Source organism: Lethenteron reissneri, chromosome 68, assembly GCF_015708825.2.
Source record: "Lethenteron reissneri isolate LAM-NWPU_2019-01 chromosome 68, ASM1570882v1, whole genome shotgun sequence".
Classification (NCBI taxonomy): Eukaryota; Metazoa; Chordata; class Hyperoartia; order Petromyzontiformes; family Petromyzontidae; genus Lethenteron; species Lethenteron reissneri.
Window position 1 is genome coordinate 698619 of NC_083846.1, and position 144179 is coordinate 842797.

General features: G+C 49.7%; 5 protein-coding genes across 8 annotated transcripts; 4 read left to right on the forward strand and 1 right to left on the reverse strand.

Moving 5' to 3' along the window:
- Positions 1-3336: 3336 nt before the first annotated feature.
- Positions 3337-21216, forward strand: LOC133360417 (polypeptide N-acetylgalactosaminyltransferase 18-like). The gene is made up of 11 exons (XM_061579134.1): positions 3337-3606; positions 8634-8853; positions 9554-9720; positions 10673-10859; positions 11395-11592; positions 12793-12907; positions 13490-13675; positions 15425-15562; positions 16179-16274; positions 17525-17683; positions 19985-21216. Exons 1-11 carry the CDS (start codon positions 3351-3353, stop codon positions 20123-20125), a joined length of 1863 nt encoding a protein of 620 aa, XP_061435118.1. The 5' UTR covers positions 3337-3350; the 3' UTR covers positions 20126-21216.
- Positions 21217-28166: 6950 nt separating this feature from the next.
- Positions 28167-51576, reverse strand: LOC133360419 (polypeptide N-acetylgalactosaminyltransferase 18-like). Its single transcript, XM_061579137.1, has 11 exons — positions 51460-51576; positions 46801-47035; positions 42242-42408; positions 39989-40175; positions 39040-39237; positions 35909-36023; positions 34577-34762; positions 33801-33938; positions 30524-30619; positions 29798-29995; positions 28167-28836 (listed from the first exon to the last, which is right to left on the reverse strand). Exons 1-11 carry the CDS (start codon positions 51503-51505, stop codon positions 28681-28683), a joined length of 1722 nt encoding a protein of 573 aa, XP_061435121.1. The 5' UTR covers positions 51506-51576; the 3' UTR covers positions 28167-28680.
- Positions 47924-73247, forward strand: LOC133360414 (polypeptide N-acetylgalactosaminyltransferase 18-like). Of its 4 annotated transcripts, none has more exons than XM_061579129.1 (13): positions 51795-51820; positions 52588-52710; positions 58318-58553; positions 58947-59154; positions 61035-61201; positions 62612-62798; positions 65648-65845; positions 66989-67103; positions 67617-67802; positions 68166-68303; positions 70427-70522; positions 71201-71362; positions 72924-73247. In XM_061579129.1, exons 1-13 carry the CDS (start codon positions 51813-51815, stop codon positions 73059-73061), a joined length of 1962 nt encoding a protein of 653 aa, XP_061435113.1. In that variant the 5' UTR covers positions 51795-51812; the 3' UTR covers positions 73062-73247. The 4 variants fall into 4 exon arrangements, with proteins under 4 accessions (XP_061435116.1, XP_061435113.1, XP_061435114.1 ...); XM_061579130.1 differs by lacking the exon at positions 51795-51820 and adding an exon at positions 53816-53872 and having other exon boundaries at positions 51834-52710; XM_061579132.1 differs by lacking the exons at positions 51795-51820; positions 52588-52710 and adding an exon at positions 47924-47979.
- A 13838-nt stretch (positions 73248-87085) lies between these two features.
- On the forward strand, positions 87086-99166 carry LOC133360291 (polypeptide N-acetylgalactosaminyltransferase 18-like). The gene is made up of 12 exons (XM_061578933.1): positions 87086-87103; positions 88184-88409; positions 90145-90364; positions 90676-90842; positions 91244-91430; positions 92704-92901; positions 93497-93611; positions 94397-94582; positions 95642-95779; positions 96223-96318; positions 97656-97817; positions 98116-99166. The coding sequence occupies exons 1-12, from the start codon at positions 87086-87088 to the stop codon at positions 98251-98253; spliced, it is 1851 nt and encodes a 616-aa protein (XP_061434917.1). The 3' UTR covers positions 98254-99166.
- Positions 99167-103326: 4160 nt separating this feature from the next.
- On the forward strand, positions 103327-111544 carry LOC133360422 (uroplakin-3a-like). The gene is made up of 7 exons (XM_061579139.1): positions 103327-103480; positions 104246-104392; positions 105834-106119; positions 107410-107498; positions 108552-108684; positions 110101-110186; positions 111444-111544. The coding sequence occupies exons 1-7, from the start codon at positions 103381-103383 to the stop codon at positions 111473-111475; spliced, it is 873 nt and encodes a 290-aa protein (XP_061435123.1). The 5' UTR covers positions 103327-103380; the 3' UTR covers positions 111476-111544.
- Positions 111545-144179: the final 32635 nt, after the last annotated feature.

Sequence of the window (144179 nt, forward strand, 5' to 3'; positions counted from 1 at the left end):
TTTCGGTAAAGTCACGTAGGTAAAAAATAAAATAAAATAAATGAAAACAACTAAATTAAATCACGGCGGTTTGGAGCTTTTGGCAACCTGTATAGGAGAGGTTTGGGCACCAAATGGGACTGGCTGAATTGATGATGGGACGTCGAATGGCTTTGTAGGCTAGGAGTAAAGTCTCCTTTTGTTGACCCCATGATAGTGCCGGCTAAAGCTCGTAAGATGTTATTTCGTTTGTTAACTTTTGCATGGACGTTTCTGCGCGTGTTGAGCGAAGCTGAACATGGTGTCAAAGGTTACGCCTATAATTTTTGGGGGTTTTGCTAGTGGGAGGCGTTGGTTGTTTATTATGACTCATAATTTAGGTTTTTGGGTCAGATCGCGTTATTTATAAATGTGTCGTAACCCTCCACCACCCGACATGGCCAAACATGGTCCTGATGGCAAAATAACACACAGCGTTTACCGAAAGCAAACGCACACTGATGCCTATCTGAATGCAGATTCACATCATCACCCATCTCAGAAATCGTCTATTATCAAAACACTCATACACCGGGCTAAAACAGTGTCAGATGGTGAGAGTCTAGTGAGAGAGATGAAACATGTTAAAGAAGCACTAAGACAGAATGGCTACAATAATTCTCAAATTAACAGAGCACCGAAGGCCAAATCACGAACGCAAAGCGACACTGCTGAAAGCGACAAGATTGTTCAAACAATCAAAATACCATACATCTCAGGAGTAACTGACAAATTAGCCCAGGTTTTACAAAAGCAAAACATTAAAGTAAGATTTGGTACAGTGCACAAAATTCAAAAACTGGTATCTGGAACTGAAGACGAATTGCCTAAATTATCAACAGAAGGTGTATATCGGATTAATTGTTTGCGGCAGATGCTATATTGGACAGACGGGACGCAACATCAGTGTAAGATTTAAAGAACACCAAATAATCATTTAATTATCTCAAACACAACTGTCGGCAGTGGCAGAGCATGCTTGTTAACAAGGACACTCAATTGGATTCTGAAAACGTTGAAGTGTTGTGTAAAACTAATTATTACTGGCCAAGACTAATTAGAGAATCCATTGAAATTGAGAGAAACAGAAATAACTTCAATGATGACGTCATCCTGATGCTGCTCTATTTAAGACCGGAAGCAACAGGAGAGCTTCACCATTCTTGCCCGATGAAGCTGATTGTAATTATCAGCGAAACGTCGGACTACTCAAATTAAAAAATGCTGTTGATTCTCTCTTCAGCACACCGGTGGGCTAACGAAGTGAATTATTTTGTCCGTTGAAAAACGTGACATTTGACTGTTTGGCCGTGTCGGGTGGTGGAGGGTTACGACACATTTATAAATAACGCGATCTGACCCAAGAACCTATATTATGAATAATATTGGTCGCGAAAGCCTCCCACATGTTAAATTGTTTATTATGACGTTGGGATGTAAGTTGGCTTGATGAGGATTAGGTGTGATCATCAAAATCATAGTCACCACCATCATCACCCTCATCACCATCACCCTCATCACCACCATCGTCATCACCATCATCACCATCATCATCACCACCATCATCATCATCACCATCATCACCATCATCACCACCATCATCACCATCATCACCACCATCACCACCATCACCACCATCACCACCATCATCACCATCATCACCATCACCCTCATCACCACCATTATCATGCGACGCCACAACCGTTGTCATGAACGCCAAACAGCGGCGGCTTCTCTACGTGGCCGCGATGCCGAATGCTCTCGGAGCTATTTAAAAACGGCGCTGCACCTCTCGGCCTCAAACTAAAACGCTGCTGTTTGGTCTGGGCCACAGCAACCCAGAGTCTTCGTCCCGCATCGTCCAGTGATAGAAATCGGAGCAGGGTGACTGCTGCTTGCCGGTTTGCTCGCCGCTCTGCTCGATTCCTTATCGATCATCTTATTGCGAGTCCATCCCCTGTCCCTCCGATGAAGCTTGGGAGATCTGAATGAGGTTAACATATTTCGCAAACAACACGTTGTTGTGAAAATCCAACGCAGAATATGCCTCGGTTTGATCTTCCACGAAGCAGCTCATGGTCCACCCTAAACCGGACCCACTGGACAAACCATGGCAGATGCAAATACCTGATGCACTAAATGGAAAACTCTCCCATAGTATGCGACTGGTGGTGATCCAGAACAGTCAGTCCAACGTGTCATGTCGCAATGCCCCGATTCACAAATACGAAGGAGGCATCACGGCAATGATACCATCCACTTGCCCATCACGTGATTGTCTGGGTATGATCGCCTGCGAATGAAACGTTAGTCGTTGCTCTGCATCTACATCAGCATCCGTGCGGATAGAAGAGGATGATCGCTCTCCGATTGCTACCGCCATGGTCACTGTTCCAGTGGGCGTCACTCGTCGATTCCTTACCCCTGCTGCGTCTGGGACTACCAGACACTGGCTGTGTATTTGTCTCGATGTACGTCGGCAATCGTGCTCATGTGAGGTGTGGGGGAAGGACAACAAACTAGACATAACAATTAGTTCTAAAGAAATTAATTTGTCAATCTACATGATTTGAAAATGGATAGCTCCGGTGGCTTCCTAATATGGGAAGGAAGAGCATTCCAGACGGCCGCGGAAAGCGCATCTGTCTCGTCCCTTCATTCACGCAGTCACAAGCCAGACTCTCCTGATGAGACACTCAATGTCGAAACCAGTCCAGAGTTATTTGCCCGTGTTGATCCAATGCTGCAGAAACTATGAACTCACAGGAAGGCCGTGTGGCTGATGGGATGTCAAGGAACGCTTTAATTGTTTGTATGTGGAGAGACTGCAACATGAATGAGACCCTTTTTGCCTGTATCAAAATGATGAAACATATATAAATAGGCTTTACTCTTTCTAGCAATGAAACAGGAGGTATGTGAAGATGTCGAAATTCCAAATAGATACCTTGTTCAAGTCATCACACATACTTGTGAAAAACATGCAAATAAACATGCCCTGATAATGCTCGCAACGTCTTTGAAACGGATTGGCCTCCACCAGGGACAGCCTTCTCGATGGCCTTGTCTCTACACCAGTGTTAGACCAGATGCATTGTCTGCTGATATATATTTTTTTTATTTCACGCAACGACGCTGATGATGTTTATCGAGCTACATATCAAGATGCATTCAGCTCATTAACGAGCATCTCTACACGTGGGAATGAGCCGGATCGTCCGGAGAAACCCATTCCTTGCGCGAGGGGGCAACACTCGATCCCTCTGCATCGTTGTTCCTGTCGTGAGTTCACGAGTTCGTGTTGTCCCCGCAGGAGGCACCCTGAGTGCAGCATGGCGGTAGCGAGGAGGTCGAGTCTGCTGTGTGTGGCGCTCCTCTTCTCGTGCCTCGTCAACCTCTTCTGGTTCCAGCGCGGCTCCACAACGACGACGACGACGTCGCGGGACGCCGTGACGGGCCGCGAGGGGAGCGCCCTCCAGCGCTCTCTCGAGAGGGTCGCCAACGGGCCAATGGTGGAGACACTCAACGACGGGACTCTGACGGAGCAGCTCAACGACATCGAGACCATGTTGGAGAAGATCCTCAAAGGTGACGGCGATTAGCGGAGTCGGCGTGGGACCACCACTGCACGTGTGTGTGTGTGGGGCGAGCTTGACTGCGGTGACCCAATAGGGCGGATTCATCATGTTAGTGTGTAGGGCACTTGTGGTGGCTAGGAGATGTTAACTACCTCGCCTGATGTGCAGGAGCCTATGGGTTCGATTTCGTGCCTGACGATGCCTTCTGTATATGTGGAGTTTGCGTCTCTCTCTCTTTCTCTACCCATGGTTGCATGGGTTTTTTCTCCTGAGTCCTCCGGTTTTTCCCCCTCCACATTTAGAAACATGTCCCACATTGAGAGTATACATCTCCACGTGATCATGATGATGATGGTAAGCCACTTCGTTGAGCTATAATTTGTGATAGCCAGGCCGCTACTGAAAACAGCTTCACATCTCATTCGGCCTTAGCTGGTAAAATAAAATAGTTTATAGCAGCCAAATACTCTGAACAGACATCAATTCTAAATGTGGAGGGAAAAACCAGAGGACCTCGAGACAAATCCATGCGATGACCACCTCCTGCATACCTGGCGAGGTAGTTAACATCTCCTTGCCACCGCGGCACCCCTACCTCGTCCTGCTATGACCACCCTGTTATCCGGTTCATCGGCACCAACATCAGCAGTAGCATCAGAAGAAGCAGAGCTAACAGGAGGACGTGTTCCATATGGGAGAGTTCATTGTGGATGGGCCCATTACCGCTCAGACGACGGGATTCACAGCAGACTTCAATTATATATCAACATCGCGTTACATACGCAACATGTGTTGTGTTGGCGATACTGCTGGTGCACAGACAGTAATAACGACATCGACACGGTTGTCGATAGCAACACCACCACTGTGTGTGGCATTAAAAGAAAACCCATAATAGGCATTTCGGCCAATAGCCCTTATTCATGGCAATTACTATGTTGCCCTCGTAATCTAAATGGGCATGCTCCCCCCCCCCCCCCGTCATTTACATGGACTTGGGGGGCCCCTTCCTCGTTATCTCTATGGGTGTGGGGGGGTCCCCCTCTCGTTATCTATATGGGTGTGGGGGTCCCTTGTCCTCTTCGTGAACTTCACTTCACACTCAACCCTAACCACATGCCCCTACGACTGGCATCTCCACCAAGTCACACGGCATTGATATGCGATGCTTTTTCTGGAAGTCTTTGCTGCTTTTTCCTGGATTCTTCTGTTGAGCGTAAACATTTTAAGATGTTCCTTGTCCATGTTTCTGTTTGTTGCGGTTGCACCCGATTCAAGAGCCGAATGGCTCACCGGGCGAAATCTAATAAATGAACTGAAACTGAACTGAACTGAAGTCAAGGGTGCAGATCGCAATCTCGTGCTGCCAACTCCCGCTCAGGTTTACCCCCCCCCCCCATTCCTCTCTACCACCCTCCACTGACCTTGGTGCGTCCTATGCAGTGTTCTGGCTCTCGCCAGGTCCATGCCCACGCCAGTCCAGACCCTCACCAGACCCTCGCCAGTCCAGGTGACTCTGTGATTTGCGAGATATTCGCGAGTTATTCTTTGTTTGTTTTTGTAAAGCCCACATGGCGCCGTCCTTAAATAATGTCACGCACCTAGGGGGGGGGGGGGGGGTCAGACATTTGTGACGATGTGTGACAAGGGGGGGGGGGGCGTTTGAGAGATGTGACGTCACATCAAAATGCGCCACTTTAAATAAATATAGACAACACGTTCTACTTAATTAAATAGACTTTTTAATAAATGTTTTCTCCTACAAGCGACATTAAATACGCACTACAATGACAATAGTTTAAAGCGATTTGAAGCATGTTTTATTGTTTCGGGGGGGGGGGGCAGAGCTTTGTGACGTCATATTTGAGGGGGTCTGACATTTTGTGATGCCGTGTGTCGAAGGGGGGGGGGGGGGGGTCAAAAATCGTCCAAAATCGCGTGACGTCATTTATGGACGTCCACTATAAACATCCCAGCTGTTGTCTGCATCCAGTAAAAAGACACGTTTATTAATTACTTCATCTTTATTATTATTGTTGTATTATGCTTATTTATCGCCAGGACAGCCTTGCTTGGTATATTCAGCCTGTAAAGTTTGTTGTGGTTGCAGTTGGTAGTGGTGTGAATCGACAACCTAACCAGAATCATCAATGACTTGGGAGCGTGGTTTTGGGTCATATACAGGCTAGAGGCCACAATAATTGTATTATTTCTATAATGTTTATCATCATCACTCCACTTTATTACCCAAGATGAACCTCAGGCGAGTCTCAAGTCTCTGCAGGAGGGTCCTGCCACTTTTTGCGCTCTTTCAATGGAGGAGGAATCAGAACATGTATTAATACTGGAGGAGGAATCCGAGGAGCTATAAAGCTCTTTGTCACAGATGTCCAGTAGGGGCACGTGGTCAGAACGTTACAACAACAAACACAATACACAAACACAACAGGAGTGAAAAGTATAGGAAAGGTAAACATATCACTTAAAAATATGCAAATAAAAAAAACATTTTTTTAATCTAGCGAGATGAAGCCCATTGAGGTATTAACTATTTTGCAGAAGCCACCTGGCCACAAATGATATCTCAACAAAGTGGCTTATCACCACGTGGAAATGTATAACAGCAACATAATCAGAATAATCGCAATGCATGTTTCTAAAATGTGGAGGGAAAACCCGGAGGAGGACCCGGAGAAAACATCCACGCGGCCACAGGGAGAGAGAGAGATAGAGCAACCGCAAAACTCCAAATAAACAGCAGGTATCGGGATTGGGATCGAATACACGACCTCCTGTATACCATCTCGCCAGTGCGTGGTTGGGGAGTGCGATCTACACAACATTCAACAATCGGGTCGGTGTGACGTTTCCCTGGTGGCTACAACCGGCATCATCGGGCAAGTTGCCATAATTGTGGAAGATGTCCAGTAGAAAGGTAGAGTTTACTCTGGCTCTCACCTGGACATTTACATCTGTTCATGGAGGTCACTCTCTCTCTACCGCGCCTATCTATTTACACACCATGAAGAAGGGTCATTGCCTGAAACGTCACATATTATACATATATTAACGTTTCATTTTCTGAGCCATCCACACACGCGCATGTCTGTAAACGCGCATGGTGCTGCCGTGGGCACGCACGGGACGCGTCGACTCGTTCTCGCTGCTCGGTTTGTCGGTGTTCGCCGCCCAAAGTCGTGACGAGTTTTTGTTTTATTTCTCTTTGCTCCGTGAACCCCCCCCCCCCCCCCCCGGTTCTCCGCTCCCCATTCCACTGCAATGTGCAACCGATGCCCACTGTTCTGGGAGGATTGTTGGCACGAAAAATAACGATTGTTTAGGTTTCACATGTGAAGGCTTCGAACCCAACCCTTGGCGCCTATATATGTATTCTGGCTAGTCTCCCAATGGAAATGTCACTGGGTACTCGAATTGTAAACATTGTTGTGGGTATGAAAGAATAAGATTAGGTTGAACCCTTTTTGGCAGAAAAACGTTGTTAAGATTAACCCCTAGTAGGCTTTCGTGACCAATATCATCTATAATACAGGTTTTATTGGGTTAGATCTCATAAATATATCAATGTTTCGTTAAACCCGCCACCACCCGACACAGCCAATTAGTAAGGTTTGTCACGTGAACAGAACATGGCAATTCGTGACTAGTACAGCACACCGGTGTGTTGGAGAGTAATTACAACTCACTTCATTCGGCGACAGCTAGATTTGTGGAGAAATCCTCCCGTTTTATTGCTTAAAAAGAGGGGTAAATGTGATGGCATCACTTGTGAGCACTTCTTGAGCAATGTGGGGGGGGGGGGGGGGGGTAAATTAATTCATATAAATGACGATGGGAACCCATTGACGGTTGGGTTATTTATATGGTAATTAACGTACAGTATGCATGCACATTGTGTGTACTAAAATAGCCGTACCTGTTATTGTTCAACGATCATCCCTATTGAAGTATGCTGACCTGTATAGGCATGCATTAAAACAATGTGTCATTTGATGATTCGCTGAAAAAACAGCACTAAGCCTGTAGCTATCCGAACGGTAAAACATTTTTAATCTCAATTCCGATAGATTCTGTAATTAGTCTTGGCAAGTAGTAAATAGTTTTTGCATAGAACTTGAACATTATCAAAATCAATTGAGTGTCCTTGTTGGCACTCGTGTTCTGCCACTGCTGACAGTTGTATTTGGGAGTATTCAATATTTATTTGGTGTTCAACCTGCTTGCCCACCATCGCATTTGCCACAAGTATAATGAATATGGTACACACCTTCTGTTGACAGCTTTACCATATAAATACATACCCCAACTGGCAATGGATACCCATTGTCATTTATATGCATTCATTAATCCCCCCCCCCCCCAACATCGCTCACGAAGTGCTCACAAGTGATGCCATCACATGTTGTACTCCTCTATTTAAGGAATGAAACAGGAGGACTTCTCCACAAATACGCCTGATGAAGCTAGTTGTAATTACTGGCGAAACGTTGTACTCAGATTGTAAATATTGTGGCTTTGCTCTCCAACACACCAGTTAGTGCTGTGCTTGTGACGAATTGGCACGTTCTGTTTACGTGACAAACCTTACTAATTGGCTGTGTCGGGTGGTGGCGGGTTTAACGACACATATTTACGCGATCTAACAAAAATACCTGTATTAAAATGTTAAGATGTTCAAACACCAAATAGAAACCTTTTTCAAAAAGTTCCCATATTACGAGGACCTTTTTAATTTACTTTTATACTGGAAAAAAGGTCCTATATTGTTGTGTTTACTCTCCAACATACAACTGGTAAGTGCTGAACTAGCAACCAATATGCATGATTTTGTTAGCGTGATAAAAACCTTGCTAATTGGCCATGTTGGGTGGTGGTGCCGGGTTTAAGGACTCATTTATGCGATCTAACCCACCAAAACACGTTCAGTATGGATAATAATTGAATTGATTGGTAACTGAGCCATGGTTCATTTCTTACCCCCGCCATCGCCCACGAATCCTTAACGAGATTTTTGTATAGGATTGCACAAGAGCGATGGGACATCGAAGAAAGAGGTCGTGTGCGAGGGGAACCAGTGGGTACCCGACCCCGAGACCCCGCTCTTCAAGGAGTGGGGCAAGGACCTCCCGGCGCGGCAGAAGCGCAAGGCGTGTGCCCGCTTCCTCACCTACGGCTACAACGCCTACCTGAGCGACCGGCTGCCCCTCGACCGCGACGTGCCTGACAACCGCCCTCCCGGGTACGCCACTCGGAGTCGCACTCTCGCTCAGCGTCGCCATTATTGTCATCACCACCATAATTATTAGCAACGTTATCATGAGTATTTAACTCTATGTAACCACATGTCTGTCAGTGTGACTGTAGATCTCTCTACGTCCTTGTAAGAGGTCTACCTCAGCTCCCAGTATACACGATTGCTAAACGAGATACGCGTGAATGCAAGTGCGTGTTTACTGTAATACGCTACCATGGGGGTCTGTGATAAACCGGATATTTTTTTTTTATCTCTGGGGCTTTTTTATATCAAAAATGAAAGAAGAGACTTGTTTGTTTGCTGTTCTCGAAAATTTACCTTGCCAAACAAGACACGGCCCACGTTGATCAGAGCGTATCGCTACTTCTTATTTCATATCGCCAATGTAGATGTAGAGCAACGACTACAATTTCACATACTGAACTGAACTAAAACATGTATTTTTTAAATCACGAATTATAGTAGATCAATGAATAGGCCAGGATGAGTCTCATTTGCAATCATGATCTGGGTCACCAAAATTGACTAAACGTGTTGGATCTTGATTGGCGATTTGTAATTGGTCGTTTCTTGCTTACGATTTCTACTCGCTTCATTATCGTACCTCTTGTTACTTGATTTATTTAAAAATTTTGGTCCCAGGGATCGTTTAACCATACTTCCCCTTTCCCGTGCCTCACCACAGCTGCAGCACCAAATGGTACCCGTCAGAGCTGCCGGGTCTCAGCCTGGTGCTGATCTTCTACAACGAGGCCGTCTCCATCCTGCTGCGCGCCGTCACCTCCGCCGTGCGCAACACACCGCACCACCTCCTCAAGGAGATCATCCTCGTCGACGACTGCAGCGACTACGGTGAGAGCTGCAGGGCTGCCACCTCAACCTTCTCCTCCTACACCTGAACCTCCTAATTTTCTACCACCGAATTCCCCACCTCCTAATCCTCCACCTACTAATTCTTGACCCTGTAATCTTCCACCTCGTTCTCCAATTTCTCCTCCACCTCGTCCTCCACCTCCGCCCCCACAGATACAACTGAAAGAGAGATGGATCTCTCTCTCTCTCTCTGTCAGCCCGGCGGATTTCCTGCAGCAAGGGTCAATGCAATTTTGGTATCCGATCTCGGCGGCACAAATAAACTCCCACTACCTTAACAAAGAATGTCTGTTTCCAGGCTGGTGACAACCCGAGTGGGTGGGTGGGGATTGTGTGGGTGGGTAAGTCAGTGAGTGGGTGGCTCAGTGAGTGGGTGAAAATTTGGTGAGTAGGTGGCTCTGTGGGTGGTTGGGAACTGGGTGGGTGGGAATTGAGTGGGTGTGAGTGGATAAATGAGCAAGTGTGTGAGTTAATTAATTCGTGAATTATTAAATAAACTAAAACTATTTAACAACTAAACTATGTTTTATTTCACCAAGTAAGGCCCACTGAACTATATAGCTCTTTTTCAGGAGCGACATGACTATACATGATATCCCAATGAAGTGGCTTAGTACGTGCAAATTTAAAGCAGCCAAATACTCTCAAAGCATGATTCTAAATTTGGAGGGAAAAACCGGAGGGCCTGGATAACAATCCACCCGACCACAGGGAGAGAGATGCACACTCCAAATATACTGATGAGTGCGAGAGTGGTTGAGTGAGTTACGTGCCGATCCACGTAGAAGGGTGCCCTGATCTGGAATCAAACTCGGGAATCATTATTGCTGTGCACCGCCCTCTCCACCAGAATCTGGTGAAAGGCCTCTCAGTCATGGCCCCGTGTAACACGGCTGCCACGGGGGTTGACGATGTTGTCACCACTTCACAGATGACCTGCAGGAAGGGTTCGACTCCCTCGTCCAGGAGCTGGGCCGCAAGTACGACCATGTGAAATTCCGGCTGGAGCGGCACACGGGACGGAGGGGCCTCAGCGCGTCGCGTGTCACCGGCATCCGAGCGGCCTCAGCGCCTGTGGTGGCCGTCATGGACGCCCATGTGGAGTTCCCCGTTGGATGGTGAGTCCGCTTTGCCGTGACGCTTTGCACCGTGAGTTCCATTGATCGTCAGAACCAGCATTGGGCCATTCTGGAGGGTGGGTGGGGTGGGTGGGGGAAGGCGTGATGACATCCAGGCGTGACCCATCCAGCTCATGGGCTGTGGAATGCATGGTGATGTCATTGTGCAGATGTGCAGCAGTGACATCACCACCGCACACATCTCCCTGACTGTGCGCCAGCCAGCTAACTCGGGGTTCCCCGTTGGCCAGTGAGTCCCGAAATCTCTCCCGCAACGGCTCGGCCCATTTCTACTTTTTGGGCCTTTCCATTGTTGACTCGGGCTAGGGGTACCGGTGGACACTGTTGGGCATTACATGAACCTTATGGCGGGACCCCGGGGTCCCATAAGCTCCCGGCTCTCGCATAAACTACGTTGCGACGTAATTTTATGTCTGTTGAAGGCGAGCGACAGGGGAATCAATTCCTCTCGACGAGCTCTACACGATGCACTAATCAAAGGCGATGACCGATTTCCCCCCCCCCCTCCCCATAGGGCCGAGCCAATCCTGGCGCGAATCCAGGAGGATCGCCGTGTGGTGGTCTCCACGGTGTTCGACAACACGCACTACGACACGTTCGTCGTACACCGCTACGAGTCGCAGGCACAGACGTTCACCTGGCAGCTGTGGTGCACCTACAGAGAGCCTCCCCTCGACTGGATCACCAACAAGGACCTCACGGCCCCCATTAAGTGAGTCGCACGCCCGAACGGACTGAGCTGGCTAGGAGATGTTGACTACCTCCCCAGGTATGCAGGAGGTTATTGGTTCGATCCTGACGCTTGCTGTAGATTTGGAGTTTGCGGTGTCTCTCTCCCCGTGGTTGCTTGGATCTTGCTCCGGGTCCACTGTTTTTTACCTCCACATTTAGAAACGTGCGTTTTTAGAGTATTTGTTTACTATAAATGTCCACTTGATAATCCACTTCGTTGTGCTATAATTTGTGATAGCCAAGTCGTTTCTGAAAAAAGAGCTGCATAGCTCAGTGGGGCCTTACCTGTGTAGAGGAGAGAAATACGCGGTGTGCACAGTTAGGCGGGTGCAACTGAGGGCAAACAGGTGTGTGGGTTGCAACATGAGGTTTGCACAGACAAGCCGACAGTAGTTAAGGGGAGAAGCTGGTGTAACTGAGGTCGAACTGGTGCTACGCTGTGACCGTATGTTGGCGCCTAGGAGATTGGAGATGGGGGGTGATGATAAGAGATTAATGGGATGACTGACGCCGGCCTGGCGGCAGCTTAAGTGAAAGCACGTGAGGACTCGGGATGAGCAGGGGGATATAAGCAGGAGTGTGTGTGAGCGAGGGGAGTTGTTTGCTGGGAACCAAGAGTGAAGACATCTCGCCGCTGCCACTCCAGCCGTCAACGGGACCTCAACCCTCACGCCGTCGCCGGGCGGGTGTTGGCTGAACCCCCCGCCCGGGACAGATGGGTGAGTGGGTCTGAGAGAGCGTAGGTGAGGGCAGCGGTGGAGATGCAAAGACGCTGTGTGCGGAGTCGCTGAGTGCGGAGTCACTGTGTGCGGAGTAGCTGAGTGCGGAGACGCTGTGTGCGGAGTAGCTGGGGGCGAAGCTGCTGAGTCGCTGAGAGCAGAGCTCCTGAGTGCAGGATAAGTGAGGTGCAGAATAGATAAGAGCGGATAGAAGTTCAGTATATGTGACTGTACAAATAGTTATAGGAGTGCCTTTAACTTGCGCAAGAACAGGTGAATAAAGTGTAAGCAGGTGACTTGTTTCAACATGTCGGTGTGAGTAAGTTCTGAAGACACTACACCTGGTTAAATCAAAAAATATTGTATCTAGTGAATGATGTGTCCGTTGCATGTGGCCTTCAAAATCCTTTCGCTTGCCAAGTTCACTCAAGTTGCTTTGACCCCCCCCCCCCCCCCCCCAGGAGTCCAATCGTGATGGGCTGCATGGCGGCCAGCAAGAGCTACCTGGAGGAGATCGGCTTTCTGGATGAAGGCATGCAGGTGTACGGAGGGGAGAACGTGGAGCTGGGCCTCAGGGTGAGGACGCACAGAAACTCAGACAAAGATCCCCCGTGTAGCCTTAACAGACTGTTGGGGCAAGTGCTGTTATAGCGAGTAGCAGCACCTTTGAAGGGCAGTACGGCACACGAGGGGCTGGGTAGTCGTCACCACGCTCTGCCCCCATTGTCTCCCCAGTGGTGATGTATACACACTGCACCCAGGTACTCATTTGACCTACGGATAGACCCAGGACCAGTTCAGATAATCTGTCCCTGATGTTGGCCGTGGGCAGGAATTGAACTCTGATAAACTAGGTTCATAGCGCAGTGTGCTAACCGCTACACTACTACAGAGATGCAACTTTGACCAAATTCACTCACTCACTCGTGCATGTTCATACAGACCGGCACAGGCATTATTAGATCACTGTGCTGGCCTGCTGCCTTGTTCAGAGTGGACGGTCATGGTGGCTGGGCTCCTCCTTACTAGAGGGAGAAACACTGAGCTCCAGCCCCATCTTGCAGCCTAATTCAGAGTGAAGGATCACACCGGCAGATCTATTGGGTGATCAGACAGCTCTCTCCTCCACCCCCCTTCTCCCCCCCACCCCGTGTCCAGGTGTGGCAGTGCGGGGGCAGTGTGGAGGTGCTGCCCTGCTCGCGCTTGGCTCACATCGAGCGCTACTTCAAGCCGTACGCCCCGGACCTGAGCATCCACATGCGCAGGAACGCGCTGCGCGTGGCCGAGATCTGGATGGACGACTACAAGAAGAATGTCTACCTGGCCTGGAACCAACCCGTGAATGTACGCAGTGCACTGTTACTGCGAGGCAGGGTAGAGGAATTGTGGGGCTGACTCCACCCAAGGCCGTGCCGGCCTGGGGTAGCTCCCCGCCTCTGCTAGGCTCTTGTGCACCATCATCGCTAGTCCCCGCTAGCAACTACTCCGGGGGCGCGTCACGCAGCCCTCTACCACGCCGGCGCACCTGGCTGGGGACTCGGCTGGTCTCCATCCCTTCTTCAGTGTGAACGTCTCCTGTATAGGACAGTCCTTCCTCTGAGGAACACCCTTCTGGAGGGGACTTCCCCCTCCTCTGAGTCCACCGGCGTGCACCACCCGTTCGTCATACCACACACCGGCTGGGTAACCACTCCGCCACCTCACGACCTCAGACAGGGGGTTAATACTCCACCCCCCCACTTCGATGAGTCTGAGGTGCCTGTGCTAGTGTGTCTTTATGTAGGTAGATATCTCTACACGTGTATGGGTGTCTGTGCATGTATGCACCTACATGTAACCAGCAACTTGTTTTGTTTCCTGTTGGCGAGCCTTCAACACTTCATGTGACGTCAGGGTGTACCCAATCTGGCACACGCGACAAGGCACTATATGTATAGCTGTACCATTATCTGCGTGTGGCCTGTGGAACTCAACACCTTCTCATCCGTCCACACACTTTAATTCCCCAATGCGCCCTCCACCAGACTATCCTCTCCCATACCCTGTGCCTCGTCCTTCCTGGTCTATGCCCACTCTGGGCCCTTGCCTCCTGATTCGCTACCGATAGGGGAGGGGTTGTGCAGGATTCGCCAGCCCCTATCACATGACCCAAACTCTCCCATTCCAGCCCTCCCCTCCTCCCTCAACTGTCTGTTAACTGTCAATCAACTTTTGAACTACTCTCAGCGAGAGGCAGTCTTTCCCACGGGCGTGGGCACGGCCATTTCCATACTTCTTCACGGTGGAACTTACCAGAGGTGTGGACTCGAGTCATGTGACTTGGACTCGAGTCAGACTCGAGTCATGAATTTGATGACTTCAGACTCGACTTGGACTTGCATAACAATGACTTTGTTCCACCTCTGAGGTGTGGACTCGAGTCATGTGACTTGGACTCGAGTCAGACTCGAGTCATGAATTTGATGACTTCAGACTCGACTTGGACTTGCATAACAATTACTTTGTCCCACCTCTGGAACTTACTGCAGGCAGGATAGACAAAGTAGTAACGGTGCCTGGATACAAATTGAAAAACCATCAAAAACTTTGTCACAGGCTTGTGTAAATATACCGTGTTTTCATAGCCTCAGAGATTTTCGAGCTTGGCCATATAATGTCGTAGTCAGCGTAGTCAGCGGTGATCCTGTCAGCATGGCCTTAACATGATCGTGGCCAAGAGAAGGTCAATGTGGAATATTGAGATTGGCCATGATGACTTTTTTTCTCCAGAGTGGGTTGTTGTGTGCAAGAGAAGTCTCTGGGGCCCATCTCAGGACATCAGTTCAACAATGAGTCGATGTGGATGTTAAGAACCTTTTGTGGGTGGAGATCATGCAATGTAGATCACGTACACGTGACTTCCGGCGAGGCAGATTCGCTCTGGAGTAGAGCTCACAGTGAGGAGTTCAACAAATGGACATCTAAGGCGAAACTTTTTTGAGCCAAAGGGTGAATCAAATTTGGGTGAGGATGTTGGTGTTCACTCGCAGCACCCGCCCCCCACCAGGTTTTTGGAGAGCTACATGGTTGGTCTTTGTCTTTTTTTGTTTACAGGGCTCTGGGATAGACATCGGCGATATCTCAGACCGCGTGGCTCTGCGCAAGCGGCTCAACTGCAAGAGCTTCGAGTGGTACCTGGAGAACGTGCTGCCCTCACTGCCCAACCACAAGGATATCGTCCAGTACGGCGTGGTGCGTAGTTCTTCTGCATGTTCAGGCCTGGCTTGTTCGCTTAATGGAGTCTGTTCTCCTAATAACGCGGTAGTAGTTGCGTTTGTGAAGAACATTACGTGATGGAAACATCGCGTTATAATAAATTATATATAATATCGGGCGAAGCACAGTCAGTGATAACACGTGAGATGCGCATGCAGGCTGAGTAGCATATAGAAGCATCCAGCAGCATTCCAATGCCTTGTGTGTGATGCTACGCCGAGGCAGCTGTTACAACCTCTTATTCCTACTCATGCGAGGTAGTCCGTTCACTCAATTATATCCAATTTGCATCCGCATTTGAAAAAAAAAATCTGTTCTTTAATCCATTTATTGCATTATATCTAATTTGCGTCATGAAAACAACAAGCGTTATAGAAGAACTGACTACTTAGACTGTTGGTGATGATTATTTAATTATTTGGTTAATTATCATTTAAGGAGGAGGGGAATAAAAGAAACTCAAACCGATCCTATTTCAGGCATACGAGGCGAAACGTCGGGCATACGTCGTAGTGCACCGAATGATGCGGTGGAGAGCGCGGGGGTGTAATGGTGGTGTGCGCTGCTGCTGTGGCCGGTGTCGCCCCTCTAGATGAGGAGCGTTGAGAGGAAGGACCTGTGCCTGGACCGGGGCGACCCCCAGAAGAACACCCCCATCATCCACCCCTGCCATGGATTTCAACCCCAGGTGCTCGTCACAATTTCCCTTCCACGTGAAGTTTGTTGTCCTTCACCCCCCCTTCTCCCCCGTACCTTTGATTTAGTGTAGTGTATAGTATCGTGTATAGTGTAGTGTATATTAGTGTAATATATAGTAGCGTATAGTGTTGTGTATAGTGTATTGTATAGTAGTGTAGTCCATAGTAGTCTAGTGTATAGTAGTTTGTATGTCTGTTAAACTTTCGCAACCGTATGTAGCAATCTGTGGCTAATCAGAGGTGCGGGGGGAGAGACAACAAACCAAAACACAAAAAAACAGATATGAGGGTTTTGTGTTGGACTAGTCCATAAAACCCTCAGGACTGAAAAGAGTATTAAAGACTGTCTTTCATTCTAGCCCTGCCAAGTTGGGGGGCAAATATTGCTGCTGTGTTTGATTCCCAACTGAGTAATTTGCATTTGAGTAAAAAAAAAAAAGTTGGGATCGTGACGCCACCACGACATCTTTAACGTCTGCCATGCAACCTGAAGCTAACGGCCCGTTGGCATTTATTACGGCCGCTATCGCGGTATTAACCGGGGTGTCCGTTGTGTATTGTTTAAAAACCACGTGCCTCTGCAAGACGAGTGGCGAATGTGGGAAGGCATTTTTTTCGAATTTGGTAAAAAAAATGTAAAAGCCTCACAATGGACTGTGGTGAATACGAGTCGGTGGTGGTCCTTGATAAATAACGTCACGAAACGATTCCTTAAAGAGCCGTCTGCTGCTCCGGAGCCGCAGGTTGCCGACCCTTGCCCATCGTAAATTGGACTCCCGTCGCAAACTGAACTCCAATGGTCAGAGGTCGGCAACCAAAACAACAAGAAGAGCCATTTTTTTTTCGAATTTCAAGAGCCGCACCGCAGTCACTTCAAGAGCCACCACATCGCGGCTCCGGCCGCCGCACGTTGCAAACCCCCTGCCCAAGCGCGACGGCCCTCTCTACGTCAGTTTAACACACTGCAGCAGTAGTTGGCCTTCAACACCAATATTATCTATAATAGGGTTTCTTTTTGGGGTTAGCTCGCGTTAATATAAATGTGTCGTTTAAACCCGCCACCACCAGCCGACACAGCTAATTGCTAAGGGGTTGTCATGTAAACAGAAGCCCGCCAGTTTAGTCACGAGTTCAGCGCTAACCGGTTGTGCGTTGGGAGAGTAAATACGCAGCGCCGTTTACAATTCGATTGACCGTGACGTTTGCGCCGGTGATTGCACAACGACGCTCTGGGATGCAGTTGGCAGTGGAAACGTCTACCAAGAGGATCATGGTGGGCTTTAACGTGGACCTGAAGTCTCCCGGAGTCATCTGCGTGGGGATGTCCGAGGCAGGGACTGAGCCCGCCCTGCTCGATTGTGACCTGGAGTCGGTGCAAGAGAGGATCCTCAAGTTCCAGGTGGGTGGCCCGCACCTGTGGACGCTTCACAGCATTCCGCTCGTTTATACCTAGAAGCGCCTTACCGCCATGACTCAAGGCTCTCTCGTTCAGGAGGGTCCTGCCTCCCCCCCCCCCCCCCCCCCGTGTGTATCCGTGTGTGTGTATCTGTTAGTGTATCTGTGTGTGTTTGTGTGTGTGTAAAATGTCGAACGCCTGCTGGCAGGAGGTCACGGGGCAGACCCAGGTGCCACAGGTCGACTGACTGAGATGACTGAGATGAATGGCTGATGCACCACCTGTGCCCCCTACTGTGCCTACTTGCTGTGCTTTAGCCATCCGGCGCTCCGCTCGTTGTTGTGAGCATCGCTCCACCGCCCTCTGTTGTTGTTGAAGGGCGACTGCCTCCAACTGCCCAGTAGCGTCCTTTACGAGCCTCCTCCACAGAGGCCAATCTTGACACCGCTGGTACCAGTCAGAGGCAAGTCCACTCAGCTCCACATCCTCCTTCTCTTCTCTAGCCAGTGCCGCGCCCATTTAGCCCCCTTGATCCCGCTGAATTAAAGCTGTTTGGGCATGTGGTGATTGGGCATGCGGGCTACATGGCCTAGCCAACGCAGCCTTGCCTGCCGGAGGAACTGACCGATGGGACTTGTCCAGATCTTTCGAGGATTTGTGTGCTCCTCACACAATCCAGCCTGGTTAAACCTAGGATTGATCGTAGGCAGGCCAGCCTAAATGTTTCTAACCGGCAAAGATGTTCCATTAGGGGGGTCCACGTTTCGCAAGCGTAGAGAAGAGAGGGAATGACTGTGGCTGAGAAGACCCGAAGCTTCATGCGGAGCAACAGACCAGGTAGCTTCCACACAGCGTTACGCAACCGATGAAACGATAATGCCGCTCGACTGATTCGGAGTGAAACCTCTGCTGTTAAACCGGAGCCAGTCATGAGCATGCTGCCCAGGTATGTGAAACTCTCCACTCTCCACAACTGCTCCATCACCGATTGGGAGTTGTGGGGGTGGAGTGCCCGATGGTACAAAATACCCAGGCAGGTGCTTCGTTTTGGTGGGGCTGATGATGGTAAGGCCCCAGCTCTTAGTGGCACACTCCAGTTTCAGCAGCAGCAGCAGCGTCTCCAACTCCTCCTCTGAATGAGCAGCAATTACCAAATCATCGGCATACATAATGTGATTGAGCAATAGGGAGCCATCCCTTGACCGCACCCGGGCATCGATCAGCCTCCCATTGTATTTGTACCAGATGGAAATTCCTCCAGTGCAGCTACTGAAGGCTTCACGAACTACGTGGTCGAAAAATATGTTAAATAATGTTGGAGCCACAGGACATCCCTGTCGCACCCCAAGGTGTACAGGGAATTGCTCTGACTCCCGGTCACGTAGTTTTACCCGGGCCTGCTCACCATCATGAAGGTCCTTAATGAGCATGAGCAGAGGGTCAGGGACTCCGAAAGCACGAAGAACAAGCCAGAGCCCAGGCCTACTGATGGTATCATAGGCCTTGACCAGGTCAATAAAACAGAAATGTAGGTCTTGTTGGAATACCCTCCACCTCTGTTGTAGCAAACGCACAGAAAATATGACATCTGTGCAGGACCGCCCTTTCTTGAAACCACATTGAGGCTCCGCAAGCCTCTCCTCAGCGTGCCTCGCAAGGCGATGTTGAATAATCCTTGCCAGGACCTTTCCCGCCACACTGAGGAGTGAGATGCCCCTGTAGTTGTTACAGTCTGTGCGGTCCCCCTTCTTAAAGAGGGGTACCACAAGGGCATCCTTCCAATCCTTTGGAACCCGTCCAGTTATCTAGACTGTTGTTAAGATGTCATGTAGGGCAGTCTGCGCACAAACGCCACGCTCCCTCAAGCATTTCGCTTGGGAGATCATCTCTGCCCGGTGCCTTTCCTGGTCTCAGACTCTGGATCGCCTTTAGTACTTCCTCAATAGATGGCACCTCAGCCAGCCACTCACAGGGGGTGACGTCTTCCTCCAATATTTGAGGCACCGCAGCCTCAGTAGGGTCATCCCCACTTTGTCCCGCGATGTTTTCTATGTCGCGGGATTCCCCCTCCCCCAGAACTTCCCATAAATGCTCAGCAAATCTGCAAACCTGTTCCTGGGTGTCGGAGATTGGATCACCGTTCTTTCCCCTAATGATGGTAATCGGTGTGGCGCTGCAGGTTACTTTTTGATGGAGTTAAATAGGGATTTGTGATGGCGGGCCATTGAGGCAGACTCCATCTCCTCCACACATGCGCACATACACACGTGTACATATCTGTTTTGTGCGTGGCCCCTGCTGCAGGACGGAGAACTGCGAAGCGGAGACGGAGCCAAGTGCCTGGAGGTGCGAGAGGTGGAGGGCGAGAGCTTTGGCGCTCGGCTCGTCATCCAGCCCTGCACCGGAAAGAAGTGGATCGTGGAGTTTTACAGTCCCCCCAAGTGATCCCAGTCATCATCCTCTTCATCATCGTCATCGTGATGAAGACGGCGATGACGATCGTGACGATGATCGTTTACAGAGCGAGACCAAATTTTCTATAATAATTATAATTAATGATAAGAGAGGTGGCAACTGATTTGTGCCTTTGGGATGTTTTTTTTTAAGCAATATATATTTAAAAGAGGAGAACTGTAAAGAAACGACAGTGAAACTCTCTGCTGTGTTAACACGGTTGTGCCGATTTCTGAAGGGCTGCATTTTGTTTTGCTTTGCGCGGGAATAGTTGCACGGCGAGAGCCGATATCACAGCGCGGGTGTCGATTGACATGGCTGGCACCGGCGTCACAACGGGAATGCCCGCGCGTCTCCGCTTGTATCTCCGTGTTTGTGTCTCTGCGGGTGTGTGTCTCCGTGTCTGTGTGTGTCTCCGTGTCTGTGTGTGTGCGTGCGCGTCTCCGCTTGTATCTCCGTGTTTGTGTCTCTGTGCGTGTGTGTGTGTCTCCGTGTCTGTGTGTGTCTCCGTGTCTGTGTGTGTGCGCGTCTCCGCTTGTATCTCCGTGTTTGTGTCTCTGTGCGTGTGTCTCCGTGTCTGTGTGTGTCTCCGTGTCTGTGTGTGTGCGTGCGCGTCTCCGCTTGTATCTCCGTGTTTGTGTCTCTGTGCGTGTGTGTCTCCGTGTCTGTGTGTGTCTCCGTGTCTGCGTGTGTGCGTGCGTGTATCCGTTTGTATCTCCGTGTTTGTGTCTCTGTGTGTATGTGTCGGTCTGTGCGTGTGTCTCCGTGTCTGTGTGTGTCTCCTTATCTGTGTGTGTGCGTGCGTGTATCCGTTTGTATCTCCGTGTTTGTGTCTTTGTGTGTATGTGTCGGTCTGTGCGTGTGTGTGTCTCCGTGTCTGTGTGCGTGCGTGTATCCGTTTGTATCTCCGTGTCTGTGTGTGTGTGTATCCATATCCGTGTGTGTGTGTCTTTGTCTTTTAGTCTCCATGTTTCTGTGTGTGTATTAATGTGTGTGTGCATGTGCGTCATCGTTTGGGGGGCCAGCGACGGCGGCCGACGGCAGCTTGCACTGCGCGTGCCTCGCCGGTGGAGAGGCGAGTGGGGGAGGCTCAGGGGAGTGGGGGGGGGGGGCTCAGGGGAGTGGGGGGGGGGGGCTCAGGGGAGTGGGGGGGGGCCGCATTGTCCACTCAACACCCCGGGCTTGGATCTCTCAAGTTGTCTCGCTCATCCACCGGCGCACGTTCTTTGCGTTCTCGGGAGCCAGTTGGTCGATCCCGATCCGCGTTACGTCGGCCTCTCGCGTATTTATTATTACTTGAGTTCGGGCGGTCGTGTTTTATAAGACACCGTTGCGTGTTGTGAATACACACTGAAGGAGTTTTGCTTTGAGTGAATCTGCGACGGGCGTGCGTGCTTGCCATGCCCCCCCCCCCCTTTGTTTCGCTAGTCGCGCCTCTGCTAGCAAAACCGTTCCTGTGCCGGGCGGCCACTCGCTCCCTCTTAGTCTCACGTACGGCTGATGTAGACGCAGGGCGACAACTACAATTACAATTTTCAGATAATAAGCGCGTCAGGAGTAAGCCGATTCGTGAATCATCATCGCTGCGATGAGGTCTCCGTAGTATTTGTGGATCGGGGAATTGCGTCGTTACACATCGTGTAATAACACGCTGGAGACGGCTTGTGGAATCGGTCCTTTTATTTCACTTCTTGCAGTTCACAAACACTCCCGTTGCTGGCAGGCAACGGGAAGCGGGCAGACAGCCACCAGAGACACACCGCCACGTGGCACCCGGAGCCCCACTCGCGCGTGGTCCCTCTCTCTCTTCGTTCCGTGTCTGACCCCGTGTCTCTCCTCTCTCACCTTATTTAATGCCTGGGTCACGTGGTACACTCCAGCCAATCCCCTCAATAGCCTGCGCCGAATGTTCCAGATTCCCCATCAACTCCCGGGACCACGCCCCTGACTTCTCTTCCCATTGGCTGAGGCCAAGACCAGCGAAACCAATCACCGAGCTGACATCCCGTGATCACGCCGAGGCCATGCTCCCAGGCTCTCCCCCCATTGGCTGTAAAGCGGGACCGGCAAAGCCGATCACCACGTGAATCCGACATAGGCTCTTATTACACATCGTACGGTGTGGTCTGGGTAGCCACAGTCGCAGACTACTGGAAAGTTTTTAATTTCCCATTTGGGGATGGTGGGGGAACGGTGGTGCAGCGGTTCGCATTCTGTGCTACGAACCCGGCGACCCGACTTCGATTCCCGCTCACGGCCACCAACAACATTGACGATTATCTGAATGTGTCCTGGGTCTCTCCTGTATGTATGTTGACCTTCATTGGCACGAGGTCACCTCGGTCTCAAATGAGTACCTGGTAAGATGTGTAAAGGTCGCCACTCGGGAGACAAAGGCGGCCGGGCGTGGTGCTGGCCACCCCACCTCCTCGTGTGCCGTGTCGCCCTTCATAGGTGCTGCTCGCCAACAGCACTTGACCCAACAGTGTGTTTAGGCTACCCGGGGGATCTTTGTCTTTGGTGGTGGTAGTGGCTATGCCGCTGCATGTGGCTGCTGCCTGTGATCCGGCACTGCTGCGAAGGCAATAGCAGCAGCTGTGAGGGTTGGTGGATCACCGCACAGACGGGTTGTGAAGCTCCCGTCAGTGCCCGTAGGTGTGGGCGTCGAGGAGGAGCCGTACTCCCTGGCTCTGCTAGGAGGAGGTGGTACAACCAAAGTGTGTGGACTAATCTCCATCTGTTCCGTCTGCACGGGATAGAGAGAGGTTGCTTCCCCGAGTCGTTCTATCTCTCTGCGTGTTCTAAGTCATAATTATTGTATTAATATCGCAGTGATATTTTCAGGCAGCTCGCATTCAAACGAGACGCGTGTTAACCGGGGCCGGCCGCCTTCCGTCTCGCTGCTGCGTTTAAAAACAAAGAGATTGAATGCAGTCTGCGGTGGTTTGGCAGTAGCGGGGCGATGTTGCTAAAATTATTATCTGGTGACTGCTGCTGCATTGGCAGTGGTTGTGCAAACAACAACAACTCTCAACGCATTCCGTGCAACAACATTGCCTGTTGTCCTTTCTCAAAGACGCCAGCGAGCGACGCTCTTCCACATACACAGGGGCGCCACGGTGGCGAAATGTCATCTCCCTCGCCTGGTATATAGTGGGTCGTGGGTTCCATTCTGACCCTCTTGCCTGCTATATATTTGGAGTTTAGCGTATTCTCTCTCTCTTTACTCATGCTCGTGTGGATTTGTCTCCGGGTCCTCCAGGGTTTCCCTTCACATGAAGAATCAACATCACGCGTTTAGAGTATTTTGGCTGCTATTCATTTCCACACCAAGGTGATGATAAGCCAGTTTCGTTGAGTATATCATTTGTGGCCAGGTCGCTTCTGAAAAGAGAGCTACAGAACTCAGTGGGATTTACCTGGTAAATAAAATGTATTTTAATATTCAGCTCTGCCGGTGATATTGTCCCGAGAACTTTATATCGCACACTTCCAGTTGCTATAACCAATTATTGACATGGCTGGCGAAGTCACATCACTCGCTGTCTTCCCTGCCTCTTTGTAGAAACATTTTATTGTCAAGGCCCACGTCAACCACGGAATGCGTCGAGTTTGTTATCTTCTTCCACTCTGCACGTGACGCCATGCACCACGTGTGCAGAGACCATGTGACGTCATGTGCGACGTGTGCAGAGACGTACTGACGCCATGTGCCACGTGTGCAGCAGAGATGAAGTGACATCACTTGGCGATGGGAAAAATGTCACAACGTCCTGTGCACTTAACGCCAAAAAACGTGCATCTCCCGTTTCCTGCTCTCTGTTGTTGCTGATGCAGGCAGGCAGTGACGAGAAGGAAACTGGCACTATTTGGACACACACGTACGATGGACAACATCAGGGAAATTTAAAGTGGTGTTTGTTGTTCGGTAAAAATGGAAAGATCCAGAAGGAGTGGAAGACCTAACAGAGATGACTTGAAGACATTAAGAGATTGGTGCCAGAAAGATGTGGCCACTACTTCAGCAGATTGGCACTACAAGATAGAGAGGAAAGTGAAAACAAATGTGAAGTCGACACTTACTACGGGCTGCATACCCATGGATTGTGATGATTATTATTGTTGCTATACTATGCACGTTTACCCAAGACTTTTAAAAAGGGTTCTGCAACATGTTTTGCACTAGGGGAGCGATGTTACTGCTCGGTGTGAATTCCAATTGAGAGGTTTGCAGGTACAGTTTTTTTCTCAGCGTTTGTTGGGATGTAATTTGGCCAATACCAATCACATTCTGTGTGTGTGCGGGTGTGGGTTTAGCTATGGCACTGTCGGGGGGCACAGCTGGTGCATTTGCCAGATCTTTGGTCGGTAAACCCATCGCACCTGCTGGGTCTGTCCCGTGGCCTTCCAGCAGCGAGCCTTCGGCACTTCACGTGACAGCCTCAAAATGCACCTGGCCTGGCACAGATGCCGTGGTGACGTCACCGTCACTTAGTGGCGAATGGCGGGTACGGGTCTGGGTGCGGGTTTGGGTTCAGCAATGGGAGGAGGAAGCCCACGCAGACCAGGGGGAGAAAGAACATCGTGAATCATCACAGGCGCTCGAGTCGGGAACGGATTGCGGCCCCCTTCTTGCTGCGAGGTGCGAGTCTCAGGGCTGCGTCGCCATCACCCTGCCGCCCCCGTTCCCCTGCGCGTACCTCTTCCTCTCATCTCACTCGCCTCTCCCCAACAGCGGTCTGATCTGTCTTTGTCATCCGGCACTGTCACAGCGTCCGTACGCTTGACTGCCAACCTTGACCCTGACTGCCAAACTTGACCCTGACCGTCAACCTTGACTCTAACCGCTAACCCTGACCGCTAACCTTGACCACCAACCCTGACCCTGACCGCCAACCCTGACCCTAACTGCCAACCCTGACCGCCAAACCTGACCGCTAACCCTGACCGCCAACCCTGACCACCAACCCTGACCCTGACCGCCAAACCTGACCGCTAACCCTGATCGCAAACCCTGACCCTGACCGCCAACCCTGACCGCTAACCCTGATCGCAAACCCTGACCCTGACCGAGCCTGTGGATCGTTGCCGGTCTGGATGACTGCACCACCGCCACCGTGCTCAGTGACGCGTGTCGGAGGCGATGAGACCGCGCGGGCCTCTGCCTCGCGGACAGCGAAGGGCTGTAAGTGAAACGAAACATCCATTGCTGTGCTGCGCGCTCCTATGCTGCAGTTTGGTTCATATCGGACTGTCTTAACCAATAGCGTAAGTCGAGTAACTCGCATAAGGAGGAGGGGGAGGAGGTGCCTTGCCGTGGAAGCGTAACGCGACCCGAGTTCGATTCCCGCTCACGGCCAACACCGGTGACGATTATTTTAACCGGTCCTAGGCCTCCCCTAGATCGACTCAGCCTCAAACGAGTAACTGGTGTGCTGTGTGAACATCGCCACTGGGGGGACAAAGGCGGTCGGGCGTGGTAAATCCAAGTCCCGGGCGAAGCCGGGCAGTCAAGCTAGTACATATATATCATAGTCTATATACAGTATATCATACTCTATATACAGTATATAATAGTCTATATACAGTATCCAATTAAAGCTTTCGTGACTGCAGGGATTCATCTTCTTGGTGCTTTCGGTAAAGTCACGTAGAAGGGAAATAATAAAATAATAAAAATAAAACATAATAAAATAATTCTCACGACGTTTCGGCCACAACGCAAGCAGCCGTCCTCACGTGAAGAAGAGGTCTGTCTTTCCCTGCTACGTGACTTTACCGAAAGAATCAAGAAGATATATACAGTATATGACAGTCTCTGGGGTGCGACCGTGCGAAAAGACATGAAATATCGTGGCCCCACTCTAACCGATTTGCGCGCCCCTCCTGAGCTCACGATGTAGCCACTGCGCACGTCGACCTCGACCCCCAAACGCAGTCGCCTCGTACTCCTCGCACGAGGCGCATTCTCACGTGGGCGATAGCCGCCCCCTCGTGGCTGCACACTGCAATTAACAAATCTGGGTCGTGGGAGCAGTCTTGTTGTTGTGCTCCTACAACGCGGTATTCGTTGCGTTCCTGAAGAACACCGCGTCAAATCGTGTTATTATAAATAACAGATAATATTCGGCTGCGTCGGGTGGAGGAGGGGACCTACGACACAACATCGAATCTAACTCGAACGTCAATTGTGAAGAATGTTCGGTTTGCTCTTCTCGAGCAAAGCCGGGCGTTCTATAGCCACAGCGGCCTTCATTTGTGGCGTTATGTTTCTCTGTCCCGGAAATCGGTTGAAGTTTAGTGTATGTGTGTTCTTTCCAAGTTGAGCCACAACTTCTCGAGGAAGAGTTGTGTGTGTGTAGCTTCAGCACGGTATACGTGCCCGCGAGGGAGAGTGCGTGTACCGATGGCTACATTGTGTGTGTTCAATACATCGTAGCTCAATATTGGTGTGTATAATAATACTACACATCCCACAAGCTCTTTCATTTAAGCCACTTCAGTAATTTATACTCGTCGCGGGTGTGTGTTGAACTTCTTTCGCACTGTACGTAGCCAACCCCGCTAATCGGAGGTGCCGGGGTTGGAGTCAGGACAACGGACGTCCAGCAACAAACAGCACTTTTAAAATAGTAACAATGATAATCATATTCTTGGTTCTTTCGGTAAAGTCACGTAGAAGGGAAATAATAAAATAATAAAAATATAAAACAATACAATTCTCACGACGTTTCGACTGCAACACAAGCAATCATCATCAGAAACCGCCACTTTTTTCAAATTTGTTTTGCTGTGGATTTCACACCTAAAGATGATTGCTTGTGTTGCAGTCGAAACGCCGTGAGAATTTTATTGTTTTATATTTTAAAAATTTTGTTATTTCCCTTCTACGTGACTTTACCGAAAGAACCAAGAATATGAATCCCTGCAGTCACGAAAGTTTAAATCGAAATTTAATGATAAACATTGTTTACCTCTTTATCCACGAGAGTCACACTGATTCGTGGAACTCATTCTCAGGAGGGCCTTGCTCGCTGATTGGGTGTTTTATATTTATTTTAAGATGCTTTGAGACAATTCAGGGCGGGGTGTGCTTGATTCTAATCTAATAAAAGCTGTTTCATTTTTACCACTTATGGACCCACTCATCTATGTAGCTTTTCTCCTAAGCGACCTATCACAAATGATAGGTCAGTTAAGCGGCTTATCATTATCATCATCGTGCAGAAATGCATAGCAACAGCCAAATAGTGGAAACGCGTGACGATGTTGATTCTAAATGTGGAGGGAAAAACTGGAGGACCCGGGGAAAAATCCATGCGACCACGGGGAGAGAGACACACGCAACCCCAAGATATACAGCAGCAGGCGTCAGGGTCGGGATCGAACCCACGACGTCCTGTATACCAGGCGACGTAGTTAACATCTCCTAGCCACCGTGGGGCCCAAGTCACGCAGGAAGAACCCGGAATAATCTGAGAAAACCCCCCAGAACCGCGCGAGGGAGCAACACTCCATCCCCGTAGAGATGTAAACAGAGTGGGCGATTAGTCCACTTGCTGTACGGTCTCCTCCGGCCCGGCGAGGAGAAGGCAGTACACCTCGTCGAGACCCACCCAAGGGGAAGGGAAGTTTCAAATCCCATCTGTGTGTGATCCACCAACCTTCGTGATGGACTGCTCCCTGAACCACAGCGCTGTGGATGGATCTCTCCAGGCCGAATGATGCTTATCTTGCGATATATATTATTGGTGCCGTGGTGCAGAGATGTTAACTGCCTGGCCTGGTATACAGGACGTCGTGGTTTCGATCCCAACCTTGACGATGCCTGCTGTATATTTGGAGTTCGTGTGTATGTGTGTCTCTCTCTCCCCGTGGTCGCGTGGATTATTTCCAAGTCCTCCGGTTTTCCCTCCACATTTCGCATCAACATCACGCTGCTGCTATGAATGTACAAGTGGTGGTGATGAGCCACTTGGTGGAGCTATCATTTGTGGCCAGACATTTCGGCAAAAGAGCGACATTGCGGCTCAGTAGTTTTGTTTTAGTATATTTTATTATTTATTTATTACGCTTGTTTTCCCAGAAGAGCTTCACCAAGTCCCAACGCTTTCAATAACAGCTACCTCGCTCGATTAAAGAGTCAGAATATATACGTAAAAATAATTCAGAATCTGAATATTTATTCTGGAGGAATCTGATGAGCTATAAAGCTAATTTTCACAGATGTCCAGTAGGGGCACGGGGTCAGAACGTTACAACAACAAACAAAACAACAACTCTATAGGAGTGCAAAGTATAGGAAAGGTAAACAAATCCCTAAAACATACAAATTCAAGTCTTTTAAAGAAATGACCCAGTCACAAATGATAACTCAACGAAGTCTCGGCTTATCATTATCATCATCACGTGGACATTTATAGCGGGAGGCAAATCCTCTAAACGCGTGACGTCGTTTCTTAATGTCGAGGGAAAGACCGCAGGACCTGCAGAGAAATGAAATCCACTCTCCCCATGGCCGCAGGGCCCGAGATGCCACCGCTGGTTCATTCGGTGGCCGCTTTCGCCACGTGCCCAACCTCCCCGAGGTGCCACCGCTGGCGGGAGCAGCGGCGCACCACCAGCCTCAGGCCCTGCTCATCGTCGGGGCTCTCCGTCACCTCCAGGCAGTTGCCGCTCTCCGTGTTCCGAATCTCTCCGTCCTGCGGGTGCCGTCGGTGGGTGCGTGGGTGGGCGGGTGAGTGAGTGAGTGGGTGAGTGAGTGAGTGGGTGAGTGGGTGAGTGAGTGGGTGGGTGGGTGGGTGAGTCAGTGAGTGGGTGGGTGGGTGGGTGGGTGAGTGAGTGAGTGAGTGGGTGAGTGAGTGGGTGAGTGAGTGGGTGGGTGAGTAGGTGGATAGGTCGGTGGATGGACAGATGGATGGGTGGGTCAGTTGGTTGACGGGTGGTTAGGGGATATAAAAAAAGGAAAAATCATGCACACGCGTGGGTTATGTGACACTTTCCACTGAGGCGAGTTTGTCCTGGGAAGTATGGCACTTAATTAATTATGTATACGTCTTGTTTACCCAGGAAAGCCTCACTGAGTCTCAACACGTTTTCTTAGCAGGGTCTTCCTAACCTGCTGGTCATTTCTCAGCATTGGGGATGTGGTGTTGGCCAATAGCAGTTCCACTGTGGATGTGGGTTTAGCTATGGGAGATGGAAACCGAAAAACACGGAGGAAACCTACGCAGAAGAGGGGAAGATTACACACTCCACACACACACTCCCACACACACACACTTCACACACACACTCAAAACACACACTGCACACACACACTCCACACACACAAAGACAAAAATCCCCCTTATAACTTTAACAGACTGGGACAAGAGCTGTTAGCGAGCACCTATGAAGGCCGGCACGGCACACGAGGGGGTGAGTGGCCAGCACCACGCTCGGCCGTCTTTGTCTCCCCAGTGGCGATGTTTGACACACCGCACCAAGTACTCATTTGAGGCCGGAATCGACCGAAGGGAAGCCCAGTGGCAGTTCACATAGGCGTCGCCGATGTTCGCCGTGAGCGGGAATCGAACTTATGTTTCCAGGTTTGTAGCGCAGAGCGGCAACCACTACGCCAGCACTCCCCAGCACCACCAGCACCACCACCAGCACGGTCACCTGAGTGAATTTCCAGTGCATCCTGCGTCTCTGCTGCAGAGCGAGCGAGCAGGCGATGAGGGCCGGGCCACCGCTCTCCCTCCCATCCACCTCCTCCTCCACCTCCTCCACCTCCACCAGGCAGCGTCTCTTCGGCCTCCACAGGTCCAGGCTCCAGTCTCCAATGAGCAGCTCGGACGTGGCCGTCAGGCACACGCGCTGCGCCGCACGCGACACATCCACCGTCGCGTCGTCGTTGTGAGATGTCAACTAAACTATCTTGAATTTTACCAAATGATAGCTCAAGGAAGTGGCTTATCGCCATCGTGTGGACATTCACAGCAGCAGCCACATACTCTAAACGCGTGGTGGTGTTCATTCTAAATGTAGAGGGGGAAAGCGGAGGACCCGGAGAAAAATCCACACGACCACGAGGAGAGAGACACACGCAGACTCCAAATATACAGCAGCAGGCGTCAGGATCGAACCCACGAGCTCCTGCATACCACGCGAGGTAGTTAACATCTCCTAGCCACCGTGACTCGGGACATCTATCGTGAGATCTATCGTGAGATCCATCGTGAGATCGTGAGATTTAAGATGAGATTTATCGTGTGATGTGAGATCAATCGCGAGATCAATCGTGACCCCTCTTCGCCATCCCGTTAGAGAGAGACGCAGAGGGCGAACCAGGCGCGTTTCCTGTCAGGCCGAGTTGGCGAACGCTCTGCCCACCCAGAGCCTCACCTGCGTGGAGTAAATGTGGCACGGGTAGAGGATGGGCCGCTTCTTCTCGGGAGAGCCTTGGTCCAAACACAGATCTTCTCTCACTTCGTTTTTCATCTGCCGAGGACAGCAGAGGTGAAGGTGGACGGCGCAGAGGTGGTGCAACTTTATGCCTGGAGGTCTCCCCCTGTTCTGCAGTGAGTCGGTGGTGAATGTGTGAGTATGTGAGCGAATGGCTGGGTGAGTGGGCAGTCGGAGGCAGTCGCCCTCCAGCAACAACGGAGGGCAGATGAGCGACGCTCACAACAACGGGAGGAGGGGTGGGGCTGATTGGGGAGGGGCTGGGTGGGGAGGGTGGGGAGGGGCTGGGTGGGGAGAGTGGGGAGGGGCTGGGTGGGGAGAGTGGGGAGGGGCTGGGTGGGGGGTGGGAGGGGTGGGGCTGGGTGGGGAGGGGCTGGTCACCCCGTGGTGCCCTTATAAAACTCAACGTTTAACCTACTCACGCCGGCTTGTGCCCGCCCTCACAGTCGGCCATATTTTTGGAATACACCACGCCGCCGTTGACCTTGGCCATTGACCGAGCAACCCAACGTTCCTACCAGCTCCCTCCGCAGGAGGAATGTGTTGTAGTCTGTGCCCTCATTCGATGGGAGCGCGACATGTGCCGCAGAAAATCATATTTTATTAGAAATTATTTGAAATAAAGGTAAGCGTAAACATTTAGTAAGCGACATTTTCCTCAACTATTTTTTACTGTTGTTAGCATATCGGATGACGTAGATTTAAAAGGACGCCGTTCATTTTCATTGATGACAAACTCAATGTTCTGACGGGACGACTGCATGACGAGCGCCATGTTGTTTTACTTTTGTTTAAGCTTAAATATTAGTTTGACTGTTCTTTTTAGGTGTAATATACCTCACTTACAACGAGTGAACGACTTGTTACCAATGCAAAAAATTGCAAAGAGCAGCCAACAAATGAATTGCAATAAATAAATAAATACATATGTAATTAGCTTTTTGTTTCTAAAATACAAAATTTGTTAAAATTGCTGCATGTAAAAACAAGTTACCATAAAGCACTTAGCGCCTCATTGCATTTTTCCTTTCTTAGTAGTCTCTGTCTTATATTCCTGCTTGGTCTAGCTGTTCAGGGAATGTTATTGGCTTCTTGCTTTGTGTATTTATTATTTAAATCATATACTCATATGTAATTTCTTACATTGAAATTTTACGATATCTTTGAGAATTTAGTACGGTTTTAATTTGTAAATAAAAACATATATGTGTCAGATGGATATAAAAGAAAGCATGAGTCAGAACACGAGAAGAGGAATACACAATACACAAGGATGAAGCATTGAAGGAGATATAAGGGATATTTTCTGAAGTTCATGAACAACGATGTGAAGAATGGAATTATCACTATTAATGATAAAGCTGGATCATGATAATAATGAACCTCATGAAAATGTTGTTCTTGTTGCAGACGATCATTCGCATATAGAGGGTAGATCAAGTGAAGAACAGCTCATGCTCTCCTTGGAACCAGATGATGTGGTGGAAAAAAATCAGACTCCAAGGCAAACATCATCTGCTGCCTTTACGAGTTGGCTTGCCAGTGATCCTGCACTCTGGACAGAAGTCACCGCAGATTTTGAGTCAGAAAAAGGCGAAATACACATGCCAGATTGAATGATCGATTCAGTTTCCTTGTAGATGGATCACTGTTCACAGAGGAAATTGTTGTGCGGGCCAATGCATTGGTTGCCACATATCCAGCAGATCTTACAACATCATCCACTGATTAATTCCTGTTGTTAGTGCACTTGTATGCAGAGAAAAAAACAGTGGCAGATTTGCTCAAATCTGAAATATCTGACAAGCTGATCAGCAGTTTTACGAATGTTTACATTTCTCTCAGGATGTATCTTGCCATCTTGAGAATAAATTGTGAATGGGAGCGTTCTTTTTCGAAGATAAATCAGATTTTAAAAATGCCGCCGATTAACCATAGGACAACAACACTTGCCGTCCCTTGCACTACTTTCTATTGAGAATGAGATTGTGCGAAAAACACCATTTGAAAAACTTTATTAGCTAATTTTTCAATGAACAAAAATCTTGAAAAGTTCACCTCCAGTGTTAATTTCTCTCACCTTATGAGAATAGGGTTTCCCCTTTCTGGCAACAAAAGAGTTGTGTTAAGATGTTAAAACACCAAACTGAAACCTTTTACAAGGAATCATGTCTGCATTAACCATGATACTTGTGGTCAGAATGCAAACAAAGACGTACTCTGATAATATATGCATTGTCTTTGAAACTGATTGGTCCACACCAGTGACAGCTTTCTTTTGAGCCGAGTCTCTAAACGGTGTTAGACCAGACGCCATTTTCTTGCTGTGGTTATTCCACCTGATGAAGATTGCTTGTGTTGCGATCGAAACGTCGTGATTTGTTTAATTTTATTTTACCCACGTGACTTTACCGAAAGAACCAAAGAGTGCATGATTCCTTGTAAAAGGTTTCAGTTTGGTGTTTTAACATCTTAACACCTGTTTGTTGCCACAAAAAAGGGGAAAACCTATTATCATATTTTGGTACTGGCAAAGGAGGTCCCATGATGTAGATTCTCTCACCTTATAAAAAACCGATTGACATGACTGCCTCTCTTTATACACTGTGCCAATACTTGCTATGTACAGTATAATAATATTTATTCAAGAAGATATCTTTGGTACATTATTTATCAAACAAACAAAAAAGAACATGGTAAAAAAAAATTCCGTAGGCCCAAGGCACAGTGCCTATTGGATAAGAGGTCCTTGCAGTACTCCGTACCGCATACTCACCACGCCGTACCGCATACTCACCACGCCGTACCGCATACTCACCACGCCGTACCGCATACTCACCACGCCGTACCGCATACTCACCACGCCGTACCGCATACTCACCACGCCGTACCGCATACTCACCACGCCGTACCGCATACTCACCACGCCGTACCGCATACTCACCACGCCGTACTGCATACTCACCACGCCGTACTGCATACTCACCACGCCGTACTGCATACTCACCACGCCGTACTGCATACTCACCACGCCGTACTGCATACTCACCACGCCGTACTGCATACTCACCACGCCGTACTGCATACTCACCACGCCGTACTGCATACTCACCACGCCGTACTGCATACTCACCACGCCGTACTGCATACTCACCACGCCGTACTGCATACTCACCACGCCGTACTGCATACTCACCACGCCGTACTGCATACTCACCACGCCGTACTGCACGATGTCGTCGTGACGTGGCAGTGAGGGCAGCACGTTCTCCAGGTACCACGCGAAGCTCTTGCAGTTGAGCCGTTTGCGCAGAGCCACGCGCTCCGAGATGTCGCCGATGTCGATCCCAGAGCCCTGCGCGGTGACACCAACGAGACGAGAGTTGCACACCCAGTGAATGGGCCAACGTTGCACGAACTTTGAGCCAACGTTGCACCAACGTTCGGCCAAGGTTCTATGTTCACTGGGAAGTAATCGGGCGGTGACGCTAGGGTCCAGCGGTGGCGCATTCGCCGCTCGTAGTTGCCGAGGTTCGACTCCGGCCGGTCGCCCTGGTTAACACTGCCGCCGTGACCCTCACTAGGACAAGCGGATTGAGAAACGAACGAATATCTACATCAGGTCAATATGAATATGCATTGCGTCTACATGATTATGCATTACGTCTACATGAATATACATTACGTCTACATGAATATGCATTACATCTACATGAATATGCATTACGTCTACATGAATATGCATTACGTCTACATGAATATGCATTAAATCTACATGGATATGCATTACGTCAACATGCATATGCATTACATCTACATGAATATACATTACGTCTACATGAATATGCATTACGTCTACATGATTACGCATTACGTCTACACGAATATGCATTACGTCTACATGAATATGCATTACATCTACATGAATATGCATTACGTCTACATGAATATGCATTACATCTACATGAATATGCATGCGTGTGCTGCACGTACGTTCATGGGCACATTCCAGGCCATGTACACGTTCCTCTTGAAGTCGTCCATCCAGATCTCGGCCACACGCAGCGCGTTCCTGCGCATGTGGATGCTCAGGTCCGGGGCGTACGGCTTGAAGTAGCGCTCGATGTGAGCCAAGCGCGAGCAGGGCAGCACCTCCACACTGCCCCCGCACTGCCACACCTGGACACGTTGGGGGGGGGGAGGTGGTTGAGGGGGGTCGTCACCGATAGCCCAGCCACTGTGACTGTCCACTCTGAACAGGGCAGCCAGATGCACGTATTTGTGTTGAACTTGTCGTTTTACTTTTCGCGCACCTTCGATTATCACGGTTGCGAAAGAAGTTCAACATACGTACAACACAAGCCAAAGATCCCCCGTATTGTCTTTGCAGACTTTTGGGGCAAGTGCTGTTAACGAGCTCATATGAAGGCTGGCACAGCATACCAGGGGTTGGGTGGTCAGCATCGCGCCCGGCCGCTTTTATCTCCCCAATGGCGAAGTTTGCACACCACACCAGGTACGCATTTAATGCTGAGTCGACCTAGTGCCAATGAAGGTCAACATACATACAGGAGAGACCCAGGACCCATTCAGATAATCGTCAATGTTGTTGGTGGCCGTGAACGGGAATCGAAGTCGGGTCGCCGAGTTCGGACAGAATGCGAACGGCTGCACCACCGTTCCCCCACCATCACCAAATGGAAAATTAAAAACGTTCCAGTAGTGTGCGACTGTGGTTACCCAGACCACACCGTACGATGTATAACGACGCAATTCCCCGATCCACAAATACGAAGGAGACATCATCTGGGTGTGACCACCTGAATATTGAAATTGTAGTTGTCACTCTGCATCTACATCAGTCGACCTAGGGGAGGCCCAGGACCGGTTCAGATAATTGTCACTGGTGTTGGCCGTGAGCGGTAATCGAATGCGAGTCGCCGGTTCCGTAGCGCAGCGTGATAACCACGACACCACCGCTCCCACAACATTTTTACATCATACATGCACATTATTCGGCACCGTGCATACTCAACGGTACTAATCGGAGGTGCGGGGGAAGGACAACAAACTAAAACACAAACAGGAGTTCTAAAGAAATGAGTCTGTCAATCTAGATGATGTAAAAGTGCGCAGCTCCAGTGGCTTCCGAATGTCGGAAGGGAAGAGCGTTCCAGACGGCCGGAGGAGCGCGCGACAAGATGGCCGTCGTTGTTCGATGGCCAGCCAAAACCCGCTTCTGCTACTCGCTAGTAACAGCACTTGCCCCAACAGTCTGTTAAGGCTACACGGAGAATATTTGTCTCTGTGTCTCTGCGTCCTCACCCTGAGGCCCAGCTCCACGTTCTCCCCTCCGTACACCTGCATGCCTTCATCCAGAAAGCCGATCTCCTCCAGGTAGCTCTTGCTGGCCGCCATGCAGCCCATCACAATCGGGCTCCTATCCACAAAAAACAACACACAACAGACAAAGATCCCTCCCACGTATAGCCTTGATCAGACTGCTGGGGGAAGGGCTGTTATAGTGAGTAGCGGTACCTATGAAGGTCGGCAGCCACACACACTAACTTACGCACACACACAAAGACAAAGACCCCCGTACAGCATTAACAGACCGTAGGGGGAAGTGCTGTTAACGAGCACCTATAAAGGCCGGCACAGCACACGAGTGGGTGGGTGGCCAACACCACGCCCGGCCGCCTTTGCCTCCCCAGTGGCGATGTTTACACACCGCACCAGTTACTCATTTGAGGCTGAGTCGACCTAGGGGAGGCCCAGGACCGGTTCAGATAATCGTCACTGGTGTTGGCCGTGAGCGGGAATCGACCGCTCCCCACACACACAGCTGGGATTCACACTCGCTCTCGTGTTTAACTATCCCACCTATCAACCAAGAACTCAACAATGTTTTCTCGCTGCTGACTCAGGTCGTGATCCCATCCTTTATGGGATCGCGCTGCTGCTGCTGCTGTCACCATCCTAGAATTTCACCCAGATCTAGAAGAACGCCACTTGTGAATAAGTCAACAACGGCGGACTTCCAGAATAATAATAATAAAAGACCTCCTCGTTTGAGACCACATCATCATCACACCACCTCCTTCTGGCTTTGACATTTCCTCGTCCAGTAAGACACTGGAGGAAGCATCGACCGCATCATGCAGCCCATTACAGTGGAGCTCCTGCCGCGGGGCAGTGCGAGTATGTGGGGTGACATGGTGGTGCGGTGGAAGTGGGCTCAGTAGCATCGTTATCAGTCCAGGGGATATGTGGGCATAGCAGCTCTACATTATCAGCTCGGGGGGGGGAGGGGGTGCTGTGATCTGTTCGGATATTGCCCCAATATTTGATTTGTCTCTCGCACAGTAACGCAACCTCGAGGCTATCACGGTACACACACCACGGCTGCTCCTCCCGCGCCCCTAATCCACATCGTCGTGACGCGCTCACGGTCTCGAACATTTCACGCTGTAGGGGGCGCTCCGCCTTCGAAAAAATGGCAGCCACTTCCAGCTCCGTAGTAGTGGTGTCTTTGCATTAGAATTGTAATGAAAATAATCGTTAATTAAGCGAATTAAATTGAAATAAAACGTGCAACACAAATTAAATGCATTTTCATAAAAAATATAAAAACGTAAATCCGCGTAAAAAACAAATCTCATCATATTCTTGGTTCTTTCGGTAAAGTCACGTGGAAGGGAAATAAGAAAGTAATAAAAATTTATTTTTATATTTTTATTACTTTATTATTTCCCTTCTACGTGACTTTTCTTGGTTCAATTTCGATTTAAAGCTTTCGTGACTGCAGGGATTCATCTTCTTGGTTCTTTCGGTAAAGTCACGTAGAAGGGAAGTAATAAAATAATAAAAATAAAACATAATAAAACAATTCTCACGACGTTTCGGCCACAACGCAAGCAGCCGTCCTCAGGTGAAAACCAGGTCCGTCGAGGCGACAGAGTCTGAATGAAACAGCACACGAGCTTGGAGCATATATATAAGCTGGGCGCATTGACAAAGGAATTTGCATATCAAAAGGAATTTAGCATATTTATGGGAAATGCAGGAATGTGATTAGTACTGCATATGCATGTGCATTATGCAGGATTAACAGCATCAAAGGGAGCTGCAATTACTGCTGCTGCTGCAGTTGCTGCTGCTGCAGTTTCTGCTGCTGCAGTTTCTGCTGCTGCTGCTGCAGTTGCTGCTGCTGCTGCAGTTGCTGCTGCTGCTGTTACTGCTGCTGCTGCACTTGCTGCTGCTGCTGCAGTTGCTGCCTTATCCATTTTAATATAACACTATGTATTATTCTACCCACCCTAATGTGTATCACACTGCTATATGTTTACTATACAATTACGACACCATACATTACTCTGCACACTGCACCATGCCAGTGAGTGGAACGCGGTCTGAAAGTCACCGTAAACGTGAACACAATCAGTTAAGATCCGAAATGGTTTATTACGTCCTTCCAATGATTGCTAAGCCAGAATCCATCTTCTCGGTTGAAATTGTCTCTGTGTTTGTATATGTGGATCGCCTCATGAACGAATCTCTCATGATAGCCAGATGGCTTGCAGAGAACCTCTGTCTTGGAGAAGTCAATATCATGTGAGCCCACTGAGTTGTAACAGTGATCTGCCACGGCTGAGGTGTTTGTCCTACCGTGTTTCAGGTCTGCCTTATGTTCACTGCAGCAGCAGCAGCAACTGCAGCAGCAGCAGAAACTGCAGCAGCAGCAACTGCAGCAGCAGCAGTAATTGCAGCTCCCTTTGATGCTGTTAATCCTGCATAATGCACATGCATATGCAGTACTAATCACATTCCTGCATTTCCCATAAATATGCTAAATTCCTTTTGATATGCAAATTCCTTTGTCAATGCGCCCAGCTTATATATATGCTCCAAGCTCGTGTGCTGTTTCATTCAGACTCTTTCGCCTCGACGGACCTGGTTTTCACCTGAGGACGGCTGCTTGCGTTGTGGCCGAAACGTCGTGAGAATTGTTTTATTATGTTTTATTTTTATTATTTTATTACCGAAAGAACCAAGAAGATTTTCTTGGTTCTTTCGGTAAAGTCACGTAGAAGGGAAATAATAAAGTAATACAAATATAAAACAAAAATATAAAACAATAAAAATGTTTTTTTAAAATTATTTCATTATTTCCCTTCTACGTGACTTTACCGAAAGAACCAAGAATATGAATCCCTGCAGTCACGAAAGCTTTAAATCAAAATCTCATCATGGTGACTGTCAAGGGGGGCCCCCAAATCGTAGCTTTGGCTACCACCTAATGGTCTGTTACTGCAACATGAGCCTCACCGGATGGTCCGTCACCGCCGTGTGAGCCTCACCGGATGGTCCGTCACCGCCGTGTGAGCCTCACCGGATGGTCCGTCACCGCCGTGTGAGCCTCACCGGATGGTCCGTCACCGCCGTGTGAGCCTCACCGGATGGGGGCGGTGGGGTCCCCCTTGCGCACCCAGTCGGCGGGCGGCTTGAGGTAGGCGCACCACAGCTCCCAGTTGAAGGCCTGCGCGTTGGCGATGTAGTGCTGCACGCGTAGCGTATCGTAGTGCGTGTTGTCGAATACCGGCGACAGCAGTAGGCGCCGGTTGGCCGCGAGGCGACCCAGGATCGGCTCGGCCCTGACGCGGTAACGGCAGCAGCAGCAGCGAGAAGAGATGCGTTACAATTCATTAATTCGTCATGCGTAGTCGGCGAAACGTGCAATCTCTTGCGACAGCATTCGATTCGCTATGAGCGGTAATTAAATACCACGCCCAAAAAATCTGGTAACAGGGTACCAATAAAAAATCCGGGGACATCTATTCCGGCCACAAATAATAGCTCAACGAAGTGGCTTATCACACGCTGATGTTTAACGGCAGCCAAATACTCTAAACGCGTGACGGCCATTCTAAATGTGGAGGGGAAAAAACTGGAGGAAAAGTCCACGTGAGTACGGGGAGAGAGAGAAAGAGACATGGGTGCGTCAGATTCGGAATTGAAGCCACGACCTCCTGTATATACAAGGCGAAGTAGTAAACATTTCCTTGCCACTGTGGCGCCCCCTCTGGATGGGTCGAACTCGGCAGCCAATGGAGACCTCCTCGTCAGCTGCTTGACACGCGGTCGGGGGGAAGTGGCACGGTGGTGGTAACGTCACAGCTGTCTGTCTGCGTGATGACGTCATCACGCATTCCACAGCCCTTGAGCCGGGTGCGTCGCGCTGTGACGTCATAATGCCTCCCCTACCTCACCCACCCCACCCTTCAGCATGACCCAGTGCTGGCTATAGCGATTGATGCAACTCGCGGTGCAAAGCGTCAGGGCACAGTGGACTCACCAGCTAGAGAGAGTTTGGGACTCAGCAGCTAGAGAGAGTTTGGGACTCACCATCCGACGGGGAACTCCACGTGGGCGTCCATGACGGCCACCACGGGCCCTGAAGCGGCCCGGATGCCGGTGACGCGCGACGCGCTGAGGCCCCTGCGGGTCACGTGACGGACGAGGCGGATGGACACGTGCTCGTACTTGCGCTGGAGCTGGGTGATGTTTTGCGTGAAGCCCTCCTGCAGGTCACCTTGATGGACGAGACGCAGAGACCCACACGGAACCCCTCTGGTCATTATCACCAGCGAGGGGTAATGCATACGATATCTCGGTGGGCTTTACCTGCCACACAATTACTCACCAACCCACTCACTCATCCACCCACCCACCCACCCAATTATTCACCCACTGACCCACTGACCCACTCACCCACCCACTCACCTCACCCACCCACCCACTGACCCACTCACCGACCCACTCACCCAATACCCACCCACCCACTCACCCACTCACCCACACAATTACTCACCAACCCACTCACTCACCCACTCACCCACACACTCAATACCCATCCACCCACTCACCCACACAATTACTCACCAACCCACTCACTCACCCACCCACTGACCCACTCACTAACCCACTCACTCACCCACCAACTCACCCGCACAATTACTCACCGACCCACTCACCCACCTCCCCAATACCCATCCACCCACTAACCCACAGAATTACTCACCAACCCACCCACTCACCCACCCACTCACCCACCCTCTCACCCACCTAATACCCACCCACCCAACTGCCCATTCACCGATCTACTCACCCACCTCCCCAATTCCCATCCACCCACTGGGGTTGCCACCAGTCCGGGAACAGCCATTCTGTGTTCAGGTGGCGGGAATTGATTTGTGCCGCCGAGAACTTATGCAAGGATTGCGTCGACCCTTGCTGCAGGAAACTCGCTGGGCTCACAGAGAGAGAGAGATCTGTGTCTGGGTTGTCTCTGCTGCGAAAGAGGTGGAGGAAGAGAAGGAGGTGGACGAGGAGGGGAAGGAGGTGGAGGAGGTTGAGCAGGAGTTCAAGTTCAAGTTCATTTATTAGGTATAGCCCTGTGAGCCATTCAGCTCTTGAATCGGGTGCAACCGCAACAAACAAAAAACAAAAACATGAACAAAAAACATCTTAAAGTGAATATGTGACTAAGTGCAAACAGAAAATCCAAGAAAAGACAGCAAAAATATTGCAGAAAAAACACCGTACACCAACGCTGTGTGCAAAAATCTCAGTGGGATGCAAGTCAAACAACAACAACAACCACAAGACAGCTTAGATTAAGGCCATCAGTTTAACTCTGTACTACAACAAACAAACATGGCTAAACCAATACACTTTTCGAAATCACCAAAATAAAGCCATGAAAGCAATGAAAAAGCAATCATAGGAACTGTGACGGAATTTTCACAATAAATGGCATAACATGTACTACCAAAACCCTGCAGCCATAGCTGGCTGCATGAGTCACTCCACAACAGCAGGAGCATCAATCGGAGTATTGTAATTTTTCAATGCACCTTTAAGATCAGCACACTAAATCAAAACACAGGTCATACTTTGTAGCGATCATCCGGAGCGAAACATTTTATTTTAGGTCACTGAATAGCACTGGCAGCTAAGGGTGTACAACTCCTCTAGAGCAGTTTTGAGTGAAGATCTCATAGGTAGTGACTCAAGTTTCAATTTATTGGCAACAGCATTCCAGACCCTGGGGGCATCAATAGCAAAGGCCCTTCCTCCAGTATATGTACGGCAATAGGGAATATTAAGCTGGTAAATGAGCGAAGACCTTAGGTCAAATTTCTTCTTTGAAACAGAGATGAGATCCAGCAGGTAATCTGCAGATTTTTTTGCAAGTACATCATGAATAAATAAGATCTGGTGCACAAGCCGTCGAACATTCAGAGATGTTAAGTTTGACCCAATGTAGAGATCACAGTGGTGAGTCCTATATGGGCAGTTCAATGCAAATCTTAAGGCCGAGTGATACATTGAGTCAAGCTTCTTCAGTACAGTACTTGGGGCTGATTTATACACAATGTCACAGTAATCAAGTAGAGGCAGTATGGTAGCTTGAATCAATTCCAAACGGAACATAGGGGGGAAGCAGTGCTTGTGTCGATATAGAAAACCAATTTTAATTTTTGGTTGAGTTGGAGGTTGACGTGGAGGAGAAGGAGGAGGTGGAGGAGGTGGAGAAGGTGAAGGAAGTGGAGGAGGAGGAGGTTGATGAGGAGGTGGCAGCCCCGCAGCTCTCACCGTAGTCGCTGCAGTCGTCGACGAGGATGACCTCGTTGAGGAGGTGGTGCGGCGTGTTGCGCACGGCGGAGGTGACGGCGCGCAGCAGGATGGAGACGGCCTCGTTGTAGAAGATCAGCACCAGGCTGAGCGCCGGGAGCTCCGACGGGTACCGCTTGGAGCTGCAGCTGGGGGGGGGGGGGCGGGAGAGGGGAAGTATGGTCAATTGACCCCTCCAGCGACTCCACGTGGTGAAGAATGGGAAATACCCCCCCCCCCCCAAGCAATCTGCGTGCTGGTGTCTGGCCACTTCGCTTCCTGCACGGCAACCTCGGGGTGCGTGGACGGCACCACGCCCGGCCGACTGTGTCTACACAGTGGCGACGTGCCCACACCTCACCAGGTACTCATTTGAGGTTGAGTCGACCTAGGGGGGGGGAGGCCCATGACGGCTTGAGATGATCGTCACCGCTGTTGGTGTTGGCCGTGAGCAGGAATCGAACTCGGCTCATAACCGGGCTTCGTAGCGCAGCGCGCTGACTGCCGCTACGCTACCGCTCCCTGCCACGCACTCGCTCACACAATCTCCCACCATCACAAACATTTCTCCAGAACATGCAAACTCCATACAGATGTAAAGTAGTAACTCGGCAGGAGACGACTTCACGGGTAGCACACTCTTTATTTTCACCAACTTGTAGTTACACGGATGACTAACACCCTACTTCGTTACACGGGTGACTAACACCCCACTTAGCTACTCGGGTGACTAACACCCACTTAGCTACACGGGTGACTAACACCCACTCAGCTACACGGGTGACCAACACCCACTCAGCTACACGGGTGACCAACACCCTCCTTAGCTACTCGGGTGACTAACACCCACTCAGCTATACTGACACGGGCTCTTACGCCCCGTAGCCTTCCGGGACACACCCAGCCGGGGTGCCCGTCTCGGCTCTGGGTACCACCGTCCCGACCCACACGGGCGTCGGACTACGGTCCCCCAGTCTCGGCTCCGAGCCGCACAGGGCCCCGGTCCTCACAAGGACGGTGGGACTAGGGGTCTCGGGCCACTACCTCCTCCACCCCGTCTTCGGTCTTCAACTGGTTAACACTGACCACGAGTGCTCTCGCGCGTCTCCCTTTATACCCCTCCTGCGGACGTCGCTGAGAGCACCCACTTATCTGACCAATCACTGCGCACTCGCTACGATCCTCTTTTCCCAGCTTGTGTCAGCGCGCCTTACCACCGGCGCGCGCGTCCATACCACGCCCACATCGCGTGCCCAACCCCGCGCCCCGTGATCCATCACTGTCGGCGCACGTCAATACCACCACTACACAGAGATGCGCCCGAGTCTAAACTAAACTATTTAAAAAAAAAATTTTTTACCAGGGTAAGGCCCACTGAGCTATGTAGCGCTTTTTCAGAAGCGACCTGGCCAGAAATGATAACTCAACAATGTGGCTCATCACGTGGACATTTATAGCAACTAAATACTCTGAACAAGTGACATTGATTCTAAATGTGGAGGGAAACAATCGGAAGACCTGGACAAAAATCCACGTGACCGCGGGGAGAGAGACACCGCAAACTCCAAATATACAAACACAGACATAATTTCAACCGTGATGATGGTTACAAACTGAGTAATCATTGGAAAGATGTGATTAACCATGCAAAAAAGATTTAACTACACTTAGTTGGCCAATCTTATTTGACAGATAACTATTACAGGTTTACCATGTTTAGTGGTTGTCTCCTTGTCACAGGTTGAGTGACAAACCGTACCTCTCCATAACAAAGTCTCACCCTCTTAAGACACACCTTACCATATGAATAAAAAGTGTGCTTTACTTGGCCCTCCCCCCCCTCTCCAACCATTATATAAACGGAGTGGTAGCTCCTGCAATCTCTCATTTACTTGATACAGCTGTCGTGGCTGTGACGGTTCCACCTGAAGACGGAAGCTTGTGTTGCCTCCGAAACGTCGTGATTTTTATTTTATTTTACTTTGATTAATTTTAATGTTTTACCTACGTGACTTTACCGAAAAAACCTAAGAATACAGCAGCAGGCGTAAGGGTCGGAATGGAACCCACGACCTCGTGCATACAAGGCGAGGTAGTTAACATCTCCGAGCCACCGCAGACGCGAACTCAGACGCTTCTCGCTGTGGGGGCGGGCGTCCCCGTTGCGTCCCCCACTCAGCAGCAGCAGCAGCGCTGCGGTGCTGGCTGAGCAAACAGCGAAGCGAACCCTTGACTCACACTCGGGGCCTCCGTCTGGAATGGCTCTCGCCAGACCCTTGAACTCTTCTTATTGGCGGTATGAGTGTGTCTGGAGGACTGAGGGTGAACAAACCTTGGGTATATTTTGGGAAAGAGACGCGTAGACCACATGCGCTCGTACGTACGATGAACTTCTTCGGCACCGTAGGTAGCCAATCGTGCTAAATCGGAGGTGCGGTGGAAGGTCAACAAACTAAACACAAACATAAGTTCGAAATAAATTAGTTTTCAATATAGATGATTTAAAATGCATAGCTCCCATTCGCTTCGTAATATCTGAGGGAAGAGCGTTCCAGACGGCCGCATCAGTCTCCCTCGAGCCTCATACGGCCCTCAGCCATTGGTGGACATTGCACATTACTGTGGGGTGGAGGCGAGTCTCTATCCGTAGGACCACCGCTGTTGACTTCCCTGGGGTAATTTAGCATCTCGCGGCGGATATGAGATGTCAACTACCTATCCTGCTACACCGGAGGTCGTGGGCTCGATCCCAACCCTGACGCCTGCTGCTGTATATTCCGAGTTTGCGTGCCTCTCTCTCTATTCCCGTCGTCTTGTGGATTTTTCTCCTGGTTCTCCGTTTATTTCCCTCCACATCTCGAATCAACGCCACGCGTTTTGATTGTTTCAGCTGCAATACATTTCCACACGGTGATGATGACAAGCCACTTCGTTGAGCTATCATTCGTGTTCGCCAGGTCGCTCCCGAGAAGAGAAAGAGTTCCGAAACTCAGTTGTGGGCCCTTACCTGGAGTTCTAATTGTATCCGCCCCGGAGGGAGGGATTATGTTGATGGGGCTGATTCATCCCCAAACCCTCCCCCCGCCCCTCCCCACCCCTCTCTCAACCAGGACTTGACCTCGCTGAGCCGCCACTCGGCCCGCCTGCCGGGGCCGAGGGGTTCGCCCGCGTGCTCCCGAGCGCCCGTCGACGTCACTTCACAGGCGGCGTTCGCTTTCCAACAACGCGGCCCCCCCGCTTCCCACAGAATTTGAAATTAAAGCTAACAACTACAGTATTTTCTATTATTTTATTTGTCCACCAGGTAAGGCCCACTGAGCTAATTGGTGTTTGCGTGTCTCTCTCTCTCCCCGTCGTCGCGTGGATTTTTCTCAGGGTCCTGCTCCGGGTTTTCCCCCTCCGCATCCAGAATCGACGCCACGCGTTTTGAGTGTTTCAGCTGCTCTCGATGTCCACGTGACAAGCCACTAACTTCGTCGAGCTATCATTTGTGATCGCCAGGTCGCTTCTGAAAAGAGCCAAGCAGCTCAGTGGGCCGCCTTACCTGGTAAAGCGAAGTTTGTAGTTTAGTTTACAAGCGGCCTACGCTTTCCAACACGCGGCCCCCTTTCCACGGAATATTTATTTTTGTATTTGACCAGGTAGGGCCCACTGAGCTATTTAGTTATTTTTCACGACCTCCTGTGTACCAGGCGAGGCAGTTGACATCTCGACACCGCCCGCGGCACACAAATGCGCAGTTCGCGACACCCACGTGACGCTCCAAAGGGTGACGCGCGGCAATGGCTTCGGGACGACGATGATGGTGGCGATGATGATGGTGGTGGTGGTGATGACGATGATGGTGGTGATGATGACGATGGTGGTTGTGATGGTGGTGACGATGATGGTGGCGATGGTGGTGGTGATGATGACGATGATGATGACGATGGTGGTGGCGATGATGATGGTGATGACGATGATGATGACGATGGTGGTGGCGATGATGATGGTGATGACGATGATGATGACGATGATGGTGGCGATGATGATGGTGATGACGATGATGGTGGCGATGATGATGGTGATGATGACGATTATGGTGGTTGTGATGGTGGTGACGATCATGGCGATGATGACGATAGTGGTGACGATGATGACGGTGATTACGGTGATGGCGGTGATGAGCGAGGGTGACTCCGAGTCGCATACTCGGGAGGGTGGTTGATGACGATGATGATGACGATGATGATGACGACGCTAATGATGACGATGGTGGTGGCGACGATAATGGCGATGATGAATGAGTGACTCCCGAGTTGCATACCTGGGTGGGGCGGTTGATGATAATGGGGATGACGGCGATGCTGATGATGCTGATGACAATAACGATGATGATGATGCTGATGAAGACGCTGATGACACGATGATGATGTTGACTATGATGTTGAAGATGATTATGATGATGGTAATTATGATGACGCTGACGGTGATGATGACGGTGATGATGACAGCGATGATGATGACGACGCTGAGCGGGAGTGCGACTCCGAGTGGCGTACCCGGGAGGGCGGTTGTCAGGCACGTCGCGGTCGAGGGGCAGCCGGTCGCTCAGGTAGGCGTTGTAGCCGTAGGTGAGGAAGCGCGCGCACGCAGCGCGCTTCTGCCGCGCCGGGAGGTCCTTGCCCCACTCCTTGAAGAGGATCTCGGCTGGCCTGGCCACCAGCTCATTCCCAGGGCACACGGCGTCCGCGGCCTCCACCGTTCCCGCCGCCTCCGAATTGTTCCTGGCTGTTGCTGTTGTTGTTGGAATAAAGTAAAGCGTAAAACGCGCGCGCGCACACACACAGGTTCAGCAGACACCCCGTGAAGATTAGACTATAAAAAATACTAAAATCTGTTTTTATTTTTCCAGGTAAGGGCCGACTGAGCTGTGTAGTTGTGTTTTTTTTCAGAAGGGATCTGGCGATCACAAATTATAGCTCAGCAAAGTGGCTCATCATCATCATCATCGTCGTCGAATGGAAAGTTATAGCAGCACGCGCGATGTCGATTCTAAATGTGGAGGGAAAATCGGAGGACCCGGAGAAAAATCTACGCGACCACGGGGGAAGAGAGGGAGACACGGAAACTCCACATACACAGCAGCAGGCATTGTCAGGGTCGGGATCGTAGCCACGACTTCCTGCATACCAGGCGAGGTCGTCAACATCTCTGACGCTGTCGCTGCCCGACAACGACAGCAACCTGGGTTCGATTCCCGTCTGCGTGAAGTTTGTATCTTTGAAAAAAGAGTGTCATATCTCATCGGATATCTCGAGTGAAAATGTATATTGTGATTGTGTATGTTCTCCCCCTGCTCTGCAGAGTGAGTGACTCACTGTTGAGTTTGTATGATCTGACCCTGTTCTGTAAAGCGAGTGAGTATTAGAGTGAGTGTGGGTGAGTAAGTGTGGATACTGGATGCTCTCCCCCTCTTCTGCGTGGGTTTCCTCCGTATTCTCCGATTTCCCCCTCCCATAACTAAACCCACACCTACAGTGGAACTGCTATTGGCCAAACCCACGCCCCCGATGCTGAAACATCCCCGTAAAATCACTTAGAATCAGAATATGTATGCATACTGGATGACTCTGATGAGCTATACATAAATTGTTCACAGATGTCCAGTCGGAGTGGGTCAGAACGTTACAACAACAAAGAATACAAACCCAAGGACAGGAGTGCAAGTTATATAAAAGGTAAACAAATCACAAAAACGAACGTAAATAAAACTAAACTATTTCTATTTTACCAGGTAAAGCCCACGGAGTTATGGGCTTATTTCTCAGGAGCGACCCGCCTACCGCAAGTGAAAGCTCAAGGAAGTGGCTCTTCGTGTGGACATTTTAGCAGCCAAATCATCAAAATAATCTAAAACGCAAATTTACACACGACCACTGGGAGAGAGAAACGCAAACTCCATATATACCGCAGGCATCAGGGTCGCGATCGAACCTACGACTTCCTGTGTACCAGGCGAGGGAGTTAACATCTCAGAGCCACCGTGGCGATTTGGATCACACACCAGCAGCATTATTGCTCCGGGCGCGACAACCCTGGCAGGACCCTCCTGAACAACGAGAGACTTGAGACTCTCCTGGGTAAAGGAGCGCACTGATGATGCGGATTCTTAAACAATGCGGATGCTGAGACGTAGCAGCACAATTGTGACTGAGCTGGTAATGGGAGAGATGAATCATGTCAGCCCGCTCTTAGAGCTCAACATAACTTTATACTCGATCTTCGTTCGCATTGTGTTCATCTATCTTCATGGAAATCACTGTGGCCGCTCCTGTCACGCAGATAGGTGTGCTGTGTGTGTGAGTTTTTCGGTTTTCGAACCAGCGTACTTCTCAGCTACACCCATAACAGTGACATTCGAGACCCACCAGAATCACATCGGGACCAATATGCTTATACACGGAGCCACAGACTCACAATGCTACAGACTCCCTTAGAGACCCACAGACTCACACAGAGGCGTGGGGATTTCAATCTAAGGGCGCCGCGGTGGCTAGGAGATGTTAACTACCTCGCCTGGTGTGCAGGAGTCTCGTGGGTTCGATCCCGACCCTGACGCATGCTGCTGCTGTATATTTGGAGTTTGCGTGTCTCTCGCTATCATCATCACCGCGGTAGCTAGGAGATGTTAACTACCTCGCCTGGTATGCAGGCGGTCGTGAGTTCGATCCCGACCTTGACGCATGCTGCTGCTGCTGCTGCTGTATATTTGGAGTTTGCGTGTCTCTCTCTATCATCACCACCGCGGTAGCTTGGAGATGTTAACTACCTCGCCTGGTATGCAGGCGGTCGTGGGTTCGATCCCGACTGCTGACGCCTGCTGCTGCTGCTGTGTATTTGTATTTTGGGTGTTTCTCTCCCCGCGGCCGCGTGTATTTGTCCCGAAGTCCCCCGGGTTTTCCCACCACATTTAGAATCAACATCACGCGTTTAGAGTCTTTGGGCTGCTATACATTCCCACGTGGTGATGACAAACCACTTCGTTGAGCCGTCATTTGTGATGACCGGGTCGCTTCTGAAAAAGAGCTACACAGTTCAGTGGGGCCTTACCTGTTAAAATAAAAATTAGTTTAAGAAGAGTTTCAATCATATACGCACGTTATCCGGCAGCATCTGCTTAAGCAAAACAAAGTATGTGCCAGTTTCGACCTTCTGGATGTCATCAGCAGAGCAGGTCAAGTTATAACAACGCATTTTAAGACTGTAATATGTATTTGGCCGCTACACATTTCCTACTTCGATAGCCACTTCGTTGAGCCATCATTTGTGGCCGGGTGGATTCTGAAAAGAACTACACAGCTCAGTGGGACCTTCCCTGGTAAAACATGTTTTAAGTTGAGGGTTTTGTTTAAACATCACCACCGTGTCTGCCCAGTGTCGTGAGACGCAGTCGCTTTTAGAAGCTCTAATACATGAATCCGTTCTGGTCAAGGACAGAGCAAACACAACGCTGCGTTTATTGACTCAAGCCCAGAACATTGGGCAGCGGTGTCAAGTTCCCGGATACAATTTGAACTTTGCCAAATCCACTCGTAAACCCCGTGTCATCGCACCCATGTACGAGTCATTAGTGCACCTCGTGCACTCGGTGCACCTATCACTCACCCACTCACTCACTCAACCTACTCACCCACTTACTAGCTCACTCGGTCTACCAATCACCCACTCACTCACCCACTAACTCACTCACTCACCCACTCGGTCTAACCACCACTCAACCATTCACCCACTTACTCACCCACTCAACCACTCACCCACTAACTCACTCACTCGGTCTACCAATCACTCACCCACTCACTCACCCAATAACTCACTCACTCAACCACTCACCCACTTACTAGCCCACTCGGTTTACTAATCACTCACCCACTAACTCACTCACTCGGTCTACCAATCACTCACCCACTAACTCACTCACTGACCCACTCGGTCTACCAACCACTCGCCCACTTACTCAACGACTCACCCACTCATTCACTCACCCACTCGGTCTACCACTCACTCACTCATCTATTCACTCACTCACCCACTCGGTCTACCAACCACTCGTCCACTTCCTCACCCACTCGGGATATTCACTTTCGGCTATGTACACATGTTTACATACAATCATGGCGAGATGTTATCTACCTGGTCTGGTATGTAGGAGCACGTGGGTTCGATTCCGACCCTGACGCTTGCTGCATATTTTGAATTTGCATCTCTTTCTCTCTCTTCTCGTGGTCGTGTGCATTTTTCTCCGGGTCCTCCGGTTTCCCCCACCACATTTAGAATAGAAATTACACGTTTAGAGTGTTTGGGCTGCTATACATTTCCACGTGATGATGATGATAGTTCAGTGGGGCCTTGCCTGGTGAAATAAAACCTTAGTTTAAGAAGAGTTTCACTCACATGCGTACATGAACCGGCAGCATTTGCTTAAGTATAACAACGTCTGTGCCGATATCGACCTTCTGGATTTCGTCAGCAGAGCAGGGCTTGTTAAATAAATTCTGCCGGGTTACACCAACGCATCCTAATACTCTAATAGGTCAGAGCACTTCGTGGCATTTTTTTTTATTATAGAAACGTCCGTCAGCAACAACGTGCTGAAGAGAAGATGTATTTAGAATCCGTGAGTGTGTGTGTGTCTAATGCCATCCGCCTGCGACACGGTTCAGAAAGACTCCGGTCACTGATCTAAGAAATATGGAACACAACGTGAAAAGTGAGCAAAGAATATGGAGCAATTACGAAACAATAAATGAAAAGTGTCGCAAGTAGGCATGGAGAAGCGCATGCTTGGAATGACATCGTATGCACGTGTGTTGAACTTCGTTCGCACCGTACATAGCCAACCGTGATATTCGGAGGTTCATTGAGAGACACGCATCGTGTAGAGCAGCGACTATTCTCAGTCTTGTTTTGGTCACGACTGCACTACCCCCTGCCTGACCCAACGTACTTCCGAGAAATCTACGAATAATGAGCATCAGTATTGTAACCACATGTCCATCTTGTGAGGTACACCCAAACGAGCTAGTAACGTCCATCTTTGGATTGACCATGGCTGCTATGGTTGATGATAGTGGCGGCTCGGGGGGAGGGGGGCCTTCATCCAGCAGTGGATTTGAGCGCGGCTGACAACAACAACAAACACGACTGTCAAAGTCCCGTACCTTGCACGAGCGAATCCAACAGCCGTTCGATGTTGCCGAGTCGCATTTCGGCCACCCCAGGCCCCGCGTCTCGCGCCTCTCCCACGGCGGACGCCGCCGATTCCCTCCCGTGCGGCCGAACGCGCCCCGCGTCGCGGCTGCACCGCAGGAGCCACCACGCGTTGGCGCAGCAGAGGGCCGCGAGGACGAGCGCGCACGCGGCCCCCTGCCCGCGTGCCGGTGTCGGCAGGACCATGGCCGGCGTGGGTGCCTGTGGGGGTGCCTGTGGGGGTGCCTGTGGGGGTGCCTGTAGGCACGTGCGCGCTGGCCGGCGTGAGTTGTACCGGGGGCACGAGCGCGCTACGAGGGATTTTATGTGCAGGTCCGTTCAGCGGTGATCGATATTTGAGAGGTCGCTCAAAAATTGAGATTGGCAGGTGTCAAGAACTTCCTGCTGTTCTTCGTGCACTCAACTCTCTCTCTCTCTCAGCCATCCATAGATTTTTGTTTTGTTTGTTTTGATTTCAAAATACTTTTTTCTGACATGACACACGCGCACTAAAGGAAAATTTACAAATGTTGCAATGCGCAGGACATCGTGTGAGAAATGTAGGTCGCCAACGTGCATGTATGATGGATTTCTTTCGCACCGTACGTAGCTAAACCGTGCTCATCGGAGGTGTGGGAGGGGGAAGGACGACACACTAATACACAAACAGCAGTCCTAAAAATTTAGTTTTAACTTAGAATTAAAAGTGCATAGCAGTGGCTTCCGAATATCGGAAAGAAACGCGTTCCAGACGGCCGCATCAACAACAACACTATCAGCATCACCACCACCATCATGTATGCGTTATGTTGAACTTCTTTCACGCCGTACACAGCCAACCGTATTAATCGTAGGTTCGGGGGAGGTGGTAGACAACAAACTAAAACACATAAAGCAGTTCTAGAGAAATGAGTTTGTCAATGTAGATGTTGATTTAAAAGTGCAAATCCCCCAGTGGATTCCTAATATCGGAAGTGAAGAGCGTTCCAGACGGCCGTGGAAGCAGCGCATCAGAAAGCGCCGCGCCTTTGCGGCGCCCCGTCAGTTTGTCCCGCGGGAGCTGCGTTCGGATCCCAACCGTCCCCGCTGCCACATTGCAGTTTGAAGCCTCTCACGCGGGCACCCAAGTCCCGCCCACGTGACCCACGGCCGTTGGCGGTCAACCAAAGTCCCGTGCACTTGTTCAGCCCATTGTCGCTTCTGACGTGGGCCCGGAGTCCCAGGTGAGTCCCGCATCCATCACGCCGCGGTGCTAAGAGATGTTCACTACCTCGCCTCGTACGCAGGAGTTCCTGGGTGCGATCCCGACCTTGACGATGCCTGCTGCGTCGCGGTGGCTAGGATATGTTAACTCCCTCGCCTAGTATACACGAGGTCGTAGATTCGAGCCCGACCCTGACGCCTGCTGTATATTTGGAGCTTGCGTCTCTCTCTCTCCATGATCGCGTGGATTTTTCTCCGGGTCCTTCGGCTTTTCCCTCCACATTCAGTGGACCTTACCTGGCAAAATAAAAAACAGTTTATAGTTCAGTTTAGTGGGTTCGAGTCCGACCCTGACGCCTGATGTATATTCGCAATCTGTGTTTATCACTTTCCCCGTGGTCGCATGGATTTTTCTCCGGTTTTTCTCTCCGCATTTAGAATCAACATCACGCGTTTGGCTGCTATACATTTCCACTTGATGATGAGACGTTACTTCGTTCAGCTGCCATTTGTGAGTCAGGCCGCTTCTAAAAAAGCTACGTAGCTCAGTGGGCCTTACGTGGTAAATATAAAAATAGCTTCACAGTTTGTAGTTTAAACCGATTTGATCGTGGAACACTTAACTTGCCGACTTAACACATATTTGACGCTGCTATTTACAGCAACAACAATAATAATATTGCTATTATTTGACGGCTTATTGATTGGGGGGTTATGAAGAAGACATTATATTGTTAATTTAAAGTTGATCATAAAGTCTTGGTGGGAGAAGAACAACACCTGCTGGGTTTCCCATCTACAGGGGGTTAGGCAGTGTGGTGTTTGTGGCGTGTGGATTCTGACACCGTGATTCTGGCCGACGTGTTCAGGACAGCTTTGTATGCCTGTGAGACTTGGACATCAAAAAAGACTGCCAGAGATAAGATATTGGCATTCGAAATGTATTTATATCGACGGATACTGCATCTAAATTGGATCTAAAGAGTGACCAATGTAGAAGGATAAGGCTGCACATGGACCTTACGATGCAGGCAGTGATAAAATGTAAACTGGAGCTGTTTGGACACATGTGTAGGATGTACGATATCAGGAGAATTCAAAGTGTGTTGTGTGTAAACATGGAAGGACCCGGAAAGAGAGGAAGACCTCACAGAGAATGGCTTGACGACGACATCAGAAGAGGTTGGTGCCAGACGAGACGTGGCCTTGAGCAGATTGGCACTGCAAGACAGAATGTGGAAACAAAAGACGAAATGTGCAGTGGACATCTACGACGTGCTGCGATCTCCCCGTGGATCGTAACGATGATGTTGAACTTCTCTCGCACCGTACGTACCCAACCGTGCGATTCGGAGGTGCGGGGGGAAGGGCAACAAACTAAACACACAAAGCAATTCTAAGTAAATGTGTGTTTCTATCTCGACTTAAAAGTGGCTTCCTAAGACAGTCCGTTCTCCTACACTGCGTTAGTTGTTGCGTTCCTGAAAAACGCCACGTTATGGAAACATCGCTTTATAATAAATAATATATAATATAGGGGTAAAGGACAGTCAGCGACAACACGTGAGATGCGTACGCAGGCTGAACAAAGACGGAGCCGCGTGTAGGTAGCATCTAAAAGCATCCAGCAGCATCCCAATGCCGTGTGTGTGATAATGCTACGCCGAGGCAGCTGTTACAACCTCGTATTGCTACTCACGCTGCCACGTAGTCCCGTTCACTCGGCCGCGTTATATCCAATTCGCAACCGCGTTATAAAAAATGTGCTCCCGAATACGTTCATTGCGTAATATCCAATTCAGCGTCATGAAAACAACACGTGGCGTTCGAGCAGAATGGACTGCACACAATTCCACTGTCTTCTCGATCACTCGTCCCTTGATCGCCACAACGAGAGGCCCAGGACACGGTTCAGAACGTCACCATCTCATTGGTCCAAGACTCAGGCGGCCTGTACACTCATTACAGCCACAGCTGGAGGTGGAGAGAGAGACAGGGTCACGGCCAGTCGAAATAGATTTCAAGGTTCAACCAGCTTCTTCCATAATTCTATTTATATTGAGATTATGTTGTTGGCAGTGCTGTAATCTTGCGCAGGGAGAGAGAGAGAGAGGGTGATTACTCCATTTGCAAATAGAAATGAGTTGGACCGGCTACAATATCTTTTGAAGAAAACACTGCCGCTTCTTGCGTGGAATATTCATATCCTGAAGCAGAAGATAAGTGCTGGATACAGCCGTCACATTTGCAAATGTGATTTTGTATCTTTGATCATGACCTCTGTATCGATGTTTCAATGTTAGCCTGTCGTTGTATTGGGGGACGACTGATGTGAGCTGTTATCTTGGTGCGACCTGGGACTATTTTGGTGTTGTTTTTGCTGCCTTGCTCAAATTTGATAGATCGGGCTTAAAGAGTGAATTAGTTTTTTTATTCATATTGCGTGACTTGGTAATTTTTGTCTCTATTTTGCATTCGTAACGTTGTTGATGATGGACACCTGTGAAAAAGAGCTTCATAGCTCATCGGATTCCTCCTGCAGCACAAATGCAGATTCTGATTCTGTTGAGATTAGGTTATATCTGGTGGTGTAATCCTTTGTCGGGGAGGGTGCGAGTGCTTAATGAACATATTAAAACTGCAAGGAGCATGAACCTGATCTGGCCAAGTTGGTGAAGATCTTCGTTTTCGTCGGCTGATGTTGATGCAGAGCGTTTCGATATTGAGCGACCAGCGGTCACTTTGACACCGAGGTGGTCGGCTGAGCCAGCTGGTTGCCTCAAGAGCATTGGAGTGGTCAGCGGTTGTGACGATGCCTCCTCCTCCTCCTTCCTCCCTTTTCCCCCTCCCCTTCCTCCTCCGTACTTTCGAATCTGGCATCGAGTCTACGTCAGATGCTGCATGATTTGGTTCTGGGTAACAACCAGGAATGTTTGTCCTTAACGCTCGTGACATCACTCCACATCGACCAGCCACCCTCATTAATATTCATGAGCAGGTGACGTCCTCACAATGGACACCCACCACCCCTTCTCATTAATAAGCATGAGCGGGTGACGTCACTCAATATGGAGTACTCCCCCCCCCTCACTAATAATCATGTGCAAGTGACGTCATTCCCCATCGAACAGCCCCCCTCATTAATAATCATGAGCAGGTGACGTCACTCCACATCGAACAGCCCCCCTCATTAATAATCATTATAATGTGACCTCCTCCAAATGGACCCCTCCCCCCCTCATTCATAATAATTAGCGGCTGAAGTCACTCTACATGGAGAGGGTCGAGGCGCCTCCTCCCCCCTCGGCATCAACTCACAACCCTCACTCACAAGGCAGAACCCTCACGCCACGCCGTCTCCGTGACGCTGTTGAGACATCGAAGTAAAAAGGAAGTCGTGATGAACAAGGGATTATAACCTTAACATGAAAAAGGTCTGTGTCACCGCGGCCTTACTAATTGCACACGAATTGATGCAATTAATATCAGGTTACAGTCTGCTTTTTGCTTGCAAGTTTCAGATTTACTGCAATAAACCCGTCCTTGGATGGGAAAAGGCTAGTTAAAACGGACAAGCAGATTTTTGGCAACAATTATTTATTTTCCCGCGATTCGCCAAACCAAGACAATCTTGTGGTGTTCGCGTTCTCGCGATGTCGAAGCGGTCAGAAGACGATAGTTTATGAGTGGCTGTCACGTGACGCTTCACACGGTCTGTTGTTGTGTCGCAGCAAATCCAGCCATGATGATGATCGGCTGGCTCCGTGTTCCAAAGGCAGATTTTGACCCAAGCCCTCGATTTGTTCGGGAGGGTTCCTCAATTAATTCCTCGGTGGACCGGTGGCATTACAGAGATTACACCTCGTGGTGGTGTCGCGCCAGTCATGCGACATCACTTTAAAATCGAGATTGAAAAATTTATTTCTTTAGAACTACGTTTTGTGCTTTAGTTTGTTGTCCTTCCTGCCCCCCGCCTCACCTCCGATTAGCTTGGTTGGCTACATGCGGTGTGAAAGAAGTTCAACACACATAGGTACAAAGCGGCTGGTGAATCTAAGTACAACTTGGACCATGAGCAGCTTCGTAGAAGATCAAACACCAGCCATCCTCTTCGTTGGCTCTTTCACAACAAGGCGGTGTTTGTTTGCGAGTTCTTTTGAACTCCATTCAGCTCCCCAAGCTTCATCGGGAGGGATTGAACTCGCATTGTTGAAGGTTAAGTGCATAGGTCCAAAAGGGGTTTGCATGCGAATCGGATGTACGAGGGTAACTTGCCATTTCTTTCCGTGTGACATCGGTGGCGAGGGTAAAGCCACTGGGCCCTGAAGGCAGCGCGGTGAGCTCAGTGCGATGGTCACCTGCAGGCAGGGGCGGTTTCTTCATTAGGGCGATTGGGCGACGCACCACCAAAGTGTGAAAGGGACTTTTTCAATCACATTCAAAATCTCATTCAACCAGAGTTACGCTAGCCGTTACTGTGCCTCTGGATATAGTCCAATCAGCGTCATGTCACGTTCTGTGGAGTACCGCCTCTTTTTGGACGATTTCACGCTGGCTGAGAATCGCTCAGAGTGTTCCCATAGACTTACATTCAAAGATGTTTTTTTTCGAACGGCGGGCGCTCCAATGCATTCTCTACGGCTTCCGGGAGGGCTCGCACTAACGTGGTTACGTCATCATACGTAAGCACGTTTCAGTCAACACAATTATTTGTCGCCACCTAGTGGAATCTTTAATAAAAGAAACCGAGTGGATTGTAATAATAGTGAGTATAGAAACAAACAGGGAGATGTATTGTAAGAGTCACTTTATTTTTCATTAATATTAAAGTAGTGAAGTTGCCTTTACATGCTTAAGCTGTTAATTTATCCATTGCATGGGTGGACCTTATCCTTATCAATCATCCAGACATTTGCCCCCCCTGAGAGATTTTGCAGGAGCCGCCACTGCCTGCAGGTCGCTTCTGACAAACACACAGGCTAATGCCTCGGTGGGCTTTGCCTGGTTGGATGGGGATGGTTAACTTTGTATGCTTTTGGCTGATTTGATCACCTTTCTTGTACTTTGCACTACCATCGTGTGTTTTGTGCTGTTTGTTGTCGTAGCGTGCTTACCTGCCCGTCCCTGACATCTGTGAAAAAAGACCTCCATAGCTCATCGGATTCCTCCCAGTATAAATATTGATTCTGATTCAACATTACGGTTCTGATGATGTCATGACGAACTCCGGTGCCGAACTGAGCCACAAGGGGAGGCAGAGTAGAAGCCACGCATCACACCCCCTTCTCGCCCCCTCCACATTCCCCGCTCGTGGTCAGATGGAAGAGGGGGATTAGAGAGGGTTTCGTAATGCGCAAAGCAAACGCAAACTCCGAATATACAGCAGGCGTCAGGGTCGGGATGGAATCCACAACCTCCTGTATACCAGGTGAGGTAATTAACATCTCCTAGCCACCGTGGCACCATGTGAAATGAATAAGGGCCGTTGCCTGAAAAGTCAACGATTACAAAAGGGTACTTTTAAGGACCCCATGTTATTGACAGACATGTTGAGTTGCTGTTATTTGTGCTTGTGCACAACTGCCAACACAGCAGCAGCATCACCAAATGATTTGTGTCTTATCAAGACGGGATACGATGGCCGTGGCGAGGAGGTCGAGCCTCCTGTGTTTCTTCCTCATCTTCTCTGGCATTGGAAACCTCCTGTGGATGCTGAGAAACTTCGCCAGCACCTCGACTGTCACCGTCAGATCAGTACAGGAATCGACCCCCCTGTCTAGGGACAGTGCAGTGCCCTACGAGCCTTGGGATCTCGCCGCGCAGCTCAATAAAATCGAGGACATGCTGGAAATTATTCTGGAAGGTACGTTTCGCGAAAATGTCTAGTGCTTTGTTCCACATCTGAGCGAATAGTTGCGCAACTCGCTCACATAGAAATTAAACTCTTGTGGAGATTCATAGACCCGCACAGAGACTCATCAACTCGGGTGGAGATTCATAGACCCACACAGAGACTCATAAACTCGCGTAGAGATTCATAGACCCACACAGAGACTCATAAACTTACATGGAGATTAATAGACCCACACGGGGACTCATCAACTCACGTGGAGATTCATAGACCCACAGAGACTCATCCACTCACACAGAGATTCATAGACCCACACGGAGATTCATTAACTCACGCAGAGTTCCATGAGCTAACGTAGAGATGAATCCAGTGAAGCGAATCTCTCCAACCCCGCCGCCCTTGCAGATGGCGGTGAGTCTGAGAAGACACCAGTGTGTAAAGGGAACGAGTGGGTTTATAGCCCCGAGACTCATCTCTTCAAGGAGTGGGGCAAGGACCTCTCGGCGCGGCAGAAGCGCAAGGCGTGCGCGCGCTTCCTCACCTACGGCTACAACGCCTACCTGAGCGACCGGCTGCCCCTCGACCGCGACGTGCCTGACAACCGCCCTCCCGGGTACGCCACTCGGAGTCGCACTCTCAGCATCGTCATCATCAGCAGCAACGTTATTACTGCCATCATCATTGTCATCATCATCATCAACTATATCATCGTCGTCAAATTCATCATCATCATCACGACCATCGTCATAATCACCATCATAATCATTAGTTTTGATGGGGCTGATTATCACGGGCTACTGAGGCAGACTCCATCTCCTCAGTAACTCGCGACCACCACTCATTCTTGAAGCATCGCACGGCTCTCTGAACCTCCGAGCGAAGGTTGCGGTAAGCCTCCTCATTCTCTGACGTGGGAAGGAGTGTGCCTGTTGCTGTTTCTCAGCCAGCTAGAACACGTCCTCCCATCAGCCAGGGTCTCTGGGGAGGTTTGGACCGTGTACCCAAAGCAGCCATTGTAGTCACAGTCCTAAACCTTGCCCATTTCCCCTCGGCATCAGGAGGAGGGGAGGGGGACAATGCCAACCCCAGCTGCAAGTGATGATGACATTCTCACTTTTAACTTTCATCAACTTGCCGACACCAGGCCAATGAGGGTTTGCATGGGGTCCAGACACCCACCATTGGAGTGAAAGAATGGCCGGCACATCTTATAGATGACAAGCTGATGGTCAGTGGGCGGATGAACTCCACAGTAGGTCCTGGTGTCAAGGACATGGGCCTCCATCCGCTGTTCCGTCACTATATAGTCCAGAAGATGTTCTTGCTTGGACCCGGCGTGCATCCAGGTTATGGTGTGGATGCTGTAATGCCGGAACAGCGTATTGGTAAGTCTAGCAGCCTTCTACCGTTGTTATTGAGCTGATCTGGCCTATGCCTTCCAATTACTCCAGCTCAGTTGCCAGCATCATGACCCACTTGGGCATTAAAGTCACCCAACTGGATGACTCTATCTCGAAAGGCCACTTTAGCTAACACCTGTGACAGGAGGTCATAAAAGGCATCCGACTCATTGGCCTTGCCTTGATCCCTTCATCATGTGTATCTTCGGTGGGGGCGTAAGCAACCACCACCACTCCTTTCCTCTGGTTGATATGGAGGCGAGCCCACAGTAGCCCGAGGCTTGTAGCTTCCCACACCTCACCGCCATGCTCCACGCCCCCTTCATTCTTTTGTTCAGAAGAAGAGCCACTCCCTGTTGTTTGCTAGTTCCCTTCCCCGAGTGGAGGACTGTCCACCCCTCATGGTGACTGGAGCCAGAGTTAGTCCACCGAACCTCTAAAATACCACAGAGATCCAGGCGGTACTGGCCCAGTTCCTGACAGAAGAGTGGTAGCCTCTCCTCCGCAGTTAGCATTCTAACATTCCACATGGCCACTCGCAGTGGCATTTTGTTGCTTCTGGAGGAACTCCCTGGGGTTCAGTTTCCTAGCTTCGCCAAATGGAGTTTCGCCAGGTGAAGTCATAGACGTCTGTCCCCCTGGGACATCTGGAAAAAGCTTAGCTGAATATTTTTCACGTTCTGTGGTACTTAAATTGAAGGTGGAGGGGTTCCCAGCCACTCGCACCCATCCAGAGCATCCGTTTGGCCACTTTGGTGGGTACAAGCCCCATGAGGGATACAGCCGATCGGAATCAGCCTTCCCTCCATGGCATTGCTCACATCCACTACAGCGTTCCCATTCGGCACCACCAAGGAGGTAGAGAGTTAATTTGGCGAACATCATCATCAACGCTACCATCATCACCAACCACCCCCCTCCCCCAGATATGCGACTCACTCGCAGAGTTACACTCATCATCATCACCATCAGTGCTCGCCAGCTGAGCGCGAGTACGAGTGTGCGTCAGCACTGCTGGACTAGGGCTTCCCCACGTCGTTCGTTGTTACGGGGATCGTTTGACCATACTTCCCCTCTCCCGTGTACCCCCCAGATGCAGCACCAAAAAGTACCCGTCGGAGCTCCCGGCGCTCAGCGTGGTGCTGATCTTCTACAACGAGGCCGTCTCCATCCTGCTGCGCGCCGTCACCTCCGCCGTGCGCAACACGCCGCGCCACCTCCTCAAGGAGGTCATCCTCGTCGACGACTGCAGCAACTTTGGTTAGAGCTGCAGGGCTTCCACCCCCTTGATTTCCTCCTCCTCAACCTCCACTCCCGCCTATTTTTCACAGGAGACCAAATCCGGTTGGCTTCCTCAGTCGGCCTGGAGAGTTTAAAAGCTCTCTGGAGAGGAGAGGCTGAAATTGCTCCTTGTTGGGGCGCCACAGTGGCTAGGAGACATTGACTACCTCGCCTGAATTACAGGTCGTGGGTTCGATCCTGACCCTGACGCCTGCTGTATATTTGGAGTTTGCGTTTCTCTCCCCATGGTCGCATTGATTTCTTTCTCGGTCCTCCAGTTTCCCCCTCCACACTTAGAAACGTGCACTCAAGAATATTTGGCCGCTTTACATTTCCACGAGCCCCGTCGTTGAGCTATTATTCATGGCTACCTCGTTTTTGAAAATGAGCTCTAATGTTCAGTGGGCCTTACCTGGCAAAATATACGTATTTAAGTTACTCGCTTAAGTTTGGAGCTAGACCACTACCAACTGGACCTCTGTGGAATACAAGAAGCCTAGTGGACTGGTTCTGGCTCCAGTCGCCACGAGGATGGACGGTTCTCCACTCGTGGCAGGAAATGGCCAACTCCAGGGAGTGGGACGTGGGGCGTACGTGTGGCGGCATAATGTATAATAGCCCATAGAAACCTGTTATGCCAAATTGTCATCATAACATATTATACACATTTCCATTCGAGATGATTTAAAACTGCATAGCTCAATTTTCTTCCTAATATCTAAAGGAAGTGTTCCAGACAGCCACAAAAGCGCATCAGAAAGTGCACGATGCAATGGCAGTCTTTGTTTGATGGTTAACATAAAAGCTGCTGCGAGGATAACCAGAGTTCGAGTGATGGTTTATGTTTCTTGACGAGATCAGTAAGGTATTGTGGTTTATTTGTGGCAAGCACTTTGTGTGTAATGAGTGCAACCTTATCATGTATGTTTGGCAATCGGAACCAATGCAGCTCAACGAGCACTGGACAGACGTGGACAGATATTGCAATATCTGTCACAGCACGTGCCAAAGAATCTTGTACATGCTGCAGCTTTGGTAATGTTTTTGACATACGTCCCGTACAGTAGTGAGTTGTAATAATCGAGCTTTGTCGATACTATGCTACACGCTGCCATGTTGGTCGAAGGTGTTGTAGAGCCCTGATATAAAAATTGCAGGACCTGCCTATATTTTGCACGTGGTGATCAAATTACATAGTTTGGTCAAGTATGGTGTTGAGGCGTTTTAGTTGAGTAGAAAACTGAACTGTTGGAACCTGATCAACAACATTGTCGCTTGGCCCCTAATGCCTACCAGCAGAACCTCCGATTTTTCTGGATTGATCATTTTTTTGCTACTTAATGATGATAATGAATGCAGACCAATTTTTTTTAATGCTGCTCTCACCAGGAGACCTGCAAGAACAATTCAGAGCGAGGATTGCGGCACTGGATCGCAAGTACCCAGAGGTCTCCATCCGCATCGTCCGGCATGCAACGCAGCGTGGGCTCAGCACGTCGCGCGTCACCGGCATCCGGGCCGCTTCGGGTCCCGTGGTGGCCGTCATGGACGCGCACGTGGAGTTCCCCGTCGGATGGTGAGTCCCACATCAAGGCAAAGGTTCCCCCCCCTACCCGTGCATAGCCTTTACCAGTTGAGGAGAATGCTAATAGCAAGAAGCACCGATGAAGAAGGCTGGTTACGGCATGGAAGGGGGGTGGAGTTGGCCAGTGTAATGCCTCGCATTGCGAGGAGCATGGTTGCCACTCAAGAGTCTGCACAGCACAACCCGATCTGAGGTTGGACGGTGCCTGATGGGTGCCCACCATGTACAGCCAGGCTGTCATAGGGCTGCGGGGCGGACGTTGTTTATATCGAGTTATAGTGTACGTTCATACTGCCGCCTTCATCAATCCGCACTGACCAGCCAGGATGAAGTGTGGTCAAACGGCCTCCACAACCAGCACGGCGTGGGGAGGCCCTCATCCAGCAGTGGATTGACAAAAGGTCTCGATGCTAATACGGACATTGTGCGGTGCTCATCTCCACCAGCGGAAACTCCACATTTCCATGGCAGGGACCATTTATGAGGCCCACTGACGACTTCGTACAAGCGGTACCCGCTTTGTGCGAAGCAATGACTTGCCTATGTCAACCCTGGACCCTACAATCACTGCAATGCTATAATAATGTACGCATATGAACAACAGTGCATATCGCAACATCGTATTCAATATGCACAGCTGTATCACTTTCATTTAAAGCATTCACAACAATAATTAGAACATTTTGGCAATGAAAATAGGGATAACATTTCGGCATTTAATTCAAATCCTGATCACGGTTTTCACCATGCGGTCAGCGCGTCGGAACGGGAGTGACAAAGCAAACGATAAGAGTATATATTACGATTATAACTATGCAACCATTTTAACAATAGCAATAGTCGTAATTGTTATTATTGGAATTGTTGGTCTCGCGCAAAGAGGGAACCACAATGGCCGCTCCGGCGCCATGACGAGCAGCGATGTAGGTCAGAGGCTCACCAACAACATCCGCTCTGATTGGACGAGACGTTTGCTCTCGTAGCTGGGCGCAACCATTCGAGTATTAACTACTAGCTTTACTATCCGGCTTCGCCCGAGACTTGGATTCTTGTCTTGGATTAATACACGGCCTACGCGGAGGGTGGGGGGGGGATGCGTGACACTCCAGGCACACTGCGTGACGCTGCCGCATGCAGGTGATATCACAGATGTGACGTCACTGCTCACTTGCCGTGCAAAATATATCCATTATTGCGCGCCCCCCTCAAAAATACAAACGTATATTTTTATACTTTTTGCATTGTGTACAGTCTGGAAGCTACCCACATGCCAAATTTCAAGTTTGTTGCATGTTGGGAAGTATGCTAAACATTTTGAACAGGCACACATATTCACAAATTTCCCTTTTATATACAGTATGTAGATTAAAGTGAAGTGAAAAGCACGAATAGGGCGACGATCGGTGGGACCTGCACCTTTCTTTAATGAAATCTTGAATTGTCACGCGATACGAGTCTGTGTAGAAAATTGCAGCTCGTTAGGTTTCATAGATTCGAAGTTATTAAGCGTAAAATATTTGAAAGACTATAAACAGACAACACGGCAAGTTCAATTAAAGTGTGTAAAAGCATGTATCGTGGACTATCTATCTGCCTAAATGACTCTGTGGATACAGCCTGTGAATAAAGTGTCTCCAGGGCTCTCTCTCTCTCTGCCTGAAGACTGAAAAACTTAAATATAATCCCACGTTAACCAGTACTGTACCTTTTAAACGAACCTCCTCTGAAATTCCTTCACCAAGGCACACACCTGTTGATATTTGCAAAACATCCGACCAGGTAACCAATTCATTTGAAGCCATAAATATTTGTCATGTGAAATAACTTTGCTCTAAACTCTTTGATAACATTTGTAAACTTAATTAATGACGATGTTCCCGAATTCAGACCTCAAATCCAGACGTTTTAAACCTGCTCCTCTGTGTTTCTCTCTCGAACTCCATAATATTTCACCACGTTATTCCCTCCTATGTAAGACTATCATTTATACACTCCCGACCATCATTTATTGGGCTCAGCAGACTCGAGCAGACCCGGGAAAATTGGTCCCTGCCGAGCGAGGACGGGCTTCCGTGTGGCGTCAGGCCACAATCTCCTGTGCCCAACTCTCTCTACCTCCCGCAGGTTACAGGAAGTGTGGTACAGCAATGGTTTTTGCAGGTTGCAGGCAGTGTGATACGGGAAGTATATGAACAGGGTCAGTGTTTCAGGCAGGGTGGTATTCAGGCCACTCCCAGCCATCGTAGTGTTAGGGTGGTGGTTCGTGTCCTGCGCTTTCAAGGAGGGAGTGTTGGCTGTTGATGAATCTCCCAGGCGTCCACATTTCTGCAACCCGTGGGCATTAGACTTCTACAGCACCACCGAGAATGGGGGCTGGGAGCCCCTTCGGCAAGCATGATCTCTGCAACGGTGGGCGTCCGACATGTACATTACCGTCGAGTGCGGAGCACAGGAGTTTGAGGTAGCACGGTGAGTTGACCTCGGGTCTGAGGCGACAAGCTGCTTTTGCATCAGAGCCCAGGGCACTTGAGGCTGCAAGCCTATCCTGTCCTAGGCCTGGAAGGGCTACCTTCCAGACTCTGCTGTACAGTTGGGTCACTTTCAGGGTGACGTGAGCGGGTTGATTGTTTCGTGATTGTTTTTGGCTTATTTCTGTTGCGTTAAAAAAATATATATCTTGCAAGGGTCGGTGGTTCTTCATTTTTGGCAGACTGTACTGAGGAGTGGGTGTGTGCTGAGAGCTTGGGTGGGCTGGACTGCTTTTCTAGCGGTTTAGGAGAGAGGTCGTGATGGACCCTAACCCAACTCTCACAATGTTGTTGTTCATTTTTACGAATTAGGGCCGAGCCCATCCTGGCGCGGATCCAAGAGGACAGGCGCGTCGTGGTCTCCACGGTGTTCGACAACACGCACTACGACACGCTCGAGGTCAACGGCTACCCGTCGCAGGCGCAGACGTTCACGTGGCAGCTGTGGTGCACCTACATGGCGCCGCCCCTCGAGTGGTTGACCAACAAAGACATCACGGCCCCCATCAGGTACCTCCCCCCGCCCCCAAGGCTTCATCCAGGACATGCGGTGAGCTGGCAGCCCTCTTTTTAAATCCTTTATATTAAGTTCGCTTGCTTGCTTGCGTGCTTGCTTGCTTACAACCGTGCAAATCTTTCGCTCGTTTTATAACCCACTTCCCGTGATCCAATCGAGCTGACATTTTCCACAGACTCGTTGTGCGAGACAATTAATGTTCGTGAAAAAAAATTCCCAAAATGTTACACTTTTTAGGCAAAAAAAAAATATTTTACATATATGCAAATAGAACTCATTCATGGCTTTGGCTGAACGTCACAGTGTAAGAGCCCAGAGCGTAACCCCTCCACAGGCCGTGGCGGAGTAGCGCAGTTGGTAGCGCCCTCGCTTCCCATGCCAAAGGTCGCGGCATCGATCCCCGCATCCTCCACAGGCGAATATATTTTTAAATCCTTTATATTAAGTTCACTTGCTTGCTTAGGACCGTGCAAATCTTTCGCTCGTTTTTTAACCCACTTCCCGTGATCCAATCGAGCTGACATTTTCCACACAGACTCGTTGTGTGTGACAATTAATTCCAAAATTTTACACTGTTTAGGGAAAACAAATTAAATATTTAATTACCAATTGCTTAATGGTGGCAGACAATCATCTGACCCATAGGTGGCAGCCATCTCAAGCCAGAGGACGAGAGGACTCTAGCCGCCACGCATATAAAGGATTTATAGTGAAAAACTTTTTTTTACGGGTTTACTTGTTCTCCTGAAGTCAACCCCACCCAGATTTATATAGCCAAGCACCGCACGGCCACTAACCACACCCACTTACACATAACCACACTCACATCACCACTAGCCATGCCCCTTACACATACCCACATCCACAATAACACTAGTCACACCTACTTATATAACTACGCTCACATGAACACTATCCACACCCACCTATACATAACCACACCCACTCAAACCCTATCCCCTTGCTCACACAGCAAGTGGCTCGCGCGGGTATTTCCTGGCTGTTGCCGTGTGTTGTTTGGCACGTTTTGCTCCACGCTCTGGGAGCCTCCACCCGAAGGCGTAGTGTCGTGAAATCTCGGATCGTACCAAACAACACACAGCGAACTTTGTCATCGAGTTTACCGACCCCCCCAGGAGTCCAATTGTGATGGGCTGCATGGCGGCCAGTAAGAGCTACCTGGAGGAGATCGGCTTTCTGGATGAAGGCATGCAGGTGTACGGAGGGGAGAACGTGGAGCTGGGCCTCAGGGTGACGACGCACAGACGCAACCTTGAACGCACTCACTCACTTTCGGGTGTCCATACAGACAGACACAGGCCTTATGGGTTCACTGTGCTGCCGGCTTCCTTATTCGGAATGTACAGTCTGTTCTCCTATAACGTGGAATTCCTGAAGAAGACTGCATAATAATATATAACATAGGGTAAAAGCACAGTCCGCGATAACACGTGAAATATGTACACAGGCTGAACAAAGACTAAGGCGCGCGGGTAGCATCTCGAAGCATTCAGCAAGCATCCAACCTCGTGTGATACTACACTGAGGCAGCCGTACGACTGCCTATTCGTACTCGTGCGACGTAGTTTTGTTAACTCGATTGCGTTATAGATTGAATACGTATTCGCGTTATGAAAAAAAGTGTACCCTAATACATTAATCTCGTTATATCCAGGTTGTGTTATAAAACACCCGTTATAGGAGAACAGATTGTACTTTTCTGCCATGGCTTTTCATTGCTGTCTGGGCTATTCCTGTCTCCAGGTGTGGCAGTGCGGGGGCAGCGTGGAGGTGCTGCCCTGCTCACGCTTGGCTCACATCGAACGCCACTTCAAGCCGTACGCCCCAGACCTGAGTTCCCACATGCGCAGGAACGCGCTGCGCGTGGCTGAGATCTGGATGGATGAATACAAGAGGAATGTCTACATGGCCTGGAATGTGCCCATGAACGTACGTGGTGTGGTCTAAGCCTTCGTCATCATTATAGTTATCATCAGCATCGGTCATGATCAATCTGCTATTGAATTGTTGCATCACAAGTCCGCGAATGATGATGCTGATGTTGGTGGCAATCAATGCATAAAAATACAGAAACATCTCGGAAAGTTTAATTGCGAGTTTATTCTTCCAATTGTTATGGCTGCCACGCAGTGCTCTGGGATAGACATCGGAGACATCTCGGAGCGGGCCACCGCCTTGATTACTTCCCAGTGAACATGGATCGTTGGCCCAACGTCGGTCTAACGTTTGTGCAACTTTGGCCTAACGTTCAATGAGTGTACAACTCTCGTCTCGTTGATGACCTCTGCGCAGGAATCCGGGATCGACATCGGCGACATCTCGGAGCGCGTGGCTCTGCGCAAGCGGCTCAACTGCAAGAGCTTCGCGTGGTACCTGGAGAACGTGCTGCCCTCACTGCCACGGCACGATGACATCGTCCAGTACGGCGTGGTGAGTATCCAGTAGGGAGTGGTGAGTATCTGATTCCCGTTTCCATTGGCACAACTGAGCCATGCCAAGGGCCGAGCCAGCCCAGCGTGGCTTGGGAGGCACCAGTATTGTTTTTTCTACTGCAGGAGCTGTAGCCGTTCTGCTGACGTTGGGACACGTAGCGGCACAATTCAGTTCCTTAAGAAGCTTTGAACATGTGGAACTAAAAGTCGGACGTTGTGCCGAACGACACATAGCGGCCGAACGACACATAGCAGCACAACCCAGAAACTTACAAAGTTATATCGGCTTGCCGAAGATGCGGGGAGCCCCTCGGTAAGTGCCTATCCTCCCACAGGTGGAATGTGATGGGTAAGGGGAGGGAACCGAGGTCTTTATGCTCGGCGCGTCCTGCTGAGGAGCCGGGTTGGAGGCACGGGCAAGGGGGGCATATTGGGAGGCGCTCCGAGGCATAGGAGGGAAAGAGACCACGGCCGCCACCGCCCCTCGGCTCCTTCAGGCGATCAGCTGCAGGGATGTGCATCATCCCCACCTTCCCTGCACCTCTGATTAGCATGATTGGCTACGTGCAGTGCAAAAGAAGTTCAACATACATACATGGTACCTCAGCTCACTGCCATACGTATGGGTCCTTCCGCCGTCAAAAGTCCACCGCCTCATGCACAACGTGGGCTGAGAAAGGGGGTCTCTTGACAGTTGCACTGCGGGCCCCCTCCGGGAGTTCTCCAGGGGATAAGGGGATAGGCATCGCCGCCCCGCCATCAATAGCGGCCATCAGAAGGGGAGCCAGAGGAGAAGAGTCAGATAATCTCCGTTCCGCCCTCACAGGGTGCCACACCCCGGGCCGCCCTGGGGATGGGGGGGAAGGCCCAATCCCGACTTAGACCATGAATGAAGTGGAAGGAATAAAGAAAGACTGGGGAACCACATGGCAGCCTCCCACTGCACGCCGCCGCCTGATGCGTACATGCCGCCCAGGCACCGCTGTCGTGGACCTGGGTTGTCCTGCGCTGCCCAAGGCTGGAAGGTCCCCATCTCCAGGACGCTGACTCAGTGTGGACCTCCATTTCCTTTCGAGCCCCTGCTGCCCCTGCAGGATCTCCTGCACTTCTTTGCATCCCATTGCTTCATCCAGCATCAATCCCCCCCCACCTCCCCCCAACATGGATTTTAATCTTTGCCGGGTACAGTAACTGGGAGTCCACCACGGTTCTACCAACCAGGTCATTGTGCAAGGGCAGGAGGAGGTTCCTCTTTTTGGCATCCACCAGAGTGAGATCTGGGGCGATGAAAACATGGTTACCCTCCCTTTTGCCACCCAAGCAGACTTTGGAGCCTCATAGGCGCCCTAGCGGGCCGCAAACAAAATCAGCAGGGGACGAGGTCTCGCATCATTTGCCTCCATTAGATGCCTCCTGCCTCTTTTTTCCACCCGGTGCACTTGTGCAATCCCCTCCGACTTGAGCGGCCAGGAGATTCTGGGCATCTTAAAGCTTCGGGCAGGTGCAGCTGGATGTAAGTGAGAGCACCTTGGTAAGCGTTGCCCTAAAACACCTCCGGGAGGCCGTAAGTTTTAAGTTGACACACCTGCCTCTTAGGTTCGAGCCTGTTGAGGTCCCACGCTCCTCCCACGGGGATCTCTGGTCTCACCTTGACCGGAAAGGCCAGCGACGATGAAACCTTGGCTTTTTTTCCAGGGGGACGCGTCTTCCATGGCAGACAAAGATACGGGCGGGGGGGGGGGGGGGGAGGAATCCCGCTAACCTAGGCACAAGGTTAGGCTCGAGCTGCTCGTTAAGGGCCCTAGGCCTAGAGGGTCTGTGAATGCCCTGGGAAGCTCCAAAATTTAACCTAAATATCTAAGGCTCCATCTACGTACCTGAAGCTAAGGAGATGGGAAATTATTAAACAGGTAAATGTGGTTTATCGTGTTCAAGGAGTCGTTTTCTGAAGTAGGGATAGGAGCGGCTCGCTCAGCGCTGCTCACTCGGCCATTACGTCACCGGAAGCATGCATTGGCTTTTTTTAAGGACAGAGACCCTAAAACACTCGTTGTTCATGAACGTTTGCTCGCATGTAATCATTCCAAAATATACAGCGTTCAACTTTAGTTTTTATTTCAGATGACAAACAACAAAAAAGATGGCATGTGCATGGACAAAGGAAACCCAATCTCACGGCGTCCCATTCTGTACCAGTGCCATGGATACACCCCCCAGGTATTGTATTGAATAACTGGCCAATTAACTCGTGGTGTTGCTGTGGTGTTAATGGCTATTACACTGAATTTGCACTGCAAATTATTCGGCGAGACTACATTTCCAGTGGTGTACAACCACAAATAACAATTAACCTTACACGTTCATAAATATGTGACGTTTCAGGCAATGGCCCTTCATAGCACATCAATTATGAAGAACACACTTCACACTCACCACACACAAAGTGCTTGCCACAAATGAACCACAATACCCTGCTCATCTTGTCAAGAAGCATACACCATCACGCAAACTCCAATCATCCTTGCAGCAGGGGCTTTTGGAGAGCCATCAAACAAAGATGGTCGCCACATCGCAAGCTTTTAGATGCGCTTCTGCAGCCGTCTGGAACGCTCTTTCGATATTAGGAGCCACTGGAGCTATTCACTTTTAAATTTAGATTTAAAACTAATTTGTTTAGAACTGCTTTTTGCATTTCGTTTTTTGTCTTTCCCCTGCACCTCCGATTATCATGGTTTGTAACGTATGGTGTGAAAGAAGTTCAACATACATACATGCGGTTGGCTACATACAAAATCGTACCCAGGGCCTTCTTTCTGTGTGGAACAAGTGTCACCGCTGCACCACCCTGGTACCCCGTCTGTGCGTATGTCTGCTTGTGTTTGTTTCATTGAGCAGCTGGCAATGAGAACCTCAGACAACCGGATTATGATCGGGCTGAACGTGGACTTGGTGAGCCCCGGAGCTGTGTGTCTGGGAGTGTCGACATCGGGAGTCGAGCCTGCGTTTGTGGACTGTCAGCTGACTGGTCAGGAGGCCAGCAGCCTGCTTCACTTTGAGGTGACGGACTCGAAAGTAACCACGTGGGTTTTTATGTAGCCAATATTTTGGTTCGCAATTGTTTGTTGGTTTCAGGCCATGTAGCAATGTGACCAGATTTGACTCGTTACTAACCCTCCTTCGTTCATCTGCCTCCCCACATAGAGACTTATATTTTAACTAGCTTTACTACCCGGCTTTGCCCGGGACTTGGATTCTTGTCTTGGATTAATACACGGCCTACGCGGAGGGTTCGGGTCAGGGGGATGCGTGACATCAGCAGGCACACTGCGTGACGCTGCCGCATGCGGGTGATGTCACGGATGTGACGTCACTGTCACAAAATCTATCCATTATTGTGCCCACCGCCCCCCCAAATGCAAAAGTCTATTTTTATACTTTTTGCATTGTGTACAGTCTGGAAGCTACCAACATGACAAATTTCAAGTTTGTTGCATGTTGGGAAGTATGCTAAACATTTAGAACAGGCACACGTATTCACAAATTCCCCTTTTATATAGACTAGCTTTACTACCTGGTTTCGCCCAGGACTTGGATTCACCACGCCCGGCCGCCTTTGTCTCCCCAGTGGCGATGTTCACACACCACGCTAGTTACTCGTTTGAGGCTGAGTCGAGGCCCAGGACCGGTTCAAATAATCGTCACTGGTGGTGGCCGTGAGCAGGAATGAAACTCGGGTCGCCGGGTTCGTAGCGCAGCGCGCTAACCACTACACTACCGCTCCCCCCCCACACACACGCGTGCGCGTCCATATGTACACATACACGCGCTTGCTGCAGACACACACAACTTTCAGGGTGTGTACGGCAATAAACGACTGAAGCAATAAAGCAATGCTGCACGAAGAACGCCTGAGACTTGCAACACATTTGTATTTCACTTTACCCGCGATCAGCAGGCACACTCCGTTACACTTCCGCACACGGGTCACATGACAGATGTGACGTCACAGCTCACTTGCCGTGCAAAATATGCATTATTGCGCCCCCCCCCCCCCCCCCCCAAGATACAAAAGTCTTTAATAATGTTTGCATGGTGTACAGTCTGGAAAGTACCCACATGGCAAGTTTCAAGTTTGTTGCATGTCGGGAAGTACGCTAAATATTTTGAACAGACATATAGATAAAGTGTGCAGGGACACAAACATGGAAGGAAAAGCTGTATTGCCTGATTTTCTATTCCCCAGAGCACCGATGATGATTATTTAGTTGCTGATGGACGGACGGCTTTAAGGTTGGGACAGCACGGTGGCGAGATGTTAACCACCTTGCCTAGTATACAGGAGGTCGTGGTTTCAATCCTGACCCTGACGCCTGTATATTTGTAGTTTGCATGTTTGACTGTGGTCTTTTGGATCTTTCTCTGGGTCCTCCGGTTTTTCGTTCTACATCTAGAAATATGTGTTTAGAGTATTTGGCTGCTAAACATATCCACGTGATAAGCCCCTTCATTGAGCTAACATTTGTGATAGCCAGGTCACTTCTAGAAAAGAGCTAAACAGCTCATTGGGTGAGTACAGATAGTTTGAAAGATCCAACGTTTGTTTACTGTGTGGCTGCAGAACGGAGAACTGAGGTTCCAGAAAGGAGAAAAGTGCCTGGAGGTGAAGGAACCTGCTAAGACAAGCTACAGCCTGGAGCTCGTGCTGGTGCCCTGTTCTGGGCAGAAGTGGGATTTGGCGTATTTCCACAAATCGTAGCCCCAATACAGGGAACACATTATACAGGTAGGAACAACAGGTTCCACACTGCCCACCAGGGATTATTTGTCTGTCGTGCATAACACGGCCCCGCCCCACCAGAGCCCTCCCATTGGCTCGGGGGCGCCGAATACAATTATTTAATTAATCGAGCTCGCGGGTTTTCGCCGACCAATGGGAGCGGTGGGTTGGGGTTGTTAGAGGGGGGGAGGGGGTTAGTGGTGGGGGGGGCCACCTCCGCGACTCGGGCCAATGAGGAGACGGGCGATGTTTCATTCACAAAATGGAACTGGGGGAGGGTGGTTCCATTCATAAAATGAAAGCCTTGAAAAGAAAAAAAGCGGATCTTTTTTCCTCGTGTTTCTTTCAACATTCACAGCCTTAAGGTGATTCAGTTTGTCCAAAAAAGCAAATGTAATTCCTTGTAAAAGATAAAACAAACTAATGCATTTCTAGGTTAACATGAAGCATATAAATCAACACCCCCCAATAAAAAAATACTTTACAGAGTATTATATGACAATGCATATTACAGGTAGGAACAACAGGTTCCACACTGCCGACCAGGGAATATTTGTCTGTCGTGCATATTTTTCTGTCGTGCATGAATGCGCTGTCCAACTACTTGCCCACTCCGAAGGAACGTGTTATCATGATGTCATCATCGTGCTGAAAGCTGTCGATCATAATCAGAATATTTTTTTATATACTGGAGGAATCCCATGAGTTATAAAGCTCTTTTTTAAATAGTCCAGTCGGGGCGGGTAAGAACGTTACAACAATAAACACTACAAAACACTGTAGGAGTGCAAAGTACAAGTAAGGTAAACAAATCACCAAAACACAAACAAATACAACTAAACCATCCCCATCCCATCAGACAAACCCCACTGAGGTATTAACTTATTTTTCAAAAGCGACCAGGCCACAAATGGATAGTTTAAGAAAGTGGTCCAACATTTGAACGTTTATAGGAGCAAAATAACCTAAATAGTCTAAACGCAAGTTTCTAAATGTGGAGGGAAAAACCGGAGGACCCGGAGAAAAAATCCACGTGACCACGAGAAGATAACTCCAACTATGCAAACTCCAAATATACAGGCGTCAAGGATCGGGATTGAACCCCCAACCTCCTTGTGTAATCAATTCCAAAGCTTCGAAAAGGCAATAAAACAACAGCAAAAACAGTCATAGACCACACCAAGACAACCTATAATCGCTTAATAAAAATTACAATTGAACTCTCAATACATTGTTAAGGATTCAATTTACAAATCACATGGGCAAATGTGGCTGTATCCAACACTAATCTGCATCGGAATATTTTTGGAAGGAAGTATATGATGTTAAGTTAAGAAACAAGGTTGTTCTAAAACGTTGGTGCAGCAATGCCAAAGGCTTTGTCACTAGCACCTTCTTGCTACCAACATATTCTACGGTGTGCCAGATGCTGGCACAGCAGAGACCGGTGACTTGTGAGGCCGACAGAAAGGTCATTAGCATATTCCACTGATTATTTCAATAGTATTAGAGAGGCTTCCCAAAACATTTAGGAGTAAAGGGAATTTCTGATATTTGAAATTCATGAACCCACAACCCTGAATAGAGCAATTTACGGAGAATATTTTTTAAGTGTCTTTCAAGCCCTTGCTGTCCAATTTGAGAAATGATGTGTCGTTTAAATAAATGTGTTCCAAGATGAGGTTACGCTATTTTTGAACCCGACAAAGGGATGAGGTTCGTCCAGGACTCAAAAATAAAACTATACAACCAGAAATCTGGGGCGAGGCTACCCACCGACGTGTCACTGGGGCTGTGACGCCCACCGTTGAAGCGACGCGTCACTGGTTCCGAGGTCTGCACGGTGAGCCAGCAGGAGATGTAGTGAAGGCCACACGCGCATGTTGACACAAAGTAGACCATATTGGTGGAGGTTTGTGTCATCCTCTGGTACGTCGCTTAGAATTGTGTTTCGATTGATTTTAAGATACATTTAATGTAAATAGTCATTTAAGAAATGCTGTATAAGCATATCTGTTCTATATTGTCATCTTATCACGCTGTTTATTAAATTTGAAGGGCTCGCTTGAAGGTGGTTGAACTTGAGGTGCTTCTTCTGGGGGTTGTCCGCTCTTCAGGACGGGGTACGTGTTGTGAAGAGAGCGGTTACCGTACGTTTCTAGTTGGGCTCGTGTAACAAAATCACCACCATCGACAACAACAGCCACCATTCGCAATGAATTTGCGGTGAAGTAATGCTAGTGCCTATGCCAGGCCAGGTGCACTTTGAGGCCATGTGAAGTGTCAAAGGCTTGCTGACAGGAGGTCACGGGATAGACCCAGGTGCCATGGATCCACTGACTGAGATGAAAGGCAGATGCACCAACTGTGTCTCCTACTGTGCCAACCTGCTACATTTTCGCCGCCCGGCACTCCCCTCATTGTTTTGAGTATTGGTTATCTGTCCTCTGTTGTTGGCGGGCGATTGCCTCCAACTTCCCAGTAGCATCCTTCACGAGCCTCCCCCACAGAGGCCGATCTTGACATCGCTGGTACCAGTCTTTGGTAAGGCCACTCAGCTCCACTTCCTCCTATGCCACATCAGTCCATCTCTTTTCCAGCCCGTGTCGTGTCAATTTAGCCCCCTGTGTCAGGCCACACAAGCTGCTTGGGCATGTAATGGCTGGGCATTCTGACTACATGACCCAGCCAATGTAGCCTTGCCTGCCGAAGGAGCTCACTGATGGGAATGTGTCCAGATCTTTCAAGGATTAATGTGCTCCTCAAACAATACAGCCTGTTAAACCCACAATGGATCATCGGCTGTTCAGCCTAAATGTATCTAATTTGTGCAGGAGTTTCATTAGAAGGGTCCATGTTTCAAAAGCATAGAGAAGTGATGGCATCACCGTGGCTGAGAAGACCCAAAGCTTCGTGTGGAGCGACAGATCAGGTAGCTTCCACACAGTATTACGCAGCTGATGAAAATATAATGCCACCCGACTGATCCGGAGTGAGCCCTCTGCTGTAAAATTAGAGCGAGTCATTCACACTGTCCAGGTATGGAAAACTCTCCACTCTCTCCACAACTGCTCCATCACAAAAGGGGAGTTGTGGGGATGGAGTGGTTTAAGGCACAACATATCAAGGCAGGTGCTTTGTTTTGGTGGGGCTGATAGTAAGACCCCACCTCTCCGTGTCACACTCCAGGTTAAGCAGCAGCGCCTCCACCTCCTCTGAGTGAGCAGCAATTACCAGATCATCAGCAAACATAACATGGTTGACCAATAGGGAGCTATCCCTCGACTGCACTCGGGCATCGATCAGCCTCCCATTATATCTGTACAAAATGGAAATTCCCCCGGTACAGCTATTGAAGGCTTCACGAACTACGTGGTCAAAATCGATGTTAAATAATGTGGGAGCCAGAAGACATCTCTGTCGCACCCCAAGGTGTACAGGGAAAGGCTCTGACTCCCGGCCACGTAGTTTTACCCGGGCCCGCTCACCATCATGAAGGTCCTTAATGATCGTGAGCAGAGGGTCAGGGACTCCGAAAGAATGAAGAACAACCCATAGCCCAGGCCTACTGATGGTATCATAGGCCTTGATCAGGTCAACAAAGCAGAGATGTTGGTCTTGTTGGAATTCCCTACACCTCTGCTGTAGCAGACGGACAGAAAATATGGCATCTGTGCAGGACCACCCTTTTCTGAAACCACAATGGGGCTCCGCAAGCCTCTCCTCAGCATGCCTGGCAAGGCGATGTTGAATAATCCTTGCCAGGACCTTTCCCAGCACACGGAGGAGGGAAATGCCACTGTAGTTGTTACAATCTATGTGATCCCCTTAAAGAGGGGGACCACCCTTAAATAGGGGGTCCACCAAGACATCCTTCCAATCCTGCAGAACCTGTCCTGTGATCGAGCCATTTGTGATAATGTCATATCGGGCAGTCTGCACACAGATGCCACCCTCCCTCAACGTTTTGCTTGGGAGATTATCTCTAATGTTCCTGGTGTCAGAGTACAGATGTATCCCCACACTTCCTCCACAGATGGCACATCAGCCAACCACTCACAAGGGTTGGCGACTTCTTCCAATATTTCAGGCACGACAGCCCCAGCAGGGTCGTCCCTACCTTGTTCTGATGTTATCTGGGCTGAGGGCATTCCCTTCCGCCGAATACCTCATAAATACTCTTTGGTTCTTCTTACAAAAAAATCAGCAGACTACCTGCTGGATCTTCTCACTTTTTCGAAGAACAAATGTGACCTAAGTTCTTCGCTCATTTACCAGCTTCACATTCCTTATTGCCGTACAAATACTGGAGGAAGGGCCTTTGCTATTTATGCCGCCAGGGTCTGGAATGCTATCGCCAATAAACTGCAACTTGGATCGCTCACTACCTGTGAGATCTTCACTCAAAACTGCTCTAGAGTAGCTGTACACCCCTAGCTGCCACTGCTATTCAGAGTGACCTGAAATCAAATGTATCATTCCGGATGACCGCTGCAAAGTATATTCTTGAGTTTTGATTATAGTGTGCTGATCTTTAAAGGTGCATTGAAAATGTTTGATACTCCTACTGATACTCCTGCTGTTATGGAGTGACTTATGCTGCCAGCTATGGCTGCAGAGTTTGGTCGTCCATGTTGTCTAGCGTTTATTGTTAAATTTGAATCATAGTTCCTATGATCACTATTACATTGCTTTTATAACTTTATTTTGATTTCGAACACGTTTGTTTTAGCCATGTTTGTTTGTTGAAGTACAGAGTTAGCCTGATAATCTTGATTTGAAGCTTTCGTGACTGCAGGAATCCATACTCTTTGGTTCTTTCGGTAAAGTCATCAGGTGATGGATGCTTGTGTTGCGCCCGAAACGTCGTGATTTATTTTATTTTATACCTACGTGACTTTACCGAAAGAACCAAAGAGTTAGCCTGATAACTTTGATCTAAATTGTCTTATGGTTGCTATTGTTTAACTTGCATTCTACTAGGATTTTTGCACACAGCGTTGATATACGGTGTTTTCTGGAAGATTTTTCTGTTTTTCCTGGATTTTTCTGTTTGCGCGTCGTCACTTTAAGATGTTTTCTTGTTCCTGTTTTTGTTTGTTGCGGTTGCACCCGAGTCAAGAGCCGCATGGCTCACAGGGCTATACCTAATAAATAAAACTGAAAAACTACCCAAACCCCTATCACTACCCCAACCCCTATCACTACCCCAACCCCTATCACTACCCCAACCCCTATCACTACCCCTATCACTACCCTAACCCCTATCAGCACACCTATCACTACCCCAACCCCTATCACTACCCCAACCCCTATCACTACCCTAACCCCTATCAGTACCCCAACCCCTATCACTACCCCAACCCCTATCACTACCCCTATCACTACCCTAACCCCTATCAGTACCCCTATCACTACCCCAACCCCTATCACTACCCCTATCACTACCCTAACCCCTATCAGTACCCCTATCACTACCCCAACCCCTATCACTACCCCAACCCCTATCACTACCCCAACCCCTATCACTACCCCAACCCCTATCACTACCCCAGCCCCTATCACTACCCCAACCCCTATCACTACCCCAACCCCTATCACTACCCCTATCACTACTCCAACCCCTATCACTACCCCTATCACTACCCCAACCCCTATCACTACCCCAACCCCTATCACTACCCCAACCCCTATCACTACCCCTATCACTACCCCAACCCCTATCACTACCCCAATCCCAACCCCTATCACTACCCCAACCCCTATCACTACCCCAACCCCTATCACTACCCCAGCCCCTATCACTACCCCTATCACTACCCTAACCCCTATCAGTACCCCTATCACTACCCCTACCCCTATCACTACCCCAACCCCTATCACTACCCCTATCACTACCCCAACCCCTATCACTACCCCTATCCCTATCACTACCCCAACCCCTATCCTTATCCCTAGCACAACCCCTCCTTAACCACTCTCGCTCGTCCTCCTGTCACCATAACTACACCACCACTTCCAATAACCCCACCCTTTATTTATCCACTTCCATCTTAGGTACATTTTATAATCTTGATCAGAAGCTTTCGTGACTTGCAGGATTTCATACTCTTAGGTTCAGTCGGTGAAGTCACGTAGATAGAAACATAATTAAATAATAAGTCACGATGTTTCGATCGCAACAACAAGCGATCGTCCTCAGGTGAAAGAGAGAAACTTGCCTCTGTGACGAGGCATTATATAGTGGGGGGAGGGGAGGCCGCAAAGGGGCGAATGGGGATACAATTCAAAGACACTTGGGTGACAGAGAGAAAACAAATGTGACAAGGAAGTTTAGATATCAAACTTGACAAAATGTATAAATGTAATGCAACTCAGAGAGTCGGCTAACATAACAGTTAACACTTTACCTGGTTGATCCAGTCCTTCTGAAGATTGCAAAATTTTGCAACCTAAGAGTATGAATTCCTGCAGTCACCAAAGCTTCTAATCAAGATTGAACCGCCTCTACGGGGAGGTTTTCCACACAACTCAGACATATTTTCAACCGAGAAGATGGATGCAAAATTTAGCAATCTTTGGAAGGACTGGATCAACCAGGTAAAGTGTCAACTGTTGTGTTAGCCAACTCTCTGAGTTGCATTACATTTCAAAATGTTGTTAAGTTTGATATCGAAGCTTCCTTGTCACATTTCTTTTCTTTCACCCAAGCCCTCTTTGAATTTTATCCCCACCATCTCGCCCTTTTGTGCCCCCCTCCCGCTCTATATAATGCCTCGTCACAAAGGCATGTTTCTCTCTTTAATCTGAGGACGATCGCTTGTTACGATCGAAACGTTGTGATCTATTATGTATTTATTATTCCATCTACGTGACTTTACCGAAATAACCTAAGAGTACATTGTATAGTGTTTCTAAAGTGCCGTCAACAAAGGCGCTTTACAAATCTAGATCCGAAAAGGAAGTGGCTCTAACAATATATACTTGTCATTGGGGCGGTATGCATGGTGTCAGTTATAGCACTGTAAAGTTGCTCTTTTAAGTCACCGAAGTGTGCCATAAAGCCATGGAAGTTCATTGAGGATACTTTATGGTAAAAAAAATTACGGCTCAGACAACTTTAAACGTTCCCATGCAGTAATTTACAATAGCATTGCACAATACTATATGGGGCGAGGGTTAGTAATGTAACATATGCATGCAAAAGAAATATATGAGTCAATCTCGGAAGCGAAGCAAATTTGATCCTGGATAGCATCACTATTACCACCATCATCATTAGCATTACCATTATAAGCACTGTTATCATCATCACTATATCGTTATAATTATATCACTATGATGCTATTATACATGATGATGAGCATAGTGATTATGGTAGTTATTGATAGTGATAATGTTGGTAATGATGATAGTGATGATGTTGGTAATGATGATAGTGATGATGGTGGTAATAGTGATGATGGTACTGCTGTCAATGAAAGTGATGCTGTTGATGATGGTGGTTGTCTCGGCCTCGCTGTGCGCTGCGTTGCACCACTATCCGAGTAATTAACCTCGCATTCGATAAACCTTCAGAGCCAGAGTGAACATCCAACTCCAAACGTATTTAATGAATTGAACGAGGTAAAACTGATAGAAAAACACGGCACAAAATAAAGCATCTGTTAAGACTTGCAATATCAATACAAATAATGAACACTGCAGCATCATAACATTGTCTCAGATAACATAAAACTCAACAATAGATCCTGGATGGACCAGGCACCTACATTTGCACCGATGCACCGAATAGCTATACAAGAGAATAAGATATTGTGTTAAATAAAGTCTAATCGTGTAATCACCATACTTCAGCCTAAATGTACAACGCTGCACATAACACTGAACTGTGGATGAGATACTTCTTCATCCTTGCTCTCAAGATTGCATTAAAGTTACATGGGTACAAGTCTGACTCGACTTATTCAATTAGAAGCAACATTCACAATAATGCAAGTGGCAGACTTCGTTGTTAACTAGGCCTCATATTTATCACAATAATTTAACGGCATTAAAGGTTTTTACAGCATTATAACGGCAATCCTAACATTATAACAGCATTCCCAGTATTATAAGAACATAAACGAACTTACAGACAAAGCTTCTTAAAGTCCCACAATGAACAGATGCACTTGTCTTCACTGAGATGCTATTTGTGCCTCCATTTTGTACTCGGTGTAATGGCTGACACCCTGCCTCATGGCTTAGATAATCTTAAATCGTCACTTCCTGGTCACTTGACCAAACTCAACATCATATCAGGAAATTCCTGCGTACGCACACCCCCATACCTATGAGGCAGGACAGTGGTAATTATTGTATTGGTGGTAATAATGAGTGATTATTATGCACTCACTCCCCTCCAACAAATTTAAACGCTACTGCGCAGGTTGTAATCAATCTCTCATTTAATTCTCACATTTCGCTTCTCCTTCTTCAACGCCGCTGTCTTTTCAAATAACTTACACCCATCTTTAAATCTCTATATGGCCTTTGTCCACCTCATCTCACCTCTCTAATCTCTTTCTACGTCCCCCTCATCCTCTGTATTCACAATATTCTCGTTTTCTCGCTGTCTCATTCTTTCTCTCTCTCTCTCCTCCCGGAGCACTTTCTCAGTCCTTCCCACTTTTTGCACCCCTTCCACTGGAATAAACTCCCCCTATACATTGAGCATCACTACCCATAGACTCACTTACACCAGAGACTGAACGCTGCCCATAGACTCAACACTACACATAGACTCAAACCTGCCCGTAGATTCTACACCGGCCATAGACTCAATACTAGCCATAGACTTAGCACTGACCATTCTAGATTTGAAGTTTTCGTGACTGCAAGGATTTATACTCTTTGGTTTTTTCGGTAAAGTCACGTAGGTAAAAAATTAAAATAAATTAAATCACGACGTTTTGGAAGCAACACAAACCTCCATCATCAGGTGTAACTGCTCCAGTAAAATTGCTGTAGCGTTTGAAGAGAGCTATTCATGTCCCTGCACTGGTTAGGCACTGCCTCACCAACACTTACTTCACCTGGAATGGTACCTTCTATAAACAAAATGAGGGCACCCCTATGGGTTCCCCCTTGTCACCAGTGATAGCCAATGTTTTCATGGAGAAATTTGAAACAGACGCCATCCAGACAGCCACTCTACGTCCTTCCCTGTGGAAGAGATACGTGGATGATACTTTCGTCATTTGGCCACATGGCCTCCCAGCATTGAACCTATTTCTAGATCACATCAACTCCATGCACCCATCCATCAAATTCACCATGGAAGTGGAGTACGATGGTAAGCTACCATTCCTGGATGTTTTGTCTGAGAGGAGACCCAATGGCTCTTTGGGACATTCTGTCTACAGGAAGGCTACCACACAGATTCCTACCCGAAACCTGATTCCCACCATCATCCGACACAAAATCATTCCCTCATCACAACACTATACCATAGGGCCCACTGCATCTCTGACCAACACCACCTGGCCAGTGAATTGGAACATGTACACCGTGCCCTCAAGATGAACCGTGCTAAGATCAAACTAGGGTAGTTTTTAGTTTACGTGCTATGAAGAAGGGTCATTACACTAAACGTCGTACATCATATATTTGTTTACTTTTAAGGCCACACACACACGGCGCTCCTGTGTTTATGAACGTTTGATTGTATTTTTATGATTACAGGACAACTTTGCTCGTCGCCTTCAATCAACTCGCAGTGACCAGCGTGGTGAAATATGGTCAATAACCCACCCCCTCCCTCCGCCACCCTTGCGGCACGGCGAGGCCGTCAACCAGCAGTGGATTGACAAATGAGCTGTACACGGAATACTTATAATTGTGTTGATGTGCGAGATGTAGATTGTCTGTGTTGTGCATGTACGCACGATACATCTATGGGACCTTGTTTTGCCAGTATGGAATTGATGAAAAGGGATGATTTTGTTGTTTTATTGCCAGAAAGGGTAAAAACAAAACATTATTATTTGTTGCATCATGTACGCACGTGTGTATGTAAATTCCACTCGGATGACCCTGCCTGTAAGTGATGATGATGATGATAATAATTATATAAAAGAGCAGGCAAAGGCGCAGCCGCCGCAATGTCTTGCTCAGCCCGTTGCAGGCGGAGTGGCCCTCCAATCACCATCCGGCTTGTCGCCATTAAAATCCATAATAGAGTTTTTTTCGGTTTAATCGCATAAATATAAATGTGTCGTCAAACCCGTCACCACCACCACCACCCAACGCAGCCAATCTACGGTGTCCATGTACGCTGGTTGTTGTAATTGGCAGCGAAACGTCACGGTAATCGAATAGTAAATGTTGTTGTGAGTTTACTCTCCAACACCCAACCGGTTCGTGTTGTTTCCAGCCACCATTGGACACGTTTTGTTTACGTGACAAACCTTACGAATCGGCTGTGTCGGGTGGTGGTGGCGGATTTAACGACACATTTATATTTACGCGATCTAACCCGCGAAACCCTACGACGACTAACTACGCGTTAAACAGCCAGTACAAGATCAGCAGACGATGTCGACGCATCTGATCAACGTGGAAGGGCACGGGAGAATGAACACCACCGCCACAATCCATCTCGCAGTTGAACGGGAACGCTTTCGCGAGCACTTACACTGGCCAACAAAAAAACGTTTTTTATCTGGCCTGGACTTTTGCAGCTGTTTTAGACTAATTTCAGGGTGCTGATTCCAAATCTGATTTCAGATTAACTCTATCACATCTCTTTTTTATGCTATCGGCATACCACATTTTCATTGATTTTACCCGAAATTAACTCTGTCACTCATGATTGCAAGTTGTTGCGAGTCAGTGACTGCTTTAGTGTTAAAATATGGTGCTGTATTTTTAGGATAGTGTGTTTATAATATAATTTAATGTAGATATCTACAGTTATTTAATATTTTTCTTCTGCAGTTTTTATTGAAAATGCTAAATTTGATATCTTAAAAACCTGATGCCAGATTTGGAATCAGCACGCCAAAATGACCTTAAAACCGTTGGAATACCTTATGCCAAAAAAAGTGTGTTGACCAGTGTTATCTGTCTGAATGTGTTGGCTGTAAACCGGTGCGCGGTATAAACGAAACGACATTTTTGCACAGTAGTTTTTTTTCTTTCGGCGATTCGCAACCTTTGGTCAGGATGGTGGTGGTGGTGGTGCGTCAAAATCAGTTCTCGTCATGTCGAAGCGGCCGTAAGACGAAAGTTCATGTGAGCGGCTGAACACGAAGCTTCGCAGTCTGCTGCCATATAGCAGTCTGAGAAGACCGAATAAACATTCGAATCGCGTCAAACTGGCTGGAAATTTACGAGCTGTTCCCATTGTTTTCATTTTAGAATGTTTACGAGCACCGGTGTCGTATTTTACTGCACTGGCTGTACCACCAATACGTCCATCTCCCGTGGGAGGAACCCTTTCGTGAGCAGTGGGCGTGAGCGGGCTCTTGCACGGCTGCGCCTAATTACCTTGACAGTCTTGCCTGACTAGGGGACACGTCGGGGGGCATATAAAACACGTGCACTCTACACAGCTCGGATGAGTCTTTCTGTTCAGTTCGTTTGCTTGTTCAAAATTTCAACCACGGACTGCCAAGCCGTGAGATCGACCTATCCGTAAGTAAACGGATTTCTGTAGAGCCGCTTTTTGTCTTTACTCCGGTCAGCTCGGTTGGCTACGTACGGTGCGAAATAAGTTCAACATACATACACACGACAACTGGTGCTGACAATTAATTGACAATGGCGTTTGAGTAACTCACATTAATTATACATTAAGTATATAATACATCGTTGTTAATAGCGTTGCTCTAAAGAAAGGCCATTGCCCGAAACGTCGCCTATTAGCCGTTTACTGTTTAGGCCACAGTATTGACGAACGTGTTAAAATTAAGTACTGCATGCACACATGTTTAATTCTTCTCAAGCACAGATTTACATTTCGTGATTGTGCTTCTGGAGTCGTGTGGCTGTGTTCTGCTGATTCGTTTGTGAACGCCGCATCCGTTCTGCAATCAATTCCTTCGTGAACGAATTTGCGAGTCGGTGAATAGGTGGTTGCACGAGTAAGTGGGTGAGCAGGTGAGTGGGTCGTTGAGTGTGTGAGGAGGTGAGTGAGGAGCGGTAGGGTAGTGCTAAGTGCGCTGCGCTACGATCCCCGCTCACCACCACCAGCAGTGACGATTATCTGCACCGGCCCCGGGCCTCCCCTAGGTCGACTTAGCCTCTAATGAATACCTGGTTCGGTGTGTAAACATCGCCACCGAGGAGACAAAGCGGTCGGGCGTGGTGCTGGCAACCTCGTGTGCCATGCCGATCTTCGTAGGTTCTCGCTCACAGCACTTGCCCCAACAGTCTTTGAAGGCTATACGGGGGATTTTTGTATTTGAGTAGGTGAGTGAGTGGGTGAGTCTGTGTGTAGGTGAGTGGATGATTGCGTGATTGAGCGAGTGGGTGGGTGATTGTATACTGTCGAAATTGCATTGTTTTAATATTTGGTCTAAAACCACGCGCCTACTGAGTAGGTGGGCGAACGTGTAGATATTAATTAATGTTAATAAGTGGCTTTATAGAGCTAGGTATGAAAATGATAAAATCCAGCCGATTGTGCGGCCCTGGGTATTGTTCGTGTTTGAGTTGAAGTTTATTTGATTTGTCACGCGGATGATGATCGTTTAGCCAGTGGTTTTCACTCACATTCAGACGGGGGGGGGGGGGGGGTAGGCACTGTCGCCGATAAGACCTCATCATTGTGACAGCCGACACACGTTTGAAACCATTGTGGGTTTGACAGTAGCACGATGATGATGATGGGGGGGGGGGGGGGGGCACGTCAGGGGCCCCGCACTCAAGGCCACCAGGGGCCGACAGTGGCCCGCGGTCAGAGGCGTAGCTAGGGGGGGGGGGGGTACATATGTCCCCGGGCGCCAAAATGAGGCTTACAACGTTACATTATAACTTATTGCGGCGGGCGCGGCAGCCTGAAACGACTGCGCAAATCTACACCTCAACCTAAAAGTTTATATATCCCGCCACACACAGCCTACATGTCATGTAATTACATTTTGGTATGTGATTAAACGGTGGGGTGGGGGGGGCGCTAATTTTATAGTTCGTCCCCGGGCGCAAAAATATCCTAGCTACGCCACTGCCCGCGGTGGCCTTGTGATGAAGAGCCCTGGCGTAGTGAGTGGCCTTCTCGTAGTGAGTGGCCTTCTCGTAGTGAGTGGCCCTGGGGTAGTGAGTGGCCCTGGCGTGGTGAGTGGCCCTGGAGTAGTGAGTGTCCCTGGCGTGGTGAGTGGCCCTGGTGTGGTGAGTGGCCCTGGGGTAGTGAGTAGCCCTGGCGTAGTGAGTGGCCCTGGGGTAGTGAGTGGCCCTGGGGTAGCGAGTGGCCCTGGGGTAGTGAGTGGCCCTGGGGTAGTGAGTGGCCCTGGCGTAGTGAGTGGCCCTGGGGTAGTGAGTGGCCCTGGGGTAGTGAGTGGCCCTGGCGTAGTGAGTGGCCCTGGGGTAGTGAGTGGCCCTGGGGTAGTGAGTGGCCCTGGCGTAGTGAGTGGCCCTGGGGTAGTGAGTGGCCCTGGGGTAGCGAGTGGCCCTGGGGTAGTGAGTGGCCCTGGGGTAGTGAGTGGCCCTGGGGTAGTGAGTGGCCCTGGCGTAGTGAGTGGCCCTGGGGTAGTGAGTGGCCCTGGGGTAGTGAGTAGCCCTGGCGTAGTGAGTGGCCCTGGGGTAGTGAGTGGCCCTGGGGTAGTGAGTGGCCCTTGGGTAGTGAGTGGCCCTGGTGTGGTGAGTGGCCCTGGCGTAGTGAGTGGCCCTGGCGTGGTGAAGAGCCCTGGCGTAGTGAGGACCCTCGCGTGGTGAGTGGCCCTGGTGTGGTGAGTGGCCCTGGGGTAGCGAGTGGCCCTGGAGTAGTGAGTGGCCTTCTCATAGTGAGTGGCCTTGGCGTGATGAGTGGCCCTGACGTAGTGAGTGGCCCTGGGGTAGTGAGTGGCCCTGCTGTTTCACACGGGAGATCCGTAGCGCGACGTGTGCGCAGCAGGAGCAGTCAGAAAGACAAAAACATCGACATAGCAGAGAACGAGTACAAGCATGGGTCCTTCGGGAATAATTGCACCACCTAATGTCTTAAACTAAGCACACGCCAATCAAAATAAGAGCTGTGGAACCCCTACGTCAGTACAGTCAGTTCGACTATGACGCGGTAGTCGTTGCGTTCCTGAAGAACATCGCGTTATAGGAAAAATCGCGTTATATAAAGCACAGTCCGCGATAACGCCTGAGATTCGTACTGCAGGCGTAACGAATATGTAGGCGTGTGGGTAGAAGCATCCAGCAGCATCCCAATGCCTTGTGTGATGATGTAACGCCGACGCAGCCGTACAACCGCGTGTTCCTACTCGCGCGACGTCGTCCCCTGGGCTCTATCGCGTTATATCCAATTCGCATCCGCGTTATAAAAAAAAATGTACCCTAATACATTCACCGCGTTATATCCAATCGGCGTCATAAAAACCTCACGTGGTAAAGGAGAACTGGCTGTACTTTGATACTTGCACGTGCTGTTCGCCTTTTGCATCATCATCAGCAGGTCGTCTTCTTTTAGTGGCAACCTTTTATCACTTCTACGTTGGTCGCTTGACTGCAAGCGCTCAAATGCCTTGTTGTTGTCATTGTTGTTGTTGTGTATCTGGTTCACTGAACGATAACCCTGAACTGGGAACCATTTACAGCGAAGTTTGAATAACGAGCGCACCGATTGGCACGCCCGGCAGTTGAGGTTACCGCGTGGTTTATTTACTCTCAGGTACCACGTGGCGCTCATTGTTACATGTGCGGCAAGCCAGACACCGAGATTTCTCATGCGGTTAGCGGTAACGTGAATAAATCGATGTTAGCCCTTTTTTTGCCCCGTTTTCCTACCTCCCCCCTTGAAACACTCTCGTGCCCGATCGTGACCCCACCACGATAGGCTGGCGAGCCCGGATGCTCTCGACCCTTCCGTAATCGTGAGGATGCATTACATCTGGACATGTGATTTGTGACAGCGACGATGGCCTGTGGCGAGGAAGTCCAGTCTGCTGTGCGTCTTCCTCGTCTTCTCCTGCTTCGGAAACCTCCTGTGGATGCTGCGGGGTTCCCGGAGCACCATGGTTGTCATCAGCTCGCAAGGGCCAGCCAGCACGTCTCCCGAGAAGACGCTCCTACACAATCCTCTGGCTTTAGCGGAGCAACTTAACAACATTGAGGAGATGCTAGGAATGATTCTGGAAGGTGAGTTTCACGCAAATTTGTGTTTATAAATGGCTGTCTGACTGCTGTATCAACATCCGAGCGAGTAGTTGTGCTATCTGCTTACACAGAGATTCGACTCGCACAGAGACCCATAGATGCACATATACACCCATAGACTCAAGCAGATACCCATACACTCACACAGAGACCCACAGACTCGCACAAATAACCATAGACTCACGCAGAGACGCATAGACTCACGGTTAGCCACATAGACGCACACAGAGACCATAGACTCACACAGAGGCCCATAGATTTACACAGACACGCATATATCCATAGTGTTGGTGGTGTTGGTGCTGGTGCTGGTGGTGTTCATGCTGGTGTAGCCGCCAGCCTCCCATCCCAACCTTGGGGTTGTGATATTTGACAGCACCAGGAACCCAAGGCAACTGGCGTGGACGCTAAACTCCCCGAGAAGGTCGCGGTTGGCGTTCAGCTCTCTCTCGTCGTAGTCGGCAGTGGTCGCTTTCTTTGCCCAAACCTGGTGCGCAGGTCTCTGTGGTTGACCTTGCCAGGGCAACTCACAATGTCCAAAGCACCGGGGTGGGGGGGGCGCATCTGCTGGCTCCCCATCTCCTTCCACGTAATTTTTAATGAGGTTCACTTGTGTCTTGGCTTTTTTCCAGCAGCCCTTTTTTAATTAATAGTGAGCCACCATGGCTAGAAGATGCTACCTCCGTCGCCTTGTATACAGGAGGTCGTGGCTTTGATCCCGACTCTTGAGTTTGGGGTGTCTCTCTCCCCGTGGTCACGTGGATTTTTCTCCGATGTTTCCCTCCACATTAAGAATCACGCGTTTAGAATATTTGGCTGATATAAATTTCCACGTAATCGGGTATCATTTGTGATAGTCAGGTAGCTTCTGAAAAATAGCTACACAGCTCGATGGACCTTGCCTGGTGTATATATATATAAATAAGTTTAGTAATTTTCCCACCAAGGTCGATCGTACCCAGGTCGTATTTCCATCTTTCTGCCATACAGAAGATTGCATCAAGTGCACCATTGATATGAAACCGAGGATGAAACTAAACAGTTGTTAGTTGTCTAATTCTACCAGGTGAAGGCCCCACTGAGCTGTGTAGCTCTTTTCAGAAGCGACTTGGCCATCGCGAATGAGAGCTCAACCAAGTGGCGGCTTATCATCATCATCATCTGTAAATTTATGGCATCAGCCAAATATTCTAAATGCAAGACGTTGATTCTCGATATGGAGCAGAAAAAAATTGTAGGACCCGGATAAAAATCTACGCGTGACCACGGGGTGCAAGAGAGAGACGCCAACCCCAAACGTACAGGCGTCAGGGTCGGGATCGAACCCACGACTTCCTGTACAACAGGTGAGGTAGTGAACATCTCCGAGCCACCGCGGCGCCCAGACAATCGCCGGGTCCTGGCTGTGATCTCAGCCGCCGCCGCTTTCGGCAAGAACCCCGGCGCCGCCATGACGGTTGAGGTTGGAGTCTCGGGAGCGACCCTCAGGGTGACGAGAGCTCGTGTGGCGACGCCATCGTCCGCGTACATGACAGCCCTGCGAAAGAGTGGCGGCCCCCTCGTGTAGCCAGAGGGTGAATAGCATTGGGGGAAGGGTACAGACCCCCCCCTGCCCCCCCCCCCCCGTTATCCAGGCGTGGTCGCCCAGGGGAGGACGCACATAGAGACTGCGTGCTCGTGAGCCGCACGTCATCCCGACCCCCAACCACCTTTTCAGATGGCGCTAAACCCGAGGAGCCATCTGAGAAGGGCCTGGTGTGTAAGGGGAGCCAGTGGGTACCCGACCCCGAGACCCTGCTCTTCAAGGAGTGGGGCAAGGAGCTCTCGGTGTGGCAGAAGCGCAAGGCGTGTGCCCGCTTCCTCATCTACGGCTACAACGCCTACCTGAGCGACCGGCTGCCCCTCGACCGCGACGTGCCTGACAACCGCCCTCCCGGGTACGCCACTCGGAGTCGCACTCTCGCTCAGCATCGCCACCATCATCATCATCGTCGTCATCATCGTCATCATCGCCATCATCATCGCCATCACTGTCATCGCCACCATTACCCCCCCCCCCGCCAGGTGCGCGACTCACTCGTAGAGAGTTAAACTCATTTATCGTCATCATCGTCATCGCAGTGCCGGCCAGCTGAGCGTGAGTGCGAGTATGCCTCGCCACTGGTGGACTAGGGCCTTCCCACGTCATGCGTTGTCACGGGGGTCGTTTGACCATACTTCCCCTCTCCCGCGCCCCCCTCCCCCCCAGCTGCAGCTCCAAGCGGTACCCGTCGGAGCTCCCGGCGCTCAGCCTGGTGCTGATCTTCTACAACGAGGCTGTCTCCATCCTGCTGCGCGCCGTCACCTCCGCCGTGCGCAACACGCCGCACCACCTCCTCAAGGAGGTCATCCTCGTCGACGACTGCAGCGGCCACAGTGAGAGCTACAAGGACATACTTTGTTTGTTATCATGTATGTATGTTGAACTTCTTTTGCAATGTACGTAGCCAACAGTGGCTAATCGGAAGTTTGGGGGGAGGGACAATAAATTAAACACAAACAGCAGTTCTACAGAAAGTAGTTTTCAATTTAGTATAGAAGTATAGTAGTGTAGTATATAGTGTAGTATGTATTCTGAACTTTTTTTCACCATACATAGCCAACCGTGGTTAATCAAAGGTGCGGAGGTCATCAGCACGAGGTCACCTTACACAGACCACGTGGCGGACTGACACACACACCCTTCACACAGCTGTGGGTTGCTCACGGCTGCTGCTACTCTTGCTCATGATTTATGATGATAAATACAGACAACAATGAATGGTGCCCTTCACCAGGAGACCTGCAGCAACAATTCAATGCGCAGATCGAGGAGCTGGACAGCAGGTACCCGGAGGTGTCCATCCGCATCGTCCGGCACGCGGCCCGCAGGGGGCTGAGCGCGGCCCGGGTCACCGGCGTCCGGGCGGCCTCGGGGCCCGTGGTGGCCGTCATGGACGCCCACGTGGAGTTCCCCGTCGGATGGTGAGTCCCAAACTCTCTCTGGCTGGTGAGTCCGCTCAGCCATGACGCTTTGCACCGCGAGTTCAGTAGATCATAGTAACCAGCACTGGGCCATGCTGGAGGGTGGGTGGGGTGGGTGGGTGAGTGGGGTGGGTGGGTGGGGTGGGTGGGGTGGATGGGTGGGTGGGTAGTGGGTGGGGAGGCGCGATGATGTCACAGTGTGACGCATCCAGCTCAAAGGGCTGTGGATTGCGAGTGACGTCACCACGCAGGCGTACAGCAGTGACGTCACCACCGCACCAGCCAACCAGGCACCTGTTATAATACGAAACGCTACCGTTATAACGCGGAAGGCACAAGTTATAACGTGGAATGTGCACTGTTATAACGCAGTATCTGAGCAGTCGTCAACAAACTACTTTATTTAGCTGTGTAGCTGAGTGGTACAGTGATACAGTACGTGGAGTATACACTAGCGCGGCAGCGTACCCTCAGTTATATGTCCCGCCATTACTTCTGTGTGTTCGTTGTAGTAGTGACATCGCATCTCGCCAAACGCGATCATTGCATTAATTATGTGGAAATAGTTTTTACTCAACGTGTTTTTCGCTTGATGCCGCCACTTTTCAGGAAGGCATCTAGGTGTGGTAAATGAGGACTTACCATCATATGTTTATTACCGATGTGTGAGCTGGCCTGGTAGCGTCGAGGTCAGAGACACGGGACCAGCACCACTGAAACCCTGGGTTCCAATCTGGGTTACGACCGCCTTTCATGAATATGAATGATAATGGACCAGGGAAGTGGATATCACAGAGCTACCGCCGAGATCTCTTCAAGTGACCTTTGCTTTAAACTCCATAGAGGGCAGAATTTTGCCACCCATTGGTCTCTTTGCATCTATAGATCTCTATGTGAATCTATAGAACTCTGTGTGAGTGTATGGGTCTCTGTGTTAGTATGTGGGTGTCTGTGTTAGTCTACAGGTTTCTGTGTGAGTCTATAGGTCTTTTTGTGAGTCTATGCGTCTCTATGTGAGTCTATGGGTCTCTGTGTGAGTCTATGGGTTTATGTGTGGGTTTTGTTTGTTTATAGGTTTCTTTGTGAGTCATTGGTATATGTAGACAAACCATTATCTCACTGCCTTAAGAACCTGGTTTAATCACGGACACACTCAAATCCGATTAACCCAGGATCTAAGTATTGACAGCACAGTCTTTCGTGAGCCATCTGGTCACCTCTGATGACAGTAAATATACCAACAAAAATGGCGTTGCTCAATTCCGCTAACCAGGGCCGAGCCGATCCTGGCACGGATCCAGGAGGACCGGCGCGTCGTGGTCTCCACGGTGTTCGACAACACGCACTACGACACGCTCGAGGTGCACCGCTACGAGTCGCAGGCACAGACGTTCACGTGGCAGCTGTGGTGCACCTACATGGTGCCCCCCCTCGAATGGATCAACAGCAAGGACCCCACGGCCCCCATCAGGTACTTATCCAGAAGGCTGCCAAATGTGTAGCCTCACCCACATTTGCGCAGCCTTGCCCACGTTCGCCTAACCACGTCCACCTTTGGGTAACCCTGCCCAGGTTTCCGCAGGCAGTGCTCGTATATTCCAATAAATGAACTAAACTAAACTTTTAATTTTACCAGGTAAGGCCTACTGAGCTATATAGCTCGTTTTCGGAAGCGACCTGGTCACAAATGATAGCTCAACGAAGTGGCTTAGCACGTGGACATTTATGGCAGCCAAAAACCGGAGGATCTCGAGAAAAATCCATGTGACCACGGGGAGAACATGCAAACTCGAAATAAAAGCCATCAGGATCGGGATCAAACCCACAACCTCCTGCATACCAGGCGAGGTAGTTAACATCACTGTGGTGAGACGTTAACTGCACTCAGACTGAACTGCGTTGCAGGCCTCCCTTCCTTATGCCGGTGTCAGTGATAGCCCGTTGGTCTCAGATGGTGAGTCTTTGCTCGCAGAGCCCTACTTGAGATATTTCTGTGGTTATTGCCAGCCCTACGTGATGTTGTTGAGCTTTGTCATCCAGCTTACTCACCCCCCTCTCGCTTCCAGGAGCCCGATTGTGATGGGCTGTATGGCAGCCAGCAAGAGTTACTTGGAGGAGATCGGCTTTCTGGATGAAGGCATGCAGGTGTACGGAGGGGAGAACGTGGAGCTGGGCCTCAGGGTGAGGATGCTAAGACACAAAGACAAACACATTGTCGGCCCTTACAGATTATTACACCAAACCGTTTTTTTAGCAGGTAAGGCCTACTGGGCTATTTAGGTTTTTTTTCAAAATGATAGCTCAATGAAGCGGCATATCACGTGAAAATGTATAGCAGCCAAATGCTCTGAATGTCTGACTTTGATTCTAAATGTGAACGGAAAAACTGGAGGATCCGGAGAACAATCCACGCGACCACGGGGAGAGATAGACGCAAACTCTAAATATACAGGCATCGGGGTTGGGGTCGAACCTATGCCTCCTGTATACCAGGCGATCTCGCTAACATATCGCCACCGTGGCGCAGGGTGGCACGCTGGTAACACTTGTGCCTCACAGCAAGACAAGCCTGGGTTTGATTCCTGCCTCGGGTGCCTTCTTTGTGGAAGGTATCGGTTCTCGCCCTGTTCCGTTTGCGCTTCATCTGGGTTCTCAGGTTCCTCACATAGCTTGAAAAAACATACAATGTAACAGGCATTGGCCGAAACGTCCGAATGTTGAATAATTACCTGAAAATTACTCAATCGAGATCACACAGCAGCAGCAACAACATTGCCCCCACTGCTGCAAAAAACTAACGGGTCCCTCTTGAAAAAAATTGTCTTGAAGCTCTCCTGGGTGACTGCAGACAAAAGGAGGATCTGTGTAAGCCAACCCCAACCGGCTACCGAGTTCTGAGTGGCCAATCACAATGCCTGGGCTATTGGTGACCAGCCCTCACTCTCCGACCCACCCCGTGTGTCCAGGTGTGGCAGTGCGGGGGCCGCGTGGAGGTGCTGCCCTGCTCACGCTTGGCTCACATCGAGCGCTACTTCAAGCCGTACGCCCCGAACCTGAGCGTCCACATGCGCAGGAACGCGCTGCGTGTGGCCGAGATCTGGATGGACGACTTCAAGAAGAATGTCTACATGGCCTGGAACGTGCCCATGAACGTACGCGGTGCAGGGCACCCTCTGTGATTCACGTGCAGCACACTCATGCATATTCATGTACAGGTAGTCTTCTACTTACGATAGAGATGCGTTACGACGACCCCATCGTAAGTCGAAGATGGCCTAGCCTACCCAGGAGTCTTAAAAAATGGTGATAATTTAGCAAAACAGAGAAATTTACAGTACCGTACTGTACAAACTATATACTGTATGTATTTATTGAAATACTGTATTGCACAGTTAAATGTAAAGTAAAAGAACAAGGTAATTTCTTAGCCTACCTATATGAACTGCAATTTAATATAATGTTGTCGTATCGCTATCGCCATTGTAAGATCGAAATATCGTAAGTCGCACCATCGTAACTCGGGGACTATCTGTAGATGTGATGCGTATTCATGTAGACGTGATGCATATTCACGTAAGGGCACGCACTCGGCCATGGTGGGTCGTCAAGGTCTGTAAAGTTACCAGATGGGCCCATTGTGTTCTACGTGATAAAAGACACGAGACACAATGCCGTGTGTCTCGTTCGGCCAACCCAGCAAGCCGCCACCTTCAGGAGGTGGCCGCATGTGGCCCGCGCTGAGGCTGGAGTGCTGAGCCCCTGGCTTGAACCCAGCCAAACCATTTGCCCCATTTTGTGTTCACGCAATCATTTCCATAGCCCAGTCAATGGCGATACAGCCGCTGCTGCTGCTGGGTGTGATCCCAATTGAGTACTTTGCGGGGTGGTTTTTCGAAATTGGCAACTTGTTTTCACAGTGACGTCAGCACGCAATGGCTTTCCTCATTTTGAATGAGCAGATGGCGCACACTGAGTGGTATTTAATGGAGCATACCCCACAGTGTTCACCAGTGCCACCTGCCGGACATGAACCACGAAACGGTGCAACGAGCGGTGGGCCCACCGCGTCACCATCCCGATTAACTCTCAGTGGACATGGAACTTTGGGCCAACTTTGGTGCAACGTTTCCAGCCAAATGTCAATGTTTGCTATAATTGACCCAACGTTCACCGGGTGTATAACTCTTGTCTCGTTGGTGGTGCCACACTAGGGCTCTGGGATCGACATCGGCGACATCTCGGAGCGTGTGGCTCTGCGCAAGCGGCTCAACTGCAAGAGCTTCGCGTGGTACCTGGAGAACGTGCTGCCCTCACTGCCACGTCACGACGACATCGTGCAGTACGGCGTGGTGAGTATGCAGTACGGAGTGGGGAGTATCCGGTGCGGTGTGGTGAGTACTCGGTACGGTATGGTGCATATCCAGCATGGTGTGGTGCATATTCGATGCCCCTTTTCCACTGGCATATCCAAGCCGAGCCAGCCGAGCACAGCTCAGGAGGCACCAGTGTGGTTTTTCCACTGCAGAAGCTGGAGCTGTTCCACTGACATCGAGACATGTAGCTGCACAATTAAGTCCCTGAAGAAGCTCCCTCACGCGGAGAGAAACGTCTGACATCATGCCGAGCAACACAGTGGAACAGTCCAAAAACACATCAGACGGCTATGCAGCAGCACAGCTGCGAAAACGTACAAAGTGGTCTTGACTTTCACCGATGTTATAATGACAGAGACCCTAAAGCACTCGCGTGTAATCATTTGAAAATGTACATCGTTACAATTTTCTTATTTCAGATGACCAACAACAAAAAAGAAAGCCTCTGTCTGGACAAAGGAGACCCAAAGGATAAATTTCCCATTTTGTACCCATGCCATGGATACACCCCCCAGGTACTGTGTTGTATTGAACGCCTGACCAATGAATGTGTGATTACGCCCGTGGTGTAAGGGTGGGGAGCGGCAGCGAGGTCGTGGTTAGCGTGCTGCGCTATGAACCTGGCAACCAGAGTTGGATTCCTGCTCACAGCCAAAAGCAGTGACGATTATCTGAAATGGTCTTGAGGCTCCCCTAGGTCTACTCAGCCTCAAATGAGTAACTAGTGTGTTATCCACACTAATTACGGGGAGCACGGCCTTTCGATAATAAAACATTGCGGATGATCCCAAAATATCAAATTTTCACGGATCTCTGGCAAAAAGCACTAATATAGGTTTAAATTATGTTTAAGTAAAATCAAAATTGAGTTTGTTAATGAAGACTCCGCCCACTAAATTTTTAGAGCCACGCCAATCAAAATCGATCAAACGCTGCCCACTGTTGTAAATATATCCAATTACTGTACTGTCTAGGCGATCACGTGGATTTTGGATTAACTGGCGCACATATTTGCTGGGTTTAGGCACGTGGCTTGTGATAGATATTTCTAAGAGTAACAATGTTTCACTGATCTTCGATTATTAATTTGCGCTTAAGGGAAAATCCATGAGTTTTCAATTTTTGTCAATCTCACACGAATAATCGAGTGTCTACTGTAACAATAGTAAAACTTAAACCCAAGTGCTTCTCGCTGTGAGCCGCGAGTGTCGCCGCTGCGCCACCCTGCTACCCAATCTGTCAGGGGCGGCCCGAGACGAGCTGCCAGCAACTGGCGCCCGAGGGCGAACCATGCAATCGGCTCCCCCGCCGCTGAAGCCCAAGGGCAGATCGAGGCTGAGGTTGTTTGTAAACTGGGAAACGTTTTGCTCCTATCTTCTGTTTAATGTTTTCTAAGCGTATTTTTTTCGACAGAGGCATAATTATTTTGGATGTCTCTCCGTCCGTTTGTCCAACTAGTTTTTCTGAGGTCAGATAAAATAGAGATACAAATTTAAAGAATAGATTTGTAAACGATAGCTAGATGATATTTCAGTCCGATTTAAGGTATTTATATTGGCAGTCAATAAAATATTTTACTTTATAAATTCTCATACATTTTTAGAAATGAATTCTAATTCATATTCCTTCTGTACGCGCATGGGAATTTAAATAATGACATCTCCATTAGTTTATTCGTTTTTTTGAGTATTTTTTTACTAGAATTTGGCACCCCACTTAACGTGGTGCTCTCGACGACCGCCAAGTTCGCCTACATGGACACGGGCCGCCCTGGCGATCTGTACGTGTCTACACGTGTCTACGCGTGTCTACACGTGTCTGTGTGTCTACTTGTGTTGGTTGTATTGAGCAGCTGGCAATGAGAACCTCAGACAACCGGATTATGATCGGGCTGAACTTGGACTTGGTGAGGCCCGGAGCTGTGTGTCTGGGGGTGTCGGCATCGGGAGTCGAGCCTGCGTTTGTGGACTGTCAGCTGACCGGTCAGGAGGCCAGCAGCCTGCTTCACTTTGAGGTGACGGACTTGACAGTAACCACGTGGGTTTTTAAGTCGTCAAAATGTTTTATTAGGAATTGATGTGGCAATGCTGATCAGATTAGGCTCGTTACGAACGCCTCCTTTCGTTGATCTGCCTCTTCACGTGAAGACTTTTATTTTAATAAAGTGTGCAGGGACACAGACATATGGAAGGAGGAGCTGTATTGCCTGATTATCGATTGTGTGTTAGTTACCACAGCAACGCTGATGATTATTTAGTTGCTGATGGAAGGACCGCTTCAAGATCTAATGTGTGTTTACTGTGTGGCTGCAGAACGGAGAACTGAGGCTCCAGGAAGGAGGGAAGTGCCTGGAGGTGAAGGAGAATGCTCAGAGAAGCTACGGCATAGAGCTCGTGCTGGTGCCCTGTTCCGGGCAGAAGTGGCGTTTGGCGTACATCCGCAAATCGTAGCCCCAATACATGGACACGCGCTTAAGATTGGCATCAAGATGTCATCATTGTACCCAAAGCTGTCATCATTGTACCCAAAGCTGTCGATGACACCACTGCCACCTTCTTGCTACCAACACGTTCTACGCTGTGCAGATTCCACAGCTGCTGGGGCAGTAGAGACCGGTGACTCGTGAGACCAATAGAAAGGCCGTTCGTAGATTCCAATAATTATTGCACTAGTATTCAAGAGGCTCCCCACGATATTTTAGGAGCAAAGTGGCTTTCTGATGTTTTAAATTCATGAACCCTAAAAGCCCGGGAGAGAGTGTCGTGTAAATGAATGTGTTTCTAAAACGGAAAGCCTACAAAGCCATGAGCTTTCTCAAGCACTCAATAATCAAACCTTACAGCCAGAATTCCGGGGCTAGGCCACGCACCAACGTACTACTGGGACTGTGACGCCCACCATTGAAGCGACTCGCCACTGGTTCCGAGGTCTGCACAGCAAGCCAGCAGAAGGTGTTAAGTGAATCAATCACCGGGTGTTTACCGGTGTCTCCATTGCAGTAGAGGCCACACGCGCACATTGACACGCAGGAGACCGTATTGGTGGAGGTGCGTCACGTGTGGTGCTCTGCGTTGTTTCCGTGTATCAGTTGATGTGAAGAGACGTTTAATGTAAATAGTCATTTACGAAAAGAAAAATCATGCTGTAAAATCATCTCTGTTTCACATTGCCATCTCATCGCACTGTGTTATGAAATGTAAAGGGCTCGTTGTGAAGAGAGCGGTCACTGTACGTTTCTCGTCGGGCTCGTGGAACAACAAGACCACCATCAACAACAACAGCAGCCGCCTCTATTCGCCACGAAGTGATGATGAACTCACCACGGCGCCTGTGCCGGGCGAGATGGACTTTGAGGCCACGTGAAGTGTCAAAGACTCGCGACAGGAGGTCGCTGGACAGACCCAGGTGCCATGAGTTGACTCAGATGACTGGCCGATGCACCATCTGTACCCCCTACTGCGCCAACTTGCTGTAGTTTAGTCAATCTTGATTTGAAGCTTTCGTGACTGCAGGGATCCATGTATTTTAGTCGTCTTTACGCTCCCCTCGTTGTTGTGAGCGTTGCTCCTCCGCCCTCCGTTGTTGTTGGAGGGTTACGGCCTCGAACTGCCCAGTAGCGTCCTTCACGAGCCTCCCCCATAGAGGCTGATCTTGACATGGCTGGTACCAGTAATTGGCAAATCTACTCAGCTCCGCATCCTCCTGTGCCACATCAGTCCATCTCTTTTTCAGCCCGTGCCATGCCCATTATTTAGCCTCCTCTATCCAGCCAAACAATAGCCGCTTGGGCATGCGGTGGCTGGCTACATCACCCAGCCAACGTAGCCTTACTCGCTGGAGCTCACCTATGGGACTTTGTCCATATCTTTCCAGGATTTGTGAGCTCCTCACAATCCAGCTTGGTTAAACACATGATGAATCATAGGCAGGCCAACCTAAATGTTTTTAACCGGCGAAGATGTTCCAATAGGGGGATCCACGTTTCACAAGCATAGAGAAAGGAGGGGCATGACTGTGGCCGAGAAGACCTGAAACTTCGTATGGAGCGATAGACCAGGTAGCTTCCACATTACGCAGCCGATGAAAAGATAATGCTACAGTACACACACCTCCACATCCACAATGTACCACACAGCATTGTACAACACACCACGCTGCAACCACAGAACCACCGCACGAACCACTCAACATCGCACTGTATACCGCTCCAGTGGACTACACACATAGAGAAGACAACTATCCTTCGTATACCCTTAACAGACTGTGGCACATGAGGTAGGTGTCCAGCACCACGCCTGGCAGTGCTCTTATCACCATGGTGGTGGCTTTAGTGGTGGTGGTGATGGTATTGGTGATGGGGATCATGGTGGGGTGGGTAATGAGTCCGTGGTCCTTTCGGCCTTCGTGCCAGCGAGGAGTCTTGGCTGCCGCATTCGTGACTCGCTGTGGTTGTTGGACTCATCGCTTTCGTGGTTGCGCCGACCGCAAATCTGTCAACTCGAGAAGAAACCACAAGAAGATGCAGGGTCCCGTGTCAGTCTCAGGCGGGGGGGGGGGGGTGTGTCCGAGTCTATGGGAAACGCGCCCCCAATTGTGGGTGAGCGGTAGTGCAGCGGTTAGCGCGCTGCGAACTCGGCGATTCCCGCTCACGCCAACACCACCAACGCCACCAACGCCGGTGAGAGATACCAGAACCGGTCCTGGGCACCCCCGCTCAGTCGACACAGCCTCAACATTAGTTTCTTGGTCGGTGTGTCTCAAACATCTCCGCGAGAGAGACCAAGACCGCCGGGCATTGTGCTGGCCACCCCTTCCCGGCTCCTGTGCTCTTCGCCTTTTGGCATTCCCGTCTCGCGCTGGTGCAGAGACATGGCCACAGAGGATGCTGTAGCTCTGATTTAGGCCAAACAGTTTCAAGGACAATCCGTGCATTGTTATCAAAGCACGTTTGTGTGCCTGTTTTAGCACAAGCGTGTGTGGGTGAATGCAGCCTTGCAATCGGTGAGTTTTATTTGGCGTTTGAACATCGTATAACATCTGCATACAGCCGTCTTCATCATACGAATGGGCAACGACGCCCAACGTGAATTATTCCTCTTGCTGCTGAAGATAAGAATAGTGATGATGATGATGCAGATCGTGGTGATGATGATGGTGGTTAAAGTGATGGTATAATTAAGCTTGAAACCGGATTCTCCGGTTCCCTCCCACGGGAAGCCAAACGCTCACCACCACCACCACCCGCCACTTACAATCAGAACATTTATTTATATACTGGAGGAGGAATCCGATGAGCTATGAAGCTCTTTTTCACAGACGTCCAGTCGGGGCGAGTAAGAACGTTACATCAACAAACAATAAAAAAAAACATGATAGGAGTGCAAAGTGCAAAAAAGTTAACAAATGTCGCCCAAACACGTACAAATGAAACGAAACCATCCACCATTATACCAGACTAAGCCCACTGAGGTATGAACTTATTTTTCAAAAGCGACCTGGCCACAAATGATAGCTCAACAAAGTGGACGTCTCATTTGGACATTTATATCAGCAACATCATCTAAATTGTCTAAACGCATGTTTCTAAATGTGGAGGGATAGAAACGTCACCACGGCGCCTGTGCCAGGCCAGGTGCACCTTGAGGCCATCACGTGAAGACCAGCAGGTGCCATGGGTTGACCGACCGAGATGACGGACCAGATGCACCAGCCGTGCTGCCCGACTGCTGCATTTTAGCCACCCTGCGCTTCGCTGGTTGTTGTGAGCGTCACTCCTCTGCCCTCCGTTCTTGTTGCTGGAGGGCGACTACCTCCAACTGACCCAGCAGCGTCCTTCATGAGCCTCCTCACCACCACTCATGGCATCCATGGACAAACATCGCAATGTCGCAGGACCCTCCCGATAACGAGTCTTGAGACTCCGTGAGACCTTGACCGGATAAACTAAAAACTCTGTTTTATATTTTACCAGGTAAGGGGCCACTGAGCTGTGTAGCGCTTTTTCCTAGAACCGACCTGGCCATCACGAATGATAGTTCAACGATCTGGCTTTACTTCACGTGGAAATGCATAACTAGCAGCTAAATATTCTAAACGAATGATTTTGATTCTAAATGTGGACGGAAAAACCGGAGGACCCGGAGAAAAATCCACACGACCACGGGGAGAGAGAGAGAGACACGCAAACTCCGACAAGTAAACCCGTAAAAACAAAGTTTTTCACTATAAATCCTTTATATGCGTGGCGGCTAGAGTCCTCTCGTCCTCTGGCTTGAGATGGCTGCCACCTATGGGTCAGATGATTGTCTGCCACCATTAAGCAATTGGTAATTAAATATTTAATTTGTTTTCCCTAAACAGTGTAAAATTTAGGATTTTTTTTTCACGAAAATTAATTGTCACACACAACGAGTCTGTGTGGAAAATGTCAGCTCGATTGGATCACGGGAAGTGGGTTAAAAAACGAGCGAAAGATTTGCACGGTCCTAAGCAAGCAAGCAAGCACGCAAGCAAGCAAGCAAGCACGCGAACTTAATATAAAGGATTTAAAAATACAGACGTGATGGACAGGATCGAACCCACGACCTCCTGTATACCAGGCGAGGGAGTTAACATCTCGCTTTTCCGCAGCGTTCCACATTCCAGTTTAGAGTCAACGTTGATTTTTTTTTTGGTCAAATGAACAGCAGTTAAGGACTTGGTGGTGCCAACCTCCCAGATGTTATAGCCCCGCAGGGAGCCAGTAGTGGAAATTCCACATTCTTATGGATGACGGCGGCGGGTGTGGCGAGTCTCTCCATAGGACAACCGCTGTTGTTGATCTCCCCCCACGAAGTGGTACCTACTTTATCGACCCCGGAGGGATGGACGATGGTTGCTGGGAGGAGTGGGCTGAGTCAACCCTCACCCAACTCAACCAGGATTTGAACTCGCGGCGTTTCGAATTCCGAGGCGACTCGCTCATTAGCCGAGCCATCGAACACCCGGGCCGGATTTGGGAAAACAAAAAGTGTATAATATAAATAATAAGCATACACGGAATAATAAATAAATGTGCGAAATATATAAAATAAATAACACAACGTAAATAAACATAAATAAAATAAATACAATTACATTTGTATAAAATAAAGATAACAGGGTAATATGATGTGTTTATAACACGGTATGTGCATTCCATCTTTAGATAATTGGATAATTGTGTTTGTTTTTGTATCCTGACAGCTGTGAAACTACTGCCATTCTGTTAAATAACAGCTTGAAAGTTCATCAGATTCCTCCAGGATCAAAGACAGATTCTTATACTGAAGTGTAACTGGGAGGCGCGTGGTACAGTGCAAAGTAATCGTCACAATCACCCATCATCTCAACCCGCGTGGGGGGAGAATCAAATCCGACTCCGCCGGATTTGATTGCTCGCTTAAACGTGTTCCGTTATTCCGGTTTGACCGCTGTAACTGGTGGGGTGCATTTCAGAATCTCTCCTCTCGCTCCTAGATTACTCGCTCCTCTCTTTCCGCTCCTCTCTCGTGAACCGGATATTTAAAACGAGGAGAAATCGTCTCCGGTACACTACAATGTTTCATAAGACGGGTATCTTTCGCCGATGGCCGCTGTGTTTTTTGGTGGTGATTCAACACGCGCTGTTTGGAGCCGGAACTTCTCAACTCTTGCTCGGTAAGTTTGCGAGAAACGATGAGTCCGTGAGTTGGTTGTGAAATACCAAGAACTATTTTTATTTTAACAGGTAAGGCCCACCGAGCTGTATAGCTCCTTTTTTTTTAAGACGCGACCAGGTCACAAATGATAGCGCAACGAAGTGCTTATCGTGTGGAAATGTATCGCAGCCAAATATTCTAATGTGGAAGGGAAAACCGGAGAATCCGGCGCAAAATCTACGGACACGGGGAGAGAGAGAGACGCAAACTCCGAATATACAGCAGCAGCAGGCGTCAGGGTCACGATCGAACCCACGACCTCCTGTACACCAGGCGAGGGAGTTAACATCTCCTAGCCACCGTGGCTGATTTTTGTCTAGTAATAGTTTTTTGCACGCACCGTTTGGATCACAATTATTGTAAAGTGGCTTCCTCGTTGTTTGGAGCCATCCAGAGTTTTTAGGATCTCGACCTCTCCAATTCCGCCATCTCTGTCCTCTATTTTTAAACCGGTGGGGGGGGGGGGGTCTGAAACCGAAATGAACAAGGAGGTCCGCAATGCAATGTGGTTAATATTATCTGAATCCGTCTTGGGCTTCTCCTAGGTAGACTCAGCCTGGTGCGGTGTGTAAACATCGCCGCTCGGGGAGACAAAGGCGGCCGGGCGTGGTGCTGGCCATCCACCCCCTCGCGTGCCTTGCCGGCCATCACTCGCTCACAGCACTTGCCCCAACAGCTTGTTGTGGCTACGCGGGGTGGCGTCTTTGTCTTTGTGTGATACGAGGTGAGGGAACCAAGCCCCGGCTCGTGTCGGCGGCGATCTTCCCGTACAACCCGACCCAGAGCACGGCCATCCTGGCTCGGCCCATCTGCGTCTTCCCGTCGGACCCCGGCTCCGTGGTCGGGGTGGTGGCCGCACAGGTCGGGAAAGGTGAGGAGGGGAGAGGGTTGCCTGCGTTGGCGTCACGGTGGCGAGGAGATGTTAACTCCCTCGCCTGGTGTGCAGGAGGTTGTGGGGTTGGATACCGACGCCTGTTGTAAATTTGGAGTTTGTCTCTCTCTCTCTCTATCGCTCTCCCCGTAGCGGTCACGTGGAATTTTCTCCGGGTCTTCCAGTTTCCCCCCCTCTTCATTTTAGAATGAACATCACGCGTTTAGAGTATTTGGCTCGTGATATAAAGGTCCCACATGGTGATGATGATGATGGGCCACTCAGTTGAGCCATCATTTGTTGTCTGTCGTTTCTGAAAGAGGGCTACGTAGCTCGGCGGACCTTGCATCGTAAAATAAAACTAGAAGCGCCCCGGTTAGATTCCCGACTGGCGCCTTTCTAGTGCGGCATGTGTTTGTTCTCCCCCCCGTGCTCTGCAGAGTGAGTCTGTGTGTGCAATGGGCGAGGGAGCAGGAGCGACGCTGTTAACGTTCTGCGCTACGAATCCGGCTACCTGAACTCGATTCCCGCTCATGGTTAGCAACAGGTGACGATGATCTGAACCGGTCCGAGGCCTCCCCAAGGTCGATTCGGCCTCAAATGAGTACCTGGGGCTGTGCGTAACCATCGCCACTAGCGAGGCAAAGGCGGTGGTCGGGCGTGGTGCTGGCCACCCACCCCCTGGCGTGTACCGTGTCGGCCTTCATAGTTGTGCTACTCGCTAACAGCACTTGCCCCAAACAGTCTGCTAAGGCTATACAGAGGATCTTTGTCAATTTAACACCTAGCAGGGCTTTCCCTATCATTATTATCCATAATGCAGTTTTTTTGGGTTAAATAGAAATACGTCGTAAAACTCGCCACCACCACCCGGCACAAACAATTACGTATTAAAGTGTGTCACGTAAACATAAGTTAGTTGTGAATTCGGCACACCAGTGTGTTGGAGAGTAAACCCACAACATTTCCATTTGGACTATGACGTTTCGCCAGTGATTACAACCAGCTTCATCCGGCGCGATGGCCAGAATTGTGAAGTGAACCTCATGGCGGGACCCCGGGGTCCCATAAGCCCCCGGCTCTCGCATGAACTGCGTTGCGACGTCATTGTATTTCTGTCGAAGGCGAACGACACAGCGATCTATTCTTCTCGGCGAGCTCTACACGATGCGCTAATCAGAGTTTCAAAGTTTTGTTTCTTCTGCGCATTCGTCTCCTCGCTGCTGCGTTTGGACGACACGACAACAGAATGATCCGCGCCAGGCGGGTCGCGGCGTTTGTGTGCGCGGTGGGACGGAGTCGCCAAAAACAAATTAATTACGATTTTGACTTCCGTTTATTCGGGACCCCGGGGTCCCGCCATAAGGCTCAAGTGTTCCAGTGTCGGCCTTTGTCCTCGTGGTTTTGAGGCTACTCGTTTTGGTCTTTGCGGCGTTGGCAGGCTACTCGTTCTCACGAGTGCTTGGAGCCGTGGGGTCGAGGGTGGCCACCGGCGCGGGAGATCGCGGCCCCTACCTCGCCGGCTACTTCCCCGTGCCCCCGTGCGCGCAGCCCCCACCGCCGCCCACCGTGGTGGCGGGGGGCACCGGTGGGCCCAGCGTGGCCCTGGCCCTCCTCGGGATGGTCATCTTCCGTCTCGGGGGTGACGCGGCCTGCGCTACGGGCATCGCCGATGACCCCGCGGCGCTCATGTGCAACGGCCCCCTCTGGAACGGCACGGCCTACCGGTGAGCTTTGCTGGCTGACTGTGGCTGGGCTTCTGTCCACTGCCACACCCTGGCAACATGATGATGATGATGATTCTCTTCTTGGTTCTTTCGGTAAAGTCACGTAGAAGGGAAGTAATAAAATAATAAAAATAAAACATGATAAAATAATAATGTTTTATTTTTATTATTTTATTACTTCCCTTCTACGTGACTTTACCGAAAGAACCAAGAAGATGAATCCCTGCAGTCACGATTAGCTTTAAATCGATGATGATTATTATTATTTTTCTGCCATACATTATTTTTCTACTATAAATGTCCATGTGATGATGATGATATTTGTGTTGGCCAGGTCGCTTCTGAAAAAAAGTTTAACATCTGGTGGGCTTTACCTGGTTATATAAAAATAGTTTAATGTATTTGTATATTTAAGTGATTTGTTTAGCTTTCCTATACTTTGCACTTGTGTTATTGTGTTGTAACGTTCTGACCCGCCACTCCTGGACATGTGTGAAAAAGAGCTTTCTAGTTAATCGGATTCCACCCAGTATAAATACATACAGTACTCTGATTCTGAAGGTTTGCTGGCTGCCTGCTGGCTCTGTTCTTGTCCACCACCACGACGACAGCGCTGTAGTCCATGCCACTAACAACATCAGCAAGTGCCAACTAATCTGTGATGATGATTATTTGTGTCCCAATCATTGCACGATTTATAAATAATTCATGCCTTGAGTTTCCTGCAACAAAAAAAACATTGAGTTGAAGTGGTGGCATAAGAAGATCGGGAGTCATTTAATTAAAGTTATAAATAATGAAAGCGATATTAAAGACGGTGAGAGTAGTGAATGCAGAAGAATGACCACTGCTCATTAATAAAAACAATCGCTTCAACTTTTCAACTCGTGCTCCTAATTTATGTCATTCTTACGCTGTTAAATATATATACTGTACACTTTAATTATTATAGGAAATGTATGGGACCAGTCACCCCCGATAACGAATCAACGGTGGGACTCGGGTTGGCAGCACCCTGGACCTGTGAACTCAGGGGGTCGCTGCTTCAACTCGGTCTCTTAAATCGCTTGCGTTCATTACTGAACTGCTAATTCCACTCCCTATCGGTTACCAGTTCTCCTGACATTCTGAACCACACTAACCAGTAAAAAAATGGTTACTGTTTAACAAAAACAACAACAACATCCCGAATCTATCGAAACCTTTGATTTCATCTAGACTCGTCCATCATCCCCACTGCCTTTACCCCACGTGGATTCTCAACTCTCTCGTGCGTTCTCTCTCCGTCAGAGTGAAGTTCGCGCTCCTGGCGAGGAGCTCTCTCTTCTCCCCCCCTGCCATGGAGACGCCGTGGTCCGACCCCATCTCCACCAAGCCAGGTGAGGTGGAGAAGGCCGTGCTAACGATTACGGGAAACGAGTTATTTTTTTAATGGGCGACGTTTCCGGCAACGGCCCTTCATTGCATAGAGAGAGCGCAAGAGGGACGCGTTCGCCCCGAGATCCAGCACCGCTGTGGAGGCAGTGACCAGGGTTGGTGGCTCGCACGCGGACGGGCTGTGACGCTCCCTTCCCAGTGGGTGTGCGTCTATGAGGAGCCGTGCCCTGGCTTTGCCAGGAGATGGCGGTGCAGGGGAAGGCACGAATCGTCTCCATCGCTCCGAGAGAGTGCCGTGTTCCTCGCTCGTTTACAAAGGTGGGGGCACTTCAGAGTGAGGGCCGCCACATTGTAAACCATTGGGGATTTGACAGCAGCACTATGGGCTAGGGGGGGATTCACTCTGTCTATTGTCAGGGGCCGCGATGAAGAAAACTGGGATAGGCTGTTGCCCCCTCTGCACGAGTGGGCATAAACACTCGTTAGTTGTGCCGATAATAACTTAATATGTATAGGGCCACAGAGCTTGGGGGTATAATTGTTTCTAGATTTGAAGCTTTCATGACTGCAAGGATTCATACTCTTAGGTTTTTTCGGTAAAGTCACGTAGGTAAAAAAAAAAATAATAGAAATTAAAATAGTGATTTATTATTTTATTTCAACTATTTTATTATTAACTTTTTTTTATTTTTACCTACGTGACTTTACCGAAAAAAACCTAAGGGTATAATTGTTGGTAGCGCCCCCCCCTCCTCTCCCTCATCTCCACGCCTCCGCACTACCGCATGGCTGCTGCTCCTGCTGCCTTCCTGCTCCTCGTCTATTGGTCCTCTTGGCGCCTCTGAGTCGTCCCCTCTCTCTCGGAGTCGTCCTCTCTGAGTGTCGTCCCCCCCTCTCTCGCTTTCTACACGAGAGCGATGAGAGGACTCCGTGCGGTGGCGCAGCGTAGGGTTGGCGTTGTTCTCATTAGACGATTGTTATTATTCCCTAGGTGGCGGTAGCAGTCGTAGCGATCATGATGGTTGTGATCGTTTTCGTTGTGGTCGTTGTCACAGTGGTGAGCGTTGAGCAGATCCACGTGTGGCCCGGCAAGCGCACGGGGGGCATGGTGGTGGTGACCTCCGTGCTCTGCTCCATCCTCTTCGTGCTGCTCCTTGCGCTCAGCGCCGCGCTGCTCGCGCCCAGCCGGTGAGCCCCCGGCGCCGGCGAGCCCCTGGCGCCAGTGAGCCTCCGGCTCACCCTCTGCACCGATGAGCCAGTGGCGCTGCTGGTCGCGGTTGTGGAGGAGGTGTTCGAGGACGAGCAGCCGGCGCTGGTAAACGCCGGTAGTTTGTGGTGTGGGCCGAACGTGGCACGGTGCTGCTCCGCTCCACTCCACGGCGCTCGTTAAAGTTCCTCGCGGTGACGTCGCTAGGAGTGGGGGGGGGTAGCGAGGCCGCGTTAAATCGAGTGGCTCGCAGTCATGGGATCACGTGTGTACGTACGTTGAGCTTCTTTGGCTCCGTGCGTAGCCAACCGTGCTAATCGGAAGTGTGGGAGAATACAAAGCAGTTCTAAAGAAATTCGTTTGTCAATCTAGATGATGATTTAAGAGTGCACAGCTCCAGTAGCTTCCTAATATCGGAAGGAAGAGCATTCCAGACGGCCGCAGAAGCGCCTCTGAAAACGCGTGATGCGGTGACCGATTTTGTTTGATATTTGACATAAAAAACAGCTTGCTTGTGGAAGGCACTTTGTGTGTGACGAGTGCGACCTCCTCATATCGTCGTTCGCCAACCGGAAGTCAATGCAGCTCGGCAAACACTGAACGGGCATGGTCGGATTTTGCAGGACCCGTCACGACACGTGCCTGAGAGAATGGTTGTACTCTTAGGTCTTTTCGGTAAAGTCACGTAGGTAAAAAATACATAATTATAAATTAATGATAAAAATAATATAAATAATAATAGAAATAAAATAACAAATCACGACGTTTCGGGCGCAAACACAAGCGTCTGGCATCAGGTGGGACAACCACAGCAAGAAACAAATTGCTGAAGTGGGCTAAGAATGGTTGTACATGCTGCGGATTGGTGCCGTTTTTGCCAGACGGTCCCGTAGGTTGGCGCGGTTGCTGTTAAACTCAAACTATTTACGAAACTATTTCATTTATTTAACAGTTAAGGCCCACTGAGTTGAATAGCGACCTGGAAACAAATGATAGCCCAATTAATTGGCTCATCAAGTGGATATTTATAGCAGCCAAATACTCGAAACGCATGTGTTTTTCAAATGTCGAGGGGGAAATCGGAGGACCCGGAGAAAAATCATCCGAAAGACCGCGAGCAGAGCGAGAGACACGCAAGCTCCAAACATACAGCAGCAGGCATCGTCAGGGTCGGGATCGAACCCACGACCTCCTGTGTACCAGGCGGAGTAGCCACCGTGACGCCCCCTGCCTGTTACTGTTGTTGCTGCTGTTACGACTGGCTGCTGTTGTTACTGCTGCTGCTGCTTTGCCTGCTGTTGATGGCGCTGCTGTTGGTGGTGGTGTAACTGCTGTTGATGGCGCTGCTGCTGTTGGTGGTGGTGTAACTGCTGTTGCGTCTCTGTGTGCGTGCACAGAGACGGAAAGGAGATCACGAAGGAGGCGCGTCCATCTCAAATCTCTGGCATGGAGTCGCAGTTCAGGAACAAGGCGTTTGACGAGGGTGAATGCACGTACACGCACAAAGACAAAGATCCCCCGTATAGCCTTAACAGACCTTTGAGCCAAGTGCTGTTAGCGAGTAGCAGCATCTATGAAGGCCGGCACGGCACACGAGGGGGTGGGTTGCCAGCACCACACCCGGCCACCTTTTTCTCTATAGTGGCGACGTTTTTTTACACCGCACCAGGTATTCATTTGAGGCTGAGTCAACGTAGGTGAGGCCAAGGACCGGTTTGGATAATCGTCGTTCACTCACTCATTCCCTGGCCGCTCATCCGCTCACCTGTTTACTCGCGCACACACACACACCCACTTGATCATTCGCTCACCATTCACTTGCCATTAACGCACTCGCACGCCCCCCCCCCACTCGCCACATTGCAGTCTCTCTCCGCTTCTCCCCTTGCACTGCTCCACTGGAAGAATTCCTTCTTCCATCGGCATCATCATCTCCCCCCCCCCCCCAAACTCACCAGAACAACATCCTCGCTCCATTCAACACTCGCATCATGCAACCCGTCACCACCACCACCCAGCCACCCGCCTTTAAATCTAAAAACTAATTTTTATTTTATTGTACAAGGTCAGGCCCCACCGAGGTGCTATGTTGCTACTTTATCAGAAGCGACGTGGCCATCACAAATGAAAGTTCAACGAAGTTGATAAATTACGTGGACATTTTATAGCAGCCGAAATGGTCTCCGTCGGTCACGTGAGCCCGTGGCACCTCTGTCCCGTGACTTGTCGGCCAGTCCTTCTACACGTCACGTGGTGGCCTCAGTGCACTTGGCCGCGCATCAGCGGGGTGGTGATGTCACCTCCACTTAGTGGCAAATGGCGGTTGTGATGCGAGTCGGTGTGAGTTAGTGTTTGCAAGCATGCACCTACGAACTTCTTTCGCATCGTACATAGCCCACCGCGCTACTCGGAGTTTTCTGAATCGAAACGCGTGATGTTGATTTTAAATGGGAAGGGGAAAAATCCACGCGACCACAGAGCGAGAGACCGCAAACTCCAAATATACAACAGGCGGTCAGGGTCGGTATCGAACCCACGCCCTCCTGCATACCAGGCGAGGGAGACATCTCGCACCGTGGCGCCCCGGTGCTGTTGAGAGGCTCGTGATCCCAGGCGGGATGTCTCCGTTGCACGATGCGCACAGCACGATCGGGGGAAATGGGAAATTTGACAAAATAAATTCTCGAGATGAAACAAATAAAAAAACATCTGACTTCCATGTCGATTCTTTCTCTTTTAGGCCAAGTGGCAGCGGAAACTCTGAAGCACTGAAAACGGATGGGGACTCGGGCAGAAATGATGTCATACTTGACCACAAATAAAATCTGTGTGAAACGGAAATCTCTCGTCCTCTGATTTATTGTAAAATTTATAATAAAATGTCGGAGCCACCGCGAGGTTGAAATCTCGAGGCAACGAGACCGGGCGATGTTCAACGTGAACACCACCACAACAACAACACAAACAACAACAACAACGGTAACGAGGTGAGATTGTGGAGTCTGGGAGGATTTCAATAATAAAGGTATTTTTGGGTTCAATCGCATAAATATAAATGCGACGTTAACCCACCACCACCACCCGACACGGCAAATTAGCCAGGTTTGTCTCGCAAACAACCAACACGTGCCAATTAGTTACAATTTGAATTGTGAATCTTGTGAGCTGACTCCCGAACATCCGTGTGGCATGCTTTGTTCACGTGACAACCCTTAATAATTGGCTGTTGGGTGGTGGTGGTGGTGCGTTAAGGACATTGACATTTAGGTGATTAAACCCCAAAAAAGATGTCATTTTGGTCGCGAAAGCTTACTGCATGTTTTAAAGTGGCAGGATGCGTTCACTATTTTTCTAAAACTTTCATTCGCAGAAATGATTATTTTTTTAAATGCGGGAGAAGCGGTGGGTTACAAAATCGGTTTCAATGCATCGTTTTGACCCTGGTGTTAGCCGAGACCTGGGCGGAGAAGAAAACCCAGTTCTGGTCGCCAGGTCAAACTGCACAGTGCGCCGAGCACTGCACCACCGCTCCCTCGCTGAGCCGTTGGCCGACAATACAAACTAAATAAATGTAAACAATCTTTGTTGAACCAGGTCAGGCCCAAGAAGATACGGAACTTTTTTTTTTCAGAAACAGCCTGCCCATCTCAAATGACGTCCCAATGTCGTGGCTTATCACGTGGACATTTCGAGCCGCCAAATGCTCCGAAACGCGTGATGTTGATTCTAAATATGGACGGGGAGAAAAACCGGAGGACCCGGATAAAAATCCACGCGACCACGGGGAGAGAGAGACCGGCAGACACGCAAACTCCAAATATATAGCAGGCATCGTCATATTTCACCAGAAATTAAACCCATGACCTCCTGTATACCAGGCGAGATAGTTAACATCTCGCCACTGCTGCATTTACATAACAATTTTGACCAGCAGGTGTCGGCAGAGCTCCGTTTTGTGATCCCAAGCCACAAACAAAAAATGCCCGCGAAAGTTTTCGTGTTTAGTTTAATATGGGGAGGAAGGAGATGCCGTGGTTAATTTAATATTCGAGAGTGTTAGTCACAGGTGCTACTCGCTATCAGCACTTGCCCCAAGCAATCTGCTAAGGCTGTACGGGAGATCTGTGTCTTGCTCTTCTGTGTCCGCATGTTCTCCCCCTGCTCTGCAGAGTCGGCGTGCGTTGAGTGTCTATCTGCGTGAGTGTGGGGAGCGGTGGCTACGATTCCCGCTCGCGGCCAACACCAGGTGACCATGTTCTGAATCGGTATTGGGCCTCCCCTAGGTCGACTCGGCCTCAAAGTTTTGTGTATTTAGTTTGTCCTTCCCCCGCACCTCCGGTTAGCACGGTTGGCTACGCTACGGTGCGAAAGAAGTCCAACGTGTATAACAGATACACGAGAACCCGGCGTATAAACCTCGGCATTAGGGAGACAAAGGCGGCCGGGCGAGCGTGGTGCTGGCCAGCCACCCCCTCGTGTGCCGTGTCGTCCTTCATCGGTGCTTCTGCTCCTCGCCACTGGCACCACTTGCCCCAACAGTCCGCTACGGCTACACGTGGCAGTTGCGACCGAGACGAAGTCGCTCTCTCACGCGTGGACGTCTTGAGGAGCAGAGTTGGTGGGTCACCCACAACACAACGTAACTCCACATCGGGGCGCAGCGGCCTATTGGAAGGGGGGGGGCTATGCGAGATGCCACTGTGCCCCCCCCCCCTTTCTCCAGACTCACTCTGAATAGCCAGGCATGGGTTGAGCCCGTAGTACAATGGCATGTTGGCGAAAACTAGATATTATTTTAGTTGCACTCGTGTATTGGGTCGAGAGGAAGACGACGACGACTCGTACAATGACGTAATTATAATGGGAATATTTGACGGCGCGATCCCCACAATGGAGTTCTCATGCGTCTTGCTCCGCATGCACGTGGCAGGACGCAAGCCGGGTGCTCTGCAGTGACACCCACGGTAGAGCGACTCTATTTTACGCTACTATATTCTACCCTGCGTGTATTTATCGGAAATATTATTTTCATTAATAACGATGTTTTTGTTGGCATTCGTAGTTCATTGGTGGGATAAAAAAAACACATGTTTTGGCTTTTAATACGATTCGGGATCCGCCTTGTGGCCGACTGGACCCCGACACGCGTCGCATCACGCGGCCACGCAGCCACCCACCCCACGGGTGCGCTCCTGACCCCAGCGCACGCGATCTGCCCATGGAGTTTACTGTGGCAATGGGGGGGGGGGGGGCAGACTCGTGCTGCGGTGTCTCAACTCGCCGCGCTGCACGTGGAGGTGAGGCTCGCGATGGGAGCGGCGCCTTGGGGACGACTGGAACATCTCCACGCCGCCCTCTGTGATGAGCGCCCGGTGCCAGTGCCGCGCTCGGGCCATCGGTACAGATTCATCATCATCGCCATCATCATCATGACCACCAACATAATCACTCATCATCATCGCCATCATCATCATCATGATCGCCATTACCATTATCATGATCGCCATTACCATTAGCATCATTATCACCATCATCATTACCATCATCAACATGATCACCATTACCATTAGCATCATTATCATCACCATTGCCACCATCACCATGATCACCAACATCATCACTCATCATCATTACCACCATCATCATTATCACCATCATCATTATCACCACACCATCATTGCCACCACCACGACCAACATCATCATCATCATCATCACAACCACCATGACAATGCGGTTTTGCATTTATGTAGTAATCCTGAATGGCGAAATGAATAAATAGAGCGATGCTGTTTTCTTTCTTGCCAGCAAGCGCTGACTGTCTGCTACTTAGGGCTCGCGTGTCAAATCCTTTTGTGTTCGCCTGATTTTGTTTGTTTGATGGGTCCCTCTGTGTGATTTTTCCAATTCATTCCTGCACCACCTTGGCAGGCTGCTGCTGCTGATGATTGTTATTCAGCGCTCCATTGTGAAACGGTTGAAAATATAAAAATCATACAGTCAGCTGGCAGCGACGAAGGCTGGGGGGTAATATTCGGGGTGGTTAAGAGACGTTAACCACCACGCCTGGTACACAGAAGGTCGTCGGTTCGATCCCGACCCTGACGCCTGCTGTATATTTGGAGGTTGCGTCTCTCTCTCTCCCCTGTGGTCGCGTGGATTTTTCTCCGGGTTGTCCTCTGGGTTTTCCCATCCACATTTATAATCAACATCACGCGTTTGGGGCATTTGGCTACTCCTGTGTATTTCCACGTGATGGTGATGATGATGATAATCCACTTCGTTGAGCTGTCATTTGTGGCCTGGTCGCTTCTGAAAAAGAGCTACACAGCTCAGTGGGCTCTACCTGGTAAATGAAACATGGACATTTATATATTTAATTTGTTTACATTTCTTATACATTGAATCTCCTATCGTGTTTTCGTATTATTTGTTGTTGTAACCTTCAGACCCCGTGCCCCTATTGGACATCGCCTGCAGTATAAATACATATTCTGAGTCAAGGCCCAGGCTTGGCTTTGGCTCAAATGAGCCGGCTCAAAGCCCACGATTCACGTTTGAGCCGGCTCCGAGCAATGACCAAAACCACGCACAAAAAGACAAAGATAACCCGTATAGCCTCTAACAGACTGTTGGGGCAAGTGTTGTAAGCGAGTAGCACCTTCGAAGGCCGGCACACGAGGGGGTGGGTGGCGATGTTTACGATACACCGCCACGCGCACCGCACACAGACACAGCAACAACCGGTGATGGTGGTGATGATGGTGATGATGAGACTGAGAATGGACCGTGCTATGGTAAGACCCCCCCCCTCCACCGTGCTCTTGGTGGCGACTTGTCTCTGGCTCCAGCGCGTCGGCTCAAAGAGCCACGCTTAACTTCCTGAGCCGGCCCCGAGCAATGAACGGCTTTTTTTCACACGAACCGAGCTTGAGTCGAGCCGTGCCTTGGAAGCGACTGAGTGGCCCCAGGCTGGATCCTAGCAGAGCGGAGTGCAGGGAAATGCTGGGAACGACTGAGTAGCTCCAGGCTGGACCCGGGCCCGAGTGTTGGAGACCGAGCTGCGACCCAAGACTCGGACTCTGAACGAGGAAGGGCGAGAGAGCGAGAGACAAAGGAAAGGGGAGAGGGGGGGGGCGAGAGAGGAATGTAGAGAGAAAGGAATGGAGAGAGCGGGAGAGAGAGAAAGAGGAAAAGATGGAAACCGCATCCCTGAGCCATGAAAATCAATCCCGAGGCGGCTAAAGTGACGGAATAATAGCGTCCGCATTTCACCCAAAAAATTACGGCCACAAAACAAACAGCCGCGCTCTGTGTGTGTGAGAGAGAGAGAGAGGAGGCTCCTATCTCTCTCTCTCTCTGTGTGAGGGACAGAGAGAGAGAGGGTAGTTTATGGGATCTTCTGCCAGATCCGTGGGCTTGAAACCTCCTCGACGGTTTGGAGTCGTGGTGGTCGTGGATGTCTCCAGGCCTGCTCCATTCTCTCAACACTCGCTACAAGGCAGGCGCAACGCCTGTGCAGCTGAACTCGCGGCAGCGACACGCCCTGACGATATTCAAGGGGCGTCACGGTGGCGAGGAGATGTCCACTACCTCGCCTGGAACACACGAGGTCGTGGGGTCGATCGCGACCTTGACGCCTGCTTTACATCTGAGTTTGCCACTCTCTCTCTCCCAGTGGCCACGTGGATTTTTCTCTGGGTCCTCCGGGTTTCCCCTCCACATTTAGACTCGTCACGCTTCCAGAGTATTTGGTGACTGTTATACATTTCCACGTGATGATGATGATACGTCACTTTGTTGAACTATCATTTGTGGCCAGGTCGTTTCTAAAAAAGAGCTACATAGCTCAGTGTGCCTTAAATGGTTAAACAAATAGTTTCGTTTTAAATCCCATCTATGGGACATTTTTCCGCTATAAAAATGATGAGAACAATAAAAGGCATAACACAGAAGGCGTTAAGAAATTAAAACACCAAATAGACACACCTATTTCAAGACGCAAAGTGTGCAGTATCCACACGTTATGCTTGTGGTGTGCATGTAGCGGAGCACGCGGACAGTTGAACTCCCGCTCCCCACTCGTGTGTGTGTGGTGCGTGTGGTGTGTGTGGTGTGTGTGGTGTGTGTGTGGTGTGTGTGGTGAGTGTGGTGTGTGTGGTGTGTGTGGTGTGTGTGGTGTGTGTGGTGTGTGTGTGGTGTGTGTGGTGTGTGTGTGGGGTGTGTGGTAAGTGTGGTGTGTGTGCGGTGTGTGTGGTGAGTGTGGTGTGTGTGGTGTGTGTGGTGTGTGTGTGGTGAGTGTGGTGTGTGTGGTGCGTGTAGTGTGTATGGAATGTGAATGGAGTGTGTGGTGTATATGGCGCGTGAGATGTATGTGTAGTGTGTGTGGTCTGTGTGGTGGAAGTGGATGGGCATGGTGCTGGCCTCCCACCCCCTACATAGGTGCTGCACGGGGGATTTTTGTCTTTTGGTCAGAGCGCTGCCGTCTCAACGGGACAAGCAACAGCTCTGTGTGTGTGTCTGTGTGTGTGTGTCTGTGTGTGTGTGTCTGTGTGTGTGTGTCTGTGTGTGTGTGTCTGTGTGTGTATGTGTATGTGTGTATGTATGTGTGCGTATGTGTGTATGTGTATGTGTGTATGTATGTGTATGTGTGTGTGTATGTCTGTGTGTGTGTGTCTGTGTGTGTATGTGTATGTGTGTATGTATGTGTGTGTATGTGTGTATGTGTATGTGTGTATGTATGTGTGTGTATGTGTGTGTGTATGTCTGTGTGTGTGTGTCTGTGTGTGTGTATGTGTGTGTCTGTGTGAGAGACGTTCATTCATCGTGGACGCGCCATCAATCGACAACCACTCGGGGCCACGTGGCGCCTCTTGCACATCCGTCACGCGTCGTCCCCGTCACGTGGCACGGTGGCAGATTCCCCCCGCGAGGTGCCACCAACTGTGCGAATAACAAAGACAAAGAGCCCCCGTATAGTCTTTTCTTGGGGCAAGTGCGGTTTAGTTAGGCGGGCAACGGGGGGGGGGGGGTGCTGGGGGTGGAGAGTGGACGGGGGTGGGTAGCCAACACCACGCCCGGTTCCGCCTCGATGCTCTATGCCCACCGCACCAGGGACGCTCATGTCCACTTGTTATAGGCTGAGTCGACCTAGGGGAGGCCCAGCACCGCCGTGGGCGAAATTCGAACTCGGGTCGCCGGGTTTGTAGGCGCAGCGCGCTGACACGCACACAGACAAAGATCACCATTGAACCTTTAACCTGCTGTTGGGGCAAGTGCGGTAAGCGAGCAGGTATGAAGGCCGGCACGGCACACCGGGGGGTGGGTGGCCAGAACCACGGCCGGCCGTCTTTGTCTCCCCAGTGGTGATGTTTTTACACAGCAGGTACCGCGCCCCACACACCACTCACACACACGCGCACGAACGCACGCACACGGAGACACGGACACAAAGACGTGGACAGAGCCGTACACATATTGAAACACGCAGAGACTCATGCTTACGCCCACACACACACACATTGCTATGCACACACCCACACATATGCATGCAAAACGAAGACAAAGACCCCCCCGTGTAGCCCACGCATGGTCTAGGGGCAAGTGCGGTTAGCTGGGACGGCGCGCGTGTGAGGAGGGGGTGTTATAGACAAACGCCACCCCCGGCCGACCGGCCGCCTTTGTATCCCCAGCGCTGATGTTTTACCCTCCACAACCAGGTATACTTATTTACGTCTGAGTCGACCTAGAGGAAGCTCCGCTTTATTTAGATATTCGTCAATATTCGTCGAGTCTGGAGGGAATCGAACGGCCATCTGGCTGTGAGGTACGGGTCGAGCCAGCCAAATGCAACTCCCTCTCTGTCTCTCTCCATGCATATTCGTCTGTGTCTGTCTCTTTGCATCTTACTGTCTCTCTCCCCGTCTCTCTCCCCGTCTCTCCCCCCGCCTCTCCCCCCGTCTCTCTCCCTGCCTCTCTCCCCGCCTCTCTCCCCGTCTCTCTCCCCGCCTCTCCCCCCGTCTCTCTCCCCGCCTCTCTCCCCGCCTCTCTCCCCGTCTCTCCCCCCGTCTCTCTCCCCGTCTCTCTCCCCGCCTCTCTCCCCGTCTCTCACCCCGTCTCTCTCCCCGCCTCTCTCCCCGTCTCTCTCCCCGCCTCTCTCCCCGTCTCTCTCCCCGTCTCTCTCCCCGCCTCTCTCCCCGTCTCTCTCCCCGTGTCTCTCTCCGCCTCTCTCCCCGTGCCTCTCCCTGCCTCTCTCCCCGTCTCTCCCCGTCTCTCTCCCCGTCTCTCTCCCCGCCTCTCTCCCCGTGTCTCTCTCCGCCTCTCTCCCCGTCTCTCCCTGCCTCTCTCCCCGTCTCTCCCCGTCTCTCTCCCCGTCTCTCTCCCCGCCTCTCTCCCCGTCTCTCTCCCCGTCTCTCTCCCCGTCTCTCCCCCGCCTCTCTCCCCGTCTCTCTCCCCGTCTCTCTCCCCGCCTCTCTCCCCGCCTCTCTCCCCGTCTCTCTCCCCGTCTCTCTCCCTGCCTCTCTCCCAGCCATCTCCACCGACGCGGTGCCAGTTCGCGTTGTTCACGGCGACCGAGGGGGACCGTCGCTGCTCTTTAACGCAGAAAGCTTTTAGGATCAGCGCGCGGAGACGTCTCCTGCCACACAATAATCGCTCATCAGTCGCGAGCGGTAATTACGCTCACATTTTGTGGGCATTGATGGGGGGCAGGGGGAGGGAAGGGGGGCGAGGGGGGAGGGACGGGGCGATGTTTTTTGAGATCTTAAGAGTAAGAGACAGAGAGAGAGATTAAGCATTTACCCTGAGCTCTACTGAGACTTGGTTGGAACGCTGCTTTGGTGATGAAAGTGTAATTCCACCGCCACAACCATTACCACCACCACAACCTCCACCACCACCATCACAACCGCTACTGCAACTTCGACTACCATCACCACAACCACCACCACAGCCTCCATTACCAACACCACCGCCACAACCATCACCACAATCTCCTCCACCACAACCTCGACAATTACCACCACAACCTCAACCACCAAAACCACCACCACGACCTCCACCACCACCACATCCACCACCACAATCTCGACCACTACCATCACAACCATTGCCACAACCTCCACCATCACCACCTCCTCGCTAGCAACGCGTTCTCCTCTCCGCCAGATCTCGTGTGAGTGGGTCTGCGATTATGTCTGTGATTGTGTCTGTGTGTGTGTCTGTGATTGTGTCTGTGTGTGTCAGTGTGTGTGTCTGTGCGTGTATCTGTGAGTGTCTGTGTGTGTGTCTGTGAGTGTGTCTGTGTGTGTGTCTGTGTGTGTGTCTGTAATTGTGTCTGTGTGTGTCTGTGATTGTGTCTGTGTGTGTCTTTGATTGTGTCTGTGTGTGTGTGTCTGTGTCTGTGTGTATGTCTGTGTGTGTGTCTGTGTGTCTGTGTGTGTGTCTGTGATTGTGTTTGTGTGTATCAGTGTGTGTGTCTGTGCGTGTATCTGTGAGTGTCTGTGTCTGTGTGTGTGTCTGTAATTGTGTCTGTGAGTGTGTCTGTGAGTGTCTGTGAGTGTGTCTGTGTGTGTGTCTGTGTGTGTGTCTGTGTGTGTCTGTGAGTGTGTCTGTGAGTGTGTCTGTGTGTGTGTCTGTGTGTGTCTGTGAGTGTGTCTGTGTGTGTGTCTGTGAGTGTGTATGTGTGTATGTGTGTGTATGTTTTATGCAGAATCGTGGTGGTGTTCGATTACCGCTCAAAGCCAATACCAGTGATTATCTAAACTGGTCCTCGGCCTGCCCCTAGGTCCACTCAGCCTCAAATAAGTATCCTGGTGCGATGTTTAGTAAACCTCACCAATGGGGAGACAAAGGTGGCCGGGTGTGGTGCCGGCCTTCATATGCGCTCCTCGCTAACAGCCCTTGCCCCCCCGACAGTCTGTCACAGGCCATGCGGGGTGGTGGTGGTGGGGGGGGGGTCGTTGTCTTTGTGTGATGCCTGTCCCGTGAATCGATCCCACAACATTAAACAGAGAGCGCCTGATGCGCGAGGCTGCTATTGTTTGCGTTAAAAGCCGCATTGATTTTCTTCTCCTCTGAGTCATAAAAACACACACGCACAATAAAATGTATCGCGTCTATATTTGTAGGCGTGGAGCCGGGTACATCGCCGGTATAATTTGGCTAAATAAATGTCCACAATGGGGATATTTATCAACGCAGCATCAAGGGTGCCCGTCATGTTACTCTGCGGGACTCTGAGTGTGCGCGTGTATCATCCGCCCCGACAGCCTGCTACAGGCTATATGGGGGATCTTTGTCTTTGTGCTTCAGTGGTGCCGATGGTGGTTGTGCAGCGGTTCGTGCGCCGCGCTACGAACCCGGCGATCCTTCTTCGTCGGTGCTGCTCGCTAGCAGCACGTGCCCCAACAGTCTGTTCAGGCAGCAGCAGCAGTATCAACAATGACAGCAGCAACAGCAGCAGCAGTGTCAGTGATAGCAGCAATAGCAACAATAGCCCCTATGACAGTGACAGCAGCAGTGACAGCAGCAATAGCAGCATTGTCAGTGAGAGCAGCAGCAGCAGTATGAGTGACAGTAGCAGCAGCAGTGAGAGAGAGAGGCGGCGCAAGGCAACGCCATGCAGGCCGCGTGTGCGGGGGTCTTGCGGCCACGACCAAACCGCTGCACGGGCAAAGACGCAGAAACACACAGAGACACACACAGAGACACACACAGAGACAAACACGGAGACACACACGGAGACACACACAGAGACACACACGGAGACACACACAGAGACACACACAGAGACACACACAGAGACAAACACGGAGACACACACGGAGACACACACAGAGACACACACGGAGACACACACAGAGACAAACACGGAGACACACACGGAGACACACACAGAGACACACACAGAGACACACACGGAGACACACAAGGAGACACACACGGAAACACACACAGGGACACACACAGAGACACACACAGAGACACACACAGAGACACACACGGAGACACAGAGACACAGACACAGAGATACAGAGACACGTAGACACACACGGACACACGGACATACGGAAACACACACAGAGACACACACGGAGACACATACACTCAGACACAGAGACACAGAGACACACGGAGAGACAGAGATAGAGCGAGACACAGACTGACACACAGACACAATGATACAGAGACACAGATAGACAGAGACACACAGACACAGAGATACACAGACACAGAGATACAGAAACACAGAGACACAGACACAGAGATACAGAGATACAGACACACAGACACACAGAGATACAGAGACACAGACACACAGACAGACACAGAGAGACAGAAACACACAGAGACAGAGACACACGGAGACACAGACACACAGACACAGAGATACAGAGATACAGAGACACAGACAGACAGAGACACACGGAGACACAGAGATACACAGACACATAGACAGACACAGAGATAAAGAGACACGGAAAGACAGAGATACACAGACACACGGTGACATACAGATTCAGGGAGACAGATAAAGAGAGATACAGAGACATATCGAGAGACATGAGATACAGAGACACAGAGAGACACAGGGACACACAGGGACACACGGAGATAACGAGATAGGCACAGACACGCGGAGACACAAAGACACACAGAGATACAGACACAGAGAGAGACACAGGGATATTGAGACGTAGAAAGACGCAGAGATACACAGAGATACAGACACGGAAAGGCAGACATACAGAGAGAAACAGGGAGATGCAGAGAGATACAGACCCGTCGGACCCGTGTGTGTGCACGCTTATGCATGCGTGTGGTGGTGTACACACGGACCCGGCGACCAGAGTGTTGTTGTCCACAACACTCGCCTCGTGTGCTGTGCCCGCCCTGATCGGCGCTACGAGCGAACAGCACTAGCCCCCAACCAGTGTGTTAAGGCTACACGGGGTATCTTTGTATTTCGTCCGTGTCCATCATCATCATCACGGCACAGGAAGATGGATCGCCAGATACAAGGCGGTTCATCATCTCGGGCCATCAGCTATACGCACCGCTCAATCAAATCGCCGGACAAATTCGAGCTGATTCAAAGGGGGGTTGCTTTCAGCCCGAATTGTTCTCCGCGACATTTTGCCCGGTCAACGTCATTGCGTCGCGTGCGGGGTCGAAATGCAAAGTGAAGAAGGCTGCAAAGCATCTTCTTGGTTCTTTCGGTGAAGTCACGTAGAACGGAAATAATAAAATAATAAAATATAACATAATAAAATAATTCTCACGAAGTTTCGGCCACAACGCAAGCAGCCGTCCTCAGGTGAAGAACAGGACGGCTGCCTTGGGCTCCGTTCTGAGATGTTTATATATTTAAATAATGCGTGTAACATTCCTACCACGTTTTGTTGTAGAGACGCTTCTTTATGCAAGGACGCAACACACCACTGGAGTCGCAAGGCCCATTTTCAGGAGGATCATGTCAGGTCTGAGCAGTTTATAGTTTTTTTGGAGGCAGTGGGTTTGGTCCCGACCCGAACGCCTGCTGTAGATTTGGAGTTCGCGTCTCTCTCTCCCCGTTGTGCCATGGATTTTTCCCGGCTCCTCTGGTTTTCCCCTCCACTTTTAAAATCGACATCACGCGCTCAGAGTGTTTGGCTGCTGCTCTACATCTCCACGTGATGATGATGATGAGAAGCTTCTTAGTTGAGCTATCATTTGTGATAGCTAGGTCGCTTCTAAAAATATATATGAATAGCTCAATGGCCTTACCTGGTAACATATATCCATAGTTCTGGTTGTTATAGTTTAGTTTCAACAGGGGGTGATGATGCTGCACTGTGGGCGCAGTGGAGTGATTTTCAGGGGATTTTTACTCAGAATCGTTGGGATGCTTTGGGTTTACTAATCGATTCAAACCTCACTTTCCAACCGCATATTCATCGCATCTCGAAGGTAATGAAATAAAAAATAGGTTGTTTATACGAGCACAAACATTGTTTTCCTATTCGATTGCGCCTGCAAATTGTTGAAGCTATCATTATACCACTGTTTGCTAACTGTGATGCTGCTTACAGATCAGCTACTAAGGAATCACTAAACAGACTCAAACCGCTTCATCATTCTGCTCTTCGATTCGCACTGGATGTATCATACAGGACCCACCACTGTGACCGCTACTTAAATCCAATCTTACGTCACTTGATGCAATGAAAATCTCCATCTCCTAAAACACGATAGGACCAACACCTCAGCCGTGGCAGACCACTGTTATAATCCAGTGGGCTGACATGACATTGACTTCTCCAAGACAGAGGTTCTCTGCAAGCCATCTGGCTACCATAAGAGATTCGTTCATGAGGCTATCCACATACAAACACAGATATCATTTCAACCGAGAAGATTGATTCAGGCTTAGCAATCATTGGAAGGATTTGATAAACCATTTCGGATCTTAATTGATTGTGTTCACGCTTACGGTGACTTTCAGACAACATTCCATTCTCCTTCTCTCCCCCCTCCTCCGTTCCGAACATAGATGGACTCGTCCATCTGAACAACCGCCAGTTGCTGTCCGTGGTGCTGACATTAAGAAAAAAACGCTACTTTTTTCAAAATTTCTTGCTGTGGTTTTCACACCGCTGCTGTGATTCTGTTTTTGACGTCATCCAGATTAGTCGCTAATGGTGGCACAAAAACACGGTCTTTGACGTCTCCCCACAAGAAAAAGTCGCAGGGTGTAATGTATGGGGTTCTTGGGGGCCAAGAGTGTAGCGCCAAGTCAAAAATAAGAAAGACAAAGATCCCCCGTGTAGCCTTAACACTCAACGGCTTTCGATCCGGAAAATCATGTACAGAGTGTAAATATATGTAAACGTACAATGGCCATATCCTCTTGCATTATTATAAGTGTATATAAATGATGCCAGAATGTTTAACTTTTAATTGCATATTGACTGTTATATATGTAGTTACGATGTAATTATTACTGTTATATATGTAAGTGTGTATCTTATCCACCATTGTTAAAAAAACTATTCGATTTGAGATCGAATCATTGCATTTTTTTTTTATTAACCCAAAACAATTCGTCAGTTACACTTTTTTAATACACTGTGATCTATCGTATAACGCCTCCACTAACTAATTACAACGTTAGTTTTTCACACACGAGTGTACATCACTACACTATCACACATCGAGGCCTACGTCGAGGCCTACGTCGGGGCCTACGTCGGGGCTTACATCGAGGCCTACTTCGAGGCCTACGTCGGGGCCTACGTCGAGGCCTACGTCGAGGCCAACATAGAGGCTTACATCGAGGCCTACTTCGAGGCCTACGTCGGGGCCTACGTCGAGGCCTACGTGGAGGCCTACATAGAGGCCTACGTCGAGGCCTACGTCGGGGCCCACGGGGGCCTACATAGAGGCCTACGTCGGGGCCTACGTCGGGGCCTACTTCGAGGCCTACGTCGGGGCCCACGTGGGGGCCCACGTGGGGGCCTACGTCGAGGCCTACGTGGAGGGCGCTCGTAAATGGAAGCAGAACAATGAAGCTGATGGGCCAAACATCTCGTCTCTCCACGTCCACATCACGCAACTATTCAGCCTCGGCGCCTCCAGGCCGCACGGCCGCTGCTGCTCTGCTGTAGTACACACAGCTGCGGCTGCTTCGTGTATGACTCCTGCAACTGCAGTTGGGTCGGCTGCAGCTGCTACAGCAGCTACAACAACAGCAGCTACAACAACAACAACAGCAGCTGCAGCAACAGCAGCAGCTGCAGCAGCAGCAGCAGCTGCAGCAGCTGCAGCAGCAGCAGCAGCAGCTGCAGCAGCAGCAGCTGCAGCAGCAGCAGCTGCAGCAGCAACAGCAGCAGCATCTGCAGCAACAACAGCAGCTGCAACAACAGCAGCAGCAGCTGCAGCAACAACAGCAGCTGCTGCAGCAGCAACAACAGCAGCAGCTACAACAACAACAACAGCAGCTGCAACAACAGCAGCAGCAGCTGCAGCAACAACAGCAGCTGCAGCAACAACAGCAGCAGCTGCAGCAACAACAGCAGCAGCTGCAGCAGCAACAGCAGCAGCAGCTGCAGCAACAACAGCAGCAGCTGCAGAAACAACAGCAGCTGCAGCAACAACAGCAGCAGCAACAGCAGCAGCTGCAGCAACAGCAGCAGCTGCAGCAGCAACAGCAGCAGCTGCAGCAACAGCAGCAGCTGCAGCAACAACAGCAGCTGCAGCAACAACAGCAGCGGCAGCAGTAACAACAGCAGCAGCTGCAGCAGCAGCAGCTGCAGCTGCAGCAACAACAGCAGCAGCTGCAGCAACAACAGCAGCTGCAGCAACAGCAGCAGCTGCAGCAACAGCAGCAGCTGCAGCAACAACAGCAGCAGCTGCAGCAACAGCAGCAGCAGCTGCAGCAGCAGCAGCAGCAGCAGCTGCAGCTGCAGCAACAGCAGCAGCTGCAGCAACAACAGCAGCAGCTGCAGCAACAACAGCAGCAACAGCAGCAACAGCAGCAGCTGCAGCAACAACAGCAGCAGCTGCAGCAACAACAGCAGCTGCAGCAACAACAGCAGCAGCTGCAGCAACAACAACAGCAGCTGCAGCAGCAGCTGCAGCAACAACAGCAGCAGCTGCAGCAACAGCAGCAGCAACAACAGCAGCAGCTGCAGCAACAACAGCAGCAGCTGCAGCAACAACAGCAGCTGCAGCAACAACAGCAGCAGCTGCAGCAACAACAGCAGCTGCAGCAACAACAGCAGCAGCAGCAGCTGCAACAACAACAGCAGCAGCAGCTGCAGCAACAACAGCAGCTGCAACAACAACAGCAGCTGCAACAACAACAGCAGCAAGATGGCGGCGGCGTGTGCGGCCACGTGTGCGTTGTGCTGCATGGGTGTGGGCTGTGCGTGAGAGTGGGTGAGGGTGAGCTGCGTGTGAGTGAGCTGTGTGTGTGTTTAAATTTAGTGTTTTAAAGATGTCAATTCACCTGCTGTGTATCTTACTACTGTCCCTCCCGGCCATATCTAGTGCCACACTCAACTCTACAAATGGCTACCCGCGTTACTTCGCGTCAATACTTATTGCTAAATTTGCAACTACACCTGCTAATGAAATAACTTATAGACACTTCTACACTCCATCATTATATCCTTTTAAACCCTATCTTTGTCCCATTACTTCACCAGCACTCCTTCCAAACTTCATTCTGCTCTTAAAAATAACACCATCTGCGAGCTGCTGCTATTCGTCCAAGGTTCGTCGCTCTTCATCCTTTCACAGAAAATACCTGTGCAAACTATTAATTCTACTTTTCTTATTTCTGGGTGGTATTGAGCTTCATCCTGGACCAAATGTAAACAACTCATATAATTCTGTAGATTTTTCTGGCAGAAAATGTGTTGGTGTTCTACATGTCAACATCAGAGGGCTTTTGATTAAATTAAGTCAACTAAAACTAGAAGTAGCAAATCTTGACCCGGACATATTTTGCCTAACAGAAACATTTCTCACTCCTGCCGTCAATGACTTGCAGATTACGATTGACAACTACAATCTTTTCCGGCTTGACCGAGGATCTAAAGGAGGTGGAATTGCCATCTATGTTCGTAATACTATTGCATGTTCACCAGCTCACTCCTTGTTTAAAAAATGTTGCTTTGAAGGTCTGGCTCTCAGAATAACTCTCCCTAATAATCAACACATATTGGTAGTGTGCTGCTATAGACCGCCTAGTGGGAAGGATGTTGAAGCTGCATCTGCACTGAGAGAGCTTCTTGGGGGCCTCCCTAAAGGTGAAATAGTTTTAGTGGGTGATCTAAATTGGAATTGGCTAAACCCGCCGGCCGTGGCCACAAATTTTGCAGATGAATTTAACCTGTTTCAATTAATAAATGTCCCCACAAGACCCAACCTAAAAAATCCGGGACGGTCATCTCTGCTTGACGTCCTATTGACAAATGCCCCTCACAATTTCGCACTGACTGGTGTTCTAGGTAATAACCTTAGTGATCACTCCTTCATTTTTGGGGTGAGATCATCAGCCAGACCCAAAGCCCCCCCTAAATTGGTTGAGAAGCACTCCATGAGACACTTCAGCACTCAGGCATTTACTAATGATGTGCTTCACTCGGATATTGACAAGGTCTGTGATATTCCAAACCTGACTACGGCTTGGGAGACCTTCAGGTACACGTTTCTCCAAATTCTTAACAAACATGCTCCGTTGGTTAAATTTAAAACTAAAGGCAACCGTCCACCATGGTTTGATCCTGTGATTACAAAGCTCATGAAAACTAGGGACAAGGCTTGGGCATGTGCTCAGAAAAGTAATTTGGTCAATGACTGGCTAGAATACAGGATTTTAAGGAATAGATGCGTCAAAAAAATACGGCATGCAAAAAATAACTACTTCTCTTCCACTCTCCTTGAATCTCATGGAAATGCCAGGATTTTCTGGAAAACAATCAAATGTATCGAAAAGGCATCCAAAACAGATCATCTGCCCGTTCAGCTTAACCGAAATGGGGAATATTTTTCAGATCCCCAAAAAATAGTTGACAATTTTAACCTTCATTTTTCTGAAGCTGGTACCCTATTTGATAATGTATTGGGAGTCACCCCTGCTCATGCAAATTCCTACACTCCTGTCCAAACATTAAGCGAATTTAGTTTTCAGCCAATCCACGAAAGTAATGTTCTGAAACAACTGTCCTACCTCAAAGGGTCCTCCTCTACCGGAGCAGATAGTATTCCCGTCTTTGCTCTACTAACTGTTGGTCACCTAATATACAAACCTATAGCCCATATTTTCAACCTGTCCATCAAAGAAGCATCAGTTCCTCTAGAATGGAAACATTCCTATGTTCGTCCACTTCACAAAGGGGGCCCTAAAGATGATCCAAATAACTACCGACCTATCTCAATTTTGTCCCCGTTGATGAAAATTTTTGAAAAATTATTGACCTACCAAATTAGCAGTTTCCTGTCCGCCAACAATCTATTACATCTAAAACAATCTGGGTTCCGAAAAAAATACAGCACCACATCTGCTGCATTAGACTCTCTGAATCACATTTACAGTAGCCTTGATAATAAGCAGTACTGCGCCTGTCTTTTTCTTGACTTGTCCAAAGCTTTTGATACAGTAGATCACAACATCCTGCTTAGTAAAATAAGTTGCCTCGGTTTTTCCGAAAACACAGTAAAATGGTTAAAAAATTACCTCTTTTCTCGCACCCAAACTGTATTCACAGATGGTTGGAGGTCAAACAGTGTTAAGATAACAAAAGGGGTTCCACAGGGTTCCATTCTCGGCCCCCTCTTGTTCTCTCTTTATGTAAATGACTTGGGCACTGAACTGGATTATTCCAGGGTAAATCTTTTTGCAGATGACACGGTACTAATTACTGCTGGCCGCTCTCCGGATGACGTGATTGCTAAGCTCCAGAGTGATTTCAACAAACTACAACATCAGCTAGTTGCTCTTAAACTAGTCCTAAATCCTGCCAAAACCAAGGTGCTATGCTTCTCACCAGGACTAAAGCGGGAAGTTATTTTTCCCCAATTACATACCTTAAATAATGATCAAATAGAGCAAGTCAAGATCTATAAGTATCTTGGGGTCATCCTGGATTCAAAACTGAATTTTGAAGATCACATTGATTATATTGGGAAAAAGACAAAAATTAAAATTGGTTTTCTATATCGACACAAGCACTGCTTCCCTCCTATGTTCCGTTTGGAATTGATTAAAGCTACCGTACTGCCTCTACTTGATTACTGTGACATTGTGTATAAATCAGCCCCAAGTACTGTACTGAAGAAGCTTGACTCAATGTATCACTCGGCCTTAAGATTTGCATTGAACTGCCCATATAGGACTCACCACTGTGATCTCTACATTGGGTCAAACTTAACATCTCTGAATGTTCGACGGCTTGTGCACCAGATCTTATTTATTCATGATGTACTTGCAAAAAAATCTGCAGATTACCTGCTGGATCTCGTCTCTGTTTCAAAGAACAAATTTGACCTAAGGTCTACACTCATTTACCAGCTTAATATTCCCTATTGCCGTACATATACTGGAGGAAGGGCCTTTGCTATTGATGCCCCCAGGGTCTGGAATGCTGTTGCAAATAAATTGAAACTTGAGTCACTACCTATGAGATCTTCACTCAAAACTGCTTTAGAGGAGTTGTACACCCCTAGCTGCCAGTGCTATTCAGTGACCTAAAATAAAATGTTTCGCTCCGGATGATCGCTACAAAGTATGACCTGTGTTTTGATTTAGTGTGCTGATCTTAAAGGTGCATTGAAAAATTACAATACTCCGATTGATGCTCCTGCTGTTGTGGAGTGACTCATGCAGCCAGCTATGGCTGCAGGGTTTTGGTAGTACATGTTGTTTATGCCATTTATTGTGAAAATTCCGTCAGTTCCTATGATTGCTTTTTCATTGCCTTCATGGCTTTATTTTGGTGATTTCGAAAAGTGTATTGGTTTAGCCATGTTTGTGTTGTTGTAGTACAGAGTTAGACTGATGGCCTTAATCTAAGTTGTCTTGTGGTTGTTGTTGTTGTTTGACTTGCATCCCACTGGGATTTTTGCACACAGCGTTGGTGTACGGTGTTTTTTCTGCAATATTTTTGCTGTCTTTTCTTGGATTTTCTGTTTGCACTTAGTCACATATTCACTTTAAGATGTTTTTTTGTTCATGTTTTTGTTTTTTGTTTGTTGCGGTTGCACCCGATTCAAGAGCTGAATGGCTCACAGGGCTATACCTAATAAATGAACTTGAACTTGAACTTGTGTTGCAATCGAAACGTCGTGATAATTTTATTGTTTAGTTTATATTATTTTACTATTTCGCTTCTACGTGACTTTACCAAAAGAACAAAGAATATGAATCCCTACAGTCACGAAAGCTTTAAATCAAAATGTATCGACAGCTACATTTTAATGTACAATCGTAATGAGGGACTGTGTGTTGTCTTAGGTATGTCCTGGGACTATTTGTGTTTTACTGCCTTTCCCAAACTTGAGAATTGATGTACTAATGCAATTTAAACGTATGCATATTATTTATTTATTTATGGAGCTCCACGGTGGTGTGATGTTAACTTCCTCGCCTGGTATACCCGTGGTTGCGGGTTCGATCCCTACCCTAACGCCTGCTGCTGTATATTTAGAGTTTGCGTCTCTCTCTCCCCCCGTGGTCACGTGGCTCTTTCCTCCGGGTTTTCCGGTTTTTCCCTCGACATTTAGAAACGTGCGTCTCTATTGTTGTTCTGCTACCCACGTAATAATCCACTTCGTGGAGCTATCAATTATGACGAGGTCGCTCATGAGAAAGGAAGCTAATAGCTCAGTGGGCATCACGTAGTAAGATTTTAAAAAATAGTTTAGTTTTATTTGTATATGCTTTTTATAATTCTTTGTTTACCTTTTGCTCTACTTTTCATTCCTATTGTGTTTTGTGCCGTTTATTGTTGTAACGTTGTGACCTGCCCCTACTGGACATCTGTGAAAAAGAGCTTTATAGCTCATCGGATTCCTCCTGCAGTATTAATAAATATTCTGATTTTATATTCAATGGGTCTTTCGGTAACGCCACGTAGATAGAAACATAAATACAAAATATTACGACGTTTCGATCGCAACACAAGCAATCGTCTTCAGGTGAGAGATGATTGCTTGTGCTGCGATCGAAACGTCGTGATATTTTATTATTTTTCTATCTACGTGGCTTTACCGACAGACCCATAGAATGTGTATTCTGCAGTCACGAACGCTTTAAGTCAAGATTCTGATTCTAATTCATATTCCACTCACTCGCTCACTCTCAACAACAACAACAGCAGCCGCCGTTCGCCACTAAGTGTCAGTGACATTACCCCGATTCTTGTACCAGGCTAGGTACACTTTGAGGCTGAGGCTATCACGTGAAGTGTAGAAGGCTCGCTGGCAGGTCCCGGGGCAGACCCAGGTGTCATGGGTTGACTGCTGTGCCAGGCTATGTGCAGGAGGTCACATAACAAAAGCAAGGTGCCATGAGTTGACTGCTGTGCCAGGCTAGGTGCAGGAGGTTACGGGACAGACCCAGGTACCATGGGTTGACTGCTGTGCCAGGCTAGGTGCAGGAGGTCACGCTACAGATCCAGGTGCCGTGGGTTGACTAACTGAGATGACTGGCAGATGTATTAGCCGTGCTCCCTATTGTGCCAACTTGCTGCGTTTTAGCTGCCCGGCGCTCTGCTCGTTGCTTTGAGCGCTCACATACACACACACTCACATTCTGGAGAACAGGAAGAGAACACAGAAACACCACACAGACCGGCGCTGTAAAACGACATCACGAGTCTGTGTAATATTGAGCGCTAAATGATTATGATGTAGAGTATGTGTGTCATTCCCAAACAAGATTATCCTGGGCGTGTGCTTGTACATATAAGAAGTAATGGAACAGGAATCCATGCTCAATATCATACACGATCCCATGCTTAATCCCATATTCAATCCCATATTCAATCCCATACTCGATCCCATACTCGATCTCATGCTCGATCCCATGCTAAATCCCATACTCGATCTCATGCTAAATCCCATACTCGATCTCATGCTAAATCCCATACTCGATCCCATGCTCGATCCCATGCTCGATCCAATTCTCAATCCCATGCCATTGCGCCACAGCGCATCGAATCGGGAATCGACTCTCGGCCCTTCTGCTGTGAAGCACTCTGTTACCACCGTGCCACCGCCACCTCCCAGCAAACCCCTAGAATTAATGAGGCCGCAAAGAGGATCGTTCAGACATTCGCCACGGGTTCCTCCTGGAGCCACCGTCTACGGGCCTCGTCCATAACCATTAAGAATCACCATCACGCGTGGCGTCCATGCGTCATTCTGTCCTCATTCCAGCCAGTTTTTTTATATTCAAGAGACACGCAGTGCGAATTAAACACACGCACGCACACGCGCACACACGCGCACGCACGCACGCACACGCACACGCGCACACGCACGCACACACGCGCACACGCGCACGCACACGCACGCACAACCAATATAGCGCACGCGGCGGAAAGAAGTGCTTATAGAAATAATAAATAAATCATTAGCTCGTAACAAATAGAGAATGAAGCCAGGGGAGACTTTCAATTTTACGAAGAATTAAGGCAGAAAATTAAAGTGGCGCCGTTCATAGCGGGGCCCAATTCGTGCCAGGGGTAGGGGTCTCTCTCCCCATCCGTGCAGAGAGAATTCTCTCCGCTCCAACTGCCACGAGTTCCTAATGGGGCCTTTAATTTAAAATGTTTTTTTATCCGTTTACTTTACTACATATTCAGATCAACAACAATAACCACAACTCACAAGGCATCTTGGTCAGGCCGGATTGTGGGAGGTTTCTCCTGCTGTGTTTAGAATTCCCAATCGACGTTCCCCCAGTTCGCAGTGTGGCTGTGGGAGCTATGTTCGTTGTGGTGGAAGGGTGGTTGGTGGCGTGGGTGGTGGTGGTGGTCTCGATGGCAGGGTAGTGGTGTTCATGTGGGTGGTAGGGTGGTGGTGGTAGTGGTGTGGGTTCAGGGTGGTGGTGGTGTGGGTGGAAAGGTGGTGGTAATATGGGTGTCAGGGTGGTGGAGTTGATGTGGGTGTCAGGGTGGTGGTGTGGGTGTCAGGGTGGTGGGTGGGTGTCAGGGTGGTGGTGGTGGTGATGGTGGTGTGGGTGCAGGGTGGTGGTGATGGTGGAGTGGGTGTCAGGGTGGTGGTGTGGGTGTCAGGGTGGTGGTGGTGGTGATGGTGGTGTGGGTGCAGGGTGGTGGTGATGTTGGTGTGGGTGTCAGGGTGGTGGCGTGGGTGTCAGGGTGGTGGTGATGGTGGTGTGGGTGCAGGGTGGTGGTGATGGTGGTGTGGGTGTCAGGGTGGTGGTGTGGGTGTCAGGGTGGTGGTGTGGGTGTCAGGGTGGTGGTGTTGATGTGGGTGCAAGGTGGTGGTGGTGGTGGTGTGGGTGTCAGGGTGGTGGTGTGGGTGTCAGGGTGGTGGTGGTGATGGTGGTGTGGGTGCAGGGTGGTGGTGGTGGTGTGGGTGGAAAGGTGGCGGTGGTGGCACTGTGGTGACGCTCATGCCTCACAGCAAAACGGTCCCTGGGTTAAACTCCTGACTCGGGCGGCTGCTGCTCTGCAGAGTGTCAGTATAGGGGTGGTAGTGAGCAGTATGAATACGAGTTCGATTTCCACTCACGGCCAGCACCAGCGATGGTTTTCTGAACCAGTATTGCGCCTCCGCTTGGTTGGCTCAGCCTCAAACGCGTGCCTGGTGCGATGTGTAAACATCGCCAAGAGGGAGACAAAGGCGGCCGGGCGTGGTGCTGGCCACAACACCCCATCGTGTGCCACAGTGCCGGCCTTCGTTATCGGTGCTACTCGCGAGCAGCACTTGCCCCAAAAGGCTGTTGAGGCTGTAAGGGGGATCGTTGTTTTCGTGGCGTGTGTGAGTGAGAGTGGAGTTTGTATGTTTCTGAATGGAAAACTCGCCTCTTTAGAACTGAATTCTGTGTTGTTCTTTCCCCGGACCTCTGATTAGCACGGTTGGCTACGTACGGTGTGAAAGAAGTTCACCATACATACATCTCCCCCTGTTCTGCGTGGATTTCCTCCGGGTTTCCCAGTTTCCTACCCTCATAGCTAAACCCAGAAACACAGTGGAACTGCTATCGGCTGAATAAATATCCAAAACAGCAATGACAAGTCACTTGCAAAATAACTCGACTGGAATGACGCAACACACCTGGCAGGACCCTCTTGAATAACGACTCCTGAGACTCGGTGAGACTTACCTGGGCGCAGCGGGGACAATGAGATGTTAACTACCTCGCCTGGTATACAGGAGATGTTAACTACCTCGCCTGGTGTACAGGAGATGTTAACTACCTCGCCTGGTGTACAGGAGATGTTAACTACCTCGCCTGGTGTACAGGAGATGTTAACTACCTCGCCTGGTATACAGGAGATGTTAACTACCTCGCCTGGTATACAGGAGATGTTAACTACCTCGCCTGGTGTACAGGAGATGTTAACTACCTCTCCTGGTGTACAGGATATGTTAACTACCTCGCCTGGTCTACAGGAGATGTTAGCTACCTCGCCTGGTATACAGGAGATGTTAACTACCTCGCCTGGTATACAGGAGATGTTAACTACCTCTTCTGGTATACAGGAGATGTTAACTACCTCGCCTGGTATATAGGAGATGTTAACTCCCTCGCCTGGTATACAGTATATGTTAACTACCTCGCCTGGTGTACAGGAGATGTTAACTACCTCGCCTGGTGTACAGGAGATGTTAACTACCTCGCCTGGTATACAGGAGATGTTAACTACCTCTCCTGGTATACAGGAGATGTTAACTACCTCGCCTGGTGTACAGGAGATGTTAACTACCTCGCCTGGTGTACAGGAGATGTTAACTACCTCGCCTGGTGTACAGGAGATGTTAACTACCTCGCCTGGTGTACAGGAGATGTTAACTACCTCGCCTGGTGTACAGGAGATGTTAACTACCTCGCCTGGTGTACAGGAGATGTTAACTACCTCGCCTGGTGTACAGGATATGTTAGCTACCTTGCCTGGTATACAAGATATGTTAACTACCTCGCCTGGTATACAGGAGATGTTAACTACCTCTCCTGGTATACAGGAGATGTTAACGGCCTCGCCTGGTATACAGGATATGTTAGCTACCTCGCCTGCTATAAGAGGAGATGTTAACTACCTCGCCTGGTGTACAGGAGACGTTAACTACCTCGCCTGGTGTACAGGAGATGTTAACTACCTCGCCTGGTATACAGGATATGTTAACTACCTCGCCTGGTGTACAGGAGACGTTAACTACCTCGCCTGGTGTACAGGAGATGTTAACTACCTCGCCTGGTGTACAGGAGACGTTAACTACCTCGCCTGGTGTACAGGAGATGTTAACTACCTCGCCTGGTATACAGGAGATGTTAACTACCTCGCCTGGTGTACAGGAGATGTTAACTACCTCGCCTGGTGTACAGGAGACGTTAATTACCTCGCCTGGTGTACAGGAGATGTTAACTACCTCGCCTGGTGTACAGGAGACGTTAACTACCTCGCCTGGTGTACAGGAGATGTTAACTACCTCGCCTGGTATACAGGAGATGTTAACTACCTCGCCTGGTGTACAGGAGATGTTAACTACCTCGCCTGGTGTACAGGAGACGTTAACTACCTCGCCTGCTGCTGTGTATTTGGAGTCTGCGTGTCTCTCTCCCCGTGGTCGTGTGGATTTTTCTCCAGGTCCTCCGGTTTTTTCCTCCACATTTATTCTTGCCGCTGCTTTAAGCTTACACGTGGTAATAAGACACTTCGTTGTAATATCATTTGTGGCCAGGTCGCTTTTGAAAAACAGCTACATAGCTCAGTGAGTAAAATAAAAATAGTTTAGTTTAGTTTTTATTCGTAAAAACGAAACAAGCGGAATGTACGCACGCATGTTGAAGTCGTTGGCACCCTGCGTAGCCAACCGTGGCGAATCGGAGGCGCGGGTGTAAGGAATCACAACACCAACAACAATGACAACAACAACAACACCAACAACAATGACAACAACAACAACAGACGTCACCCGTGGCGTGAGAGCGGTGTGGCGACGTCGTGGGGGAAGCTTTCATCCAGCAGTGGATTGACTGACCGTGACTGCTGATCATGCTGCTGATGTTGCTGCTGCTTGCTACTGATGATGATGTTACTGATGATTACGCTCCTGCTACTGCTGATGATGCTGATGATGCTGCTTGCTACTGCTGATGATGCTGATGATGATGCTCCTGCTACTACTGATGATGCTGATGATGATGATGCATCTTCTTTTGTACGGCTGATGTAGATTGCAGAACAACGACTACAATGTCAACATTCAGGTGGTGAAGGCCAGACAACCGCGTGAGGAGTAGCGGAGTGCATCATCGCTGTGACGTCTCCTTCGTATTTGTAGACCGGGACATTGAGTCGTGACACTTCGTACGGCCTGTTCTGGGTGACCACAGTCGCACACGACGAGAGAGTTTCTGATTTTCCATGTGAGCATCATCAGGTCGCCGCATCTACTGCCATGATTTGAACGGATGCGGTTTAGGGTGGACCATGAGCTCCGTGGAAGATCAAACCCCAGGGATAGTTCTTTCGTAATAAAGGTGTTTGTTTGTGAGAGAACTCCATTCAGCTCTCGCATGCCAGCTTCGGGCATTGCGTCGTTATTTGTTGTTATTGTCTGTTCGGGATGCTGATGATGATGTTGATGATGCTGCTGCTGATGATGTTGATGATGCTGCTGCTGATGATGTTGATGATGTTTATGTTTATGATGTTGATGATGTTGATGATGATGATGTTGATGATGTTGATGATGATGTTGATGATTTTGATGCTGATGATGATGTTGATGATGTTGATGTTTATGATGTGGATGTTGATGATGTTGATGATGTGTATGATGTTAATTTGGATGTTGATGATGTTGATGATGTGGATGTTGATGATGTGGATGTTGATGTGGATGTTGATGATGTTGATGATGTGTATGATGTTAATGTGGATGTTGATGATGTTGATGATGTGGATGTTGATGATGTGGATGTTGATGATGTGGATGTTGATGATGATGTGGATGTTGATGATGTGGATGTTGATGATGATGTTGATGCTGATGTTGATGATGATGTTGATGTGAATGTTGATGATGATGTTGATGATGATGTTGATGATGATGTTGATGTGGATGTCGATGATGTTGATTACTTACCGCGGCATTGCTCGCCCAGCTGGAGAGCGAGCGAGCGAGCGATGGAGTCGTCGCGAGATCGGTAAGACACGCGGGGGGGGAGGGGCTCGCGGGGGAGAGACGCCGATGGCCCCACCCCCCGTGGAGTCCCATTACGGTTCGAGTTGGGGGGGATGCGGCTGGGGGCCCCTCCCCCCTCCTCCTCCTCTTCCCCCTCATGTCAGTGGGGGGGCACTGGGGGGGAGGGAAGGGGGGGCACTGGGGGGAGGGAAGGGGGGGTCACTGGGGGGGAGGGAAGGGGGGGGGGCACTGGGGGGGAGGGAAGGGGGGGGCACTGGGGGGGAGAGAAGGGGGGGGGGGTGATTCCTGAATGCCCCTCGTGCTCATTGCGGCGACGCGTTGTGAGACACGTGGCCTGGGGGAGGGGGGGGCATGTCTGTCTGCATGTTTTGCCACAAGTACGCGTGGCGTGGTTCATCCAGACTTTATGTGCCTTACACAAAGGAATATATTTGGTGCTTGAACATCTTAACATTTTTAAACTCGTAAATAATAAGAAACATTGTACATTTGCATGGAATACAGGAATAAATACTGCGTATGAAATGAAATAAAACATAAAATGAAGTAACACGAATAGAAAAAGATTCAGTTTTTTTTTTCACTTACCTCGAGTCCTGATGCTGGCTGGCTTGTCCCCACAATTAGCACGCACACGCACACACAGGGCACGCGCGCACCCACACACAGACACCCACACCCACACAGACACACACAGACCCACAGACACACACACATGCACAGACATACATCCACACAGACACACACAGACACACACAGACACCCACACCCACACACCCACACACACACAGACACACAGACACACACACCCACACAGACACACACAGACACACACAGACCCACAGACACACACACACAAACATCCACAGACATACATCCACACAGACACACACAGACACACACAGACACCCACACACCCACACACACACAGACACACACACACACATCCACACACAGACATCCACACAGACACACATCCACACAGACACACACAGACCCACAGACACACACGGACACACACACACCCACACACCCACACACATCCACACAGGCACATACACACAGACACACACAGACACACACAGACCCACAGACACACACAGACACACACACACATCCACACACAGACATCCACACAGACACACATCCACCCAGACAGACACAGACACACACACCCACACACGCACATACATCCACACAGGCACACACAGACCCACAGACACACACAGACACACACACATCCACACACCCACACACAAACACATACACACAGGCACACACAGACCCACAGACAGACACAGACACACACACACCCACACACCCACACACAAACACATACACACACAGACACACAGGCACACACAGACCCACAGACACACACAGACACACAAACCCACACACCCACACACAAACACATGCACACACAGACACACACACACTCCCAGGCCGCGGCTGGCTCCTTACATCTCGCGGAGGATCGCTCCGCTGAACAAAATAATTCCGCGGATTCAGTTTGCAAGTTCGCGTTTTAAGTCGAAGTTAAAAGTAGGTTCATAAGTGCGGGTGTTTGTAAGTGCGGGTGTTTGTAAGTGCGGGTGTTTGTAAGTGCGGGTGTTTGTAAGTGCGGGTGTTTGTAAGTGCGGGTGTTTGTAAGTGCGGGTGTTTGTAAGTGCGGGTGTTTGTAAGTGCGGGTGTTTGTAAGTGCGGGTGTTTGTAAGTGCGGGTGTTCGTAAGTGCGGGTGTTCGTAAGTGCGGGTGTTTGTAAGTGCGGGTGTTTGTAAGTGCGGGGGTTAAAAAATCGGGGGTTCGTAAGTCGAGGCCTGTCTGCATTTTCAAAAGTTTATAACGAGATCTCGAGACAAAGCTCTGCTGATGCCTTACTTAGTGAACTGCTGGGCGAGTTTTTTTGTTATTCAGGCCAACTTATATATGACGATGGCGCGTGAATTTAATTACATCTTTTAAAGTTCTGCCTTTTTATAAATGGTCTTTTTTTCTTTTTTAAAAGCCGCAAATTAAACGGGGAACGTTTGCCAAATCGACTTGAAAGAGTAATTTTTTTCTAATTTAGTCTCAAATTTCTAAAATATTTATATATTATATAAATATAAATTTATATATATTATATAAATATTAAACCGTGGCCTCAAACAAGAAGCTCTGGGGAAATTCCAAGAGGTCCGAGCATTTTCGCACGTGGGAGACAGAATGACGCTGACGTTCGATCCAGCACAGGAGTGGTGATCTTACCGTCGTCATCATCATCCTCCTTGTGTCAACTCGTGACACTGCACGGTATCCGCTCATTTCTCTCGTACAGAGAGAGAGAGGACGACTCAGAGAGAGAGAGAGAGACGGAGGACGACTCAAAGAGGGAGGGGACGACTCAGAGAGAGAGAGGACGACTCAGAGGGAGAGAGGACGACTGAGAGAGAGCACGACTGAGAGAGAGAGGACGACTCAGAGGGAGAAAGGACGACTCAGAGAGAGAGAGGACGACTCAGAGAGAGAGGACGACTCAGAGAGAGAGTACGACTCAAAGGGAGAGAGGACGACTCAGAGAGGGAGAAAGGACGACTCAGAGAGAGAGAGAGGACGACTCAGAGAGGGGATGACTCAAAGAGAGTGAGAGGGGACGTCTCAGAGAAAGAGAGGACGACTCAAAGAGAGAGGGGACGACTCAGAGGGAGAGGGGACGACTCAGAGAGAGAAAGGACGACTCAGAGAGAGAGGAAGACTCAAAGAGAGAGGGGACAACTCAGAGGGAGAAAGGACGACTCAGAGAGAGAGAGGACGACTTAAAGAGAGAGGGGACGACTCAGAGAGAGAGACGACGACTCAGAGAGAGAGAGAGGACGACTCTGAGAGAGATGGGACGACTCAGAGAGAGGGGGACGACGACGACTCAGAGGCGCCAGGAGGAGGGACCACAAACCAGGAGCGGGTGGACAACAGCAGTAGCAGCAGCAGTAGCAGCAGCAGTAGCAGCAGTAGCAGCAGCAGCAGTAGCAGCAGCAGTAGCAGTAGTAGCAGCAGCAGTAGCAGCAGCAGCAATAGCAGCAGTAGCAGCAGCAGTAGCAGCAGCAGCAGTAGCAGCAGCAGTAGCAGCAGCAGTAGTAGCAGCATCAACAGCAGCAGCAGTAGCAGCAGTAGCAGCAGCAGTAGCAGCAGCAGCAGTAGCAGCAGCAGCAGTAGCAGCAGCAGTAGCAGCAGCAGCAGCCGCGCGGGGTGAGGAGGAGGAGATATGAACAACTGCCCCCCAAGCTCTGCGATCCTCTCTATATGTAGGTGTAATCAGCAAGTCCATGAGCGTGTTCACAGATTCGGAAAGAAACCGGAGCACCTGGAGTAAAGCAACGCGCGCGAGGGTGCAACGCTCAATCTCGTACAGACGGAATAGGCCACTCGCCCATACTCTGCAGACAAGACGAAACTATTTATATTTGACCCGGTAATGCCCCACACTGAACTCTTGTTCAGAAGCGACCTGGCTATCACAAATGATAGCCCTACGAAGTGGCGTATCATCATCATCATCATCGTGTGGCAATTTATAGCAGCGGTCAAATACTCTGAACCCGTGATGTTCAATTTAAATGTGGAGGGGGAAAAAACCGGACGACCGGGAGAAAAGTCCACACGACCACGGGGAGAGAGGCACGTAGACTCCACTCATTCATCGATATGAGACGCATCGATTCTCGTAGTCCCATAGACGCTGGAGGCCGCGGGTTTGTACCGAGAATGTGTACGCGGCTGAATGCTTCGAAGACAATTTAATTCCCAAACGAGATTTTGCTTAAAATCTCCCCTCCCCCACCGTGAGAATCCGAGGGGGGAAAGCGGTTCAGCCTCCTCATATATATGGGCCCCTATATAGAGGTATATAGGGGCCGTATATATTGAGATTCATAGAGATGCATAGTGACACAAGTGGGTAGAGACCTTTCGAGATACACAGAAACCCAGTGAGACCCACAGAGATGCATGGAGACTCATAGAACCACATCGCGCTGGGCCTGCACGTGACAACTCCAACTCGGACCGCGCCCGTGACAGCTCATCAATAAACATCGATTTTTTTTCCATCGATACATACGTGCAGACTCACACGAGCACGCATGCAAGACATCGATTTTTTTAAACAATTAATGCAAATTGTATGCAAATCAGGGCGCGCGTCAGTTCGCGCAGACCACGTAGCAACTCGCCCACCCACACACCCACACACCCACACACCCACCCACACACCCACCCACACACCCACCCACACACCCACCCACACACCCACCCACACACCCACCCACACACCCACCCACACACCCCCACACACACACCCACCCACACACCCCCACACACAAAGACAAAGACAAAGATCCCCCGTATAGCCTGAACAGACTGTAGGGGCAAGTGCTGTTAGCGAGCACCTATGAAGGCCGGAACGGTACACGAGGGGGTGGGTGGCCAGCACCACGCCCGACCGCCTTTGTCTCCCTAGTGGCGATGTTTACACACCGCACCAGGTACTCATTTAAGGCTGAGTCGACCTAGGGGAGGCCCAGGACCGGTTCAGATAATCGTCACTGGTGTTAGCCGTGAGCGGGAATCGAACCCGGGTCGCCAGGTTCATAGCGCAGCGCGCTAACCGCTACACTACCGCTCCCCACACACACCCACACACCCACCCACACACACCCACACACCCACACACACCCCCACCCACACACCCACCCACACACCCACCCACACACCCACACACCCACCCACACCCCCACCCACACACCAACACACCCACACACACACCCACCCACACACCCACCCACATACCCACCCACCCACATACACACACACCCACACACCCACCCACACACCAACACACCCACACACACACCCACCCACACACCCACCCACATACCCACCCACCCACATACACACACACCCACACACCCACCCACACACCCACACACACACCCACCCACACACCCACACACCCACCAACACACCCACCCACACACCCACATACCCACCCACCCACACACCCACACACACACCCACACACCCACACACACACCCACACACCCACATACCCACCCACCCACACACCCACACACACACCCACACACCCACGGCACACGAGGGGGTAGGTGGCTCGTACCACGCCTGCACCTCCGACTAGCGAGCTTGGCTACGTATGGGGCAAAAGACGTTCAACATACATACACGCCCGACCGCCATTGTCTCCCCGGCATCGATGTTTATACACCCCACCAGGTACGTATTTCAGGCTCAGTCGACCTAGGGGAGGCCCAAAACCGGTTCAGATCATTATCACTGGTGTTAACCATGAGCAGGATTCGAACTCGGGTGGCCCAGGTACATAGCACAGCGCGCTAACCGCTGCACCACCGCTCCCCACGTCCACAGACACACACACACGTACACATACAGGGTTAAGATGGTAACTTGTGAGTCAATGTGTGATCACGGTTTCTTGTCTGTGGGCAGTTAGAGGCCAGGAGGTTATCCTGAGCCCAATTGAAAAGCTTTTCAGCTGCGTGCGTGTAGGCGTGTGTGTGTGCGTGAGTGCGTGTTATGTGTAGGCGTGTGTGCGTGTGTGTGTGTGCGTGTGTGTGCGTGTGTGTGTGATTGCGTGTGTGTGTGAAAGGAGCGCGCTGCACCACGTTCGAATCCCGCTCACGATTATCTGAAACCGCTGTTGGGCGTCCCCTAGGTCAACTCAGCCTCAAGTGAATACATGTTCACGTGAGCTTCAATCGTTGATTCCTCCTGAACACGTGATGAGGATTCCGTCTGTTCCAGACACTGATTCTGGCGTCTCATCCACTACACTGCAGGTCAGAACGACTCACCCACTCACTCACCCACTCACCCACTCACTCACCCACTCACTCACCCACTCACTCACTCACCTATTCACTCCCTCGCCCACCCACTCGCTCGCCTACTCCCTCACCTACCCACTCACTCACCACTCACTCACCCACTCACCCGCTCACTGACCCACTCACCCACTCACTCACCCACTTACTCACTCACCTATTCACTCCCTCGCCCACCCACTCGCTCCCCTTCTCCTTCACCCCCCCCCCCCCCACTCACCCACTCACTCACCCACTCACCCACTCACCCACTCACTCACTCACTCACCTATTCACTCCCTCGCCCACCCACTCGCTCCCCTACTCCCTCACCTACCCACTCACTCACCACTCACTCACCCACTCACCCGCTCACTGACCCATCGACACCCTCACCCACCCACTCACCCACCCACGCACTCACCCACCCACGCACCCACTCACACAATCACCCGCACACCATTCCACTCTCTCTCTCTCTCTCTGCTTCTCCCCTCGCTCTGCACCGCTCTGGAATTCCCTCTCCCGTCATCATCACCATCGCCGTCTCTTCCCACCCTCCCTCCACCCCCAGTCTCACTGCAACAACAACAGCAGCAGCAGCAGCAATAACCTCGCCCTATTCAACTCACGTGCTGCTCGCTCCTATCTATTACGACATTAACCGTGCCGTGTGTTGCTGGCCGCTTGCCGTGTCGGTGGATTTTGGGC

Coding starts and splice junctions, on each gene's coding strand:
- LOC133360417 (XM_061579134.1), top strand. CDS start 3,351: ATGGCGGTAGCGAGGAGGTCGAGTCTGCTGTGTGTGGCGCTCCTCTTC. Junction 3,607..8,633: donor GTTGGAGAAGATCCTCAAAG/GTGACGGCGATT, acceptor ATTTTTGTATAG/GATTGCACAAGAGCGATGGG. Junction 10,860..11,394: donor GTGGAGTTCCCCGTTGGATG/GTGAGTCCGCTT, acceptor CCCTCCCCATAG/GGCCGAGCCAATCCTGGCGC.
- LOC133360419 (XM_061579137.1), bottom strand. CDS start 51,505: ATGCGACTCGGCAACATCGAACGGCTGTTGGATTCGCTCGTGCAAG. Junction 47,036..51,459: donor GTTGGATTCGCTCGTGCAAG/GTACGGGACTTT, acceptor CAACAACAACAG/CAACAGCCAGGAACAATTCG. Junction 36,024..39,039: donor GACCCCACCGCCCCCATCCG/GTGAGGCTCACA, acceptor TTTTGTGGATAG/GAGCCCGATTGTGATGGGCT.
- LOC133360414 (XM_061579129.1), top strand. Junction 52,711..58,317: donor ACGTGGGCCCGGAGTCCCAG/GTGAGTCCCGCA, acceptor TGTCTTATCAAG/ACGGGATACGATGGCCGTGG. Junction 65,846..66,988: donor GACATCACGGCCCCCATCAG/GTACCTCCCCCC, acceptor CGACCCCCCCAG/GAGTCCAATTGTGATGGGCT.
- LOC133360291 (XM_061578933.1), top strand. Junction 90,843..91,243: donor CGACGACTGCAGCGGCCACA/GTGAGAGCTACA, acceptor GCCCTTCACCAG/GAGACCTGCAGCAACAATTC. Junction 93,612..94,396: donor ACGTGGAGCTGGGCCTCAGG/GTGAGGATGCTA, acceptor CCGTGTGTCCAG/GTGTGGCAGTGCGGGGGCCG.
- LOC133360422 (XM_061579139.1), top strand. CDS start 103,381: ATGTTTCATAAGACGGGTATCTTTCGCCGATGGCCGCTGTGTTTTTTG. Junction 104,393..105,833: donor GGCCGCACAGGTCGGGAAAG/GTGAGGAGGGGA, acceptor CGGCGTTGGCAG/GCTACTCGTTCTCACGAGTG. Junction 107,499..108,551: donor CCCCATCTCCACCAAGCCAG/GTGAGGTGGAGA, acceptor TCGTTGTCACAG/TGGTGAGCGTTGAGCAGATC.